Below are 144,179 nucleotides of genomic sequence, written 5' to 3'. Positions count from 1 at the left end.
CCAAAATTCCCCAAAACATATAAAATTTAAATAAAAAAGTAATATATGCATAGGAAAATTAAAACACAATAAATGAAGTTCCAATGAAGTTCCAAAACGTTCACTGAATGAAATTGTTGGGACACAAAATTATGAGACATCATCGCCATTAAGTATGGTGGAAGAGAGGTAAGTGATCATATCTGCAGCACAATGTTTGATATATATATATATATATATATATATATATATATATATATATATATATATATATATATATATATATATATATATATATATCGCATTGATACTTACTAATGTGCAAAACACTCCACCTAGCACAGTCATATGTGCACACTCGACACGCTGCATCCCATTTCCATTTCAAATTGAATATCATCTACAGTGTTACAGTGTAGATCGGCCCTGCTAATGTAAATCTGAAAGATTCTGCAACATTACTTTTGTTGACATGTCATATTGGTAGACCATCATGTTGCTTTCATTTTCTTACAATAGCATTGTATCCCACCCACGTTTTAATTCCGGTTGAGACGAAAAATGTTTCGCACTTGCGCACCTTTAAGATGTGAGGTTTAGGTTTGTCAAAAATATCGAATATCGAAAACAATTGGACCGTTTACAACGCCTTCAGTTTTGTTATCTGCTTCGATGGCTAACATTCCTTCAACTCTTCTCTATGAACTTACTACGCGTATTGGCGAAGGTATGGTTGATAGCACCTTTGACAGATGCAACCGACACACCAGAGTCTCTTATTCCCCCCGATTTCATTGATTCTGGTCAGGTTCTTTGCGACGTCGCCTCTCAATTTCAAATCAAAATTTTTTACGTCCACGTTAGCCGTTTCAAGTTTTCTAAATTGATCATGAAACCTCACACGCTCGCCAGGGTAGACTTCAACAACAAACCGGCTGATAAATTCAATTAAAACTGCTTTGGTAGCAAACCCGCTCTGATCCTCATCAGCTTCGCGTCGGACTGGGTAGCGTGCATAAATATTAACAGGCATTTCGTATCTACAAAGCGTATTTTTAAGTGACAAGGTAAAATCAGCAAGCGCACGTGGTGTTGATAATTGCTCGAGTACGCCCAATCTTGCGACAACAAGATGTCGACATAATGTCCCGTCCAGCCGAGTTCTCAATGACAGATTTATATAAAACAGTTGTTGTCGTACACCGCCTCGGGTTAAATAATCAACAACTTCAGATGGTGATACGAGTCAAAATACAAACAGAAGACGAAGCGTTACCATGTATGCAACACAATGAGCACCACAGGTCCTGTTGTGAAAGCCAGGTTAATTTTGTCAAGTTGCTTTGGACTAAGACCCACCTTAACTTTGTGATAGGACATTATTTGTAAATGTAACAGGTTCAGTTAATATGTTACTAATTTTCTGTAGGCGCGTCAATGACTCTCATTCGGCCACCAGTGCTCTCGAACAACAAAAACTTGTTGGTGAGGATCTCAGCCACCAGTGCTCTCGAACAACAAAAACTTGTCGGTGAGGATCTCAGCAATGCAACTGAGATTGAGAATAGATGGACAACCATCCTGAACAAGTGCATGAAAGTACATGTGTACCACAGAGTGCATGAAAGTACATGTGTACCACAGAGTGCTTGAACAACTCAATGTGTTCCAATAAATTTTTTTAAAAACTAGTACAACTTACAAACGTTGTGCTGAGAAATTTGCAGACGTGTGTCAAGTTTTCAATGCCAGTGCATGTACGATCATTGTTTGTGATATACGCTTTGGTCTAAATTGTTTGTAAAGTTAAGCAAAATTTCTTCAGAGAGTTTCTCATGACTGTTTAACGGACCGCATGGAAACTTCCGACACTCTTAGCTGGTCAAATATCATCGCACTACGAGTTTGATTGTTAGTCCGAGTTGAATCTTGAAAGACCACAAACACGTGTTTTGGTGCGCTGAGGTCATGACGGGTACTTGTTTGCCCTGTAAACAGTGCCGGAGAAGTAATTTCAGGCAATAAAGACTTTCGTGGGTGCCAGAAACGACAGTGTCTAAGTGGTTCCAGATCGCATAAGCAGTATCAACGCTTATTTCTGTGGTCAGTGAAAGCATTAGCACATGTTTCCACAAAGTAAATGCTGACAGCATAACTTGACCTCAGAAGTGCCATCGTCACGCCACAATGGTATCCTCCTTGACTGGTACCCTTATGGGTCAACATGACTATTTGTTTGGCTGAATCGGAAACGAAAACAAAATTTGAGTGCCATGATGTTGTTGTAATCGATGCTGCAAAAACTTGGTTTAAATTCGGGTTTGTACTTTGTATAGCTGCTCCGCCAACAACAGATCTGCCTTGCATACCAGGGGAGTTATGAGTTTAGAAAAACATACGGGTAAAGTAGACGCTAGATAAACGGAATCTGATTTGCATGTTCGTTTTAGTCCTTATAAAACATCATAAATAGGCAAGCAGACCTCCCTAAATCGTCGCTATATCTTGCGAGTCCAATAATCGTCGCGGCAATGTCACCATGGTCAAGAATTGCAACGATTTCCTTTCCATGAACTAAAGGAATATTGTCGCACATCACCATGATGTCATTGTTAGTTTAATTATCCAGACCGCAATTTTTGTTGGGTCTAAAGCATGTATACAGTTGAACTCCTAAACAAGTACCTAATATATTATTCATTTTATATATTATTCATTTTTGCTACTTTTGGGAAGTTACATGATGAAACATCTTACTGAAGTGGGTAAGAACAATAAAGTATTGTGTGTTCATTGTTTCAACCTTCTTAGTATCTGTTTCTACTAATTTGGTATTTGTCTAAAATAGAGAATGTGCTTTGATGTTGTGTTTTTTTTCAATGGCTGTTAAAGTATTTCCAGTATAGTTTAGAATATGAGGTTCGTTTTCCAATCATGTTGTTTATGTATCTCATATGTGAACTTTTTATTTTCTTTAATTTCAGCTCTTAACTATTTCTATTTTGTTCTAATTTTCAGTACCGGTACGCTTTGGTTTAGCATGAGTTTTGCTTCTTGTACGAACCAGTTTTCTGATGTTGTCTGTAATCCAGAGCATCGAAACAACTTATCTACTAAATTTTGAAAGAATATCTTTTTTAATGTAGAAATTAGAAAAGATTTTATAGTTTTTCAGTTTACTTTAATATCTCTCTTATTTTCCAAACCGTTCAAATATTGTAATTTTGCAAAGGTGCTAGTTTCAGATCTCATTGCATCAAAATTTCTCTTGCTAAACAATTATAATTTTCAACGATTGTGTTGTTTAGTTGTTCTCTTTGTTTTTTGTGGAGTTTCGTGGTTTATTTTTTTTATGATGCATGTACTTGTATAGATAGGTCACTAAACCGATCAGGTGAATGAATGAATTTGCCTTGCAACTGGGTCAGGGCTAAGTTTAATATATTTCTATCACGAGTTGGAAAGTTGACTATTTGTATTAAGTCATGGTCATTCATAATATCAATCGGTAGCTGACCTTTTGAGTTGCTAAGTATATATAATCGAAAGGAGATGGCAAGAATGTCACATAAGGATTATCGTAGCTTTATAATGGGCCATGCAAAGTATCATGGGAATTGTCAAGTGTTTAGGAAATACGTACAAATGGAATGCTTTAACCAAAACTGTAAGTGTGTTACAGTTTGACGCCGACGCAACCTTCGGAAAAGTGACTGCTTTGACACTCGTTCCTCTAATCTGAGCTCGGTACTGACTGATAGAAATTAGCATCAAGAATTAGCCTACATGAAGAACTACGGTAAAAAGCACAAAATCTGGATGAATTTTCCTGCTACTTGAGAGGTCATTACTACTTACGATATGCATAGAAAACGTTTGACAGTAACTTATTTTCAAATGTATTCATCGAATCTTTGTATAATGTTTTCAGAGTATAGTGGAATCCATATTGTTGTTAAGATTTGTGCATTTAAACACTATATAGGTGAAAAATATACACAATTACGTGATCGAGAAGCTACCACAACATAAATTCCAGCAATCAATGAACCACATTTATTCGATTTTATTAGCCTTACGCTTGAATTGAAGATATTATGAAATCTGTACGTCCGTCTGTCTGATACTACTTCATAAATTGATGGGTGGAAATTCACAAAACTTCGTAGTTATTGTTGGCATTGGGGTAACCAGCTGCTGGAAGGATTCATCCTTGGCTGCCATTGCTGATGTCACTTCTAATGGGGACAAAGGTCAAATGTACACAAATTCCAGTTACAATAATATATTCAATACAGCAAGAAGTTATCATATGCGACGGGTTTTGCAATACGGCACACGGCTTACTGATTTGGGTGGGTGTGATTTATGGGGAGGGGGGATATGGATCAGAATTAGAATATGCAATAACAAAATCGCGCAGATTTGTGGTGGCGACCCCCCTGCAGTTGCTCTAGCATGCAATTATATTAGAGATAATGGAATACAGGACCGGATTAAGTGGGCTTGGTATAGGGGGCACTTTCCCGGCCCGTAGTCATGGGGGATTCTTGACTGCCATGGATAAAATTCCATGTTTTTAAATAAACCATATATAGGTAATAAAAAAAGTCTAATACTTAGTATAATATATCTATAATAATTATACACATATGAAAAATAGTTCCAGGAATGTTTTTGAGGTGTTTTTATTTAAAGATCTATGACTTCCCCCGACCCCACCCGCGCCACTCTTATGTGTACCTGGCCTACCAAAGTCTTAATCGGACTTCTTGGACATTTAAGTGCATCAAGACAGATTTAAAACTACCTCCATGGTCATAACATTAAGTGACTATAACTTCCAAATCATTTTGTTCTTCAGATTGTATAATTTGGTGCAAAAGAATGTTCTATTCCAATAAGCTTTTATTTATTTTCGGTGGTTCTTGTGGGGGGTGGGGATACATACTATAGAACGTACAAACCTTTCCAAAACCCCCAGGCAGAAATGAAAAGTCAGCATCTCTAACTGAGAACACACAAGAATAGTGTATGTCACTGTCGCGAAAAGTAAAATTATAATATGGTTAGTACATGCATTGCATTGTCTACAATAAACAGTCAAATATAATATGGCTAGTTCATATCATATATCATATCATGTATCATATTCTATACAATAAAATGGGTGTGAGTCTGTGTGTGTGAATAGTGATCTGGTTAATTTGGCAATGTAACATTTTATGAACTACGGAAATCAATATTCTAACTGAGTCTAATAATGCCAATATAACATATAACAAGCTTTCCATACACCTTAAACCCACAATGTCAAAAGATTTTAAGTGTTTTGGCATGCTATTGTTTATTGGGAGATTTTTTACCCGGTGTCCTTTCTACTTTAGTTTTTCTTTCTACCCCTCTTTGTCTTGTTCTTTCTTTCGTCGTGAACAAGCTGACGCCGGAAAATCTGATTGTCAAAATGACTGTTCTGATATTTAACCGTGGCCTCGAAAGTGGATACACTTGTATTTAACCACCAGAAGAAAAAATACACAACACTGGAATACAGCTGACTGGTTAAGAATAGCTTTAGTGCAATGTAAACGAGATACACAATGTGCTGCGTACATAATATGATATATACATAAAACATTTTTGAAAAGAATTCATATTGACTTGACAGAAATTATCTTTTACGGCACAAACTATTTGTATATAATGCGTTTCCATGTGTACACCTATTTACTGCACGACTGACAATTTGATGGGGTGGGCGTGGGGGCATATTTATTTATCATTATCTTCACATTCATGCCTCGAATCCTTATATATTTTTCTTCAAGGGTTAGTGGAATCTAGATAGTTTTCTTGACTGATGCCTTTAAGCTTTGTTTCCTCCTAACCCTGCCAAAAACAAAAACAAAAGAACACAAATGCCAATAGGCATGCTGTCAATGAATCACGTTCATTTTATTACCCTTACGCTTTAGCAATACATATTGTGATAAATTATGTCCGTCCGTTTGTATGTCCGTTATCTCATCTCTTAAACTGCTGGGTGGAAATTCACTAAACTTTGAAATTTTGGTGCCCTTGCTACCGCAGGAAGGAGTCATTATTGGTTCCCACACCTGAGGTCCGTACGATGTCAGCGGTCAAATTTACACAAAAGTACAATGACAATTTCAATTATGCAGGGATACGCTCATATATATGACGGACTTTGCATTACGGACCCTTCACTGTTTGTGGGTGGTGGACGAGCACCACTGGGGTGAGTCGAATGTTGATACGGATTGGGACTGGCATATTCAGTAAAAGTGATGGAATTGGAATCTACCACTTTAGTTCTTCTTGTGTGCATTTCAGTTAGAGATACGGTTATATTTTTGTGTATCAACAAGGATATTTCTCGCTTCCTCATGTCATTAGATTGTAAAACTTTAAAAATCATCTATTACTAGATAAGAAATTTGCTTATACTATCGATTCACCACAGTTCATAACTTGTTGCAAAACACTGGTCTGTTCCTATGAATTTAGTGCTGCAAACATTAAAACAAAAATCTTTTTGCCGTTTAGTTTGGAAGGTTAAGTACTGTTTCATGTACGAGCAGATTCTCCGATCTTGTCGATTGCAAACACCCCCTCCCCTACCTCAACGCCAAAAGCCCCGAACAGAAATCAGAATGCATCACAGAGAAATGCGGACACACAATAATATATTATGTCACATATTTAAGTGTGTGTGTGTGTGTGTGTGTGCGTGTTTTGTATTATTTGTCTTGTTGCTTGTTCCTTGAAAATTAGTGGGGATTGTGGGGACATAGTAAAAACTTTTTCTTAACAAATGTGAGTTTCATTCAGATATATCTTTGCTCATTAACAGAGACGACAGTTATTCGGTTATTATGTCACCTTAAACAAAGGGATATCTCGAGTCATGTTTTTTAATTGTCCACATATTATGTTATCGTAAGAAGACTTATATGCAATTATAATGATAAATAATTTCAATGAATTAATCGTCTTATTTAAGTACACGAGTGGCGGATTGGTGGCAGAAATATGCCAAAATACAGTAATAACTGACATTCAAAATTGAACTGCTGTTTAGTGTAGTATCGAATTACATTTTATCATGACAGCAGATATGCTTGTTTTATTTTCTGATCTGTCAAAACAAATATAATAGCAAAATACGACAATAAGTCAAGGACAAGGACAACAAAGTCTGTGGTTTTCTTGAACAAGCTGTTATTACCTTTCTGATTTTATGAATGGTGGTTGCCAAATAAATAGTGAACCGTGGTCTGATTATCATTGGCATTGTAACTAATTAAGAACGGAGACAAAGACATGATGAGTTTTTCTTTAACAAGCTTAGTATTTTCAGCGCTGATTTTAGAGATAGTGTTGTTTCTTTAATTTAACAATGTTCCGATTATTATATTTTGCATTGTAACATTGGATGAGCAACATAAATCAATAAAGTATTTCGATGAACTGTAGTAATGTAAATTCTGTATGTAAAAGCCTTCCATATACCGTAAGCTGATAATGTAAAATTATTTCATTTGTAACACGTGTGTGTATGTTTTTCCTTCTGTTTTTCTTTTCACCTGGCTTACTTTATATTTCATTATTGTAAACCTCTTGTTCTTTCTTTCTTCATAAACCAGACAGCGCCAGAAACGCTGATCGTTGAAATAAATGTAAATGTTCTGATATTTAACACTGACCTTGAAATACAACCTTCGAGTTTCAGTTGACTGCGTTTGAATAACAACAGTGCGTTGTCATCCAGGTATACTATTATCGTACTATCGACATTAAGCATTAGAGGTAGTCATAGAATGTAGGACGTTTATATTTGTTTGGGTTGGTAAAATGTGTAAATAAACGGTGTTGTGTAGCGGTCAACTGCCAGTCCAACGAGAGGTCACCTCTCAAGAATATCTCACACACTTGGGATCCCCATATTTACACTTTTCTCAAAATTACAGTCTAATTGCTTTAGTCGTATTGTATTTACTCTGATATCTTTTTCGCAATTAGTTGAAATTCTACACAAGTGAATGGGCGCGTTTTCAAATTCCGTTTACGAATGCAGAAGTCGGTTTAAGTTAAAGAATGTTTTTTAACGAAACGAATATAAATATAATCATACTGAAGAAAGTGGTGAGATAGTTTCGTTTCGTTAAGGATAGTTATCGCCACATTAATCGATTTCGGCATTCCCTGGCTTCCATCGCATTCCAGTCAACTGAAGTTTGGTCAACGGAACAGATAACGTCCAACTGATAATACTCAGAAGATACGATTTACAAGAAGATATCCAACAGATAATATAAAGACGATAATGTTCAATAGACAAAAGAAATATCTTGCACTTATTATCCTACAGATTATATAAGGTAGATAACAACCGACAAATGATATCTAGAAGATGTCCAATAGAAAATATCAACAAATTATCCAACAATTAATGCTCAATAAATAATATTCCGAACATAATATCTAATAGATAATATCCAGGAGACAATATCCCGTAGATAACATCTAATAGATAATATCCAGAAGATAACATTCAACCAGTGCGTTGTATTTGACTGAACCTCTGGTGACCACCTCTAATCGTCTGCGCGAGTGTTCAAGAAATCAAAGTAAGTGGCAGTGAATTTCAGAATGTTTTTGCCAGGCTCTGAAATGATAGTGCGCATGGAAATTTCCTACCCTCTGACGTACTGTGCCGGTATACCATTAGTGGAAAATGTTTCATCCACACATAATGGTACCCTACATCTGGACTGTGCATCAACAATAAATAAATAACGAACTGCCTACTTGAATCTTTGTTTTTTTGGTGTGTGTGGTTGTGGGTAGTTGAAATGACTACAGGCTTTTATTGCAAACAAACATTAAAAGCGGTATTATCATTGAGTCGCTTATACTTACTGATGTCAGTGACTTGTTCAGGAAATTAAGTGTAACAAAACAAGTTCGTACAGGTATTGTTTGTATTTTTGACATTGGTCCTTACTATCACTCGTGGGATGTAATGAGGACAATATGACCCATTTAAAACATCGATTGTCATCATTCTTCACCTCGATTACTGCTCGCCGTGCAATACACGCTAGCGTTTTAAAATAAAAGGCTTTTTGACGAACAAATGTACAGTTTGTCTTCCACGCATCTGTCTACACTCCATCCTGAACCTGTGTTGGTGAATTTCTTTCCCAACGTTTCGAGAATCGTTACGAAAGCTTTGTCGATTTCCTCATTAATGGTTTAAGCTCTTTGCGATTTAAGATGACACAAACACTGCTATGAATCCACGGGCACGTAATTCTATTTCCATCGTACCTAAGTGAATTACTATTTTGTTCTTTACAGAACTAGTTTGGGCAGACATGACAAACATTTTAAAAGGAGCATTTCTTTACATCACTGGGGTAAAATCTCTGTCACTGATAATGTCAAAATTACTTCACTTGTGCAATACTCAGGAGTAAGTAAAGATGTAATTAGCACCAACAGCATTACAAAACTATGATGAGACCTGTTGATATATTGTTTGTTGGTTTTAATTAACGTAATAGTTTGATTAGATACGATAAATATATTAACTTCCGGAACGTCAAAAAGTGTCTATTACACAATCCGCTTTAAGCTGCTTTTCAGTTTCAAAGCACATCTCTTATGGTACGAATGTGGTGAGTCGTCTACAGTTCCAAGCCAAATGTTCTTTGCAAATGTGTTAGTCAGTGTTAGATGTGTTAATCAAGTGCTGACATTGATTGATACTATTATAACTTACCGTGTTTCTATCTATGGCTTTTGAAGCTTAACGTCAATTTGTAAATCAGTCAAAAACATGAAAACCAATATGTCAATGTGTCATGCACCTATTCGTCAATGTCTACATCAGGAGATTGCCCTGATAATCATACGTGCTATCCAGTTAGATAATGTTGAAAGTCTAGGCAATAGTTCATGCGGAGGGAGGGAGGATAGAGAGTTCTGCATGTAGATCTGGCCATTTAAACGGAATATATACAGCGTGATCTTAATTGAGCCGTTTTAATGATGGTAAATGTTTCAATGGGTAACAAAATGCACCTTACCTATGTGCATATTGGGGAGTAGCTGTTCGTTATTTGGGCAAATGCTGTTAATTTTCACCGTTAGTCTTCTCTACTAAACACATGCAACGTAAGAAAATAAAGATTTTCTAATGATGAAGATAGATAGGAATAGGTTTTTGACATGAAATGTGCATAATTCACCATAATAAAATCAGAATAGGGTTTGTCTGACCCAATAAATGTATTGCTTTAAATACAAGGATGTGACTTTGATCTCTTATAAATAACAGGATTTTATTCTGCTGCTTATTTGTCATTCTATAGTAATCAGAAATAACGTGCCATATTTTATCGCAATAAGTGCACGTAGGAAGAGATAAGGATTTCTGATCAGACTTATCAAAGTTTGATTCCTAAAAGTAGTAGCAGAGCGAGATTTGGAAGTGCTTGCATGAGACTGATAAGGTTTCTAACGAAAAACCTGCTGACAGAAAGACATAGTGACAAATGAAACATTGTGAGTCGAGCAATAATCGTCAATTGTACGACCAGCATCCTGTAAATGTTCTACCTTTCGCTCATCAAGACAGGTTTTGACATCGCTATGGATGCAATGCTTGAATATTTCAACTATTATGAGTTGTCTAACTTATCATTATTTTTGTCAACCTTATTGGCTGAGCACCGCCTATCAGACAGTTGTTCTTTTTCCCGTGCAACCTCGGTATGCCTCAGGTACCAGCTAATTACCCTTCAAGATAAATATCTTAACCAAAACGTAATTAGTATTTTTTTTCTACTGTCAGTAAAGTATAGACTTCACAAGTTTTGCCAATACGTACATTTTGTAACAATAAAGTCCAATACTCTCTTGACCACTGCAAATTTTCAGTGATTTTCTCAGACTGAGGAAAGTATCGATCTTCTTTTTCTTTAAAATGGGGTACTAACTAATATTTCTGGTAACATAAAAACCTGAACATGAAAACCTGAAGCAAAACCAACAAATTTTGTAAACCTTTGAAAATAGGTCAATTCTTTACGTTAAAAAAAAAATGAAAATTTAAGAGAAACAGTATTGTGATTGAAATCCAAAATAATCCTAAAATGTTACATCAGTAGTCCAAACGAACAGTGTTCCGAATGAATTCCAGGTGCTGAATGTGCCGATGTACTAATAATCCTGGATGCACTGAACTGCCAAGTCCTGATGTATCACAATGTCATTGTCCAAAACTCCTTTGAATGAACGCACAGTAATCACGAAATGTTGCTTTAGTTCAGCGTCAATTAACACTTTGTAATTCTAATATATAATCAAAACAGGAAAATAGGAATATATTAATTGTCCCCTTCTTCGAGCATATGTACACCCTACGGCTTTACGTCGCAATATTTTCATACTCGATCTTTGTCGCAATAACTCCCACGTGACATATTTCACAACACATCCCCACATTGCAACAGAACCCACCTGACTTATGGGAAATCATCCCAAACTTATAAACAGGTTCATTATTAAGATTAAATTAAGACTTGTAAGTACCTGTTTATAAGTCATTGCAATCTACAGTCATACTCCAAAAGTAAAGGTATACATACAATAGTGAGTCTCAAAATTCAGTTTTATCTGATTATTCTGTGATATCTGCATCGATATTTCACGCGAAAAGAAAATGGTATTATCTTTTGTAACTATTTTTGAAATTTTGTGAGAAAAGGATTTCCGTTTACGAGTAATCATTCCAAGGGACTGATGTGACATTGATAATCAAATTAGCGGGTTATATCTCATTTTGCCAATATTTTATGCCCGTCTTCATCTTGAACTAAATCGTTATATTTTGAATAAATTTTTGTAAATCTGCTGATTCCACGAATTTTAGAAAAACTGTCGTTGAAAATGTTTCGTCGCAACTTTGAAATCCGTGACAACTGCCCTATTTTAACCATGTCTTAATCTGCCATTCAATAAGTCATATTGCCCTAATGTATATTCAAAAACTTTTTCAACTGGTTTGGAAATGTCCTCACATATCTCATACTAATACAAACCCATTACTGCCAAAATTGTCTCTGTTAAAACAACCAGCTAAACTTAAAGTGTGTGTGTGTGTGTGTGTGTGTGTGTGTGTGTGTGTGCGTGTGTGTGTGTGTAGCGTAGTATCCCGGTTATTTTAGCACTGTAAAATTGTGTGAAATGCGTAAATCAATATATTATTTGAATTTACTCTAGTAATGTCAATATAACATATTACAAGATTCTCGTGTATCATAATCCCATCATGCCAAATGATTTCATTTTGCGACATAGTTTTGCATGCTATTGTTTATTGGGGGAATTTTTCTTCCAGTGTCCTTTCTACTTTAGTTTTTTTTTTTCTACCCCTCTTTGTCTCGTTTTTTCTTTCTTCGTGAACTAGCTAGCGTCGGAAAAATCTGATTGTCAAAATGACTGTTCTGATATTTAACCGTGGCCCCAAAAGTGGATACACTTTTATTTAACCAACATAAGAAAAGGTATATATAACCTTGGAATGCAGTTGACTGTTTATGAATAACTGTAGTGTAAAGTAAACGAGCCATATAATGTGCCGGGTACATAATAGGCTACATACACAAAACGTTTTGTTAAAAGTATTCATACTGACTTGACAGAGATTATCTTGAACGGCACGGACTGATCGTATATAATGCGTTTCCATGTGTACACCCACTTAGTGCCCGTCCGCATTTGAGTGGGGTATACTTTTCACTTTCGGCCCCTGAATCCCCAAATATCTTCAAATTATACCCTAGCCCTGATTTATTTTTTTTCATTATCCTTAAGCTTTAGCAGGACATATTGCGATACCTTCTGTCGGTCCGTTTGGCTGTCCAGTCAATCATCTCCTAAATTGCTTAATGGAAATTCACTAAACTTGAATGATATGTTGCTATCTCCAAGAAAGGGTCATCCTTGGTCACCACCCCTTGGTCTCTCCGACGGTGTCAGAGGTCAAATGTACACAAAAGTACAATGACATTTTCAGTTATACAGGACGCGTCATATTCGCGACAGACTATGCATTACGGACCTGTCACTGTTTGGGGGTGGGGAGAGCGGGTGAGGGTGGATACGGATTGGGATTGCAATATGCAATAACAATGCTGGAATTTGAAACATACCACTGTAGTTCTTCTGGTGTGCATTTCAGTTAGTAATACTGTAATATTTTTGTGTCTCAACAAAGGTATTTTTGAAAATCAATTATTTTTAAATAAGAAATTTACTAATACTATCGATTCACCAAATTGTATAACTTGTTGCAAAACACTGGTCTGTGCCTATGACTTTGGTGCAAACATTAAAACAAAAATGTATTTGTGCTGTTTATTTTGGAAGGTTAAGTACTGTTTCATGTACAAGCAAATTGTTCGACCTTGTCAATTACAAACACCCCCTCAACCGTCCCCAACGTCAAACTCCCGAGCAGAAATCAGGATGCATTACAGAGAAATGTGGACACACAATAATAGATTATGTTATATACTTAAGTGCGCGCGCGCGCGCGTGTGTGTGTGTGTGTGTGCCTTATCGGTTTACTGTGAAGAAAGCCAATGAAATGCTATTTGATCTGTCAAGACAAATATAATAGTAATAGTGAACAGTGACCTGATTATTTTGGCATTATAACATAATGTCAGCTACATAAATCAATGCATTATTTAAAGAGGGAGAGAGAGAGAGAGTGTGTGTGTGTGTGTGTGTGTGTGTGTATGTGTGTGTGTGTCTTTTGTAAGGAAAGCTAATGAATGTTATTTGGACTCTGGATACCAATACTAATAAGAACGGAGACAAACACATGATGTGTTTTTCTTTGACAAGGTTAGATGTTAGGGATTGTGTTTTCTTTTTTTAAATGACAAAGTTCTGATTACATTTTGTACTTTAACACTAGATGAATAACGTAAAACAAGTCAGTGTTTTTTGTTGAAATCAGTCTGCAGATATGTTTGATATTGTGTTTAGGATATCTGAGAGGAAATCATTTGTTTGGATTATTCGGTGAAAATAGAAGGTGCTCATTGTTATTCTGGAACCATTATGAATTATTCAAAGGAGTTCCGGACTACGCCATTTTGGCAACGTCGCGATTCTTCATGAACCGGTACACTTTCGGTTCTGAAATTTTTACGGAACTTTTCGTTCTATTGAACATTAATAAAACTTTTTCAGGATTATTTTGGATTCACTTCATAATACTGTAAGTTCCGCTCACAGTTTCATTTATAACATTGATAACTGAATTGTTTGTTACGTTTTACAAAACTTGTTGGTTTTGCTTCGTTCTCTTACAACGTTTGCGACCATAGAGTCGTAACAATATGCAAACTATAATATGCAAGAGACAATATCCAATAGATAAATCCAGAAGATATAAGCTTCGAGGCCAACGGTCACATGCTGTTCACCTTTCTGTTATCGCCCTGAAACATTTAAATACTTTTTAATATATATTAGAGAATTTCTGGAAACACATTGTGTTTTGTTTTAACTTTTTTGTTCATGGTCCTCGATCTCTGCATACGTAAATTCCTGATTCTCAGTTTTAATTGAAAACTCAATGCAAGGAAGAATTAGGGACATCTGAGTCTCTATTGCATCCGTCTAAGATTTTTCATTATTAAGACAATGGGATGCCTGGTACTGAATAATAACATGTTTACATCCATTTCACTATGGTCTGGAACTCTGCTAGGGCGGAACGCGAAGAGGCAGAGATCAAGGAGTCTCTAACAGAGGCACCAGGAAGCTAGTTGTCCTAATATTTAAAGTTAAGTTTTAAATTACTCACAGTTAACTTGCAAATAACTTAGATTATATTGCAGTCAGTTTCAAAACCACCTGAAGACCATGCAGTCCCGGTACCTGGCGCCTGTCCCTAACTCTTAGGTCTAGATGATGCATTCTGCATAATTGCCTATATGGGTCTAATTAAATAATGTGCTATATAAGATTACTTACACTACAATTACAATGACAGAGACGATTTAATCTCCGTAAACACATAGAAGGAAGTGTGCCAAGAACAATAAAGTGAGATTATAGCACGAATGGTTTGCCAGGTAATGTACTACCATCACTAGGAAATTGCCAAGTTTGGAAAACATTGCAACGCAGAAACACGAACAGTTAAAAAGCAAATGTGATGTAAAAGAAAATTTGTCGAAAATGGACGGAAAGATGTCGACCGAAGAGGCTTATCAAACGAACTAAAACTTCCCAAAAATGTGATACGAGGAGTATTTATTAAGTTCTGAATTTTAGTGCGTTGTACAACAAAGTTATTTTATTAGTAAGAAGGACATCAGTGCATCACCTTAAAGTGCTCCCTATAAACCTCTACACACTTTCTCAGTCTGTTCATCGAATTATTTAATGCCATTACGTATTCACTTTTGAGTATGTGTTTTATGCATTGGAAAAGGTGCCTTCCAACCGCATGACCGCTTTCAGCTCGTCTGTCCATCAGCGACTCTTTCAACGCTGGATTCAGCTAACAATCACTTGGATCTAAATCAGAAGAGGATGTGACAAAGTTTCGATGTGCTCATTCAGGAAGCCTGTCGCCAAGGCGGATGTATGTGCCGCTGACTTGCCATGGAGTAGCTGGATACCTCATTTACTGTTGTATGGACCAGTAGTTCGGTAGGATTCCAGAGCTTTTGGTAATACTTTAGAAGCATAAATATATAAAGCGACACAAGCAAAGCGATTCTGCATCAGGCGTAGGGACCTGGACTAATAGGCGTCGAAATGTATGTGTATAATATAATTCTACTGACAGTCAGATAGTCCCTCTTTTCTCTAATCCAGACTTTTTTATTTTTTCTCAAAACGTAATGTCCTGTCTCATCACCTGTTACAATCTCGTTCTAGTGTTTTGGTCACTATTCCCATATTTCGATAGTAGCTGTTTAGCCATTTCAACCAGAGTGTGTTTGTGATCAGTCGTCAACAAATGCTAAACCATCTTCCACAAACTTTCCTGACTTTCAAATTTAAAAAAAAAAATAAATTTAAATCAGCTGTCGAAATGATGCCGGTGATAATAGAAATATCTTCCAATGTGAATCGAGCATCTTATTCAGTTGCTCCTCTCCCCGCTCACCAATCGCAGAGAACCGTGTTTCTGAACGTTGATCATCTTCCATGGATTTACGACTTTCTTTACAACAATGGTGTCGCCTCTAATTATTGGATATGACGGAATTATCCCTCTAAGATTCTGTATCTTCGTGTGTAACGGTGAATAGATTTGTGTGAATTGTTTAGTGTTACAACATGATTGGGATCGAACTGGCTATTGTCAACATTATTATTTAATTTGTTAGATCTGCCTCTTAACGCAACTAGCATCAGTGATAATGAAAACGTGTATTTTATTGTATGCAGATGATGTAGTCGTGTTCGCTAAATGTGAGGCCGATTTTGGATGTTTTACGCTATTGGTGTGATCAGAACACCAATAAAAGTAAGATAGTTCATTTTCAATATGAGACGTTCAGTATTTGATTTCTAGCATTAGATTCTTGATTGATATGTTTAACAACATTCACTGAATTTTGGATTGTAATGAATGTTAAAGATGGAACTATTTAAGCGAGCAGTGGCGTACTAGAGGGGGTTCGAAGGTGGAGGTCCGCCCGAGGTGACAGCCAGAAGGGGTGCCATCGGGAGACTTGAAATACCAGTACAAGTTTTTAAACCAAATAAAAAAAATCGCCAAAATAAAAGTTATTTCCAATTTGCTTATGACAGCACTGTACTGTTTAAAAATCTACTTGCAAACATAATATATTTTGCTGTGTGCTTATATTTCTAAATTATTTGTGGGGGGTGCCAAAGGAAGGATCTACCCCAGGTGCGAAATGCTTTAGGTACGCCCCTGCCCAGGTGATATACCATATAATGTGTTTTCGAAATTAGGAGAAATAGGAGAGAGAAGAATACCACATATGAGTAGAATACAAGAACAGGTGGAAAGCGATCTCACACTGCTAATCAAGGGAAGCAAAAAACTATTAAAGGGTAAAGCGGAAGGAATGTAATTGGGAATTTGAATCATTTGATTATTGAATTGTTATTATTTTGTTATTTATTGAATTTCAACCTTTTTGTATATTTAACGATCTAACCGTCGGCATTCTTGACTGAGGGCCCGGACTTTACATCCATCTCTAATTTAACTTCCAACCAAAATCCAGCCTGGGTGAGATTTCTATAATAGTTTAAATAAAATATTGGGAGCACCCCACCCCAATCATAACAACCCCCACTATATATATATATATATAGAGAGAGAGAGAGAGAGAGAGAGAGAGAGAGAGAGAGGAGGGTAATAAGTATTTTCTTGCCCTCCCATTCGTTTGTGCCCCGATCAATTTTAAAAACAACTTGAAGCATCAAGGTTATAGTAATGCACAAAACTTAATCATTTCATCTACCAATTTATACTTTCCAAATGACTGTCGCCAGGATGGCCCTAACATTGTGAACTTGTTGGTGTATTAAACCAAATCGGAGTTTCTTTCGTAAATACGGTGTCTGGTTGTTTACATCGACACGTCGACAGGCTCCGTTAGGTTTGAAACGCGGTCAAGATGACAATGTTATGAGTCAACTGGTGACATATCAGGTTAGAAATTATAAACTGATGAATGAAATGATTAAGTCTTTGGCATTTTTTTTATGCCATTGATGTTTGGGTTTTTTTGTTGTTGTTTTTTTTAAACATTTGGGAGATACATATAAGGGCAAGCGAATACTATAGCCCACTATATTCCATTAATAATTTGCTAACGCGCATTCAGCGAATGAGAAATGTTAACGTCAGACTTATTTGGATCGGAAGTGCCTTTAAATGAATATGGAAAGACTGATATAGAGAAACGAGGTTTTAAATGATCATGTACCGACTTCTGTACTGAATATTAACCTAGGACACCGGGCTTGGCTTCAGCTGAGGTCTCACTGGAGTTTTATTTTTGACACCTAAATGAAACAAATTACGGTAGAACGGACGAGTCTAATAATCAGAAGCCTTGTGTTTAAAAATTCACAAAGAAACTAAACCTGCAATTCAGTTACATTTACTTTGAGTTAGGTTTAAATTAGTTTCTTTTGTGTCTACATTTGACTTCAGTAGCGGATATCAAATTCAACCTTGGCTTCAGGTGAACAGTCAATTTAACGCGTTTATGTATGCCTGCTACAGACGTAAATATATTTTAAAACTCGAGATGGTTGAGTGATTCTAGAACATGACAGTGAACTTCAGTCATATATAAGGCCCATATCGTTTCATTGATCGAGCCACTTTGTCAAAATTCAAAATAGCCCTGGACTGTCGGAAATTAACACAGGGGATCGTATCATTGCCTACAATTTAACTGTCAATCATACATATAGTATAAAGTAATACATATACTAATGTATGACTGACAGTTGACAGTTAAATTGTAAGCAACGATACGAGCCCCTGTGGAAATTATCACTTTTATAGAGGGGATATGCAGTTTTGGTTCAGTGTAAAACCTATGAATTGTAGGAGTTAACCCGAATACTTGAAATCTAACATGACTGCTTCCCGCAAAAATCATTGGTTCGTTTTGTTTTTGTTTTTTTTTGTTTTTTTTTTTGTATCTTAATGTGGGATTATTCTCATTTTTCTGGAGTCCATCTTATAGTCCGATCAATATTCACCAAAACGCTACCCAGTGAGACCTTAATAAATTGCCATTTCTTTCAATCTTTTCAACTTTCATTCACCCTACCATACGTTATTTCATCGTTACCTCTGTAGCTTAAATTGGACATATTAACTTAGATATTTTAAACTTTTAAACGCACACTTAATGGTCGTAACCAAAAGATTATATATATATATATATATATATATATATATATATATATATATAGAGAGAGAGAGAGAGAGAGAGAGAGAGAGAGATAACTCTAAAATGTTAGCGATAAATTGATAAGTTGTCACCGCTCATCAATTTTACAAATAACATTTGAAGTTTCATAAAAGGTATTCTGATTGAATTCATTTACCTGGTTTTCATTTTCTCAGTATTTATAGTGTATACTTTCCATATTTTCTTAATTAAATGATGATGATGTTTTTATTTCATACCTTTACATTCTTCAACAAATTCTTATCTATACAGTCTGCAATATTTCATCCGTATATATATATATATATATATATATATATATATATATATATATATATATATATATATATATATAACCAATCTAATATTTTCTGAAACGCAGCATTTCATCACATTTTAAGTAAGACAATATTCACCAAAACGCTACCCAGTAAGACATAGTCAAATTAGGCACATATACAATGTGGCTAGAACCAATAACTTCAGCAGGGTAGAAAATGATCCATCCATATTTTAGAGAGTACTTACCAGAACACTGAGCTTACTGTCTAATGCATTTCTTGAACATATTAATATGCCCATCTAAATAAAAGCCAGCATGTTCCTTCTATTTGCCACATTAAAATATGCAGTCTCAAGCATTACTGAATATCACGCTGAAGAGTTGAAAGGTCACAAAAAGAATATATTTTTAAAAAAAATAATACTAACACTATCGACAGACTTCTAGTGTCAAGGCTGTAGTTTTCTTTAGTGTCTCTTAGTTTTCTGTTAGACCTGAAGGTCATGGATAGTGTACTTCTAACTGCAATAACATCATATACATTTTCTAAAGAGTCAGTCGCACCATTTGCTCTGGAGCTATTACTGGCAGTGACGTATATGTTTCAACTTTATTTGAGTCTTAGTGAAGTATGATAACTGTTAATTTTTACGTTATGTTTATGAATCCATTTAATGATTGCAGAGCAGTGTATGTATGCCGCGCTTATGGTTTATTGGTTACAAACTTCAACATGCACATTTTTGCACAACTCCTTTTACATGCTTTAATGATCACTACATTCAAATAATTTTTCTACTTGTCTTACATCATGTAATTAATAGTACCAGTTGCGCCCTGGGATAGTAGAGGGAGTTGTTCACATCCTGGATGCTACTGCTTTTAACATTTTTAAACATGCATGTCTCAGAAAATAGTTGTTGAGGTGCTCAAAACCCGGTATCATTGCATCCCATCCTACTTTTTTCATCTCTCCACTCTTCATGAATTCTTTCTAGTAACTCGTATAATCTCTTTCATAATGACCGTCAATGGACATTGCAAATTTAAACGTTTCAAGATTTTTAAACCTCGTCTTGTCACTAATGTCACGTGATACTTTTCTCAGCATGTGTTGTCCTACCACCTTTTTGTCGGGATAAGAAGAAGCCATTACATGCCTTCTCAAATACAGTCAGTGATAAGTAAAGATAATTACAACTCTACATAGTACTCAATAACAATCCTCAATACAGTCAGTGATAAGTAAAGACGAATTACAACTCTATATAGTACTCAATAACAATCCTGAATACAGTCAGTAATAAGTAAAGATGAATTAGAAATCTACATAGTACTCAATAACAATCCTCAATACAGTCAGTGATAAGTAAAGATGAATTACAACTCTACATAGTACTCAATAACAATCCTCAATACAGTCAGTAATAAGTAAAGATGAATTACAACTCTACATAGTACTCAAAACAATCCTCAATACAGTCAGTGATAAGTAAAGACGAATTACAACTCTATATAGTACTCAATAACAATCCTCAATACAGTCAGTGATAAGTAAAGATGAATTACAACTCTACATAGTACTAAATAACAATCCTCTTAAAATCCATCAAAATTTTATAAAACTTGTACATATCCTATGGAAAAAATATGCCCTATACATTCTCAGGCATTTTGAAGAAAATCAAATTGGTATTATTCATTAACATCCTCTTTGTTATACCATGCATAAAAAGCAGAATATTCCCTTGACCAATTTTACTTTTCAATTCAAATCATACACTACTGAAACTATGACAACTGTGTCACTAAATCTTTGTCATGAACACAATAAATATAGAAACATGCAAATGTGTTCATTTAAAATGAAGTTTACGATATGAATCAAATAATTTCTATCTTTTGCAAGCCTTGGTCAGCAAATGATTGAAAGTATTAAACATGTTTCATAAATTTAATTTGAAATGAACACAGAAATAAGATTATATTTATCCCAAGATGAAAAATACTGATTTGATTTGACCAAAACTGCAGAAGAGTTTATTGACACGACTTTAAATAAATTCAAATACCTCAGACATTTTGCCTTTCCTCTCCATGAAATTATGACATCATTCATGATATCATTAAGTGTTATTACTCATGTTACAGATATACGAATTATGATGTGGATATATTAAAGTAAATAGCAAGGTACCATATATACTTGCCTATATGTTGAGCCCAACTATAAACTGAACAGACCTATATCTGCTATCACATATTGTGCCTGCAGATCTATGTATGTGTAGTTTATTAGGAATAATCAGTAGACCTGATCTGCAGGCACAGTATGCTACTGTAGGTCAGGATCTTGTTTCGCAGTTTGATGCAACTTATAAGCAAGTATATACAGTAGCCACGTTATACATTTTAATATTCCTTTGTACGTTGTCATATTTCTTTCATATCTCATGGGTTAGTTTTGGATATCTAACAATATCTACTAGTCACGTGGCAAGAAAGATACAATTTGTAAGCAGTGTTCTTCACTCTGATTTGCTTTGGTGTCTGTACAACTGTTCCTTGCTATATAATACCTTATTTAGCTTCGCTCTGATCTGCTTTGGTGTCAGTACAGCTGTTCCTTGCTATAACATCACTCATTAGCTTCACTCTGATCCAATCTGGTGTCAATACTGCTGTCCCTTGCTATAAAATACCTCATTAGCTTTGCCCTGATTTGCTTTGGTGTCAGTACAGCTGTCATTTGCTTTAAAAAAATCCCTCATTAGCTTTACTCTGATTTGCTTTGGTGTCAGTACAGTTGTCCCTTGCTATAAAATCTCACATTAACTTCACTCTGATTTGCTTTGGTATCAGTACATCTGTCCCTCGCTATAAAATCCCACATTAACTTCACACTGATTTGCTTTGGTGTCAATACAGTTGTCCCTTGCTACAAAATCCCACATTAACTTCACTCTGACTTGATTTGGTGTCAGTACAGCTGTCCCTTGCTTTAAAATCCCACATTAACGTAACTCTGACTTGCTTTGGTGTCAATACAGTTGTCCCATGCTGTAAAATCTCTCATTTATGAAACTCATCAGTATACTGCTTCACATCTTCTAACATAGGTATCGTATGTACTTGCTTACAAGTCAAGTCAAACTGCAAACAACAAAGATCCTGATCTGCCTTATCATAATGTGCAAGCAGATCAGTCTTTCATGTTTGTTCTAATGAGTATTCCTAACAAACTGCACAGACCCAGATCTGCCAGCGCATTGTGCGACGGCAGATCTGGGTCTGTGGAATTTGCAGTTTGACTTGCCTTATAAGCGAGTACGTATGGTATTGTCAGGGGTTCCCATTAAATTGGTCTGGTTTTGTTATTATTATTACAGCAGCATTAGTTTAACTGAGTTGAGTTCTTAGTGAAGATTTGATTTTAATATGGTTTCACATCATGAAATACCTTCTGACTTTCATGACACAATTATGCCATACAATACCTCAGTATAAGGAGATCTGATTTATAACACGTGTCACTTTCAAGGTTCCTATGCACACCTGTATAATGAGGGAACACCATAATTGCATCTTGTGTTAAATATGTTTGCATTTTTAAATCTGTTGTGTTATAAGTATATCATTACAATATGTTGTTATGATCAGGTACTAATGAACTTAGATCCATTCTGCACTAACTTAAAAGCATCCTGTATGACCAAGTATTTATTGACTGGTCACTTACGTGTCCAGTTACTCTGCAGTCTTCTGTTAATTTGAGGTTAACATATAAATGGGTGTGATATTCAATACATGTATCATAATTGTCTTATGTCACTTGTTTAGGCTCGAATAAATAGTAACACAAAAATGTGAGGCGAAAAAACAAGCTTTGAAAAAAATACAATAACTTATTTCCCTGGAAACATTCTGTAAAATGAAAAATATGAACTTACCGTTTTATAGAATCGTATCTAAAAATTCTCCAAGAATAAAATTTTAGTAGTCCTAATAACAAAATGTTCTATTGATTTAACGTTCGAATCCCGACGAAGAATCCAAGATGGAAGACGATGACGTATGCTACAATCCGTAGTGTTGAAGTCTACAGTTCCTTGTAGAAACAAGAATTATCACTCCGGTTTCTGATAGCTGAATAAATGTTTTTATATATAAAAATGTTCTTGTTCCACAATTTTATATGAGCACATGTATTTTCCAGACAAATAACAGAATTAATCCTTTTGAATCCAAGTAATTTGAAATAGCTACAAACCAAGTAATATGAAATAACTCCAAACAGCACAACATACAAAATGACAGTTTAACATCCCAGCATCTAATGATAATAATTCTCCAAAACATGGGTTATACTGTCTTTCTAAAACGTAAACAAGGGGTCACATGATCATCTTCTGGAAGGTTATAGAAGCAAGTACTTGTTACAGATCATGTTTACCCAGTGTGACCCTGACGAAAACCAATCATTTTTACTCTAAGAAATAAAAAAATAAAAAAATTGTTTACATCTTAAAGACAAAGTCCCATCATGACCTTAGAAAAAAACCAATCAATTTTAAATAAAACAGAACTAGTTTATGAAGGTTGCTACAAATTCTGAAACAAAGTCAGGATTTAAATCAACACCTGGTGTTTAAGCTGGATGACTCTCTCTTTTTGGAGCAGTTTCCGAATCTCCTGGACTATGGAAATTTGATAGGTGGCAACCTGGTTATTCTTGGAGATTTCAACTTTCACTTTGACTGTCTCGGAAACCCAAATACATCAAAACTCATAGATTCCATTAATGTTTTCAACCTGAAACAGTCAGTTAACCAACCCACTCATAAACACGGTCACATTTTAGACTGGATTCTTCATAGACCTGATGATAACATTCTACAGTCCTCCCTGGTATCCCATGACCTTGCATCAGATCACCTTTGCATTATATGCCATCTTGACGTATCAGTCCCTAACCCTCCACCTTTATCTGCTACTAAGAGAAACCTCCGCATGATAAATAGATCCAAACTAATGCACAACATCCAAGCTAACTTAACAACTTGCTTACCTCCTACCGCAGAACAACTTGATAACTGCCTGCGTTCATTGCTTGACAAACATGCACCAGCTACCAAGTGCAGAGTATCAATTCAAAAGTGTTCTCCATGGTATAGCAGTGTTAGGGACCAGCTTCGCACTGCTAAAAGAGACCGCCGTAAAGCTGAGAGGCTTGGTTTTCCACCAGACTCACTATTCATAAACAAATCCACGAAGCCTCTAAGAAGAATGTCACAAATATAGTCCATGCAGCGAAATCAGCCCACTACACTACTAAGATCATGGAAAGTTCCAGCTACAAAGAGCTCTTTGAAATTACTAACAAGCTAATGTAAAGGAACAAATCTACACCACTTCCAACTACCTTCTCTCCAGTCGATCTTCCGGACATGTTTGCAAATTTCTTCCGTGACAAAGTACAAACCATTAGAGATAAGCTTGATACCACAATTTCTATTGACTCGTCATCACCATACAGTTGGGATACAGAATTTGAGCGGCAACCATTAGCAGCATTTGAACCTGTCTCTATGGATTTTGTACGTACAATCGTGATGAAGAGTGCACCAAAGTCATGTGAACTTGATCCAATTCCAACATCACTGCTGCTCGAGTGCTTAGATCCAGTATTGCCTTTACTAACTGATGTTATTAATACCTCTCTCTCATCCGGGGAATTCCCATCATTATTCAAAATTGCCATTTTAAAGCCTCTGCTGAAGAAACCAACACTAGACCATAACGATTTAAAGAACTACTGCGCAGTTTCTAATCTCCCATTCATATCAAAAATCTTAGAAAAGGTTGTTCTATCCAAGCTTGTTTCTCATCTAAATTCAAACAGTCTTTTTAGCAATGTACACTCTGCATATCGCCCTTGCCACAGTACTGAACCTACTCTTCTAAAAGTAGTTAATGTGTTGGATAGCGGAACGATTACAGTCCTCACCCTCCTTGATTTGTCTGCAGCATTTGACACAATAGACCATGACATATTACTTCACCGTCTCCAGCATGTATTTGGCATTCATGATACAGCCTTACTGTGGTTCAAGTCCTACTTGGTCAACACGACACACATTGTATCTTTCTCATTCACATCCTTTACCTCAAACAATAAATATCAGCAGCACCAACATTAAATTCACACAATCAGTATGAAACCTAGGTGTTACTCTGGACAGTACTCTCACATTGCACCAACATGTCATGAACATATGCAAGGCTGCATATCTTGAGCTGAGACGCATCAGCTCAATTTGCAAATATCTTTCAGTTGATGCCACTAAAACACTTGTGTGTTCATTAGTACTTTCAAGACTAGACCATTGTAACTCAATTCTGTCTGGTTCATCTCAATATCTGTCCAGAAACTTCAAAAAGTTCAAAACACAGCTGCTCGAATCATACTTAGAGTACCACGATCAGAGCACACCTCCCCGCTGCTCTGTACCCTACACTGGCTATCCATTCGATCCAGAATCAAACACAAAATTTGTTCTCTGTGCTACGTTTCACTGTTGGACTCTAGTCCAACATACCTATCCGACCTCACCCATGTGTTCACACCAGCAAGATACTTACACTCCTCTTCTGACAATCGTATACTCATTATTCCCACTATGAAAACAAAGTCATATGGATAACATTTTTTGCATACCAGGGCCCAGAAATGTGGAATGAATTGCGCATTTAGACACAAAGACACAGTGATGACATTCAAGAGGGCTCTCAAAACTCACTTATTTCGACTGCAAGAACAAACTTAAAGACCCAATAATGTTTCCTACCTTAAATATTCACAGCATGTTTTTTTAATGTTTTCTAATTTCATGGTGTTTGCTTTTGTAATCATATCATTATGTTTTTTTTTATCTTACAGGTGTTGTCTAATGTTGTAAAGCGCTTAAAGCTTCTAAAGTCCTCATTGTTATTATTATTATTATTATTATTATAAACTAACAGTCAAGGTCAAACTATTTTCTTAAAAAAAGTTGTTTTTGTTGTAGGGTTTAACGCCATTTTTCAGCACATGATAGGCTATACATGGCGGCCAGTATTAATGGTGGAGGAAGAACCTGGGAAAACCCCCAGAAAGAACCACTGACCCATGAGAAGCTACTGGCAAGCTTTCTCACATACACACATTGGCTGAATCCGAGACTAGAACTGACGCAGACAGAGGTGAGATGGCAGTGATCCATAACGGAGAGTGCTTTAGACCACTCTGCCACTCGGGGCCCTCTAAAAAAAGTATCATCTCTAGTGAATAAATTTTACATTACAATATTATGTAATGAAAAATAAAAAATTTAAAGCGGACAAACAATTAAATTGAAATAAATAAATAAATATATATATATATATATATATATAAAATCAGATATACATAAATTTTCTAAATTATTATATACTATATAAATGGATAATAATGACAGAAGTAGATAAAAATCCATTATCACATATGAAAATATTCAATTACTTTTGTTTACTTTTGTAGATGCCTTAGTGCATTTGTGCAATTTTCATTATGAGCAGGCATGGGAAAGGTCAATTAGTGCAACTCCCAATGGTGCACACTCCCTCAAGATAAAATTCAGTATCAACTCCTTTGAAGAATTGTAAATGCATGTGAAGATGAGAAGTATGAAATATCAAAATGGGAGTTGCAGTGTATAGAATATAATGTGGAACCTATATTTAATCATTTGAAAAATATTGATTCCATCTCATTTCATCCAGAAGGAAATGATTTAGTAAAATGTATCTTCATGCTGATGTAATTGACACAAAAATGTGAATATATTTACATAATTTGTGCAGCTTTAATGTTATCTCTTAAATAAGATCAACCATTTTTTTACAACTGTTGGTCAGGTCAATATATCTACTGTGCATTCTGAATAAGGTTAATAAATTTGAACTGAATATGATCAACACTTTCAACAGTCATGGCAAGAGGAAAATAAAAGTCCTCAATCATATTTGTCATGCCAGAACATGTGTATACTTGAGTTGAAGATATATGTTGGCCATACTCCATTTCAATACATTCCATTACCGACTGAGATAAATAAAATATGTTTTTCATCTTATTATAATTATGTCAATAGACATTCAGTCTTAAGAAAACCAGTGTGACATTTAAATAAGGCTTTATATTAAGCTAAACACATTAATCCCTTCTCTTTAGTATATAGCATGTGTTATAGTATCCTTCATCAGTATACGTGTTTTAATACCCTACATCAGTATATAGCATGGGTGTTATAATACCCTACATCAGTATATAGCATGTGTTATAATACCTACATCAGTATACAGCATGTGAGTGTTATAATACCCTACATCAGTATATAGCATGTGAGTGTTATAATACCCTACATCAGTATATAGCATGTGTTATAATACCCTACATCAGTATATAGCATGGGTGTTATAATACCCTACACCAGCATACAGCATGGGTGTTATAATACCCTACATCAGTATATAGCATGTGAGTGTTATAATACCCTACATCAGTATACAGCATGTGTTATAATACCCTACATCAGTATATAGCATGTGTTATAATACCCTACATCAGTATATAGCATGGGTGTTATAATACCCTACATCAGTATATAGCATGGGTGTTATAATACCCTACATCAGTATACAGCATGTGAGTGTTATAATACCCTACATCAGTATATAGCATGTGTTATAATACCCTACATCAGTATATAGCATGGGTGTTATAATACCCTACATCAGTATACAGCATGGGTGTTATAATACCCTACATCAGTATACAGCATGGGTGTTATAATACCCTACATCAGTATATAGCATGTGAGTGTTATAATACCCTACATTAGTATACAGCATGTGTTATAATACCCTACATCAGTATATAGCATGTGTTATAATAACCTACATCAGTATATAGCATGGGTGTTATAATACCCTACATCAGTATATAGCATGGGTGTTATAATACCCTACATCAGTATACAGCATGTGTTATAATACCCTACATCAGTATATAGTATGGGTGTTATAATACCCTACATCAGTATATAGCATGTGTTATAATACCCTACATCAGTATATAGTATGTGTTATAATACCCTACATCAGTATATAGTATGTGTTATAATACCCTACATCAGTATATAGCATGGGTGTTATAATACCCTACATCAGTATACAGCATGTGTTATAATACCCTACATCAGTATATAGCATGTGTTATAATACCCTACATCAGTATATAGTATGGGTGTTATAATACCCTACATCAGTATATAGCATGGGTGTTATAATACCCTACATCAGTATACAGCATGTGTTATAATACCCTACATCAGTATACAGCATGTGTTATAATACCCTACATCAGTATATAGCATGTGTTATAATACCCTACATCAGTATATAGTATGGGTGTTATAATACCCTACATCAGTATATAGCATGTGTTATAATACCCTACATCAGTATATAGCATGTGTTATAATACCCTACATCAGTATATAGTATGGGTGTTATAATACCCTACATCAGTATATAGTATGGGTGTTATAATACCCTACATCAGTATACAGCATTTGTTATAATACCCTACATCAGCATATAGCATGTGTTATAATACCCTACATCAGTATGATACTCTACATTGGTATACAGCATGTGAGTGTTATAATAACCTACATTAGCACACAGCATGTGAGTATCGTAATACCCTACATTTTTCAGTCTGTCCAATGTTCCTTTAACATCTCTGTCCATTGCCACTTCTCTTTCAAAGCCACTTGGTGGGAATTTTTGAAATTTTGCAGCTATATTATTCCTGTGTCAACCATGTGTGTGTGTGCAAAGTTAAGGGGTCAAATGAACAAACATACCATTTACAATATTTTAATTTTCTGACCAAATTCACATGCATTCATATCAGAAAGACATGTGATGGGCTATGCATTATGACCACATGGTCCCTGTCTGGTGGTGAGTGAATATAGATGCATGTGCGTTTGCAACAGAGGCCTGTCTAAGTTGTTATACTTTAAATTGTGTTGTGATCAATTTTAATATTCTTTACAAGCAAAAAAACTGACAAATTTCGGATCATTCATTGTCTTGATAAGTAGTGACCACTGGAAGAAAAACAGCAGATGGCAAATTTGTTTTGAAATGTGTTGGCTAGGAAGCAAAGTGAGTATAGGGATTCTAGTTCAAACAGATCATACTTGACTGGGATGCCCTTAAATACTTAATTTCTTACTATATAAAAAATGTCCTTCATAAAAAAGTTGTATGGTCTTAAGTGCAAGAAGGTCCATACATGAACAAATGGCTGGTTATTGGGCCCATGGCAATTTTTGTCACTATGTGTATTTAATTAAACATAATTGCACTGAACAACTGGATTCAATTTTATCTTGAGATGTAGATAAGAATATCCAGTAACCCTATTTAATTGAATGGGCCTTTGTAATGTCTTTTGAATTTCCTCTGTATGTGTAATGCACATTAGGTAGCTGGCTCAGTTGACTCAACCAGCATCACAGCTGGCTCATACAGCTGACTCAACCAGCATTACAGCTGGCTCATACAGTTGACTCAACCAGCATTACAGCTGGCTCATACAGTTGACTCAACCAGCATCACAGCTGGCTCATACAGTTGACTCAACCAGCATCACAGCTGGCTCATACAGTTGACTCAACCAGCATCACAGCTATGCTAATAATTCAGGACAGGATTAGTGGCAGCATGATTAACAGTAGAAATTTATTAACAGGTTGATCGTAATCATTTTCTTTCTAAAAATAGTTCTGCCACATAAATGCAAATTTAATAACTGGTTGATTGTAATCATTTTCTTTATAAAAATAGTTCTGCCACATTAATGGAAATTTATTAACAGGCTGATTGTAATCATTTTCTTTATAAAAATAGTTCTGCTATGTAAAAGTAAATTTAAATACCAGGTTAGATTATTTTACAAATTGCAAAGTTATTTTCTGACATCATGCATACACTGCATAGAAACTATGTAAGAGAAACATACATTTTGTTTCTTATGCAATCAAGTTTCAGCTGTACTGGTGATAAAATAGAGGAGCTTATGGGATCACTTTTCATCTGTTGTCCAACACTGTTTTCTATCTGCCCATTATTACACATTTTTTACTTTTTAAAAGCTTCTCAGATAATTACAATAAAACTTTAAACCCACAATAATACCATGGTCTAGTTGTTCTTAAATGAAAATAATGCTGCTAAGACATCCAGTATGGCCTCCACAGCAGCGATCTTGAAAATTTTGATGTTGATATTTCTCCTTAATGTTAAGTCATATTGACATCGGGTTTTCACCAGATGTCAGTTGGTCCTAATGAAAACAATGCCAATACATAATCTAATAGAGCCACCAGAGCTGTCATCTTGAAAATCTTGCTCTCACTACTTACGAAATGATGGTCATGTCAGCATGAGGTTTTCACTGAAAGACTTATGATGGCTAATTGGTCCTAGACGAAAAGGGTGCCAATCTGATGTCAGATACAGTCCCTACAGAAGCCATTTTGAAAATCTTGTTATCACATTTACTCCTGAACAAAAAGTAGTATTGACATGGGGTTTTCATCATAGTACTGTGTACGTGTAGTTGGTCCTAAATGAAAATGGTTGTTGTAGGGTTTAATGCCATTTTTCAGCACATGGTGGCCAGTATAAATGGAGGAAAAACCCTGGAAAGAACCACCAACCCACGAGAAGCTAATGGCAAGCTATCTCACATACCCACAATAGCTGAACCCGAGACTCGAACCCACGCAGACAGAGGTGAAATGGCAGTGATCTGTAACGGTGAGCACTTTAAACCACTTGGCCACTCAGGGCCCCAAACGAAAATGGTATGCATCTTTTATCCCATATGGCCACCATGAAAGCTATCTGTAATTTTTTTCTTGTACTCTTCCAAAATAGAAAGTTATATAAACATGAGGTTTTCACTTGCAGACTATGTCTTGCTGATCCTAAATTGAAGTTGTGATGATTTTATGTTTAATATGGCCACAAAGGTAGCTATATTGAAAATCTTTTTATTGCTAGTTCTCAAAAATTGAAGGTCATTTTGACATAGGGTTTTCATCAAAAGATTTGTTATGGTGTCTAGATTCTCCTATTGAAAATGATGCAAAATTGACTCTCAATATGGCCATCTGGAAAATCTTATCAATACAACTACCAAATGGATGGTAATTATCAACATGACATGGTTATGTCACCAACAAACTTCTTATTATACCTAATTGGTCCTAATTGAAAATGGTGCCAATTGTACAACCAGAATGGCTGCCATGATGGCTCTCTTGACAATTTTGCTGTCACTACTCTCCCTCTATGGATGGTCATTTTGAAATGGTGTTTTCATCAAAGACTTTCAATGTTGTCAGTTTGGTCCTAACTGAAAATGGTATGTCCATCACAGCAGCTAATTTGAAAACCTTGAAGAAAATCAAAGATGATGTCAACTTTCAGCTGTTGAAAGAAAGAAATAATCTTGAATACCTCGAAATTCTTTTTGCCTAGCAGAGTGTCAGTCCCTCTGAGGGACTCTTTGTTCAAAAATTATTTCTCATAAGGACATTCAACATGACTACCAAAAAAGGTGGAATTCCTTTTTTCAGGGGTTTGGGTTATAAAATCACTTCATTTTTTAAAAATCTTTCATTCCCAGAGATGGATACAAGCATACGGACAAAAATGCTTCAATACCAATGTTAATACCAATAATGGTATTCAGTGCTTAAATCTTTCTTAAGTATGATTACCTGCAGGTGAAGACAGCAAAGTTATTGAGCCATCTTCTGCATGTAATAGTGGAAACGTTTCTGCCACATTATTACAAGTAAATAATGCACTTGAAACCATAATGTCATCTTTATAAATATTGTAATGATTCACTGAATCTCTCTCTACTGTGACAGATTGTTTCAGAACCTTTTTCTGGCATTATAACATCACATACAGATGTGCTTAATAGACTACAGGACACTAGAAAATGTTTGTTGGAATTATGTCTCCTTTTATGGACTGCTGTCAAACTTCTGTACGAGTTGTAACTTTGTCAAGCAGTAATGAACTGTTTTATTTGTGCAACTGTTCTGTTTATAAGAAATTATTTAGATAATGGCATGGTATTTCTATTTTCTAAGCTTGCCTGGTCTTAAAGCCAAGTGATATGCAACATGTGATTTCTGTAACTGCACTACTATACATTGTGATCAGCAGATTAGTTACACTGTAACATATAACACATTTGTGGAACATGATAATAGTCCACATCAATGAATAATCTAGATAAGGGGCATCCAGATGATAAACATGTTACCGTATCTGTTAACACAAGTCATGGTTATAACAGAGTCGATGCTTTTTCATAACATTTTTAGCATGTAGTTCACTGATAGTAAATGCAAGTCAGTGAAATTCAGCTGCTTTGGATGGATCTAGAGTTTCTAAATTCTGGAAAACTATATACTTCCAATGTACAGTTGCTAGAACCCACTGTGAATAGTTCAGAAGTTTAAAAATTCAAAACACTAACTTGTTATCTAATACAAAAGACTACTTCAAAGTTTTAAAGCAATATTAATCTTGATTCTTTCATGAAAAGTTTTAAAGCAATATTAATCTTGATTCCTTCATGAAAAGAACAAGAGTATTGTAAATGGCACATCATACACCCACTGTTTTTGAAAGTCCTCTGTATAGATGAATGAAATTTGTGTGCAGTCACCACTTTTCTTCTTTCAACCACGATTACCCTGACAGTGATCTTGCGATCCCCAAATCATTTAACTCGGGCGTAAGACATTCACAAAGTTTGGTCCAGTCTGTGATGTAGAGTCGTTGTGTGAAAACTGTCTTTCTTCTTAAAATCAGTCAGCTTGACCTTTGTGCCTTTGACCCCAAAACTGACAGTTCTTCCTGACCCAAATGCAAGCCAAACATAGAGTTTGGAAACTGCAGATGGTGGACAACTCGAGTTACTGTGCAGAAACAAAGCTGATGACAAACAGACAAAAAGACATCATTATGCAGTAAGTTTAATTATATACTCCTTTTTGTCTCTGTTAACTTTACATTGTCAGAATCGTTCAGTATTCTACGATACTGAACACACTGATATTGCACACAAGTGTGAATAAAAATAGTACAGTGCATGAGAGATGCAGTATTGAAAATACCATTCTAATCATTTCATGTTATTTAGAAGACATGTTTGTAACTTTTGGTTAACGGAATGGTTCAGACTATGACCAGTGCTGTCTTGGGTATATCAAAATAGTGTTGAAAATGATACTGAGAGCAAGGGCTAGCGCATATCTATCAGATATGTACCATTTCATGTGTGAAAGTACTAAATTCGTGGGAAAAAAATGCAACTGAAGATTTCCATAGAAAAGTAAAGGCCTCAGAGCCAATAAAAGATGATGAAGAATTCTTATTTCCACCGGCTAAATGTATTGTCACACACCAGCTGTTGTGCAGTTTTGCACGTTAACTTCGTTGATACGTTTCTGATTCAGGCTAGCAATAGACGTCATGCATGATACATGTCATAACATTGCTAAGGGAGTATGCAAGTGACCAGGCATGAACATGTCTTCTTTAGCCGCTAATAAGAATGGCAAAAAATATAAATACATTTTTGCAGCTTGAATTTCCACAAAATGTACTTTCTTAGTTCTGCGAATTTGAATTACATGAGCTATGTCATGGGTTCTAAAGCTTGATTACACATTTCAGAACTGTACCATAATTTCAACTACATTCCAAGTGCAATAACATCCTCTTTACTGCACTCAAAATGAAATAAACATTATATTCCATAGCGTCTTTTCGATAATTACGATTGAAAGAGTTAATATCTTTCCCAAATTATGATTCATAACATTAATGACAGAACAGAAACACACATGGAGATGAGTCAAGATGCCTCCCTTGCTGCTCAAATCAGATGTACTTCATGTGGAACTGACTCAGATAAATCCAAACCATAATTACAAAATCTAGCAGAATTGACAAAAATACCAAAATCCATTCATTCCAGTCCAAATGGAAAAGTTGTTGCGATGCACATTCATTCACAACATGACACCGAATTTCAATTATAAGTAGACCAAAACATTCTGAAGGTATGTCGAGTACGTGACTAAGTTCAAATTTGGCTGGGCAGAGTTATGTACACATTCATGTTGTGTATCGATGAATCTGCGGTTGTCTATTTATTTGGAATACTGTGTAAATTCAATTACTTTGTTCCCTGTAGTGTATTTTTTATATATAATTAAGCTTTAGGTAGAATAAGAAAATGAGTATATAATAAAAGGGTACTGCATTTGTATGGGAAAATATGAACTCGTTTTGTCAGACGGATACTGCACTCCACAAGGTCATGCAGTATCCATTTGAAAACACTTGTTCATATTTTCCCATACAAATGCAATAACCTATAAACACCTTATGAAGGGCATATAAAAAAAGACACAAAAGAGAAATACTGATACAAAAAACTGAAGTGTTTAATTCTGGGGATACCAACAACTTACCAACTCATAGCAAAGGCAAATTATGCAAGCACACTGATATTTCCAAACAAAACAGTAAATACAACTACAAAAGTCATAATATTGTATCTTTCTACAAAGATGACATATTATCTGAATTTACATAATTCAATTAAGCCTCATATACATTTTGAACATTTGCAGATAATGAGGTGAAAAATACCCAAATTTCAAAATTCTATGTTCAGGTATTGACTTGCTTTCTGCCTAATAAAAATGTACTGGTAAAGATAGGTTTCAACAACCGAACCAGTATTAAACTTTTAAACTTTTGAAACTTTGGTCACATTGATACACATGCAAGAACTGATCAACAATATTTGGTATTAAAATTATTCTATGTACAAATTGGTACAATGCCAAAATCCTATACTGCTCATATAAATGTATTTGATCTAGAGTCTGAGCTGAGATAACTATAACAACTCTTTTACCACAGGACCTGAAATATAATCAACCATCCTATGACAATAAGTAATAACTTTTAGTGTATACAAAGAGTTGTGAATGATTTATATAGCAATGATGGCCATTAAACGTAAATATATGACCAGCTTTAGTATGCATGTCATTACATGATGTCTCCCACCTTAGCTGGCAATGGTATAGGTTGGCAGTAGTACGTACACATCAGCACATGCTAGAGTACAATTGGCATAATGCAATACGGTCACTATACAAAACAATAATTTTCAAGTTTATCAACAATACATTAACTACACCTGTAAAGTGTCATACCTGATGGCATGCCAGTAACTGTAAACACAAATCAAAGCATACTTTGTCTTTATAAGACTGGTAATAAATTCCAAGACATGTTTCTTAATACAAGATCCAACCTCTGTTTAAGCTTAAATTCTTGCCTGACTTAGCGAAGCAACAGCCAAGATCTCTCGCTTAGAGTTGGAATCAATGTTCTCAAACCGGTTCTCCTAGCATGTCTTGCCTCTGAGATGACTAACTTGAATGAATGGATCTGACTTCGTGTACTGGTAGACAGCATTCAGATGGGGTCCCTGGTCAGACAGCCACATTTCGGCCAATGGCGCCTTGAAACTGTCAGGATCAAACATGTAAGTCGAAAAAAATTCTTAAATTAAACATTCAACTCCGACTGACAAATGTCAGACAAGATTCGGATTAACAATGCAAGTCTAATTCCTCAACTGCAATCTAAGATATAGCAGGCAAGTCTACAACTGAGATAAAACTGTTTGGTGAGCTCATTGGTCTCATATTAGTGTCTTCAGGCAAGTCTGATACCAGTCTCAGAATGAGCTGAAAAATATAAAACTAGTCTCATACTCATCAGGCAAGTCTCTTAGTGGCTTTAAACACAACAGGCTATTTCAACTCATGTTTTGTTGTTGTTGTTGTTGGGTTTAACGCCATTTTTCAGCACATGATAGGCTATGCATGGCGGCCAGTATTAATGGTGGAGGAAGAATCCAGGAAAATCCTGGGAAAAACCACTGACCCACAAGAAGCTACTGGTAAGCTTTCTCACATACCCATGTTAGCCAAATCCTAGACTTGAACCTACGCAGACAGTGGTGAGATGGCAGTGATCCGTAACGGAGAGCGCTTTAGACCACTCGGCCACTCGGGGCCCCCTCATGTTTTGTAACATGGATACTGAAAGACCAGACCCAAATCAGGAACTTTTTCCATGTATTAGAAAAACTTGAAGCAAATGTTACCAAAACATCCTATCATTTGATATTTGAATTTTTTTGCTTTTTCTACACACATTTTGTTTGAATTCATGCATCAGTCACACTGAAGTCAGTACAGAAAAATACTGATTTTGTAGATTTCGAACTGCAATCATGTGTCATATGGATGATACAATAATGACAGCAACATTGGCATATAACAACAAATATATAACACAGGAAAATTACACTTTCAAAGTACAAGCTGCTGATATAACAATAACAGCAACAGTGGCATATAAAAAATTTATCACACAAGACAATTACACTTTCATAGGACATGCTGATACATGTACAATTAATTATCCTGGTATTCTTGTAATTAAAATGATTTAAAATATGGATACACTTCTTAAACAGCAGATGCTGCAGTGCTCTTCAATGCTACAGATTACACTTACTGTATTAATATTGTATATACTTGCATACAAGTCTGATTCAACTGCAAACTGCATAGATCCAATTGTACATCACATAAAATGCATCAGCAGAATTGGGTCTTTACAATTTGTTCGAGTAATCTGTAAAACAAACAACATAGACCCTGGTTTACCAGCACATTATTCAACTACTGACCAGGGTCTATGTTGCTTGCAGATGTGATTTATAAGCGAGTACATACGGTACATGCAAAGGAAATATTCATTACCATGGTATGTTATTTGTACAAAGAGGATACACTGTCATAATTTGGCAATTCATGTCACAAGTGAAGCAATTGCTATTGGCATACATGTTATTATGACACAATACAGGATAACTCATTTTATTGGTAAATGATACCAATGTGAATTTCTGGAAATTGAATCATATGGGCAATAGTAACTCTGAGCCAAGTCAAATAGGCATGCTAATAACTACTGGAAGACTGTCAGAGAAAGGGATACCGAGTACAGCACAATCACTGTTATAATGCAAAGTCTCCTGATATAATGTTTTAAAAAACTGAATTTCAGCTGTGAGCCTTTAAGTCTGATATAAAGACCATTCCATTTTTCAGGCAGAACGTACATGCTCATATGCTAAGACAAAATGTAAGCTTTATTTCCTACACATAATGGTTTCAATTAAAATAATTATAATTTGCATGCATGAACGTATCAACATCCTGCATATATGATGGTCTTTCTGTGGTATGTTTTGTCAGGCAAACATTTTATCAGCATCAATCACCAACTCTGATTTAAAAAAACCTGTAAAAGCATTTTAAAAAAGAGGCCTATGAAAAGCAGCCTTCTGTTAATGGAACTAGTATCTGTCAAAGCAATTTACAAGAACTTCCTTCAAAAAAGGCCTAAGAAAAAACTAAGATTTACTGAATAATTGTAATGAAATAACTTTACCCTGAGGCAACACTAGTTACATTTCTTAACTTATAACAAAGATGTTCAAGACAGAACTATGACCTCCTTTTATTTACTATACTTTTCTAAATAAATAACCTGGCATTTTAAGCATTATATTTGTTTATCAGACCTTAATGTCAACAAATTATACACTCTCCACAGACTGCACAGGGCGGTCTCCATTAATTAAAGATATTAATGGAATATCCATTCCATGATTAGGACACTTAGCTTTTCTTCTTGCTGATCAATTACCCAATTTATTTCTTTACTTGTTTATTTAGTTAATGAGTTGTTTGCAGATGAAAGCCTCTGTGTGTATGTTGGTCTCTTTCAACTGCTCCTTAATGCACACAGATTGGGAAGATATGGAAATGATTGGGAAGATATCAAAGTGACAAACAGGGCATTCTAAAATTTCATGCTGGATGAAATTACAAAGGTCAGGGTTCTCCTAAGGTGCTGAAGACTTTCAGTTTCAATTTTATTCAGTCTTCAAAATTATTCAAACTTAATGGTTTCTGCTTTGAAATAAAACATCATTATCATCTGTGTATTTTGTTCCAAACGGAAGTTTTCAGTGTAAAAGATGACCATGCTTGCCAGCCATTTCCAGTCCCTGGACTAGTTCATTTTCAGTGAAGGGAAGGGGTGTATGCACAACTATGCATACATGTACATAGAAGGATAATATGTTGTCTGCTTCTGATATTTACAATGTTGAATCAAGCAGAGGAAATAGAATGACAACTACAAATTTGCCTTTCACGTGGATTTAACAAGCAGTGTAATTTCTATGTTCATGTGTGCAAAGGGATATAACTCTAAACTCGCAACATTATGGTAATTTACAGAATTATCTGCCAGTTACCAAAAAGGATCACTCTGTCACTCTATTGTCTGAGGAAAGTAAACTAGCCCATAGTGTACAAATATGGTGCTGTGTTAGTATAGAAAGTCTCGTAAGCATGAAAGGCACATAGGATGCCAGTGTTAGGGTTAATCTGGTCACAATCAGGTTAGAAATTATAAATGAATGAATGAACTAACTTCTGTGTACTTTTTATCACATTAAAGATTTTTGTTACTGAAATTGGTCGGAGGGTACAAACAAACGGGGAGGTATATTCGGACTATAGGAGGAGTAGCCATAAATTTTCAAGATGGATGTCATGGTGGCCATACTGGATGTCTAATTTGAACCCTTCCCATCTAGAACCAACAGACATTGTAAGATGTCTTCTGGAGAAAACCCCATACCAAAATATGAAATTACATTCAGGAGAAGTAGCCATAACAAAATTTTCAAGATGGCTGCCAATGCCATTTGATTTAATGTCAGATCAGCACCATTTTCATTTTAGGACCCAGTAGATATCATAAACATTTTTTAATGAAGACTTCACGCTTATATGACCACACATTTAGGAGTAGCAATAACAAGATTTTCAAGATGCAGCTAAGATGGCCATTTTATGTGTACAAGTGCAACTATTTTCATTTAGGACCAATCAGACATTCAGGATGAATAGATGTTTTTGAGACGGTTCATGTATCATCTCTACTGGATGTCATATCTGCACCATTTTCTTCTAGGACCAGCTAAACATCATAAAATATATTTTAGTTAAACCTACATGTTGATATGACCATCCATTCTAGAGAAGTAGCAAAATTGTCAAGATGGCAGCTGTGGTAGCCATATTGGAAGTCTCAGTGGAACAATATTCCTCAAGACCCCATAAGACATCATATGAAGTCATTTTGTGAAAACCTCATGTCAGCATATCCTTCCATGCAGCTGAAGCAATATCAAGATTTTCAAAATGGCTGCCACAGTGTTCATATTGGATGCAATACCGGCACCATTTTCATTTTGAACCAACAGAACATCTTAAAAAATCATTCAGTGAAAATCCCATGCTGATGTGACTGTCCAGTCAGGAGCAGTGATTACATTTTCAATATGGCTGCTGTTGTGTCCATATAGGAAGTCTGGGCAACACCATTTTCATTTTGGACCAACATAATCCTGTGATGAATGTGTGTGTCATGGAAATCCCCATAGTAGTTTATGACAAGTAGTGATAAGAAACTTGTACTCAGATGCAAATCATTAAATATTCTGGTCTATGACCAGTAGAGCTGGTATAAAGCTCCAGCACATGTCACAGCCTTGTACACATGCCACAGCCTTGTACATATGCCACAACCTTGTACACATGTCACAGCCTTGTACACATGCTACATCCCTGTACACATGCCACAGCCTTGTACAGATGCCACAGCCTTGTACACATGCCACAACCTTGTACACATGTCACAGCCTTGTACACATGCCACAGCCTTGTACACATGCCACAGCCTTGCCTAAACCCAAGTGCTTCTCTCTGCACTGAGAACAATTTTATGTAACATTGTTATGACTTTGACAAAATAAGTGACTTGTGGATTCTATTTTGAAATGACATAACTATTAAAAAACTATCTGGGACATTATAACTTGAAAACAAAATTATCGGAATGTTTACTGAAAACCTCACCCACAACAATCATAAAATGAAATCAAACAAAAACGTACACTTGCAAAATTTAAGAGCAAAAATCTTAACTTGCATAAAATGTAGTTTCATACCCCATTTACAAATACTAGCAATAGTAAACAGATAATCAAAAAAAGAATAAACATAAAAATTAGTGCATACCAAAAGAAAAGTTATCATGCATTGATAATAAATAAAGTTGCCACTGACAGTGAGTTTAATTCCATTTCAGGAATATTGTTTAAGGAAATAAAATATAATTTGACAAATCATTACAAATTGTACAGTCTAAATGCAGCACTGCATCTCACAGCTTTTCAATTTTAATATCATCAAAAACCAATTTAAATAATTAGAAACTATTAATCCAAGGGAAATGCAAACATTGTTATTATTATGTTAAAAACCAGTTTCCTACCTTTTCTAATGAGGAAATTTTAACTTATAATATATATTCTAGCATCAAAGGAACCCACAATAACATAAACTACTAATGTTCTACTGATTCTAATCAATAATCCAGAACACACTGTTAATACCATTTTTACTTGCTTAGAAGATGAGTCCAACTGCACAGACCCAGATCTACCAATGCATAACAGTGCATTTTGTTATTAGTCGAACAAACAACACAGACCATGACCTACAGGGGCATTATTCTGCAGCAAAGCAGGATCTTTGTTGTTTGTAGTTTGACTTGATTTTTAGGCAAGTAAATACAATACTCTTTCACATAATCAATTAGTCACTGTTATAAAATATAAGCCAGGCCACAGCTTTATACTAATGTATTTATAAACAAAGATTATAAATGTTTTTAAAAAAACTCCCAAATATTTCTTATGTTTCCAAAATAGATTTCAAATGAGTAATTTGGTCAACACCTTAACACTACTACCTGCAAGATTGTTTTAGAAAAGATTAAGCACGTGAGTAAAACTGCCATTATTGCAGGGGTGGAAGTTTTAGATGTACCATGTATATTCGCTTATAGGTCGAGTCAAACTGAAATCAACAATGATCCACATAGTAGGAACATTTATAATACAATCTCAATGAAAATTACATTTTACTGAGGACACCATTTTAACAGAATAAATATGAAGGAATGAAGGGAGGATATGCCAAAAGGACAGCATAAATATGAAGGAATGAAGGGAGGATATGCCAATTCTTAATGTGGATCAGATTATAAATACTTGCTCATAATCAGTTAGTAAGGATATCCAAAACATTTATGCATTCTTTTCTGCGCCTTTCTTACCAATATAGGTTATTATGTTACTAAATGATATTATATTAAATAATATTACAAAAATTCTAAACTTTAGGAAATACATCATTAGATATGAGATTATACAATATCAGTACAAAAGAATATTTCCAAAATAAAAGCCACTGACTGAACTGTACATAAAGTAGGCTGCCTAGAGACATGTGAAAAAAGGTACCATTAAAGGCTTGGTGGTAACAAACTAACACTATTAACCAATCTGATTAAAAATGAGATCTCTGACATAAGAGGTTAGATCTTTTGGTTGCCTTGCTCTTGTCCAGACATTGTTGCAGGCTTGGACTGCATCTTGGACCATGGAGTCTCCTTCCACAGGAACCAAAGGTTACCTCCCCACACCAGCATATTCAGGAACCCAAAGATCTGAAGAAGAGAAACGTAGCACATATGTATGCTGCATAAGATACACATTTTAATATCATTGCATATTTTTAACATAACATCTGAAATTAAATTATTTCATAACACCCAAAAGGAACTATTTAGGGCTGCTCCATTTAAACATATATGGTACCCAGGGAAGGCAGTTTAAAAAAAAAATATGCTTGGGTATTTGATTTCAAATAGTTCATATTCAAATAAGAAGAAAATTCTAAATTGCATCCATGGGTGAGTACCCTACATTAAAATTGCCTTCCCTGGGTCCCATGTGTGTTTTACTGGAATAGCCCTTATGTATTCATGCAACCTTTTTTGCTTTCTACATTATCTTAAGAACGGATAAAATATAGTTCTGCAATTTATTTCATGAGATTCATAATTATGATTGAATTATAAGAAACGAACTTCATATTTTACAGGATACATAAAGTTGTGAAACTTGAAAATTTATCACACACTGTGTATGAATAGCCTGTGCTTCGCTATAGCAACTCATTCAGATGGAGTTTATGTAACTGATTTATTCAGCTTCATGACCTCATAAATCTCATGCCTATCCGAATCTGCAGAAACTTTTTTTTTTAAAAAGAAATTGGCACAACAAATAAATATAATCCAAAACCTTCACATTGAATCTATGATAAGAAAATAGTACAAATATTAACCGTTTTGGATAATCATGAACAGCAGAATCTGACCAGGTTATATTTTTGTTTCACTGCAAGCATTACTTGGTAACTAGATATAATGTAATCTTTTATACATAATAAAAGATTATTTAATCCAAGATCATTAATATACAAAACAACAGTAAAACAAAAAGAGTCTGCAGTTTTTTGTTTTCATTGAAACTAGCTGTATGCACTATTATCACATGTATAAAAAAACGTAATATTCACAGTCTTAAATATATGTATTTAGGTTAACTTTATAATATTTTGAAAGCAGAGAAATATGCATAATTTAATTTAATGCTGTCTTGTAATGTATATGTGAACTTGATTTGTAAAAGGCACCAGGAATAGATCACAGAGACGAAGAAAAAAAAAAACATCATCATACTGGCCTGTCCCATATTAGCAAAGAACATTGTATACCTTACTTATATAGCAGGGATCGCCCTCAGCTTTGCCAATGTCAAAAATTGCGATTTTTTCCCCTTATTGGTAGCAGAATATACCATCTTGGTGACAACCTTTTTGGCTGTTTAATTTGTACATACAATCATGGATTTGGAGTGGAGACATTCAAAAGAACCAGGAAAGGAAGCCACAAATTTGGATACACAATGCACTGGAACCTATGTTACATAAACAAATCCTTTGTTTGTAATGACAAACCCATCTTTACAGTGCACTGATACATCATAATCCGCTTACATCACATCTGGCCTGAGTACTTTATGCTGTGATACACTCAGTCATGCTACCGGACTGTACCTACCATCAACCGACCTCTGAAGACGTGAACAGAAACAGCTACAATTACTTGAACAATGGCGAATCCTACTGGTTTTTTAAAAAATGTACCAATAAAATAGTTTTGCTGAAACTTCAAAGAAAAATGATTACCTCTGAAGTACTGATTGCTGTATATAAATACAAAGCAAATTGAAAAAATCTCAATCAGAATTATATACTGTCAACAGTGCAACTTTATCATGGGTAAACGTAAGTTAGACGTTGCATGTTCATCATCTCATCCTAAAAGAGGAAGTTAACAAAATTAACAGCATTTGGATTTAGTGCAAATTTATCAGACGACAGTCACTGAACTTGATGTTATACCCGACAGTCCAACATCATCTACATGTAGTGATGGTAGTAATGATTCAAGTGCAATACCACATCATGATGAATGGGTAAAAAGTTCCCAAAAATTTCTTGTCGGCTGGAAACTTCGGCGTCCGTGGCTGAGATGTGATACAAAGTTAAAGCAGATCTTCTCTGATACATGTATCAAGGCATAAGTCATCAATTGATTAACAACTGGTTGTGATATTTTGAAGAAGGAGTGTGTCACCAAACATGATAAGTAATATGTTATTTTTGCTCATTGATCTTTTACTTTTGCCATCAATCCCATGTTACAAATCCAGGGACTTAAACTATGCAGCAAGAAATAGCAAAACAAACAAGTTCTGTATAATTGAACATAATTTATTTCTCAAAATACTGGAGTGAAAGAATTAAATTAACTTACTGCATGATGAATAAATTCTTATTTCCTAAAAGTCCTTTCAATTCCAATAGTTCCAAGAAATCCGAATACATTCCAAAGAAAAATGCCCCTTCCGCGTTAAGTTTCTGCGCTGAAGTTTCAAATGTACAGAAAGAATTCCAAAGAATGAAATAGCCATTGAATAAATTTAGTAATACCATATAGTTAATCTACCATGTCATGCAAAAAGTAAATCTTTTCAAACACCAAGTTGGGAGATTGAATCCGAAAACATGCAGATGGGGAAAACCATTGGGAAGTTTCTTTGTGGCATATTTAAGCATCGTTTTCACTAAATATTCACCAATTTTTCAAGTCCAATACACGTGAAATTCTCAAAGGACATGCCGTTTCTCACTGTGGAGTGCTTTATTCCCCCCACCACCACATGCTCCCATTTCATATTCTGGTCAGCTATGCCCAAACTGCGCAATAGCTAAAGGTCAGATTCAAGCCTCTTCAACATACTTCAAAGAAACCGCATGTTTTACAGTGAGTGAAAGCACTAGCAATTGACTAACAAATAAACGCTATTTTTTGTTATAACTAACACTGCCTAAAACAGGTATGAATTTATGTTAACAGTTCAAATGTGGTCTCAAGCTACTGTACATGTGATAACTATTTCACACATTTTATATCCCACCTTATTTCCTTATTGTTAACTCATATATGCAAACAGCACTGCTTACTAAGTAAGATATTTATTCCAAATTAGTTTTTTGGGGGCAAATATGCTCTGTGATGTTTCCTCATTCCTTCTTTTAATTTAATGCTGGTAATTAATGTGTATATATATGGTACGTTACTGTCAGGTGTTGGCTCATAAAAGTTTCATTGGTGGGAATGGAGATCTTAGTTAGTTTGTTGAGAAAAAATCTACAATGTTCAATTAATTATTCTTGGGATTTAGGAAGCAATTCACTATAAGCAAAGCATGTCAAGTATGGCAAAAATAAATTTCAGAACTCTTGGTTGATGGAGATGTACTTTGTGAGACTAGCCATAAAAAGGGGGGCAGCATTTATTTCCGGAATGCATGAAATTGATGGTTGCATTATAACTCACTATCTTACATTGCAAAGTATGAGCATAGGGTTTAGGTATTAAAATGTCATTAACTAAAGTTCCTTACAAAACTATTATTTGGAAAATAATATACATAATATAGATTTGCTAAATACTAGATGTTTCTGTTACAAAAATGAGAGAGAAACTGTAGATGTCATGAAAGTAGAAACTTTATATTTTATAATACACTTATTTCAAGTGACAACATCCATACCTATGCACTAATGGTGATGCAGGATGCAAAGACCATGGAAGCAGTGCAAATTTTGTAATATTAAAGCTGCATTGCTTTTTGTCTATAAAGTAATAACTATCCCATCTTTTTCAATTTAAATTGCCCATTATATTAATAGACTTGCAAAAATATTCACTACTTGTTCTGGCGACAATTTTTGAAACATGGCAACAAAATATTGAGGTTGGCGATTTTGTGGGCAACATCTTTTTAAAAGCTAGGACCATCTCTGTATAAGTATTAAAACTTTCATCCACTAATTTAAGGTAGATAAATTAATTTTAATTCATAAAAATGGATCTATGATTGATCTTAATAATTTTATAATCATCTCAGTTTTACCTATCCTTTCCAAATAGAAAAACAATTGAATGAACATCTTTGCTAGTCAAAGGTTGTCAATTCACTTCGTTTCATATCAACCCTTGGCATATGTAGCAAACAGTATATACTGCTTCACTATCTGAATGGATGCACCTGAAAGAAACTTCCAATCTGACTGCTCCTTCTATTACCTTGTGTGTAGGAAAAAAGTTGGGAGTAATCATCAGAGTTTCCATCAATGATACATTTCATATATCTGTTTCTCCAATATACGATTACCACACATTTGTTTTCTTTATTAAGTCAAGGCATGTGGACAGTAAGGAAATCGTCATACTGGATGTCTAACGTGTAACTATATCCCTCACTGGTAAGCTGCTTTACTTTGCTATGGTGGTAACTCTCTCAGTTGCAAGAGAATTTTGCAGTTTCAGGAAACCACATATGTCAAAGGTCAGTGGGGAATGAAGAGGGCCTGATGACCCTCAACTAACATAGATTATATTGTCTAATGTATTTATTCATGTAACAACAACCTTTTCCAACAAAATCAAAAATGATTTAGGATATGCAGTGTAGATAAGTGGTTGAAAAAACTGATGAAAATAAGCTTGTAGGAGCTGGCTTAGTATGTTTTAAAAAGCAATTGACTGATTAATGAACTTTACAATTCTTCAAGATAAAACTCAAAATTTATAAATGCAGAGTGGCAACTATGAACTGATTTTCACTGCATCTTCCACAGATGTACCAAAAGGTTTCAGAAAAAGGAGTGTTCTCAAATAAACAACCTGAACAATATTTCATTACTAAGTCCTCTCCTATTTCTGTGGATTTCTGTCAAGGTTTACATTTTAACTGTATTGACAAGAACGAAGTGAACGGCACATTATATGCCTACCCTGTGTCTAACTTTTTTTATCCAGAAGCCCTATCAGACAATCCTGTTGTGTAGAACTAGAAATTCATTTAGTCAATGGTGTATCATGTTTAGAAAATGTGGTGATATTGGTCAATCTGGCTTCACAGGACAAGGTTTTCATATAAAGTTTTCAAAGTTAAATACCATTTTAAAAAGTATAAAATTGAAAGTAAGCAAAAACAATATGCTTTAAAAAATTTTAACTTACTTTCAATGCAGTCTGTCTCACCTTTCCTAGATAGAATGTAGGCCAAGAAACTGAGTCCGTCAGGAAAATGTCTGATTTGTACATTGATATTGAGATTGCTGCACCAATGTAGAGGAGGTAGGTGACCACTGCAGACTTTTCAGACATAATGAGGACCGTTTTGCCAGAGTCGATCCTTCCAGAAGTGAAAGGCATTGACAACAGCCTTCACTTCTTATAGGTTGATGTGTGGAGGCCACTCCCTTGGCTCTCACTTGCCACTGACAGTAGTGAAGTCGGCAACAGGTGGGCACCCCAACTGTACATAATGGCGCCAGTACATACAGGTGTTTCCACTTGGGACTTCTCTAATGGGATCCTGAGTTGCCACACTGACGCAGGAATGATCATATCTTGGATATGATCATGACTATCTGATAACAGGGACTTGAAAAGGGATGCCATTGTGCTAGCAATGTCATCTGTAAGGGGTGCATAAAATAACGGCTGAGCAGAATCAAGCCAGCTGCCGCATTAAATAACCCGAGGAGTTGCAAGAACTCTCTCACTGGATTCCAAGTCCTGTTGGACACAGAATCAAAATGAGTTTGACGATCCTGATTATGCGAACATGTAGAAGCCATATCAGATTCAGGTAGGTGATAAACCCCATACCCAGGTGATAAACCCCATACCCAGGTGGACAAAAAGCGGGGAAGGACATAAGTCAGACTTTTCAAGTTCAAAGGCCTAGATCTTACAACAGGAGAGGATTGTTTCTGCCTTAAAGTAGAATAGAACATGTGTTTGTGAAGGATGTTGCCTAGGTATGCTGCCATCATTGCAGATGATGTTGCTCAGAACTTGGAGACAATGCAATCAATAACTCTGGTAAAAACCCAAGGGCTGACGTTGAGGCCAAAAGGTAGGACTTTGAACCAATAAAATGTGTTGCCATAAGCAAAATGGAGAACTTTCCATGTTGAAGGGTGGATAGGGACGTGAAACTATGCATCTTTGAGATTGAGACTTACATCATCTCAACCTGTCAGATGGAGAGATGGCTGGACCTTGCCGTCTCCATCTTGAATTTCTGTGGTGAAATGAATTGGCTGAGGCGACTCAGGTTGATGATTGACCTTAACATGTCATTCGCTTTCCAAACAAAAAACAGCCTTGAATAAAACCTGGAGATTGTGGTCTCTACGCATTCTCCACCACCTGTTTTTCAATGAGTAACTGTATCTTCTGTTGTAGAAAGGCATCTCTCTCCTGATCTGAAGGTATGTCAGTAAAAAGAGGAGAGGAGGAAAGGGGAGGGTAGGATAAATTAAATCCGAAGCCTCTCTGAAATGAACTTGAGGGGCTCCATCAAAAAGAACTGGAACATCCAATTGGTCTGAGGGAATAGGGAGATCCAGAGAGCCTGAAATTGAAGGAGGTGGTTGCCCACAAGTAGGCTGTCTGCTGGTGGTGGGAAGGGTAAGTCAATGTCTAGAGTTAGGAGGTTTGAAGGTGGATAAACTTGATTTCTTGCCACTCCTGTATGGTTGCCCCATAGCGTGGTTAGACTGTTGTCTCCTGGCATTGGGCTTGGATCTATATTGCACATTTGACTGAAAAGATCACTTGTCCCTGATCCACTAATTGTCTCTAGAGAGTGGTGGGGGATGATCGTTTCAAAACGCATGTATGGCTTGAGTAGAGAGTTGGAGGGGAAGTACCTGAGCTGCCTGCCTCTGAACTTGTTCAGTTTTTCCTCCAAAAGGTTGTTGTTGTGGGGTTTAACGCCATTTTTCAGCACACGATAGGCTATGCATGGCGGCCAGTATTAATGGTGGAGGAAGAACCTGGGAAAACCCCAGGAAGAACCACCGACCCACGAGAAGCTACTCGCAAGCTTTCTCACATACCCACATTGGCCAAATCCTAGACTCGAACTGACGCAGACAGAGGTGAGACCTCCAAAAGCTAACAGTGACCCAAACAGGGTCACCTGTAAAGCCAGAGTATGATGTGGCTGGAGTGACATGGACTGCAGACACGAGGAACGTAACATCAGGTCAAAGTTGGCAGAAGCAGTTAACACATTGGCCTTTAAGTCTAACATTAAAAGATGTAATGACTATGTTCCAGACTAGCTTTGATGTGGCATGGAACACATTTGTCCACTTTAAAAACAGTGGAGTGGACATCTAACCTGCTGCTAGATTTTTTTAATTCTTTCTTTTTTGTTCAAGGGCTTGGAGATCAGTACTGAATACATCTGAGTTTTGTACCAGTGAGCTGAGAATGTTGTTGGCACTTGGTTTCCTGACAAGAAATACTTATAATTCCCCAAGTCAGCAATACTACCTGACACACAGTCACTATCTTCTTCCTTGCCTATTGGGGAAGGAGTCAAAATGACTGCATCTCTTCCTCCAGGTCGAAATGTACCGATGCTTAACTTTATAGTTTTGAGTAGCAGGAAGCGGTGGAGTGGCTTGTGAAGTTAACACCAATGAGGCAAAATTCAGTCCACAGAATGGTTGGATCTAGGTACAGCTGATTTTTAGGAGCTTCATCGCACTCAACGTGTGTGGAGTCCTGGCATGGTTCCATTTGCAGATCTGGATAAGCCATATCATATGGCACTGATGACTTAATTCCATCCTTTTTGAAAATGTCACTCACTCTCCCATGTGGATAGGTAGTGAACATTTGGAAGTTGGTTGGTTTGCCTAGCATGTGGTTGGCCAGGATGGTGGTGGTATAGAATATGGTCCTGACCATATATTACACACACTCTGCATGTCATAGACAATATACACTTAGTGTATACAAACAGAATTCATGGCCGACTTCCTTTGCTCTGAACGTTTGCATTTCATGTATTTGGTTGACATTTCTACTGAAACAAGAGAAAACAAATTAGTAATTCAGAATGTCAATAATTCGCTAATATATCCCCTGTTATTAATGGAGTAATTGAAATAGTGTCATGTTTTGTATGCCTTCTGGATTATGCTTTGAACTTATGTATTGCATATAGTTTATTTCTACTAAAATTACACAAGAAAAGAAAACAAAGCATACATTAGCAATTCAGCATTTACCTAATTTGCTACACAATCTCCATTACTAACTGAGTAAGCAAAATGAGTGTCGCACAATTTGTAAATGACAAAATGAGGTCCACGACAGCTTGCTGTAAAGCGGTTTTAAATAGGTAAATACATAAAGATTACAAGTCACCAAAATTTGGCAGAAATTGTAAAAATAATGTATACAACCTGCAGAAGAATGATTGTCCAACACAATAAATCCAAAATTAAGGTTAGATGTCCAATTTGGACACTACAATGGCTTGGATTGTTGGAGGTCAAATGTACCATGTTATCAGCACAGAAGTGAAGCTAAAAACTAGCAACACCTGGTGGTTGCAAAGGGAGATGATGGGCAAGAGTTATTGCCCTCTGTCTGTATGAGATCGACAGAAAAAGATGATTTTCATCCTTTACTAGGGTTGGATTAACCAGGTAGCACACTAATTCTCCTAACATAATGTGATTTAATATCACATAGCTACAACCTCAACAGAAACCTCATGATCATCTATTTATTGCATTGTTGCCCAAAAATCTTGTCTGGAAAAAACTTATCTCTATTATGTTCTGATGGACCTGACATGTTCAATGCTAGTCAGATGTGAGCTAGGTAAACTAGGCTGCATCATTTCCTTCCTTGCAAATAAAGAATATTTACATGATAATTTGCTGGATTTTTCTTTTACATATAAAGAAGACTGGTTGCACAAGTATGTTTTTTAGTGCTCTGGCAGTTGGAGAAAAGTACCTTTCCCAAGGACACACCACAGTAGCCCTACGAGGCTGATCAGATGAGATTCAAGTCTGCACCCTTTCAGTTGCAAATCTGACAAGCTGATCACTGTGCTACAATGGCTCTGAAATTAAAAAGTCCCTAGAAGGAACTCATACTCTGCTGGGTAAAAAGAATTTCCAGGAATTCAAGATAAGACAATTTCTTCCTTTTAACTGTTAATGAAACCACCTCTGATATTCTTCAATGATATCAATATCATCGTGGTGTAATTAATGGATGTCAGCATGGCACCATTTTCATTTTGAATAAATAAAATATCATTAAAGTCTTTTGGTTAAATTCCATATCATAATAATCATCTATTCAGGGAATGCAGTGACAACATTATTTTTAAGACAGCTGTCATGGCAACCATATTTTCATTTCAGACCAACCTGGCATCATAAAAAGTCCACTGGTGAAAATCCCATGTTAATATGATCCTTCACTCAGAGGTAGTAGTGAAAAGATTTTCAAGACGGCTACCAAAGTGGCCATATTGGCCTTCAGATTAGCAACCATTTTCATTTAAGACCTACTAGACATCATAAGCAGTCTTTTAGTGAAAACCCCATGTTTACATGACCATTCAAAAGTAGCAATAACAAGATTTTCAAGATGGCTACTGTGGTGGCCATATTGGATGTCCAAGCAGCACCATTTTCATTCAGAACTAGACAATGCACGTTAGGTTTCATGGACATCCTCCTAGTAACTTATGAATAGCGATAACAAACTTGTGCCGACAGATGGACGGACCATGGAAAAAGTTTATGGACTAAGAGCATCACTATAATGGTACAATGTCTTGTTTTATTTTCCTGGAATTAAGGGGAAAATGTTAACTTCTCAAATAAATGAGATTATACTTTCTAGAACTTCCTACTGCAAATCACTGATCTCAAGCATGGTATATCATTAAACTTACAATAGACACATTCAAGCTTGCAAAGTTTGGAACAACAGTCTCTTGGGAAGTGAGTGTGGTCCCAGCACAAAATTTTTCCATTCTATCAAAAACCCCACAGCTCTTTAGATCAGTGTAGTACTTGACATCAGAAACACCCTGTGCCCAAGCCGATGAGGAAATTAGCCACAAGAGAACTATGATTACAGATACAATAAAATCCTGAAAAAGAAAAAAAATACAGAGTTTTAAACACAATCTTCTTTTTCATTTACACAGCATTGCATCTATGTTTTTTTTCTTCTTCTAAATTTCGGCCCTATGGCCCATTACCTCTAGGAAAAGAAGGTAGCCAGCCAAGTACGGTGTGGAGGGGATGGGACATAGTTTATCTGAAGAAAATTAAGACTATTTAGAAAACAGGAGTCTACTGAATGGACTGAAGCTCTACTGCCAAAATGAATTCCCATTTATCCAATATAAGACAATTTCTTCTTTTTAATTGCTGCACATTGAAACCATCTGACATATTTGCATTAAAATATTGTATTTCCAACATGGTCATAATGTGGCCATAACATAACAATTGGCAGAATTTTCCTTCAGGACTAGCTATACATATTTGTGTCTTTTGGTGAAAACTCCACTTTGACATTACCCTCCTTTTAGAAATAGCAATAATAAGATATTCAAGATGGTCATGGTAGCAGCCATACTGGATGTTTCAGTTAGAGCCAACTAGATGAAAACCCCATTTCCATATAAGCATCCAATTAGGAGTAGAGATAAGATTTTTTTTAAGATGGCCACCATGGTGGTCACACTGGGTTTCAAACTAGGATAATTTTCATTTAGGATCAACCATAAGTCTTCTGGTGAAAACCTCATGCCTGATATGACTATCCATCCAAGAAGAGAACAAATAACAGAATTTCAAGATGGCAACCATGGTGGCTATATTCAATTTTAGATCAGCATCATTTTCATTTAGGACCCAATCTGTCTTAAATTTCATAGCAATCCTTTCAGTAGTTTAGGAGTAGCTGTAACAAAACTTCTGCTAATGGATGGACAGGTGATGGATGATTGACAATATGCAAGCCCATAAGCTCTTCTGGTTTATGTCTGGTAGAACCAAACAAGAGTTCCCTGATAGGACTGACACTCTACTGGATTAAAAGAATTTCCATGAATTTAAAATAAAATTTAAAATAAGACCATTTCTTATTTTAAGCTGCTGAGTGCTAAAACCATCCTTGAGTGATAAGGTTTTCAACAGAGAAGCTGTGGCAACCATATTGGATGTAAAGTCTGCATCATTTAACATTTAGGACCAACTACACATCATAAGAAATCTAGTGAAAATCCCATGCTGACAGGACTTCCCATTCAGGAGTAGTAGCAGTTTTCAAGATGGCTGCCACACTGGACATCAGATGAACATAATTTGCATATAGTTGTTTTGGGATTAACACCATTTTTTCAGCACATAATAGCTATATATATACATGGTGGTGAGTATAAATGGTGGAGGAAGAATCCAGGAAAACCAAGGAAAGAACCACTCACCGATGGGAAATCACTGGCAAGCTTTCTTACATAAGCACAGCCCAAGACTCAAACAGTCAGAAGTGAAATGGCAGTGCATTATTTTCATTTAGGACCAACTTGACACTATAAGAATGTTTGAACAAAAAACTCATCTTGATGTGACCATCCTGTCAGGAGTAGTCATAACAACAGTCAAAAGATAACAGCTGTGACAGCCATACTGGATATGTGAGTAGTACCATTCTAACTTAGGACCAACCAGATATCACAAGTCCTCTGATAAAAAACCCATGTCAATATGACTGTAATGATAACAAGAGTTTCAGGATGGTCACTGTGGTGGCTATATTGGACTTCAGATTGGTACCATTTTCATTTAGGATCAACCAGATGTCATACAGAAGTCTTTGAATGAAATCCCCATGCTGATAAGACCATCCATTCAAAAGGAGTTGCAATAATAAGATTTTCAAGATGGCCATTATATCAGACATTAATTTGGCACCATTTTCATTTAGGACAAACTAGACAACATAAGTGTCCTGGCAAAAATCACGTCAGAATGATTTTCTGTTTATAAGTAGTAATAACAAGATTTTCTAGACGGCTGCCATGGTGACCATATTGGCCATTAAATAGGCACCATTTTCATTTGGGACCAACAGGACATTAAAATGTCTTTTAGTGAAAACCCCATGATGATATGACCATCAATTCAGAAGCAGTAATGAGAACAAGGGAGGCACCATTTTCATGTGTGTGTATTTGTGTTTTTATGGCTATCCTCCATGAAAATTTAGGGAAAAAAACAATAACAAACCTGTCCGAAAGGACATATGGATGTTGACTGACAATCCCTTTAGCTCTTCTGGTCTATGAATAGTGGAGGTAAAAATCAAATAGTGAAACCAAGTTTAAATGTCATCTGTATTACACAATGATCTGTTTTAAAAGCCAACATTTCATGATCCCTTGCATAGAATAACTGAGGGAATCAACCTCTATTAAACAGACTCTATTTTTGATCCCTTGCACAGAATTACTTTATGAATCAACCTCTATTAAACAGACTCTTGTTTTGATCCCTTGCATAGAATTACTTTATGAATCAACCTCTATTAAACAGACTCTTGTTTTGATCCCTTGCATAGAATTACTTTATGAATCAACCTCTATTAAACAGACTCTTGTTTTGATCCCTTGCACAGAATTACTTTATGAATCAACCTCTATTAAACAGACTCTTGTTTTGATCCCTTGCATAGAATAACTGAGGGAATCAACCTCTATTAAACAGACTCTTGTTTTGATCCCTTGCACAGAATTACTTTATGAATCAACCTCTATTAAACAGACTCTTGTTTTGATCCCTTGCATAGAATAACTGAGGGAATCAACCTCTATTAAACAGACTCTTGTTTTGATCCCTTGCACAAAATTACTTTATGAATCAACCTCTATTAAACAGACTATTGTTTCGATCCCTTGCACAGAATTACTTTATGAATCAACCTCTATTAAACAGACTCTTGTTTTGATCCCTTGCACAGAATAACTGAGGGAATCAACCTCTATTAAACAGACTCTTGTTTTGATCCCTTGCATAGAATTACTTTATGAATCAACCTCTATTAAACAGACTCTTGTTTTGATCCCTTGCATAGAATAACTGAGGGAATCAACCTCTATTAAACAGACTCTTGTTTTGATTCCTTGCATAGAATAACAGAATAAATCAACCTCCATTAAACAGTCTTCTGTCTTGAAAGGTTAATTTTCTAGAGGTGTCTGCTAAACACATTTGACTGAATTATCAATTTAATCCCAACACTGATTTTCCACCTTTACAGTTAAGCTTCACTTGACATGCATGTGGCTTATCATATATAATCATAAGTTAATATATATTATAATTATACTTATAATCATAAGTTAATACATATTATAATTATACTTATAATCATAAGTTAATATATATTATAATTATACTTATAATCATAAGTTAATACATATTATAATTATACTTATAATCATAAGTTAATACATATTATAATTATACTTATAATCATAAGTAATACATATTATAATTATACTTATAATCATAAGTAATACATATTATAATTATACTTATAATCATAAGTTAATACATATTATAATTATACTTATAATCATAAGTTAATACATATTATAATTATACTTATAATCATAAGTTAATACATATTATAATTATACTTATAATCATAAGTTAATACATATTATAATTATACTTATAATCATAAGTTAATACATATTATAATTATACTTATAATCATAAGTTAATACATATTATAATTATACTTATAATCATAAGTTAATACATATTATAATTATACTTATAATAATAAGTTAATACATATTTCTTCCTGCCCACAATGGTAAAAGACGTGTCACTTACTGCAATAGTGAAAGCGTTACTCCTTCGGTAAATATTATCAAAGAAGATGTACACGACAAGTGCTGCAAGACAATATAGGAAAACAATCACACCAACAAATACAAAGAACTCTGCTGCTGGCTTGGATCCCTGGAGAAGGGTAAACGACTTAGTATCTATGTCTGTACTTGTATTACATGTAATACTCCATGGTTCAATTGTTTCCAGGCTGCAAGGAAAAAAATACAAAAATGTAATCAAATCAGACACTTACATACATTTTGAAGAGAAATTTCATCTAACTGGCTGAATTTCTGCATAGAATAAAAAAAAAATAATTATTTTTTGAATATTTTCCTGTGCATCATATGTACTTATTTGTAAGTAAAGTCCAACTGCAAAATGCAGACCCAGATCTGACATTGCATAATATGCTGGCAGACTTTTGTCTATGCAGTTTGTTTAGCAGTAAACAGTAGAACAAACAACATACTTGTAGACCCTTATCTGCTAGTGCATTATGTGATGGCAGAATAGGGTCTATGTTGCTTCCAGTTGGACTTGACTTATCAGCAAGTATATTCAGTATGTCACAATTTAAATTCTCACCTCTATGGTATGACCTGTAAAGCAAGGGGTCCATGTAATCTGCATGTGAATATAAATGGACACAAACTTCAACGTCTTATTTTGGTAATTATATTTATAAATACAGCACCCAAGACTAGAAGTATGATGAATATTTCTGCAAAATGTCTTAATCAGCATTGTTTTACACTAATACAAGTTCTTTTAAAGATCTGGATTATTTATGGTGTATCCTTGACTCTTAATTATAACCATTAAAAAAAAGATCAGTTGAAATGAAATTTGCTTTAGTAATTTAACAAAAAGGCCAGAGCCTCAAGCATGTTGAGCCACAACTGAAGCATTGTTGTAAAATGCATGATATTGATCCCATGGTCATACAGTTCAGAGACAATTTTGCTGAATTAAATGTCTTGGCCTTATTTAGACTCATCCCTTTTATGAGCAAAATCCTTCAGGGTATTAACTCATAGAAGTCAAGAGGTTATTTTTCACTTAAGATGCAGGTAGAAAAAAGTTTTCTTCTCATTTCCAAGTGAATACTAGGATGTTTGATACAGGAAGACTTTCATACCAATAGATGAGTTGCTTTAGATATGTTATATAAAAGAAGTTGTTTTGAAGCAGCTATTGGGCCCACAGATGTTGCAAAATAAAATAAACAGTACTAACCTGAATCAGTTCTTTATACAGGTGTTTATAAATGTAAGGGGACACAATGAACTAATAGAAAAGCTACAAAAAAAATTGTAAGTAGCTAAAACTACAAAATGACAATCACTTGGAACATGCATACTCACCAGTCACATGACCTATGTGTAATCTCATGCAGTCCCTTACAGTACGAAAAGTTCATTGAAATAGAAGTTGTTTTGATGCAGCTATTATGCTAACATGAGCCAAGGGTAAAATTTTGGCCTTTTGGTTTTGGTTTTGTTTACTTATTGGATCCATGATTTTCGCCTGCTGGTTCCCTTTTACCCCAAATCCATATGTTACACTAGCATCAGCAGAGTTTCATCTCTCGGTGTAAAATTTGGTAAGTTCCATTTTAACAAATTTATTGATGTCAGTGAAATTTATCATGCTGTGTTACAAGTCTAAAATCTGGACAAAACCTCCAGCCATGAAACTATATGATTTGAATAAATAAAATCTGGTCTCAAAATTCATTTTATTGCAACTTTTTAACACCTTTAATTCAGAAGTGAAGAAATAAGCAAGAAATATTGAAATTTGTGACATTGGTAACATTTTTTCTAGTATGTTAACTAATTAAGTCCATGAGGTTAATTTCATTTTCACCTAAGATGGGGGTAGAAGAAAAATATTTTCTTGTTCTTTCATATTAAATAGTTGCTTAGATATGCAAAAGTTGTTGTTTTGGATTGTTTTTATTAGACCCTTGCATGACCAAATGAGCGAAATTTCAACAAGATTTTTTTTAATTGAGGGGTGGGAGGGCTTTTGGACCCATGATGTTTTCCCACTTGTACTCTTTTGCACCAAATTGCCATCTTACCCTAAGATTTGCGAAGATCTGCATGTCAATGTGAAGTTTTACCAGGTTTGCTTTATAAGATTGAGCCCAAGGAAGTCTAAAATCCAGACAAAAATTCATGGCCTGGACCACAGCTATTTTGAGTAAAGAAAATCTGGTCTCAAAATTGGATGTTTTTTTTCTTTTCTTTCAGATGTATATGTGCACAGAATGTTAACAATACTTCACAGTAATGTAAAGCTACACACTTGTTCTTTTTTCCAATAAACCCCACTAGTGTCTATCATGAGCTGGAAGAAGGATACATCCTCATGATGAAAAATTACATCTTTCAGCCACAACAAGCTAAGGTAGTACATGTATATGCAAATGAAAACAACTGTCTGGGTGTGGGTGTGATGCAAAATTACTGTTTGGCTTTAAGTTACAATGATCTGCCCAAAGTACAATGAGGATCATAAAGGTTTTTAGAAAATATACAGAAATGAAAAACTTTAACATTCATGCAAATTTTCTGTCACTGATCTATACCACCAGGTCAACAGAGCGAGCGTGTTGTGGAATAATGAATTCCTTAGATTCTTAATGGTTGCTGCAAAATATGATGAGAATTTATGAAGTGGTAAGGATGGATATATATCTTAAAAATTACATTTGCCAGACATGCCCAATAAAGGAGCTCAAGACTGTCTGATCATTGTTTGCTAACTTGACACATCGGACATTGGACACAAGTTGTCCGTAATTACCCCAAGCATTTGTTTGATCACTATGTTTTCTCAATGGCTTAAACACTATAGCCACAAAGCATAAAAACAAAAGGTGTGTCAACTTGTCCCCTAGAACTGTATAATTGAACTATTGCTCCTGGGTCTGTACTGCAGTCATTACATCAGTCCTGCCTACAATGTTTTTGAAATAAACTGTTGCAGTGTGTCAGTGCCATATGTCAGACCTTTAGAACATTGGCTGAAATTTAAAAAAAAAAATATTAGCGACAAGAACAAATGTTTAATAATATTTGTAAAGTCTAGATTGGGGGCCAGCTCAAATAATACTTAACCATCAAATTTTACATGAAATTCCCATCAATCAGGTGCTACTTATCTCCAAAGTAAAAGGTTTGCTTCTGTCAATAATTTTCATTTTAAAAAAAAACAGCAGAGTGGAATAAGTTACTGTAAGATGAAATTCCCCTCATTTTGGTGTATGACTGATGGGTGTAATTTGGGTTATACATAATATAGCTAGGCTTTACTTCATATGTGCAGATATAAAACAACTGCAAGCTTTGCTCAGTCACGTTCACTTCCTAAACTTCAAAGGTAAACTGTAAAAAAATATATTTTAATTTTTCATTCACTGCACTTTTCAGCAACTGGTATTGACTAATCTGGCAAAATTTGTTTTTTTCCCATTTTAGTAAATGCTAAAGTTCGTGTTACTTGGACTAGTTCAGACTGATTTGTTGAGCACATAGCAGCAGCCATTTTGGTTAAATGTCTGCTCCGAACACATACAATTTCCACAAGTACAATATGCAAGATTTTTCAGCCACAATACACAACACTAGCATCGAGGTATGCCAACATTCTTTCCACTATGCATGTTGCAAATGCAAACAACTTCATCTGTAACTTAATATCTGTATTGTGCCACCTTAGTGAAAACCCCATGTTGATATGACCATCCATTCAGTTCTAGCAGTAACAAGATTTTCAAGATGGCTGTCACGGTGGCCATATTGGACTTCAGATTGGCACCATTTTCATTTAGGACCAACAGGACACATTGAGAAGTCTTCTAGTAATGTGTGCGTGTGTGTGATTTGGATTTTTAACATAGCATTAACAATTTTTTAGTGATATTGCTACAATGTCTGCAGTGTGGCAGTTTATAGTGATGTTTAGCACTGGGGCATCATGCCACAGACATGTAGCATGATGTCCTCCCAGTCACATTATCCTGACACCAGGCTAACCAGTCCTAACACTAACCTCTTAATGCTGAGTGCCAAGCAAGACAGCTGTTAGTACCACTTTTATAAGTCTTTGGTAGGACTCGGCTGGGGATTGAACCCACAACCTTCTGCATCTGTGGCGGACGCTTTATCCATTTGGCCATCGGAACGTTAAGTCTTCTAGTAAAACCTTCTGCTAAAATGACCATCCATACAGGAGTGAAATTAACATTTTCATTTAGCACCCGCTAAAAAGTCTTGTAGTGAAAACCCAATGTTGATAACATTCCATTCTTGAGGAAGCAATAACAAGCTTTTCAAGATAGCTGCCATGGCAGCCATACTGGATGTCAGTGCAGCACCATTTTCATTACGGACACAAGAAACCTTTCTGGGAAAACCCCATGTTGATATGATCATCCAATTAAGGAGTAGCAATAACGATTCTGAAGGTGGCCACTGTGGCAACCAAACTGGATGTCTAAGCAGCACCATTTTCATTTAGGACCATACAGACCATGGGATGAATGTGTGTGTAAAGTTGCAAGGCAACCCTTCAAGTTGTTCTGGTGGACATGCAATAACAAACTTGTTCTAATGGATGGACAGACATCAGACAATAGACTATAGGGGTAAAAGAGGACCAAGTCAGATTTTAAGCATATGGGTATAGCTATCTGATTACAGCAAAATTTAAATGCAAGACATATTGTGGGGTTATATTTAATTTTATGGAGTTAACTCAGGCAAGATGGGCAGGGGGTGTACATGCATGTGGAAACAGACCCAAACTCTCATGACAATTCAGATAATAAAACTTACTTCAACAGTGTCATAGCTTGGTACACAAGTGTGTACATGTGTAACAGCTGACTGAGCAGGTATGCATTTTGGTCATCCTTTCTTTTCCTTAAATAGGCAGGTAAATTAACTGATATATTAATTTGGGTGAAAAACATTTTTAGACCACCAAACTGTTTGGTGCATGGCTGTGCATGCCCAAAGACTGAGCAAACATCTGCTGGCTATTGTTAACTCTGGTTTGCATCAGGATCATACACAGGATGCATCGAAGAAAGAAAACAGCTGCTTTACTACTAATAGTTCAGTAACAATCATATTAATAATTATATTTTTACATAGCTAACATTTTTCAAAAACAAGCAAGAAGTCATTTTCTTATTTGCCTCCTGTCTGACAAAAATACAGACCATATGCATGACAACTTGCTTTCTCCATGGCATGGGTATCTTGTAGAAACACATGCTATTCCTTAAAATTGCAACGTCAGTATTGCACAGTGAGAATACTCTATGTTCACTCTTGGTAACAAGTTATGCTCAAACTGTTAATTTGACAGATTTGTGTGACACACACCTCTTCTTCTGTCAGCTGACCTTCTGGGTGGGGAGAAGGCTAACCCAACAGTTGACAGGGACTTGATGTGATGGGTTCTTCTGGGAACTCATCTGCATCCACAAAAAATTCAACAGTCTGTCATCTAGTATTTGCTCTTGGAGTGAAACAGGACTACTTTTAATCTAATCTCCCTCCTGGAAGGGGAGTTTCCTGATCAAGGCTTCATCATCCCATCTCTGCTCATGGTAGGAGATATGACTAGTCCATTGATCTTGTCTCCATGGAGAAAGGGACTGGCAATCTCTTCCCTATGATTGTTCTCAAAAAGTCCATTTCCCATAGAAACATAGAGAAATGTATTGTTTAACAGGGGGAATAGGACTAATTTTAATTATGTAATACTTACCCATTGCCAGTGCATGCCAATAAACCTCACAAGTTTGATCTGAATACTTCCTCCCAGAGAGAAGAGAACTATCCATAAGACATGGTCAACTTGTACACTCACATGCCCATAAGCAAAACAGTCATCATTTTCATAGATGACTACTACATCAAGACATCAGAGTGGGGTGGGAGGAGGGCATTCAGCAATAGGTAATTATTACATAATTAAAATTAGTTTTACCATGAAAAACAATTTACATTAATACATAACCCATCACTACTGTGTAGCTAGATTTTTCAGTTAGGTGGGTTGGTTATTTGTTAAAACTGATAAAAAAAACAGAAAAATGGAATGTACTAACCATCTGAGGGAGAGATTCTGAATGTTGATATCTCTCTGAACCACATATGCTGAACTATTGGTCCCAGAGAAAAAATGCCTGTGCTGTGCTGTGATCACTAAAATGCTGCCTTCATGGCATCCTCCATTGAAGAGTGATTTGAAGAGGCACACTTGGCATCAACGGCTTAAACTTTAATGAGGTTTGAGTTTCATAAAAGAAAGGTTTCTCCTTTGTTCTTGAAAAGAAACAAAAGAAACTCAGTGATGGAACTCATAAGGACAGCTACGAACAACGTTTCCTTCTGTACCAATCACAGAAGATTCTACACCTGGCATCATAGACCTTGAATGTAGTGTATCTCCTGGCTTGAATGATGCAGCTGGCAACCAGCTTGAAAACTTGTTCTGGCAGACAGATTGCTTGTGATGAGCCAAGCATTTAAGTGGAAAATGTGAGGGCTGTTGCATAGGAGGGAGCCCATTCTGCAATTGAAGATCCCTCCTCTAAGGTTGATCTATCTGCTGGTCTAGAAGATCATTGAACCATAATTGTTGAGACCACAGTGGGTCTATGAGAATGATATGAGTAGTGCAAGTTCTGACTTATTGTGTAACTTGAGAATGGTGGGAAGGAATACACAAACAGATGATTCAACCAAAAACTGATTGCATCCACTGCCCATGCTCTCTGGTGTGGGACTGGAGAAATGTAAAAGAGAAGTCACTTGTTGAGCCTGGTCACAAGCAAGTCCACCTGAATCTTACATCATAGTATGAAAAGGGACTATGTTATGGAGCAGTGTACGAGACCATTCTGTGAGGATGGTTTTGCCTGTTCTGAATAGACACTCCACTAATACATTCTTCTTTCCCAGAATATGGTAAACTTAGCGATATTCTCTGTGGTTGGCCAGTGGTTCCAAACCTGCATGCAAAGAGGAGTATGTGTACCTCCCTAATATCAGAGATGTGCTACAATGGATGTGTTGTCAGAGGAGACCATGTCATATGGACCCCTAACTCTGACAATACACCTTTGCAAAGACAGCTAATATGGACTTCATTTATAAACTGCTGACATGGAGGGATGATTCATCCTATGACCCTGGAGGATCAGACCCTCTGATTATAACTGAGAGCATCAACTGGACTCTGATGCATCGATGAACAGATAGGAGTTAATGTTAGATGCATGCATGGGGACCCCAGTCAGGACTCTGTCCCCATTCATTCACCAACACAAGCAGTGACGAAAATCTGGTCCTAATGGAATCAGAGCTGATAGGAAATATCTGTGTGGTTTCCACCATGCTAGAAGGAGAGACTGTAGCAGGCATATATGGACACATCCTAAAGGCACCACATCTGCAGCGGTAATCAAGATTCCCAAATGGGATAGATAAAATTGAGCTGACACTGATGTTTTTGCTTGCAGTGCCTCTAGAACCATCAAGATTTGCTCTATCCAGTCCTGTGGGACCTGGCCTAGGTTCTAGTTTGTGAGGAAGTTCATCCTCATATAAATTAAGTCCTGACTTCTTGAGTTTGGGCAAAAAACCCAAACAAGTTAGAGACTAGCAATAAAAGAGACCTTGATGGAGAGACTGTACCTGAACACTGTGGATCCTCCAGTCATCAAAATGCTGGAGAATTTGAATTTACAGTAATTGGAGGTATGCCTCTACTACACTCATAACTTGAGCGATGACTCTGGATGTGGAAGTAATTCCAAGAGGAAATTGGAAAACTGGAGGAAATATCGGGATGTGCAAGTAGGCATCCTAAAGGTTGATGGAGACCACCCAATCTGCATTCTGGATTGATGTCGTCTAATCTTTAAAGGTTCCTCCAGAAGAAGGCAGTAAAAGGGTGTGCATCTCTTTAATTTCACCAGACTGGATTGATGGAGACAAAAAACCACGGGTCACTGACAGAAAGGTGTGCACTCAGAACTGGTAACTATCACTCACAATGGAAAGGACCCACCAATTTGAGTCCCTTGGACTGGCCCATCCTCTTTAGAAAAGGAAGGAGGGTTAAAGAACTTCTTCCTTTATGCTCTTTGGCAACTGCACATTTGAACTGTCAAAGAGGTTGAAACTGAGCTTATGGATTGGACAAAGGCGTCATCTGTTTAAAGCACTTTGCAAATGGCCCCGAGTGTAATTCACATTACTGCACGTTCTGGCTGATTTTGCACGGCCAGGAGCAGTTGTAAAGGATAACAGCTGATGATCCTTCCGATCTTGGAAAGCCACAGGAGGAATATGTCCTCTAAAGAAAGTCTCAGCTTCCAATGGAGCAGCCTTGAAAATGTCTTGACTATGTATGGTTAGGTCTTTACCTCACAGCCATCTGTGTAGGCTGGTAATATACATGTGCCAAAGCCACAGACAGCAGTGTGCTATAAATAGAACATCTGTTACTGTCTAGGCTGGTAATATACATGTGCCAAAGCCACAGACAGCAGTGTGCTATAAATAGAACACCTGTTACTGTGTAGGCTGGTAATATACATGTGCCAAAGCCACAGACAGCAGTGTGCTATAAATAGAACACCTGTTATCTAATCGACTCTATGCAAATAGGCCTGCATGTAAAATTTATTACAGTATATGTTGTCTTCAAGATGTCATGTGTACAACTGTTTCTCAATCAAGGATAAACAACTACCATAAGATGTTTGCCCAGTAAATCTGGCAGTGTAATATCATTAAAACATCAAACAATGCAATGGTCAAAGAAAGATTCTCACTTGAATGTAAAATTCAATTAAATAGCCTACCTAATTAACTAATTACTTATCATCAAAGTCAATCTTGCAGCAAAAGGTTGTTCAAATCATAGAAAACTGACCCCTTTCATTCATCCTGTAATCATTGATCTGCAAATAATTCAGTCCATTCCTTACAACAGATATTCTTGCTATTGTGATCCAAGTGTTCATTATTGAGTGTTTACCATGGATAACAGTACATGGAAATGTAAAGCTTTTAATGATAACGAATAGCTTAAAAACCTGCAATTAGCTCAAGATTTAGGTGTTCACAAGTTGACTCTCTGAGGATGTAAGAGGGAAGAAGCCAAACTAAGAGAAATGCATGGTGCTGGATTAAATCTAAAGAAAGCCGGACTAGCTGGAGACACATGACTTGATGCAGCTGTGCCAACAGTGGTTTGTTCATACTAGAGATGAAGGAGTGAAAATTCTGGGACCAACTGTAAAGGCACAAGCAGAAAAAATTCACAATGACTTGTATAGGCAAAATTCTAGCTTCAAAGCTTGCATAAATGGATGGCTAAATGTTTTCAAAAACAACATGGCATTATCCAAGTGATTGTTTCAGATGATATCTGAAGCCACTAAGACCAATCCAGATCAACTCAGTGAATTAATAGAGAAAGATGGATATTCCCTGGAGCAGATTTGTATTTGTGATGAAACCATACGTTGTTATAAAATAATGCCAAACACCAGCAGCTGTGAAAATGATGCCAAACACCAGCCTGGCTGTGAAAATGATGCCAAACACCAGCCTGGCTGTGAAAATGAGACAAACAGCAAAACAAGTAAGTTTAAAGGAAATGAAGGAGAGGGAAACTTTGCTATTTTTTGTGTCAATAAAATGGGAAGTCACAAGCTATAATTACTATGTATCATAAAATTCAAGTTGTCTAGGTACTTTCATCATATAAAGTCTCCACCTTTTTCATATGATGCAAGAAAAAATGCATGGATGACAGCAGCCTGTTTGAAAACTGGTTTCTCGATGTAATTGCTAGACAAATACCCTGCCGACCCACCCATATCCAGCCTGGTTAGTAGGGACAGGAAAATAGAAGTCAGATTCCACTTAAAAGAATTCCACTTCCAGGATTTAGCTGCTTGAGCTGGGAAAAATATCTGTATGCAAGATGAACTGATGAGAACTGATAAAAATTTTTTTTATTTCTAATGACATTCCAGTTCAGGACAATTGGAAACAGGACCTTGGGGGCAAATCCTTGAGTACTAAAGTACCCAGCTTCATTATGAGATGCTGCATAAAAGGACTAGGGAAGCATTTTGCACCATACTGGATAGCAGCAGTGATATCAGTGACAACAGAAACGATGTATTTGACAGTTTTTTTTAGAAACATTTGTACCGATGATAAGTGGGCATTTCGAGTGCTAGTGTAGTCAAGGGATAGCATGTGTAAATGGCTCACTTATGATAATGACCATCTAGTAGTAGACCATGTTACAGAAATTATCGAAAATGTTCAGAATTGATGTTGCTGTTAGTGATGATTCTAATGAAAACAGTGAGAATACCAGTCTGGAGGGCCAACCACTGAAAGTAGTGGAAAAAATCCAAGGTTTAGAGTATGTGATAAGATGGATGCCAATTATGTTGAAATTCTTCAGTTGAGGAATATGCTTGACTGTGCTAAGCGAATGTGAAACAGCTGGAAGCAGCCAAAAATCAGTCAGTACTTCAGAAACCAATACAGTCCTGATTTCCATCCAAAAATAAATGCAATGAGATATCATGTGCTTGTAATCAGCATTTCATCAATTTGTTGTTTTGTTGTTGTTGGGTTTAACGCCATTTTTCAGCACACGATAGGCTATACATGGCGGCCAGTATTAATGGTGGAGGAAGAACCCGGGAAAACCCCGGAAAGAACCACCGACCCACTCATAAATTTGTAGAAGATAATTTGCAGGGAAATGCATAATGGGTTCTGGTTTGAAACAGATAAAATTCTAGAAGTTTGTAATTTATACAGACACTGCTTAATGACCTTGAAATCAGCACACACATACATACTAAACCAAAAATATTCTTTTTCTTCTTTTAGGATTATTATTTTGCAATGAATTCAATGACATTATAATCTATGACAAAATGAGTAAACATTTTTCTTTGTTTCTTTGTGCATATTTCTGAAGGAACTATCATGGATGAACTGTTGTGGATGGCAGTCAGCAAACACACTGATCCTTTAACTAAACATAATGCACACATGTACCAATGAAGAATATCAAACATGTGATCGCAGAGTTTTCACCTTTCATCACTTAATATGCATTAAGATGGTAACTGCCACTGAAGCAGATAGTCTTACACAAACTATTATAACTCCAATTTGTAGAACCCAGGGGAAAAGTAATGGCCATTTTATTTTTCTTCAGTAAACTGAAATGTTGTACTATTGCATGACACAGTACATAGCACGATGGCACTCTGCAGACCCCAAATACTGTGTTATATTGGGATTTTACTGAATTCTAAACATCACAAGAGGTTGTTTAGTAAGAACCCAATGTTGAAATGACAAACCATTAATGAGAACAAGTGATAACAAGATTATCAAGATGGGTATTGTTGTGGCCATATTGCATACCCGATTTCACTTAGGACCAAGTATTTCCATTCAAACCCCAGTCTTCTGATGTGATCATCCAAAGTCTTCTGATGTGAAAATGCACAAATAACATCCTATTACATATCCAACCAATCAGTGATTACAGTTTTCATTAACTACAGCAAATTAGATACATTCTTTAGCATCTCCATCATCACACAATCACAATACCAGTTGGATATTTTCAATGAAATTGCTAAAATTGTCGGACATAGATTCCAATGATGTTTTATGTTGTTGAACAAACAAACAAATTTATGTTTTTTACATCATACCAATGAGGAACTATCTCTATTCATATGGACAAAAATTGCCCCTAATACATCATTTTAAAATGAACGATCAAGTGAAATATATAATTGTGAAATTTTGGTAAAACTTTCTGATGTAACTTGAATTATGTACCATACATACTGACTTGACCTCTTGAAGTAGGGTATAAACAATGTCTGAATAGTAAGTAAATGTAAGAACTAGGACTTAAAATTAGTAAATGTTTCAAACCATCTACATACTTGAAAGGGTACTCTATCTTTCTGAGTACAGAACTTTGAAAAGTCTGGTTGGTTGAATTATCCACATAATTAAACTTTAGGCTAAACTGCAGGTCTGTATGTACACCCACTGTTGTAGCAAAGGCAAATATGGACAATATCTGCAAAGAGTATAAAAGACATTTAACAGAAATGGAACAATATTTCTCAAAGTCAGTTTGATCTTAATTTACAGTAATGCATAATATTTTAACAGTATTTAATTTCTACATTTGCATTAAACTGCTTGCATTTCTGGCATTTGTTTATCTTTTTGTCTAAATGTAGATTCATTGTATATGTGTACTGCCATTGGTGGTAAGTTCCTAGAACCCCACCCATGTTAAGCATGAACCAGTCCTACATTGATATTGTTTCACAAACGAAAGATTACTGCTGACAAAAGAATGCCACTGAAAAAATATCCATCAATTCAAACTATCTTACCCCTGAAGATCTGAAAGGTAATCCCTATTTTCCTTCAAAAATGCTTGAAGTTAATTTGACTAAAAATCCAGTTAAGGCAATCATTACCCTAAAAAGCTCAAATTATTTAGATTGGTCCATATTTTAATTATGGAATGATTTTATTTTTAATGCTATTAGGTGTAAAGACCAAACTGACTACAGGCAGACAAAGGTTACCATGGGGAAATCTGCAAATGAATAAAACTGAGCTACGAGTGAAACTTGTCTGTTGTAAACCCAAACTAAAATGCATCCTTGCTGAAAGCTTGTGGCAAGCTTGCGGTAAGCTTACGATAAGCTAGTTTGATGTTTATAAGCTAACATGGATGCTTGCACAAGCTTGTACAAGCAAATGCAGGCTTAGGCAAGATAGCTGGATATAACCGCAAGCTTGCACAAGCTTTCTTGTTTGCTTCAGAAATGAAAACTAGCTTGCAAAAGCTTACTTGTTTTCTTCAGAAAGTAAAACTAGCTTGTATGTTTCAGAAAGTAAATTTAAACTAGCTTGCAACAAGTTTCTTCATATATATATATATATATATATATATATATATATATATATATATATATATATATATATCCATTGCTTGTGAAAGTTTGAGACCATGTATCCAAATAGCATGCACCATCACCGTCGCACCCTTATGAAAACAAATTCATGACTTCATGAACAATCATGAACTGTTCATGAAAGTTCCTCAACTAAGATCATGAACACTTCAAGAATTTTGATGAATCATGTACTTGAAGTTAATGAATACACTGATGAACTTTTATGAACTACTATAATATTTTTGAAGTTCCTGAAATATCATGAACTTGGTTCATGAACAATTCAAGTACTTTAATGCAATACCAAAATATTTCTTTAAAAACTGTTTATTAAATATCTATATCCTTATATTCATAAAATGTTCATCAAAATTCATCACACAAACTTCTCACAATACATGTATTAGTGAAATTTAAATAAAGGTGAATATTTTTTTTTTTTTTTTTAAATGATATGATACTGTATAAATGTTCATACAGATCTTTAATTCAATACTTGTGTACTTAACCTGAGTAGTTCTGGATTAATATGGGAAAATATTTTCTGGCCAGCATGAACAAAATGTTTTTGCTTTAAAAAGCTTTCAATGACTTTGTCCTAGCATTTTTGTTTTTTTTTCTATTACTGCTATAAACTGCATATTCTATTGACTGGTTACCAATTTGCCGTAAAAACCGAAATATATTAACAATGTTTATCCTGACTGGATGACTGTGAAAGAAGACGTGATATGATTGGTTAATATACGCGCGAGATTTCAACAGTTAAACATCCTCAGAAACAAAAGATCATGCAGCTGGTTAGGCAAAAACATCGAACAAAAACCGTGGACTCCGTGGAATGGACAGATGAGAATATTTTCAATATCATTTTTTTTTAAAGTAAGTAGAAGTACAGAGAAGCAGTTTTGAAGAATATGAAGGAAATGATTTGATGAGAGCAAAATTAGGCAGAAAAGCGTAGAAGTAGAAGTTATATGGATATTTTATTGGTTTATATATGTCATCATATTATTTATAACCAAGCTAATAATATGCAATTTTGTTCAGACCTAATTTAAACTTGCTCATCGAAGTTTTGAAAATCACTAAACATCATCACCCCCACCCCCAGTTCTCGATACCAGACGTGGTATGACATCGATAGGAATTGAGATGTTCGAGATCGTTTTCTTTTACATGACTCACTATTTCTATAATCTGATGTAATTTGATAATTTAAAAAACAAAACAAACACAACAAAATAGTTAATGTGTGAAACTGTACACAACAGAGGTGCAAATAACAACGTGATGAAACCGGAAGCAGCTATACGCAACATGCGGAGTCAGAGTAGATGCATTAGTGACATACTAAGGGCCTATACCACACAAGTCTGATGTTTTATCAATAAAAAATGGCGAAATATTTGAAAGCACGAAATAACCGTTATCTGTAATATATATATATATATATATATATATATATATATATATATATATATATATATATATATATATATATATATATATATATATATCTATATATATATATATATATTTATATCTATATATATATATATATATATATATATATATATATATATATACACACACACACACACACACAGATTTAGTTATTTAGTGTAATGATGTTGTCAAAAAAATTGTCATATTTTACTGATTAAAACATCTGACTCCTGTGACTATACCTATGGCCAGACAGCTTCAATTAATATAAAACTAGTGACAAAATTCTGCAATAATATAAATGTTCAGTATTATGTGTAAGGGATTAAATCATTTTTGAGTTGGATCATATTATTCCAGCAAGTAAAGTGGAGTACAATGATAATGTGCTAAAAGCTAAAAACAATGTTGATCAGAGATTATCTGTAATTAACTAACTTTACCTTTTTTTTCAGACCAGACAGCAGAAAATAAAATTATTCGAGGATGAAGTTTGTAGGTTAAGAAGGAAAATTTGAAAACTGGAGGATCCTATGACCAAGATGGAAGAGACACTAAATTGTGACTGCTGCAGCAATGTTAAAGATCCAAACAGTAATCGGATGGAACATCTTAAGTTGCAGATGGAGACATTCAGTAGTGACAATGGACAGGATTTGATTAAATTATAAGCCCTGAACATTTTCACAAAAGAGTTATCAGACAGGTCAGTCTCTGGAAGAAGATTTGTCAGGAGAAACCCAGTTGAAAGACAGCCCCATGACGATGAAATATGCTTCAACAGTTGATTGCAGACAACTGCCCCAATATCTCTTGAAAAATTTTCAAAGAAAAATTACAAAACATACAAAAAGTGTTGCTAAGGATAACAAAAAAGAATATCGCTTGTCAGTTTACATGTTCTTTGTTGCATATTAGAAGTTTATCTGAAATTAAATACAGTTTTTAAGATAATATGTTGCATTTTATACTGTATTAAAACCCCCACATCTAAGGTTATTTTATGATTCAGGAAGAAATAGGTATTTGTGACTTTGTCAGGTAATCAAATTTTTTTTTATAGGCACTGCTCATGAAGTCATGAATCAATGAGAAACTTTGTTCATCATAGTTCATGAATATGTTCATGCACTTGTTCATGAATGATGATGATCCAATTTGTGAACTTTTATGAACTGTTCATGAATTCAGTTCATGAACAGTTCATGAATTCATTATTTCATGAACTGGCCATTTTCAGTTCATGCACAGTCATGAATAATTCATGAACCTTTTGATGAACTTTCATGAATGGTTCTTGAACCAAGTTCATGAACCGTTCATGAATTATTCATGACCATTTCTTCGGGGCGTGACACTTGCAGCTAGGGGAACACATAAAACTTCTGCAACCTTGGATAAGCTTGCAGTGAATGAATAAACTTGAACAATGGAATTAAACTTAATGTTTTGGCGGAACAGCTTTGTTTTCCACTGCATTGCAACTATAAGATTACATTATTTAATCATTAAATATGCAGATTATTTTGTTGGAATGAAGTAAAACTTTGCAATATATTATGATAATATGGTCCACCAGGAACAGTTGAGTCTAAAATGCATTTCTGGACAGGGGCCTTCGGACTCCCAGACCCCCCTTCACATTTTCAGGGGATTTTGGGGGGGGGGGGAACCACAATCATGTCTGATTTTTGAAAGCCCAGATGCTTGTAGCAAGAAATCTGTGCAAGCTTGCCACAAGCTAGTAACAAGCTTGCGCAAGCTAGTAACAAGTTTGTGTAAGCAAGAAACAAGCTTGCGCAAGCTTGTGCATACTTACTGTACTAGGTAAATAAATAACAAGCTTGTGCAGGCTTATGACATTATCTTGTTAAACAAGCTTGCAAAAATAAGCATGTGCAAGCTTGCTGCAATGTTCCAAATACAAGCTTGCTGCAAGCTTTATAAATTAGCTTGTGGCAAGTTTGCTGCGAGCTTTAAAACAAGCTTGCAATTTTGGTTTGGAAATGTTAACAACTTTTTCTACTATAAATAAATGTAAACCCCTCTAAGTTTACTGGAAGAGGAAACCAACTGTAACTGATTTCAATTCACAGTGCTGAAAAAAAACTTTTTCCAATTTGATGTTCATTACTACTTTGTCTCCTTTTATATACTCTTCAGCATTAAAAATAAAATACTACTAAATGTAACATTGATAATCAATGCTTTTACATTAGTGAAGTGATTAATGAATTAATTGGCATTCTTTTATCATTTTCTTTAACAAGTATTCAGCTCGCTTTGTTTATGGAACATCTTAATTAACTGTGGTATGTGCAAGTTATTTTAACTGGTGCATACAACAGCTTCACTTAATCCACATGAAAATTTGGATAATCAAAGCCATTTCATGATCTCATTAACAAATCAATCAAAGTTTTTTTTAGCACAAGCAAAACATTCCTGAGTTGTTTATCCACTCTGAATATGTAATTTTCATCATCTTTAAGAGTCAATTCAATTGACTGATGCTCTACTAGCCAGAAAGAATTTCCAGGAATTCAAGATAAGACCATTTTTTACTTTTGAGTGTAGAAACAGTCTCTGATCTTCTTCAACAATAACTGGATTTACAATTATCTCCTGTGGTGACTGTAATAGATGTCAGATTGGCACCATCAGTGAAAACTTGATGCTGACATGACCATGCATTAAGCAGGAATAGCGATAACAAGATTTTCAACATGGTCACCCACAGTCATTTATGACTAACAGGACATAAGAAACCTTCTTGTGGAAACCCCAAGCTGATATGATTTTCCTTTTTTGAAGTGAAACAATATGAAGATATTTAAGATGGCTGACATGGTGGTCCTATTGGATATCAGATCAACACTATTTCCATTTAAGACCAACAAGATATTGTAAGAAACCTTATAGTAACAGCACAATATTCATATGATCAGCCATCTAAGAGAAGTACAGATAACAAGATTTTCAGGCTGTCCATTGTGGCAGTCATACTGGAAGTCAGACTGGCACCATTTTCATTTATGAACAACTAGACATACCATAAGAAGTCTTTCAGTGAAATGGCTATTTACTATTTATTCTGGAATAGAGATAACAAGATGGCCACTGTTATGGCATTATTGAAAGTCTGCATAACACCCTTTTCATTTAGGACCAATTTGATATCATAAGTCATTTAGCAAAAATCCTGTACTGATGCAACCATCCATTCTGGAGGAGCAGTGATAGTAACAGTTTCAAGGTGGCTGCTATGGTGGACATATTGGACATCAGATCGAAACCATTTGCATTGTGCTCCAACACAAGTCTTTTGGTGAAACCCCATGGCAATATTACTTTTCAATCAGGAGTATAGCAGTATGATTTTCAAGCTAGCCACTGGTAGCAAAATTGGGCATCAGATTTTGCACCGTTTTCATTAGGAACAACTAGACATCATAGTGTTCTGGCAAAAACCCATTGGCAATATTACTTTTCATTCAGAAGGAGTAGCAATAACAAGATTTTCAAGATGGCCAATGTGGTCGTTTTACTGGACATCAGATTAGCACCATTTTCATTTAGGATAAACTTGACATCCTTAGAGGTCTTTTAGTGAAAAAAAACATGTTACATGACCATCCATTCTGGTGAAGTGGCAATAAAAGACTTTCAAAATGGCCACTGTGCTGCCATATTGGATGTCCGTATTGCACCATTTTAATTCAGAACAAACTAAAATGTGTGCATAAAGTTCCTTGGCAATTATCCAAGAACTTAAGGAGAAGTAGTGGTAAATAAACTTGTGCTAACTGACATATGGACAAGGGATGACAGCCAATATAAAAGCTCTTCTGGTCTTTGACTAAAAAGCGATCTTCACTGTTTAGACATGGCAGCATTTTGTTATAATAGCACAGATTTGTTTTAGGTATTCAAAGTGGGAAAAAAAATGGGCTGCTTTCTGAATAAGAAATATTTGTAGAAAAATCTTGCAGAATACCCCGTTTAATCAATTTATTCCAAGAATAGAACTGCCAGTTAGTTAAATTTTGACCTCAACAGGGTAGGGTATATACCAGGGGTGCACAACCCCTGTCTGCAAAGGTGTTCTGTCTGGCACTCAGGGCATATAAGAACAACACAGAAATCTGGCCCGTGAACAGTAATTATATGAAAGAAATTAGTGTTTGTGGCCCTTGAGTGGTCTTAGAAAATGCAATTTGGCCCTTGGCTAAAAAAGGTTGTGCACCCCTGGTAGATACAGTAGTTCTTTAAAAAGTTTTACTTCAAAGCTAACTGTTTTAAAACTATAATGTTCTGACATCTACATTATCCTTTCAAGGACACATATCTTCAGTCATTATTCAATGTCGCTGTCCATATATAGGCAAATAAAAGATATAAAGCTAACAGTACCAATACCAACAAAAAAAAAAAACAATACAAAATTGTATCATTTACCTAAAAGAAACCATCCACATTCTAGTGAGTAATATTTAATAATAAAGTCAAACTTGCTTTAAAAGTCACAACTATTAACAAAATCATCTGCCTTAAACACACTTTTATTTAGGTTCCTTAAACCAAATTATTGCAGAAACCTCCATTAAGCAGACACCTGTTCTAAGGCCACAATTGTTACTTCATAGAGGTGGCTCCTTAAGGTAGGTTTGACTGCAAGAAGAAGAAAACATGAGGGTAAATCAATACCTCAAATCTGTTCGTCCCAATGTGAAGTAATATTTAAATTTAAATTTCAAATTGAATTTAAATTTGGTTTTGAAATGTTCAAGTTATTTAAAGTGTCTACTGCTGCAATAGATTATTCTCATCTCTGCAAATTAAAAATGCAACACTCATACACAGGCAGGGTGAGATTATCAAAATTAGACTTTAGTTTAAAACAAAATGCAATTAAACTACTTCTATTAAGAATTTTCTTTCTGTAGATTCAAATTACTCACCAGGTCCATGATTTTTAAAGTTATAATTGAGACAATCATTATCTTCAAGGCTTAATCCATCTATATACATGCAGAAATCAGGAAACTCCTCTGAGAAAATGTTTCAAAACTTTGTAATGTGTCAACAATTAAATTCCCATGATATTTACATGCCATAACTGTTAGAAATAAATGTTAATTTCAAACTTCCTTCATTACCCAAACATGTCTTAAATTCACAGAAATTTGTTTGCATCTGTCAGCTAACAACTGAACAGGAAGCCAGCACAATTATTAATCCTCAGAAAATGATTTCCAAGACCTTACACTCCAAATAAATGTCCAAACGACAGACAGGAGGTGACAATACTTTGTACTTCACAGAGAAACAACACAGTTCATAAGCTGGGGGCATGCTGAGAAATCAATGAAAAAGTAATTCTCTGGGACAAATAAGAAAGCTTTCATTAAATCTCATGCCTGATTGGAATAATAAATAAGCCTGTCTTGATAGCCTCTAGGTATAATTTGACCCCTTAAAGTATCAAACTGACAAATTGTGATTTTGTGTGGCAAGGCTAACAGATAAATTAGTGAGGAAAGTTTACTTCAACAAGAGATTCAAGAGGGCATGAGACCACTTACATGACAGACATCTGCCTAATAGCATAAGGCAAGAGCAATTCACCAAGAAATCCAGGCCAGGATGATGCCTTCTGTTGAAATTTCATCCAATGCTGTTGATCGCATATGTTATAATGTTATGAAAACTGTTACACAGTTTCTCTAGATTTTGTATCCTCATCCATAGATATATGATGTAAACATCAGCTTCATTTTTCCAACAGGGAAGTTCCTATGCTGGAATTCTTTGTGATAAAGCTGGTCATGCTATTCCACAGGATTGTATAAATCAAGTTAGATCAATGTTTTTTTTGACTTAGTAATGACAGTTATATCTGATTATCGAAAATCATCATTTTATAAATCTGGAAGATGTTCAAACAAAGACACTTTCACTTAAATTGGACCAAAGTTTGTTAAGTGGTTTAAGCTATCAAAGGATCATTCTATTTTTAATAACAATTGCGATATTGGCTCGCAGATGGGTCATTTGCATAAACTTAAAAAGTCATTCATGCCAGAATGCTATCTATAACTTGAGTCAAATTGTGTTGAGTGTTTTTGGAATGGATGAAGTTTAAATGATTTTCAATTTTTTTGTGTGATTTGGATTTTTAATGTAGCTTTAATAATTTTTCAGTCATATCACTATGATGTCTGCAGTGTGACAGTTTATAGTGATGTCTAGCACAGGGGCATCATGCTGCAGACATGTAGCATGATATCACACCAAGTCACATTATCCTGACACCAGGCCGACCAGTCCTAACACTAGCCTCTTAATGCTGAGCGTCAAGCGAGGCAGCTGTTAGTACCATTTTTGTAAGTCTTTGGTATGACTCGGCCGGGGATCAAACCCACAACCTCCCACATCCGAGGCAGATGCTCTAACCACTAGGCCACCGGAGTGGTCAATTTTTTGTAATATTAGGTGGTCCTATTTGATGGTGTCTCCATGTAATTTGTAACAATTTGATAGCTCTTACAAGTTGGTTACACCTTTTTCTTCTCTGTAACAGCTGCTATATTTGATGGTGGAATGGCATCATTTGTACAAATTTGAAAGCCCTGTATAAAATAACGTTTTCTGAAAAAAGTTTAAAAACTATTCTGAGACATTTTTTCAAAAGAAGTTGTGTACTTGTTTTTCTCTGTTTAACAAATGTGCCACATTTGATGGTGAATTGTCATCACTTGAATCAACTGAAAGCTGTCAAATCTGGTTTAATTCCGTTGTTTTTTTAGACGAGGTCATTTAATGGTGTTTTGACTACTCTGGTGGCCTAAATGGTTAGAGCATCCACCTTAGATGTGGGAGGCCGTGGGTTCAAACCCCAGCCAAGTCATACCAAAGACTTATAAAAAATGGTATGAGCAGCTGCCTCATTTGGCACTCAGCATTAAGAGGTTAGTGTTAGGACTGGTCAGCCTGATGTCAGGATAATGTGACTAGGTGGGACAGGACGTCACATGTCTGCGACACGATGCCTCAGTGCTAGATATCACTATAAACTGTCACACTGCAGACATCGTAGTGATATGACTGCAAAATTGTTAAAGCTACATACACACACACACACACATACATTTAATGGTGTTTCCATTTTTACCAATGGTTTCTATTTTTTAAAGATCTTTGTGCTTGGATTTTTTTATATATATATCAAATTTGGTCAAATTCTACTCAGCAGTGCTGGAGAAGTCATTTAAAGGTTGTTTATTATTTTATTTTAGCACCAGAATGCTTTCTGTCAAATTTGGTCAAATTCTGTTTAGTGGTTTCCGAGAAGCAGACATTAAAGGTTTTCTAATATTCATAACAGTGGACATATTGATAGTGGATCAGCATCATTTAGTACAAATTTTGAAAGCACTTCAAACCTGGATGCTCTGTCAAATTTGGGCAAAATTCATCCAATAGTTTTTGATAAGTTTAAAATAGCAATCACTGACAGATGGATGTAGGGCCACACCATAAGCTTAAAAAGATCTTATGACCAGGTATGCAAAAGTTACAATACTGTGGATTCAATAATCTTCATCTGGTACAACAGTTTTTGTTGATTCTGTTGTTGCTAACCAAGGAGCCGTGTTAGTAGCTCAGTTGGTAGGGCATCAGACTTGTAATCCAAAGGTCACAGTTTTGATAAACAACCAGGTCAGCTGGTGTGGCGTGTCCTTCGGAAGGCACCTCGCTCCCATTTCCTCTGAATGATGCTGCCAATTTGTGAAAAGTGCTATTTAACTGGATAAAAACAAACACAAAATAAGTCTTCCCAACCATAAATTTAAAAACCCAACAATCAGGTGTTCTTTAATGAAGACATAAGGATGCCTGACCCGAGTAACAAAGTACTAACAAAACCATAAATAACTGATACCCATGAAAATAGCGTAATTCTGAATCATTCTTTTCAGCAAAACACAGAAGAAAATTATCTTTTTTATTGCAACTATGGCACACACGTCTGTTCCTTTTTTAAATTTATTTATTTATACAAGGCAAGACTCTGTTAATTAATTAACCCCCAGAGGTTTTTGTTGTTTTTGCCTGAAATGCGAATAGGAAACACATTTTGGGGGCTATTTTTGAACACGTCCTAATACATTTACTTCCTAGAGGTTTCCCATTAGCCTAAAGCCTAGTTTTGTTAGAAACATCGTTTTTTTATTGGTTATTTCGCTCGCGCATGAGCAGAAGGGTAAAAGTTGGAGTTCTGTTGTTTAACTTGTTTAATGGATCGAGACCACTCTTTATTCCAAATCCCCACCATATCCTACTTTTTGCAAAGGTTCACCTGTCTGTGTGCAGTTCAGATTGGTCTGCCTTAGATGTGAGGCCAAAAAGTCTAAAATCCAGACACAAAATCAGATTCCGACCACGGGTGAATTGTTGGTGAAAAAAGAAATGGGTGCAAAAAATTAAGTTTTTCCCTATTTTGTAGTGCAACTAGAACGTCCAGATTATTTGGTATCATTGTAGAGCTACATCTATCTTTCTATAATACCACCCACTTTAGTGTATCATACATGACCTTGACGCTACAGAGCTTGGCAGTAGCCTACTACCTCCTGCCACGTAAACAAGACGCCAGGGCTTAATGAGTTAACCCTTTAAGCCCCGATCCCGTCTGTAGGCGTGATCCGGTTTCTGCATTCAATGGCCAATCCCGCCTGTAGTCGTGATTTTTTTTACTGCATTCAATGGCCGATCCCGTCTCCAAGCGTGATGAATGTGTGTTAGATTCAACATCTCTGATTGGTTAGAAATGGGTTTATTCCAAGAACTAACAACTATTAAACCAATCAGAAATGATTTTACTTTCATTTGCGGAAATTTGAATTGTTCAGAAGCTAAGGGCTCCTGTTTTGAAAGCGGTTTAACTACACGTGTTCTGGTCATGAAAAATCGTAAATGATGGCGGACGTAAGAGTGATTTTTGATGAGAGCAAAAATGAGGAGTTTCTCGGGTTTGATCTTGAAAATACTGAGCAAGCTGAGGAAAGATATGTTCATTAGTTGGATATTTTGTGAGATTTCGATTCGGACATAGAAGTTTCTGAGATTGAATCGTCCGAAGATGAGGATGCTGACAGCGCTGATGATCGAGTTCTTGCGGATAAACGTTGCACATAATTTTGTAAATTCTGTATAAATAAGTCGTGAAAGACTTGGACAAATAGGGAAAAAAAATACATCACTGTGTAGACAAATTCATTTGCAATAAATGGTGAAACTTTCTTGGATTTTAATTGGATATAAGCAGAGAAATTAAGGTAAGAGTGAATGCATGTGCACGATGTTTACAAAATTTTCAAACAGGTAAAAACTCTGGGGTACACGCAGCTAGACACAGCTTAGCGCTGCTGGGGCATAGCAGCAGTGATACTGATAACGGGTCTGGGGCTGAATGAGTTAATAGAGGTAATTATTACAATTTTGTACCAAGTCTATCTACCTCTCTGTGCCCATATATTTCACATTTGTTTACCAAATAAATGCAATTATTTTCTTTCTGTTTATGGTTTAAATACAACATTGTTCTCAAAGTTGTTTTTTATATATTTACTTGTCTTATGATCAGCGAATAAAAATAACAAGACAATAAGTTGTACATTTTGTATTTACTTATCAAGTTTGTTCTTCCATGTAATGAACTGTAAAGTGCAGCAGGCCATTTGTATCTATTACTCAAGAGATTTTCATTAAGATACACAAATCAGGAAATTTTCACTAGGGCACACTTATAGGATATATTCACTAAGCCACACTAATAAGATTTCCATCAAGCCATACTAATCAGCGGATAACAAAATGAAGGTAATAGCGTCAAGATTTGATATATAATAGATTGGCACTAAAGAGTTGAATAAAACGAGGCCAAAATAGTAGGATATACTAGTCTATTTAAACTGGAAAAGACAAATGGCAATTTTAGTGTCTTATAGTATATATTTTGATACACAGAAAAAATTAAATAAGACAATATTGTTTTCATTGATGCATGTATTATTGTAGTTGTTACATTTATTGCTTGATTGATCAATAATAGATTGTTCTGTATAATGATAAACTCTGAGGATAACCAAATAGCAGGACCATTTTTTTCTGTGGCTCCACTTGTTGGAAAGATAACTGGCTATGATCTGTCATCAAGTATCACATAATTACAATTTTGGCAGGTCATGTTAGGCACCGGTTTGAAAATTAGGGTATGCTGGCCATTTTTTGGGGTTCATTTTCATTTTGAGGAAAAAGTGTTATGTGTGGCAATATGAAACTGGGATGGTTGGCCAACAGGAAACATTTTTTTATACCTTAGATACCAACTTAATGTCAACTTAAAGTAAAATTTTATTAAAATTTGTTTAATCAGTGAAGTTAACTAATATTTAAGGAGACCAGAAACAAGTTTCAATGCTCTCTCTCTCTCTCTCTCTCTCCGTGTCAATAGTTAGTGTGTTTCTGATTTTTATATAAAAATACTCTCCGACCAATACCTGACAGATTTACCAACCCTATGTTGAGGTTTTTATTATCTTTTTAGTAAACAAAACAACAAAAAATCTGTTACTTTTAAGGATAGCTTTATCGCCAGGCAAATCATATTCTTAATACATGTACACTCTGATCTACATCGTTACAGCAAATAAATGTATATGTGCAAGCTTTGGAAAACAGAGCTGCTCCATACTAAAATCAATGCAATCAAAAATATGACATGCAGTTCAGACAGTCCTAATCACAGTCTTTTCAGCAAGGAACTGTTAATAGTATGGTAGAAAATACAGTAATCTGAAGAAAGATAAGAAGCAGACATGCTTCGATTATTATTTTTTTTAAATAAATAATTTTAGGGTTGTTTGAGATTTTATTTGAGTCATATTAAAACCTGAAGTCATTGGGGAAGTGTGCTAAAATCCTATTGGATGCTGCATAATAACGTTAGTGAGGTCTGAGCTTTGTGTAATTACAACTTTCTCTACTGGGAAAAAACAGTACCACATATATTCACTTATAAATCAAGTCCAACTGCAAATTGCACAGACACAGATATGCTGTCACATAACCCACCAGAAGATCTGGGTCTGTGCAGTTTGTTAGACGTAATCAGTAGAACAAACAACATACACCCTGGTCTGCAGGTGCATTATGCTATGGCAGATCACAAAATATGCTGTTTGCAGATTGACTTGACCCAAAAGCGAATATATACAATAATTTTGGCGTCACTGCAGGAACTTTATTCATACTTTAGGCCAACCACATCCCTGCTGACTGATGATGGTTCTTTTCTAATCTAAAAACCAATAAAACAGTTCAGTTTATCTGTTACTAGGAAGAAAAGGCAAGATAAAATGGGCATACAAGTTTCATACTGTAAGCATGCTGGATAAAGCAGTTCCTTGGCTAAAAGAAAATAAAACTGTAAATGTCATGAAAACCTTCTAAATCAAGCTCAACATTACAAGTACACTGAACACAGTCACAAAGCACATGGTGGTAAATTTAACAGAAAAACAGAAACTATAGTGCTAGTATTTTTTGGTTTGAATTTCCCCATAATCATTGAAAAATAAAATGTGTGTTGCAAATGCATGTCAAGAAAAAAACATATAAAACATGCGATTACATGGGGCATCATTATGTCATGAAATTTTCTTTAATGATGACAGTACAGTGTGGGAGTCATCATCCATTCTGTGATCATTAAGTGTTGGAGTATCATGAATGCCTCTTGTTACACCATTACCACAATCACTACAGTGGAAATGGTCATGCAAGTCTGAGTTTATATCCGTGTGCAGGATCTAGATCGAAAAATGTTGGTGTGAAATCTCCCTTCTCTATCTAAAACAGCTCTGTGCACACACTCAATGTTTATTAGCCCTCCATCTAAATAACTGAAATTTTTGCTCAGAAACTATTTCTTTTCTTTTCTTTAGCCAGAATGGCAATGACCTTTGCCCTTTTTGTCCCTGAAATTAACTATTTCTTCCTTACCTTCAATGCAAATTATCTGCAAAGTTTGGCCTAGGTATTTGATTTAGTAATGATGTTATTGTGCAGAGATTATTTTTCATCTTTCAGTCAGTAACCTTGACCTCTGACCCCATAATCAACAGCCTTCTTCCTTACCCCAAGCACAAGCTGTCCATGAAGTCTGGCTTAGAAATGTCATTCAGAGTTAATGTTATTGAGAAGAAACCACTTCTTTTGTTGCTCAAGTCACAGTAACAGTTGACTCCTAAATCAATAGTGTCATTCCTTATGTCATCAACATGATCTTTGATCCGAAAACTATAGATGATGAAGAACTCAAATTGTTCTGCAGAAACCCTTTTTTCTTTAGTCATACTGCCACTGACGTTTGAACTTTTGAGTCCCAAATCAATATGGTTCTCCCTTACCTCAACTGCAAGCCACCCAAAGTTTGGTAACTCTGTGAAAATGGTCAAGAACTGGAGTCATTATGCAGAAGCCATTTTTCTTCTTTCATTTACAGCAGCCCTGACATTTGACCTTCAAATTCAACAAGGTTTCTCTTTACCCTAAGTGCAAGCTATTAACAGATTTTGGCAAATGGCGATGGTGGACAACTAATCTGTGGAAACCAAATTTGTAACCGATGGATGGATGAACAGATTGACATCATAAATTAATACACTGTACATGTACCTTATGGCAAACAAAAATAGGAATTTTTTTTAAATACAGAGGGGATTTAACAAACATATAATGGTCCCTGTGCTTGAAAATGTGATGCACAATTTTGTGCCTACAGTTGATTTTACAGAACATTACTGTGTTGAGTACCACTGCATGAAGAAAACAATTCAAAAAACATTTGATGAAATTCAATGAAACTGCACAAGATTAAAAACTCTGATATGATGACAGAAGGAAGAAATTCACAAATTTTGGTGTTTGTTCTTCAACAATTTCTTGAGTACTTTCATAATAAATATCAATAATAGCATGTACCACATACACGTTACTTCATCTTCACCTATCTAGCTGGCATTTGGAAGCACAGTGGAGTTGCCTCCCCTAAGAAAATCAACGAGCTGCCTGATGGTCAAGCCCCCTAAAGTATGTCCATGTAATCATGTAGGTGCTTTTACTGTTACTGATTTTAAATCAAATATAAACTGTTGCTCTAAACTTGAATACAAAAGTAGCTTAACCCAAGTCTGATTATTCCTTACTGCTGAGTAATCTGCACATTATTTGTCATAGAAAAATCTTTCTTATGAAAATTATCAACCACAATGGACTTTTTAAAAGGCAAACAGGCTCTAAAATGGGTAAAGAAAAGTGATATCAAAGGTAACCATTACAAGTGCAGAGACTAGTCCAAATTTTTCCAAAAAATGGCACTTTCATTTCACTAAATCTTGCTCAATATACATTGATGTAAGAGTGTCACTGTACCATCGAAGCACAGTTTGCACGAACTTCAGAACCCCCTCCCCTCCTTCTCTTGAGCCATGGTAAGATATATATGCATCATTTTCTTCAGTTAATATAACACTAATGTGATATAGCACAATGACACTGTGGACCCCGATCATTGCATTGTTGTAATTCAATGTATTAAAAAAATAAATTCAAGTGAGTCAACTTTGTCGAATTCTTTCAGAAATGAATGTAACTTATGAAACATTTTCAGCATATCCATGTATACAGTATTGTAAAGTTGGCTTAAGTAGCTTTGCCCACACTAAAAATCTTAAGTTCATTATTTTTAGTGTTGATTTTAGTTTGTTTATTATCAACCCATGCAATTTCCATTTCCCCATGCATCTATAAACACTTTTCTATATATGTTGTATTTTATGTGTTAATCAATTAAGAGAAATTCATTTCATTCAAACAAGTATGAATGCATTGTTACAGTAATGGTTTAATAGGTTCAATATCAATAAAACAATCAATGAAGCTGATGAATCTACATATTTTTTGTTCCCCTACAGACTCATTGTCCACTTGAAATGGGGAAAGGAATTGCATTTTTCGGGGTTACGTCTTAATGGATCCAAACACGTCATGCAACCAGATGCTTATGTGTGAAGAGATATTGTTTTCAATTGGCTATCTTAGTGATGCATGTTCAGAAGGGTGAAAATCGGACTTCTCTCCTTTTTCTTTTTGCACACTGGACTTGAACCACAGGCAGAAGAACAGACCTGGAGAACTGTGGACACAGTGAAGAAGATGAACTAACCATCATCAGTATAAAGAAATATATACTGGATACTGATAAAAACCTAATGTCTGTTAATAACCTGAAGGCACAAATAGAAGAACTGAGGCATGACTTTGGGGAAATTCAGGAAAATGGGTCATCATAACCTGTAAGACTGCTACACAGAGTCCAGAAATGGCCAAGTGTATACATCCACACCACTCCAATACCTGCCAAAAGGAAGTGTTCAGTCAGCACACAAGCAAGTACCTATGAAGATGATAGTGACAAAGTGGTTCATAAAGCACAGGAGCTGTTTCATCATGCCTGCACATTACCAGATCCCACAGAAGAAGAATTAGTTACACCCATCACAGCAGAGAGAAGATCAATAAGACATAATACAAACAACAGACAGATCAGTTAACCAAACTCCAGCAGAGATAGACCTTGAATTATTGGTTCTTTTATCATTAAAGGAACCAGAACAAAGGGGCTAATGAAGACATGTAAAGACACTAAGAGGGGCTAATGAAGACATGTAAAGACACTAAGAGGGGCTAATGAAGACATGTAAAGACACCAAGAGGGGCTAATGAAGACATGTAAAGACACTAAGAGGGGCTAATGAAGACATGTAAAGACACTAAGAGGGGCTAATGAAGACATGTAAAGACACTAAGAGGGGCTAATGAAGAGAAGACATGTAAAGACACTAAGAGGGGCTAATGAAGAGAAGACATGTAAAGACACTAAGAGGGGCTAATGAAGACATGTAAAGACACTAAGAGGGGCTAATGAAGACATGTAAAGACACCAAGAGGGGCTAATGAAGACATGTAAAGACACTAAGAGGGGCTAATGGAGACATGTAAAGACACTAAGAGGGGCTAATGAAGACATGTAAAGACACTAAGAGGGGCTAATGAAGAGAAGACATGTAAAGACACTAAGAGGGGCTAATGAAGAGAAGACATGTAAAGACACTAAGAGGGGCTAATGAAGACATGTAAAGACACTAAGAGGGGCTAATGAAGACATGTAAAGACACCAAGAGGGGCTAATGAAGACATGTAAAGACACTAAGAGGGGCTAATGAAGACATGTAAAGACACTAAGAGGGGCTAATGAAGACATGTAAAGACACCAAGAGGGGCTAATGAAGACATGTAAAGACACTAAGAGGGGCTAATGAAGACATGTAAAGACACTAAGAGGGGCTAATGAAGACATGTAAAGACACTAAGAGGGGCTAATGAAGAGAAGACATGTAAAGACACTAAGAGGGGCTAATGAAGAGAAGACATGTAAAGACACTAAGAGGGGCTAATGAAGACATGTAAAGACACTAAGAGGGGCAAAAATAAATGATGTAACTGATACAGTATTGGACATAGACCTCACATCTTACAGAACGATAGTAGTTCAGATAGGAGGAAATGAAGTTAGAGATGGTCAAAGCCTGGATAAAATCAAAGACATTTACAAAGTCTGCTTTACACTCTGCATTTTCAAGCAACATAACAGTGTCTGAGATACTTCCTTGTGTCGATGCACAAGTGAACCCAGTAAATTAAATCACAATGATCTATGTGAACAGTTTAATTTGCACTATATAGATCAGTCTCATTCATTATCTTACGGAAACAATATATTAACTAAGGAAATAAAGTCAACCTAAAACTGTATTCTAAGGATAAAATTCATCTGAGAACAAAATGAACTGCTTTATTACTAAGAAATATAAACTGATATACCCATATATTCAGGGAAACATGCACTAATTGTCATTTATGTGGTGAAACAGGCCAGATAACAGAAACCTTTGATCAAAATTGTCACAAGAGGACTGCAAGTAGTCAACATAAATATCACATCCTAACTAAACTGAATGAGATTAATGTTACAGCAAACTAGATCAGTCAACATTCTGGGTCTATGTAAAACCTTTCTCTTTGATGATACTGATGATTTGGCTCTCCAAATACAGTGATTCAACTCTGAATGAAAATACTGGGTGTCCATAAGGGTTGGGGGTGTTTTCTATGTAGACCGTTCCATTAGTTATAACAGATGTGTTGATCTATAGACTACTGGGGTGGAGAATATCTGGATTGAAGTAACCCTTGCACAATCAAAGCCACTACTCTGGTGTTCAGTTTACAGGCCACCTAATTCTACAGCCGACTGATAGTCTAAAGCAGCAAATTTAGAACACCTTAATAAAGGAAGATTTAGACACCATCATATTAGGTGATTTTAACACTGACTACATAAAACTCCATAATTAACATGGATAATAAACTCTGAAACATACTTTATTCAAACAATTAACACCATAACATGAGTAACAGATAAAAGTGCTACTATCATTGATCATGTTTATACTAATAAACCGGAAAGAATGGGTGAAATTAATGTGCCAGTTTATGCATTAAGTGACCACTATCCAGGCTGTATAACTAGACATGTTCCGAAATTGTCTAAAAATGGTCACCCCATTGAAATACAATACAAGGACTTGAAACAATTTGATGAGGAAAAGTTCTAAAATGATTTAATTTGCAAACCCTTCCACACAATTTGTAATATAGCTGATGTCAACATGCTTTAGACAAATGGTATCATGTTGTTCAATGCCACCTCAGACAAGCATGACCCAATTAAAATAAAAAGGGTTATATACAAAACTACACACAAGCGGATTACAACTGAGATCAATGAGACTAGGCACCTAAGAGATCATTTCCACACAAAAAAGACATGAAAAACCATTAAAAAAATGAAGGAATAAAGCAAAGCACCTGATAGATAAGGCAAATGAAGAATACTATAAACAGGTTATTGACGAAAGTATGAGTACTAAAAAATTGTAGAAGTATCTAAAAGAGCTGAATCCACCCAAGAACTGCTATTTTCTACCTAGATTTAAACAAAATGATGACACAGCAAAATCTGTACAAGACGTTGCTAAAATATTTAATAATTTCTTCACAAGCATCTCCAGTAAGAGTATTCAGAACCAGACTAACCTCCCAAATGAGCTTGATGCTCTTCTATCATATATAAGAGCTAAAATTCCTGATGATAATTATTTTTCAACAGCTAATGTTAGTGAAGCTGACGTTTTTGATATGCTCAATCAATAAGTTGAGTATTGATAAATTATCTGGCTTGGATGGCACTGCCCACAAATTCACAAAATTGCTGCACTAGTAATAACAAAATCATTAACTCTCATCATAAACTTAAGTATAATGAGTGGTCATTTTCCAGACACAATGAAACGTGCAAAGGTTACATTTATCTTCAAGAAAGGAGAAAAGGAGGATCCTGGGAATTACATACAGTGTACCAATATACACTTACCTATTTTATCAAAATTATTTGAGAAGTATTTATGCAGGTCTAATAATTTTTTTAACTCTCTATTTCATGAGGCACAATCAGGATTTAGAAAGTGCCACTCATGCCAAACAGAACCTTACCAAATTAACAGATCTTTGGGTACAAGAAATGGATAATGGTTCTATGATGATGAAATTCTGATACAGAAGCTGAACTGTTACATGTTTGACAGTCCTCCTTTTTAACTGGTTTGGATCCTACCTGAACCAAAGGTCTCAACAAGTATGCAATGGCAAGTGAATATTAGCTCATAAACTCACACAATTCATTCAGGAGTCCCTCAAGGCTGTTTTAGTTAATCTTTATCTATGTAAACGATCTACCAGTAAATACTGAATATATAAGTAAAGATTTGTTCGCAGATGATAGACCCTTGTAAACATCTAGTTCTGACAGAAGTTCTCAAAAAAAGTTAGAATCAGACCTTATTACAGTTCAAAATTGGTCACAACAAAATAGGATGGTAATTAATGAAGATAAAACAAAATGTAAGATTTTCAGGACATCACAAAAGCAACACAAGTAAGGGAATTCTAAACTATCTCTTACAACAACGAATCATCAGGCAGAAAATGTCAAACATGAAAAGCCTGCTGCTGTGTCTGCTGATAATAATTTATAATGGGATGACCATATTGATAAGCTTTGTAAAACACTGTCATCCAAAATTGCCCTACTCAGCATAATCAATAAATATTTACCTACAGAAACTCGCAATCTATACTACAATTCATATATTCTTCCAACAATGGATTACTGTTCAACTGTATGGGGAAACTGCCAAATCTCAGCTTGACACGATTCGTAAACTTCAGAAACAGACAGCTAGATGTAGCTATTGATCATCCATCAAAAGCACTGTTACAGAACTAAAATCGTTATACATGTATGAAGGATAGATTTTTCACAAGACAGTTCATGTACATAAATATCTGCATGGAACTGCACCAGAGTATCTACAGGATTTATTCAGGCCTTTTTTTGGCACAGTACCAGTTGAGATCAATGTCACAGGGAAACCTACAAGAACCAAAACCAAGAACAAGCAATTTAAAATAAGCTTCCAATACTCTGGTACAGTTCTGTGGAATAAGCTTCCACTATACATATGTAAAATCTGCAGAAAATATTGCAGTATTTAAGAACAGATATCATGAGTATGTGGTTCTAATAGATAATGGAATTTAGCATTTTATTACCAAACACATTAGAATGAAATGTAATTAATGTTATCGTTCATATAAATGCACATTATTAGACTCTTCTTACAAGGGCCTCAACAGAGAATAGTCCTTAACTAAATGAGTCACCCTCTGTAAATAAAGTATTATTATTATCCCATTATGGCCCATGTTACTCCAAATCTGAATACCTATCCTACATTTTGCAAAGGTTCATCTGTCTGTGCAGTTCCAACTCATCTGATATAATCCACCAGTGTGAAAAGGGATCCAGTTATAAAGTGGTATAGAGACCATTATGTGAGGTACTGGACAGGCTGTCCACAGACACATTCTTCTTGTACAGAATTTGACAAATTTGGAGTAAGATGTTCTCCAAGGTTGTCAAGTGAAAGAGGTTTCTGAAGAGATATATCTGTGCCTCTCTGATGCTGAAGATACACTGCGATGAACGCCTTGACACCAGAGACCATGACACATTGACCACTAACCTAACCTAATAGGATTGACCATCTGGTTCTAAATGTGCACCCCAACTAGAATCTGACATGTTGGCAAACATATAGCAGTTAAGGTCCTGATTAATCCAGGTTCCAATGAAATAATTTGGTTCCTACAGAATCAGAGCTGAGAGTGAATCTCTGATTTCCATCTTGTGAAATGGAGAAATGAGTGCATACAGAGATGTCTGAAAGAAACCAGATTGGTGATATACGTTCCCATTAGAGAGAAGCAGTGCTCTAGAAGAGTCAGGATTCATTTTATCCATTTATGGTTCATGAGGAAATTTATTATATAAATGAAATCCTTTTGACACGAGATCTCGCTTCTTGAGGTTGGATAAAAGACACAAAGAGTTAATGTCAACCAGTTATGGAACAGAACCTTATAGATGGCCTGTACCTGAACACTGTGAAACAGCCATTTATCATAGTACTGGAGAACTGAAATTTCCGGTAACTAAAAATATGCTGATAATACTCCCATAAAGCTTTGCGTCTGGAATCAATTCCAAATGACAGAACCCAAACTGAATGACAGAGGTTTCTGGGACAAGGGCAATTACTGGGATGTGCAAGTAAGCATCCTGAAGGTCAATGGAACCATCCAATCTGATGGACTCAATGCATTCCAAATTAAGGGAAAGATCTCCCTCTCCCAATTTCCAGAAGAAACCAGCATTCAGGGGAGAAATCAATGAGATTAAAGTTCCTACTTTATTAGGATACCAAGAATATTCATGAGTAAAATGATTGTATAGAACCCTCTCAACTGCCCCTTTCTGTAAAAATATGTGCACCGCTTCCATTGATTTCACCTGATTGGACTATATCCTTGACGGGGTGGAGGGTGGGGTGTTGTTCCCAAAACTGTAGTTGGTAACACTTGCTCACAGTGCTTGATGAGGCGTCTGACAAGAAGCTGATGAGTACCTCTGGGAATGTTTCAAAGATAGGTGCATGGCAGAAAAGGGGTTGAGTCCCCAGAGCTGTCACCTTCCTTCTTTCCTTTCCTAAAGAAGTTAACTTCATCCTTGAGGGTCTATGGCAACCATTCTTGGACCATATGATCAAGGGAAGAGCTTTCAATTGAGGTTGTGGATTAGATGCAGGTTGCATCTGTTTAAATTACTTGTAGATGGCCCCTGAGTGTGTTTTGCATTACCATGCTTCATGGCCACTTGCAATAGGATAGAAGCAGTTGTAAAGGATCTGGTAATGATCCTTCAGATCTTAGGATCCAAAGTAGGAATATGTAATCCTAAGAGGGTCTCTGCATTAAAAGTAGCAGCACAGAGGTCTTTACAATGGCTGAGTAAAACCTTTGAAGAATCCAATGCAACATAATATCAAAGATGTAGAAATTCTGCTGATAAAGCTATTAGACTAAGAAACTTCAAGCTGTGATATTTGGCAGCTGGTTCAGTCAGAGGAACTAGTGGACCTGATAGGCATCAGTGGAGATGCTTCCCCATCAATCTCACTGGAATTGACAAGGAAAAACAGAGCAGAGGAACAGCTCACTATCTCTATTGGATGGGCAGGTGGCATAGGAACAACTGCCAATAACTCCATGCAGTGAGCAAGGGTGCTGTGTGTACAAGAAGTTTCAATGGGAAGACTAGACTACTGGACTTTCAAAGATGGTAATGATAGCACACCTCCAATATTTCTGGTTGATGCCATCTAACATGGGGCTGATGGCAGTTCATGAACCATAGCATCATCTCCACTCTGGTTACAGGATCAAAGTAGCCATGAAGGTCCAATTCCCTTGAAGTGGAGGGCCCCACATTACATAAAGATTCACAGATATAGTAGGAATGTGGGAGACACCAATCCAATCCTCTTCCCTAGTCTGAACACCGTCTGCAGGCAGACTCCCATTCCAACACAGATGTGTCCAGTAGAGTGGGGAGAGGGGGAAACTCAGTCCAAACCTATCATTCCCTATCCCTGTATTGAGAAGCCTGAACAAAGGTCAGCAATCTGTATGGGATAATCAGTGGCCAGTGACTTTTGACCAGTACAATCATCTGACCAGTGACTTGGACAAACTGACCAATGAATAATAACCAGAGCCTGTTATAAGGTGACAGTAACAGTATCCAGTTGCAATTTAGATATGAAGTATAACGGTTTCCTAACCATTTGGGGATGGGATACAGTGTGGTAACTGATGTGGTCTCTTAAAAAAAATATTCTCAGAGGTAGGGGTTGGCAAAGAAAATAAATACATACAAGGTATAACTGTAATACTGTATTTAACTTTTGCTAAATTAAAGACTGTAATGAGGTATATGACAATCAACATTTAATTTTTCTCTGATAATCTTATTTACATGTCAATTAACATTACATCAATGAAAATGATTATTATCTGTTTATACCTTTCATAAATTAACCGTGATTACATTCTCGTCCTTTACCACTGGTCCTAATATTACTGACAAAGAAAAAGAAATAACACCCTTCCATACCGTACATCTGAAATTCAAAGTTTTTCAAAGGGACAGATGCTGTTTGCAAAACAAAACTTCCACGAATCCAAGTGAAGAGCATTTCTTTTTTTGTAATTGCTGAGTGTTCAAAACATCTCTGACATTCTTAAACATACAAAAAATTTAAAACTGGTCACAGGTCACTACAGTAACCATAATGAATGTAGATATAAGATCAGCACCGTTTTCATTTAGGTCCAGCTGGACAACATCAGAAGTCTTTTCAGAAAACCACATGTATATATGACCACCCATGCCAATAAAAAGATTCTCATAAGGGGCATCATGGTAGCCATATCTAATGAAAAAAAATCATTTTCATTTTGTACCAACTAGAAATCGTAAGAAATTTTCTGGTGGAAACCTCATGCCAAGGTGGGCATCAATTCAGGAGTCGTGATTAAAAGATTTATCAACACCACTTTGACCCTCTGGGATGTCAGATTGGAAACATTTTCATTAAGGACTGAACTACACTTTACAAGAAGTCTTCCAGTGAAATTCCCATGTCAATGTGACCTTTCATTCTGTCATAAAAGTGACAAGAAGATTTTCAAGATAGCTGCCATACTGGATGTCTGCAGTGCTTGTTACTTGTTTGATGTTACTGTCATGATACCCAATACATCATGCCATCATAGTGGCATCATTTCATTTAGGACCAACTAGACATCATAGTAAGTTCTTCAGTGAAAAACCCCATGCTGACACCGAATGACCATCCATTTAGGAGGGGTAGTTATAAGAATTTAAAGACAGCCATTGTGGTGGCCATATTGGACATTTCAGTGACATCATTTTTATTTAGGATGGACTAGACCTCATGATAAATGCGTGTTTATAATTTCACGGCATTCCTACACTCTGTTTGGGAGCATTTTGCTATGTACAACAACAGCACATCCCATAAGTTCTTCTGGTTTAAGTCAACCAGAACTCAACAAAACTGAGCAAAATGAACTTGACTTTGATGACTTATGCAATGTGCAATACCTTCACCTAATTACACCATTCCAGTTCCCTGACCATCACTGCCTCCAATTTACAGGGTCCTAGAGTAAATATGTGTGATACTTTCCTTCCTCCTTGCATACTAGAAAAGCCGCCACTAGACAAAGACTAAATTGTCATCACTGTGACCATTGTGTTTCCCTTTACAAACTTCCTTGTAAAAGCAAATCAGGTAATGAAAAAAAGATTTCATGTTGTAACAGTGTACACCACTGCCTCGATAACTCACAAACCCACTTACAACGTGGGGTCAGGCGTGGATCCATTTTTTAAAATAAACTTGAACAAAACAATCGCGATCATAATTGGTAATGGAAACATTGATATATTGCTTGTTTTATGGTCAAAAATAGTAGAGATGACCTGTAAATTTTAATCAACGTTTTAATAAGAAGTCATGTTTGGTTACATTTTCTTTCCAAACGAGGTTCTTAGTACACCATAATTAAAGATATTCAAGGAAGTTTTTATCACAGATGTCACTTACGCCTAGTGTATGCAGTACATTAATATTTAAATGCCAATTAAGTAATTTTTATTAAGGAAATTTGTGTTTTAATTCTATCTTTAAGTTCCACTTAAATGTTATCATCATTAATGCAATGTGTATTTAAAAAATGTGTCAATCTACCGTAACAGCTGTGTCTGCAAGCGTTTCTCTGAGAACCTAATTAAGTGCCAACCGTATTTTGATAACTGACTTGAAGAAGTATTTGTTATACTGTTGAACTGAATTAAACACTTGCCTCCTTTGTATTATCACATTAATTACGTCTTTTGAATCAAATAAAAAGAGGTGGAAATAAAAAAAGTTAAAAAGCATGCAAAATCTACACACTTAAAATCTAGCAGTGCCGGTCATAAATTGGGTGAACACACTTCAGTTGATCAATCGAACACTGTTATAAATGTTATTGTGATACAACATAAACTACCTTAAATTAACCAACTCATTCACAACTGTGATCAAAGATAGCATTGCCACCAAGCGAAACGAATACTTTATAAAATAAAGAGCTTGGTTTCACAGATACAGACCATTGTAGGCAAGCAATTTTCAGAGATTTCCTGAATTGGCACTTAGAGATGTCCTCAAGGATGGTAAGAAGTTCACTATAATAATTACTTTTAACGAAATCACAACATCAATAATGTACTAATTGAACAATATATAAATTGAGTTTCAACGTAGGCATTTGTCTCACGAAATAAATGTTGTTAGGTTTTGAAAAAAGGAATCTTGTTTGGTCACTGCTCTGACTCCTTACCTGTAGTATACTATTTAATACCATTCTGGGAACCAGGCTAATCGACAAAACAGAAAGCAGTGACATAATGCACATATGTTTTCGCATACATGTGAAGGCTGCTGAAACCAGTTGGAGCGATCTTTGGCATGTTGGACATTTTGAAAATAAATATTACTTATAAAGAATTGAGAACTACTTCATTAAAAAAGCATGTTATTAACAATTATTATCGATGTGATTGTAAAACAAGGATTCAGTCATTAAACTGTCCAGTTCCCTACACACACACACCCAGTGGATTTCTCAATGTATAAGTGGATTGTTTCAATTTTTGGGGGTCCCTCGTGCGGTCTATGTTTGTGGACCCTGTTGGGCTTGAGTTATCAAGGGAGACGTGTATTATGCACAATTTTTTTAAAAATATTATGCAATTTAAGTTCAAGTAACAGGAGAACTTACCCACTGGATTGGTTTGATAAACCCACGAGGTTCTTTAAAAACTGCAATGTTGAAGCCAACTGAGCCAGCAACCTGCAAAGAAAGAAAAATGTGTGGCTTGTTGCTTTGTTTCATAATACAGTCATGACAACAAGCAATCATCTGTTCATCTTAGCGCAACAGCCAGTTACACCTTTTTACTTACGTGTAAATCCTTTGACACCAGTGATTATATATATATATATACACACACACACACACACACACACACACCACAACCAAAGCCTGAGCAAAACTGCTAGTCATTATTACACTGATGACATTTACACCTTGATCACAATGGCACTTCCAAAATACCGAAATATTCTGAAACAATAATTCTAGTACTGGAGGAAAGAATTACTGTCACTGAAAGAAGTAAAGTTAATTTAAAATCAGGATAAATATAGCAAAACCTGTTTTAAAAGACCACTCTTTCTACCAAAAAATAATTCTCTCTCAATACAGGTGATCTCTCATAAGTTGTTGTAACACTATAATCCATAAGCTGCATGGAGATCTCGGCCTCTCACGCTGGGTTTTACTGTATTAAACTAAGTTAATTTTTCAATTAATATGCTAATACATGTACATATCATCTTCTGATATACCAGATAAGTCTGAATGTTTAACGATACAAGTATATCTTTATTGCTAAATAAAGTATTTTAGATGAACACATGCAATATTTTGAACTACAAATAAAGAATACAATATACATGTATATAAAATGATTGTGGATATTTTGTTACTTCATGAGCAGTGTTTAATTTTGACCTTGGCAACTGGTCCATTGCAGAAACCTGTTATGGGAGACAATCTGTCTTGAGAGACTGCTTTTTGTTGGTTAAAGGGGTGGTCTCTCATAACAAGATTTACTGTTGTGATATTGATGGTGATAGTGATGAAGTAAATTCAGACCAACTCTAGAGAATACCTTGACACAGTAACAGACCTTGACACAGTAACTGTACATCATCTCTTAAGATGAACAATGTCGAGGACTATCACCAATCGGTTAATCAAAAACTAACCAACTATAATGCAACCTAGGTAAACCTGCTGATCAAACATGTGTCTTACTGATATCATATCCACTGACCTGACCAGACTGTTAACCTTCACTATCTGAGCCACTGGTGTTATCAAACATGTGAGCAAATCTTTATTAAATGCCATACATTGAACATTAAATTGCTTATCTTTTCATTTGCTTTCTTCCAGTTATCTAGCTGAACAGTAAATGTGTCCTTCGATATAAAGCTAGCAAAAACCTGATCACTTTATCATTCAATGTGTCTCTTTTGAGTCTCCATCTAAGATGAAGAAAGCCCAAAACAGATGAATTTATCCAGAGGATATTAACATTAAATTTCACATCCAGGACCATGTATCATTACTTTTCACCTGCAGTAACATGTATCAATTTCACATACATCATATATCATTAAATTTCACGTGCAGTAACATGTACCAATAAATTTCTCATACAGTGATGTGTATCAATTTCACATACATCATGTATCATTAAATTTCATGTGCAGTAACATGTATCAATTAATTTCTCATACAGTGATGTGTATCAATTAATTTTACATACAGTAACGTATCAATTTTTCAGATACATCATATATCATTAAATTTCATGTGCAGTAACATGTATCAATTAATTTCACATACAGTAACAGATTTTCATGACATTTTCCATTAACTGTAACATTAAATTTCACAAACAGTAACATGTAATCTTGTGTCACTGGAGCCAGACAATCTGAAGCCTGATGGTTACCTTGTGGACCTATAATCTGCATCTTAGTTTACTTGATTGTCTGGGGGAAGGGGGAGATCTCCAAATGTATAGTAAAAAAAATGATGAATTTGCTTCTGAGGAAAATACATTGAATCAATCAAGGTGGTATGCAGTGAAGCATGAAGTGACATTTTTATTTTTAATTTCAACATGATAATATTGAGCTTCTGAAGTGAATCATCAAAGTACTTCATATGCACTTGTTTTGAAAAGTATGTTTTTTCACCCATACCTTTAATTAGTAATACTTATACTTATCTCTCTACTCTTACTGTACAAAACATCTTGCACCTTTTTTAATTTTGTTGATTTAAATGGTCTATTTAAACATTATTCAGCCACATCAGGCAGAGAAAAGGATTAAGCGCATTTTTCAAAGATATAATTGAGACAGCTGACAAAGGCAGACACAGGCTGGTCGCGGCAGATAATGAACACATGACCTTTGATTCCATGTCTGACACTACAAATAATGCCACTGTGGCTCCATTTCCAAAACAAATACATGTGTGTGTTTGTGTGTGTGTGTATATGTGTGATTTTTATTGTTAACGTAGCTTTAACAATTTTTCAGTAATACTGCTACGATGTCTGCAGTGTGGCAGTTTATATAGTGATGTCTAGCACTGGGGCATCATGCCGCAAAAATGTAGCATGATGTCCCACCCAGTCACATTATCCTGACAGCAGACCGACCAGTCCCAACACTAACCTCTTAATGCTGAGCGCCAAGCAAGGCGGCTGTTAGTACCATTATTATAAGTCTATGGTATGACTTGACCATGGATCGAACCCACAACCTCCTGCATCCAAGGCTGATAATCTAACCACTAGGCCACCAGTGTGGTAATGCACTAATGTACTCGTACCCAAGTACTTTACTGAGAGCTGTGCCTTATGTCTGCTGGAATCTTTGAGTCCGAATATCTCCAGACACAACAACAGTCTCCTAAAGGGTCCTTAAATATTTTTCCATGTATTTAAGATAAGTCCATTTCTTCTTGTTAACTGCTGAGTGTTGAAACTATCTTTGATGCTGAATAACAATTTTTTAAAAATTTGTCACTGTGGTACATATATTGAGTGTCTGATCAACACCATTTTTATTTACGACTACCTGGACATTATTAGATGTCTTTCGATGAAAACTCTGTATCAATATAGCCATCCAGTCACTAGGATGTGAAGCAGTAAAGTTTTCAAGATGGCCATCCTAGCAACCATATGCGTTGTTACAATGGCACCATTTTTATTTAGGCTCAAGGAGACATCTTAAAATTCTGTGACAATATGACTTTCCACTGTAGGAGAAGTATCAATAACAAGGTTATCAAGATGGTGGCCACTGTGTTTCTACATGATGTGATGTGATTTTGATTTTTAACGTAGCTTTAACAATTTTTCAGTCATATAGCTATGATGTCTGCAATGTGGCAGTTTATAGTGATGTCCAGCACTGGGGCATCATGCTGCAGACATGTAGCATGATGTCCCACCCAGTCGCATTATCCTGACACCAGGCCGACCAGTCCTAACACTAACTTCTTAATGCTGAATGCCAAGCAAGGCTGCTGTTAGTACCATTTTGTAAGTCTTGGGTATGACTCAGCCGGGGATCGAACCCACAACCTCCCGCATCCAAGGCAGATGCTCTAACCACTAGACCACCGGAGTGGTCTATATGATGTGAGATCAGCACAATTTTCATTTATGACCAACTTAACATCACATGTCCTTTTGGTGAAAACCAGATGTCAATATGTCTGTCCAGTGCAGAGTAGCATTGAGAAGCATGCCTGTCAACCATTACCCTGATACTCGGGTACCCACCTGTTAATAATAACCCAGGTAATAAAATGAGCCATCAAATACCTGTTTAGCATATCAAAGTTTTCTGCCAGTGCAAGTGGTCCAATAACCCCTTGGCTTGTAAGGGAAGCACTCACTGTTTTTAAGCTGACAATCCTTTTAATCAAGCCATGAATTTAATACATTAGTAAATGTTTAACCTTAATCCCTTAGCTTGTTTTCCTACATGATAACCATCTGATTGAACTGCACATTGTTTTCATTTACATGGAACTTTGCAAGACCAACTCCTTCAATGCAAAGCTCCTGTGTAAAGAAACATCGTCTTGTTCAAAAAGACACAGACTTTTAATAATGACGATTACTGCAACTTGCATAATAGACTATACGAACTGCTGCAAAATGTTAAATATATAATACAAATTTAACTCTCAATGAAGGATACTGGTATGAATTATTTTTAATATGATTGGTCTGTGTGATTTGGACTTTTAACGTAACTTTAACATTATTTCAGTCATACTGCTACAATGTCTGCAGTGTGGCAGCTTATAACAATGTCCAGTACGGGGGCATCATGCTGCAGACAAGTGGCATCATGTCCCACCCAGTTATATTATCTTGATACCTGGCTGACCAGTCCTGACACTAACCTATTAATGATGTGTGCCTAGCAAGGCAGCTGTTAGTAACACTTTTATAAGTCTTTTCTAAGACTTGGCCAGGCTTGAACCCGTGACCTCCCCCACTTGAGGCATATGCTCTAACCATTAGGCCACTGGAGTGGTTTAATATGATTGGAAACAATGATATATTATGATTTAGATATACAAAATGGCCAAATTTCTTGACCACATTTCAGTTGAACGAAAACTGAAAATACAGTAGCCAGTACAATTATTTACATAGTGGTATTAGTGAGAAATTTAACAAGAAGCTAGCCAGGGCCTTCATGTTTAGGCCACTATCAAAGCTTTGCAATAAAACAATAACCTTGAGCTCAAGTTCAAAAGGTTGAGCAAGCATGGCACAATGAATTATCTTAGTTTCATAATGAATAATTCAAGTATCAAGAAAATTCATCAAGTGATTTAAAAAATATAAGCAAATGCAAACATCTGAATCAAAACTTTAATACAGATTTTGTTTGTAACCCCTGAGGGGCAAAAGTGGCTGCTACAGAAAGTTCATAATAATTCATCTCAATTATTAACAAAATTCATAAATGGTTCAAAGAAATGTAAGCAAATGAAAAAACTTCAATCAAAACATTAAAGCAAATTCTCTATGACCCAAGGAGATATGGACAAAATAAAGAAACCTGAAACCAAAACAAAAGCCTAAAACCAAATATATTATGACTGACTTCAAAGTCAAGGGGCAAGCGAGTGTCACATAATAATTCTCTAAAGCATCAAAATGAATCATTCCAAGTAAAAAGCAAATTCATCAAGGAGAAAGAAAAAGAAAAACAATAACCAAAACCTCAATAAAGATTTTCTATGTCCATGATTGTAAATCCAAAGTCAAACTGTTAGGTCAATATGTTGCAAAATGAATCTTCTTAGTTTCACAATGATTAATACCAAGTATAAATAAAATCCATCAATGGAATTTAGGAAATACAGATGAAAAGATTTAACCAAAGCCATAACTTTTGATGCCTGTTAAAAGTGAATACTTTGTTGCACTTTTCCCACAAACAGGGGCTCAACAGTAAACATGTTAAAGACTGTCAGACAATAAATACATTATAGATTTTCAGTAAACATTGTTTTTATTTGTCATTTTTTTAAAGATATCAACAAACATACCTTAATTCTCAAACAAGTAAATCTTCCTCTTTGATAATTTATACACCTGTATTTGAGTTAAAATGCACTCTCATGGAAAAGTCTAAGATTATAACTTGATGTTGCAATAGAACAATAGTGAATGTAGTGCATTTCTTGAATGCATACTGTGTACTTTTATTGTTTATCTGGTGTAAACATGTAGTCACTAACAGATGCATCTTACAGTAGATCGTTTGTAGCGAGATATCAAAATTTCATTATGTACAAAGGAACTTAACTTTGGGTCTTGCACTTGTTTTATAGTCAGTGTTTTCCTCTACCATCATTTGTGTATCAAAGGTCCCTAAAGTTTTAATTTAACTGATAAGTTCTTTTTTTTTTTACACAGTCTTATCCCCAGTTCTGACACCGAAGGGACTTCTGACTCTCAATCTTGTGCCCATAGGGTATACACTGATAGTAATTGATAGATTGTATATTCCATATGATGGCACAATGATTCTGAGATCTTGTTAGACAGTGTCTACTTTACGAACAGTTTACTACAATGATAGGAGTAAGCACAAGTTTATTTTAAAATATTACTAAATTCTATTCCTAATTGTTTTCATGTATAGAATATGTCGAGTGAATTTACCATTGTTCAGCTTTTATTCTTGGGAGATAGATTCTTGGGACTTTATACTATATTGGACATATGAAGTATATTAGTCAGTTTACTACTTTAATGCATTTATATATCATATTTATTTATGCAAAGAGTAAATTGCAGCGAATATTTAAATGGCTTTTTGTATACAAAATTTAAGTATTTATCTCTTTTATATTTTGTTATGACTGATTACATGTATATATTTAGTTATTAGTTTCATAATCCAGTATTGGTCGACAACAGAGCGGTGTGGTTGCTAACATAGTGTCAAGGTAGAGCAGCCACAGAATAATTTCCAGTTCTATAGAATGCACTAGCCAGTTTGGTTTATTTTTAGCTGACACACGGTTGGCAGCAGAGACTCTGACTTGGCAAAATGACAATATAGTTAGCAACATAGCAATATGATTAATAATATAGACCACAGCATAGTTGGCAGTAGGACCTCATAGTTCTAATAAGGGCAACAAGGTTGGCAACAAAGAAGCATAGCTGATAACAGAGAAACATATTTGTCACCAACATTATGGCATAATCAGATGGTGGAGAAGCCACAGAAAAATACAACCTGTATATGATAACATCACTATCATAATATCTTCCAGTGAAGTTATATTTATAGGCATGGCTAGTTCCAGCAGCAGAGTCTCACAGTTGGCTGATTTACAGTACAGTTGACAATGTAGCTAATAGTTGGCAGCAAAGCCTCATAGTTGGCTTAATGGCATTATGTGCAACAGAGCAACATTTGGTTGCCAACGAAGTGGCAAGATCTGAGGGTGGAGCAGCCACAGAATAATTTCATTCAAAGAATGTGATGTGAATTCTGAACTGTATTTTGAATCTTGAACTGTGAATTTGGAATTTTGACAATGCATTTTTTAAAATTAAAAGCATGTCCACATTATGATGAATACAAAACTACACAAGTTATGTATGATAACATCATTGTTCTGTCATATCTTCCAGTGAAGTTCTGTATATGTTTCTGGTAGCACCTAGCTCCATCTTTTGTGTTATGTTATATTGTGTGAGGCAATGCATACAATGTCCTGATTTTAGGTTTCAATAGTCTTCTTTTTGCAATTTTTTTCATTGTAATTTTCATTTGATTGTTGCATTAGTAGTTTGTTTATAGAGACTCCCATACCTGATTATCATAAATATTTCATTCAAGTACAAGTATGGTGTTCAGTGTTTCCACTTAATCCATATCTACTTCATTTCTTTTGGATGCATTTCATCCAATATTCACATTATAGGCTCCAGTTTTATAAAAAAAAAAAGATATAACATTTCAATAAAATAAACTTTCATGCACAAAAATGTTTGATATAAAGAAATTACAGCAAATAATACAAGCAAAAGAGGCGCATCATGAGACATTGAGGCACATCATGAGAAATTAAGGCACATCACAGAGATACGTAGTCAAGAAATGTGCTGTCTAAAAATTCTTGTACAGATAGATCATTATCAATAACACCTGGCTGCTCATCTAATACACATACGCTCATGTTAGTGTGTGTGTGTGTGGTTAGGATTTTTAATGTAGCTTTAACAATTTTACTGTCATATCACTATGATGTCTATAGTGTGGCAGGTTATAGTGCATGTATGTGATCTGGATTTTTAACGTAGCTTTAGCAATTTTTCAGTCATATTGCTACGATGTCTGCAGTGTGGCAGGTTATAGTGATGTCTAGCACTGGGACATCATGCTGCAGACATGTAGCATGATGTCCCATCCATTCACATTATCCTGACACCAGGCTGACCAGTCCTAATACTAACCTCTTAATGCTGAGCGACTACCAAGGCAGCTGTTAGTACCATTTTTGAAAGTCTTTGCTATGATTTGGCTAGGGTTTGAAGCCATGACCTCCCACTTCCAAGGCGAATGCTCTAACCATTAGGCCACTGGAGTGGTCAGACTCATGTAAGTACCCCGTCCATTAAGTAATGGCACTAATATTAGTACTATTTCAAGCCTACAAGTGAGAATACTGAATGCAAATAGATTCACCATAAAAATTAGTTCCTCATTTAAGTCCATTCATTTTCTGCATTCTTCAACATTTAATTGCAAAGACTATCCATTATCTGATTCACAGCAAAAGTATATGACTTTGATGGCATGTTTGTGGAAGGCTGTCAGGTTTAAAGTAGATAAGTAATGTGTTTCTGCAACTTGCACTTAACTGAAATTTATTCAGGATGCTTTACTCTTGTGACTGTAAGTATGCTGCAGTTATTTCTAACTACTCTCTATTGTTTATTGTAACCAAATTTTTGTAAAAGCATTTGGAATCGTTTTACAAGCAAACATATATTGCCATGCAAATGAGAATCGCTTCCTAACCTGTGTGTGTGTGTGTGTGTGGTGTACACACACACACACACAGATACATATATATATATATATATATATATATATATATACACACACACACACTGCTGTCGGGCATTTCTGCGCACCTAAGGTTTTTGTTTCCAATATTGAAGCAAAACGCACACCGAATTCTAGCGATTGACAAAAATAAAATACAGCAATGCTTACCATTTTAAAAGATGCAATTGTCACCAGAATATTCTGCTCAAAATAATATTAATTTTGGACACAGAGGATACCACCCCGCCTGTTTTCCTGACTCGCGTTATGTCGGCCTATTCTGCGCATAGCTTTGAAAAGATGTAATGTTTATCCATTGGACTACAGAAATGAAATGTATTACTCTGGACTGTTTCTCTCAGCAGTTCAGTTGAGTAATTTGGTCAGGTTTATAGCTAGTTTTACAAAATTAAATGTAAAAATGCCAATAACTGGCAAGAGATATTAAGGAAACTAAACCGATCTTGTAAAAAAGTTAGTAAAGTTCAACATTTTATGAAAAATAAGCTATTACGTGGAAGAGAAACAACAATGAATAGAATGTAATGTGTTTACAATGTCTTGTTGATGGGGAAAAATTACTACAGAATTTAGAAACAGACTATACGTGGGTGAATTTGTTGAGAATTTATCTTCTAGCTGCAAGTAGACACATTGGGTAGCAGACGATTTTGTACGTATGGGACAACTTGCAAAATTGGAAACTTGGATTAAAATACAGTTTTGTTTTAAGGTACACATTTCCGTCTTTTATATAATGTATTTTATTTGTATGATTCTAAAAGATGCCTAGTAAATCAAATTTTCTGAGTTACAAGTTAAAGAAGGTCATGGAGTGGGTCTTCATGTTGCCATTTAGAAATCACATTTTTATGTGCATTTCGAGTCTAAATGTGGGATATTTTTGTACACTTTATGAATATCACTTTTCTTAATTAATATATGATTGTTTTTTGTGGATACAATATGGATTTTAGACCAAAAATAGCACATGATCGAATGTTTACAGAAATAAGGTATCGTTGTGCAGAATTACCCAACGCGCAGAATTGGCCTACATGGCGGTATATATATATATATATATATATATATATATATATATATATATATATATATATGTGTGTGTGTGTGTGTGTGTGTGTGCATATATATATATATATATATACTTTGGAGCTATGCCATCGTCTCTCGTAGACGGACGGATGCCAAGAAAGATATATATATATATATATATATATATATATATATATATATATATATATAGACTTCCTTTTAACTTGCATTTGAAATGAAATTATCGATGTGTTACTCTGATTGAGATATATTTCTCAAAGGCGAAGCATGTGCTGTGCCCAAAAAGAACCCCCAAAAAACTGACGACACCACGATCACCTCAATGGATGCTTTCCCCGCCCCTTTTCTTGTTTTAAATGCTTATCAATAAACAACTTAGCATAATTTCAAGCAGTTGTCAGAAAACGTTAAAAACTGATATATTTCAGTTGTTATTGTATGACTCATGTGACCGTGATCGTATGTTAAGTGAACTGTAGTTCCAAAAATAGGTCTCGTTTTCGATACACAATATCAAAAGATCATATTTCTGTACCCTAGCAACATTATGAATCATTGTCATTTATATTTTACTTGAGTTGTTCAAAAAAGATTCCTGAAAAATATTTGAGTCGCTCCAGCATCGCAACAGCAAAAATGTCAAAAAGATAAATTTAGCTGATTAAATACCTGTCCTGCTGCCTCCATCTTTACACTTTTGTGCAGTCAAAGATCTACTTATTTTCCATAGGACAAAATTACCTTGTGCGTTTCATAAATTATTTCCTTATAGTATTAATTCCCCAAAATATATTAAAATATTATATGTATATCTGAGTATAATCAAATGTTATGTGATTAACATTATTTAGGTGATTCTAATGTTAAAACTTGTATTACTTCGGACCTTGTTTGATTACCGGCACCTACTTCCGCCTCGACAATTGTGTGCTGTTATTTGCTGTCTCATTTTAGTTCTCAGCTCAGTTTTCATTGGTAAGATGGCAATGATTTGCATGTAAAAAATATATGTGTACTTCACTTATTAACATTTATGTAATGTTCAATCAACAGGGAATTCGTCGATTTTCTTACGTATGCCACCGTTGAAGATCAATTATAGTTAGCAGGCGCTTCACCCCCACCCCCTCTCCGTGAAGCATGAATATGCATCGTCATGTTATTAGTTTTCGAATTTTCATGTACTTTTGTATTGTTTTTGGAGGGAGGATGGCATTAGGTTCACAATAAATATTCTTAAAGCACAAACAAAGGCTATGAGATTGATTTAATTTCATATTGCAAGTCGTTGTTTTTAAAACTTGTACAATGCTCCTTCACCTCCGGTGGAATATAAATTTTCGAGTATATACTGAGTTATTCTCATGGGTGAAAAACTAAAGTATTGTCTCTCAATTGATGAAGTTTTTCAGTTATTCACTCAGAACAAAGTTTCTTTTGATTTTATGCTGAAAAGAATTGAATGGCTAAAGTTATTAAGAGTTTGAAAGTGACCGATTTCTTAGTGTCAGCTTTTTACTGTTTATGTTCTGCAGTGTTTTGCACACATTCGCAGAATGAATCTTAGTGACACAATTTTTTCTTAGTTCAAGATAATAATCATACACTCAAAAAAAAAAGTAACAGTGGAAGAGTCAATCCTGGACTTCAGCCTGACAGATTTATATATTTCCACTTTACTACAGTTATTGACATATTGGAAAACTTATATTTCTTGGCTAAGGTTATGGCTGTTTATTAAAAACATGGCTGTTATGGTAAAATTAAAATATTAGATATTTTAATCTTGAGTAAACCACAAATTCACAGACTAGCCTCTAATCATTTGCACAGTGTCATACTATAAGCTACAAGACAGATGCTGGTCCTAGTGCAAATAATGTTAGTGAATGGCAACCATTTAAACAGTCTTTGTAAAATTTAGTATACGTCTGCCATGTGAAATAAACAATATGGAACAATTTCAGTTTTTGATGGTGTTTTGTAGTTTGAAGTTGGGTTTAAATCATTTGGAATAATTTGGACTTGTCCCTGATGCAATGACCAGTTGCAATGTGGCTAATTGTTTCTAGTTTTGGCATATGACTTCCATGCGAATAGTCTTTCCAAAAGTACACGACAGACATGCAAATAGACACTTCCCATGATACAAAATTGGCTTTAGCAAATGACACAATAATGCAAAAGAACATTGTAAACTCCAGATGCATGCAGCAGACTTTTCTTTTTTTATATAAATTATTGTTCAGTTAGAGCAGTGTTGGGTATCCACAGACCATCTATTAAATGGAAGTCAGATAATGTTTGTAGAAAGCAAAAGGATACACAGTGATCAATGTATTTTTTCTGAGAATAGCAACCAGAAACCTAAAGCTGTTGCAGCAGCCCAGAGAAGACCATGCTCATCAAGCACAGGGTACTTGTCAGTATCACATGACTGCTATATTAATTGCTCTCTGCTTGATGACTCTGGTTTTCTCCACATTCTGTGACAGCAGCATGTTTTTTCTGGTCTTTGTTATGTGTATTTCCATGTTGAAAAGTGTGTCCTTTTGTTTGTAAAGTCATTTAAGTTTGCTTCACCATTTAGATAGGCAGTTGGCTCTGACCCTACACCCCATCATCAGTGATCTTTTTAAGTTTAAAAGCAAATTTCTGCTTTTCTCCTGGCCTGAGTCTAATTTCCTCAATATTTTCAATTTCTTTCAATCATTTCTGATTCAGTATTTAAATAAGTCTGTCCAGACCCATTTTGCAACAATTTAATCATATAAAGATGATCCTGTAATAGTATTTATTTGTACCTTATTTAACAGATGATGTAAAGAGCAATCCGATTTATCAAAAGTTTTTTCTCATCCAGTGACTCTTCATGTAATGAAAACTGATGGAAATAAGCATGACTGCTAAACATGGCATCTTGAATTGTCAATGGAGACAAAACACAATATTTGAAATGTTTGGAAATAGGAATGATGTGAACACAAAGTTAATAGGAGCATAGTTGGTCAATTTGTTAGAAAACTGAATACCAGAAGTTTAGCACTTTGTGATCTTTACCTGAAAGATTTGAACTACTATTGCCAACCCTACCATCCAGCATGTTAAAGAGGAGTTGAACCAGTATAATTTGGAAGTTATAAGATTCCAAACTTATTCCCTTCCAGAATTTAAGGAGGGACAACATATAGATCACTGGTCGGGAAGCAGTGATATTGTTGCCAGGTACCCTTGTCTGTCTATGTTGGTCATGTCGTTACCAAATTGTTTTGATAGCTCACAAGTGTAGAGTCATCCATGAATGTCAAAATGATATTATTAATTCCAAATCATGGAGGATAAATATAGAAACCCACATCATCAAATATGGTCTGAAGGCATCAGGAAAAAGTGCACTGCAGTATTTAAGAAATATTTTTTACATGAGATGGCAGATGTTACACTTTGTTAGAATATACAAACTGCATTTAGACAATACAAGGAAGAGCTTAAACGGAAAATAAAAACTCTGCTGAGAATGAAAAGAAGAAGAAAATATTGATCATTGAGCCCACAGAATCAATGGCTACATAAAAGGAAAGCAAAATGTATATTTTCAAGGCTGAAAAGAAAGGAAAAGGGAAAAGTGATATTTTTGCATAGTTGATGTATATAATAAAAATCTTAACCGTGAAAGAAAAAGAAATAAACCTATTTTAGGAAAAGGGAAAAGTGTGATATACATGTGTTGGTGTTGTAGGGGTTTAACGCCATTTTTCAGCACACGATAAGCTATACATGGCGGCCAGTATTAATGGTGGAGGAAGAACCCGGGAAAACCCCATTAAGAACCACCAACCCACGAGAAGCTACTGGCAAGTTTTCTCACATACCCACATTGGCTGAATCGAGACTCGAACCCACGCAGACAGAGGTGAGATGGCAGTGATCCATAACGGAGAGTGCTTTAGACCACTCGGCCACTCAGGGCCCCCATATACATGTAATATATGCTGCAAATATAGGTTTTATTTTTATATCTATTAAATATATTCTATACAGAAGTCACCTGTTAAAAAGAGTCGTGTATTATTATGTCAGCATGTAATGGCATTTATCAAAAACAAACAGGTGGGCATTCTGAATTTAACACTGTAAGTTTCATAAAAAAATTTCTTCTTGGACATTAATGTGGAAATATACCTGTAGTGTGAGACTATTAGAATTCACAATAGGATCTGAACAGTGATGCAGTTTAGGATTTGCTGTGAGGAATCAAGCATTAGTGATGTTATGCATTGTTTTATTAATTTTCAGATTTTCTACTAAAAGGCTAATGCTATGTCTTGTTGGTCCTGAATGAAAATGGTTCCCATCAGACATGCAGCTGGATATCAGATGTGGTCACCAAAGTGGCTATCTTAAAGCACCAGTGCCACCATTTATAATGAATTTCGCTATTTTTCCAGTGTAACTAAAGTGTGGAATGAAGGAAATAATTATTTAATCTGATATAAACTGTTCTTTGAAATCTTCAAGCTGTTAGGTTTAAACGACATTCAAACATTCAGATTAGAATTAAGAGGTGCCATCACTTCATTCAGTCAGTGAAGTAACTTGTAATTCCAATATTTTTCCTGAGTGCCTCAAATTAGTGATGTGATAAATTCAACAAATTCCGTTTCTGACTACTCTAGTAACAGCTTTCGCACATGGTGCACAGATTGATTCCAGAGGGAATTAAATGAGGCAGGCCCATTTATTTTAAGCTGATCTGATATGAAAAAGCTTGCATTAGATAAAAATAAGATTCTGGTGAATAGTGGTGATCAGTTGGGTCATTGGACTGTATAGTCTTGTGCTAAAGACAATATACATAGCGTAGTGTTAGCTTCTTATCTTTTTAGTAGTGATGTCATCAAATCTTGTGTGCCAGCTTCAACTGAAATCGGTTGACCCAAGGATGTTGCCAATCAACATTGAATTAATATGGACAGATGTGGAAAAGGGCAGGGTATCTCAGTTCAAGGGAGAAATTACATCACTCATAATGTGATGAAATGTGAATATTATCTGCTTTTAATGGAACCCAGTGATGTTTAGGACCAATATCTTTAAAGATTCAGTATTATTCAGATTATATGGCATATACTTCATTTTGCAGTGTTATTGGGGCTTTAAAAATGTTATTACCACTACTTGCCCTGAATGGCAGGTAGCATTCACATGGCGTTTTAGCTAAAATACTTCTAAGTATGTCTAGTTCATCCTGAATGAAAATTTGACTGCTCTGACATCCAATATGGCTACCATGAAACATTCTTATTGCTTCTCCAAAATGGATGGATATATTATGTGTGGTAAAATGTTTTCACCATAAGATTTGGTTCTAAATGAAAATGATCCTGATCTGCCCTCCAACATGGCCACCAAATCTTGTTAATGCTGTTTTTAATGGCCATAGCTGCTTGATATGAGGTTTTACCCAAAGACTTGTTATCATGTCAGGTTGGTCCTAATGAAAATGATGCTGATTTGGAAAACAATATTGTCAGATGGTGGCCATCTTGAAAATTTTGTTATTGCTACTTCTTTATGAATGCCAGTAGCTACATACGTTTTTGCACTAAAAGCCTGCTTATCATACTTGGTGTATCCTAAATAAAATTGTGACATCTAAATATGGCCAGTATGATGATCATCTTTAAAATCTGGGTCATGGGATTTTCATTAAAAAATTTCACATGATATCTAATTGGACTCAATCAAATGGTGCCAATCAGATTGGTACATGTATCTTGTGAACATGTTATCTCAAGCATAAGAAAATAGTTTTGTTACCTAATTGGTTATGTTGGAGTTTCTCAAGAATATTAAATGGTTTCAATACTCAATTTTTGGAGGTTCCTGAAAATTCTTGTTGGCAAGTTTAAGGTCAGACCTTTTGAGAGACTCTTGTTTGTTTACATCAGATTTAGTGATGACCATTTATTTTAAGTTTTCCAACTGTACTCATAGAGTACACAAAAAATAATTTGAAACAGCTCCTTTTTCATTATTAAAGACTGTTATACTCCCATAATAATATAGTTTTTTTATATTTTAATTTCTGTGCTTGTGCCTTCTTTGTAGTGTATCTACCCCGGTACAAGTCACATCCAGCTACAAACAAAATAAACTCTGATGTCATCAAAATGTAACATCAGATCATAGTTTATGTTGTTTATTCTGCTGATTAATCCTAACAAACTGCACAGACCCAGATCTGTCAACACATTATGCAATAGCGGATCAGGTCTCGTTTGTTTTTTGTTGAATCTTGAGTTGTACACAAGTACATACCGTAATAACCTTACTAAATTAATTATTTAGTAAAATTTAGTAATAGCTGTCTCATATTATCTATTGGCTTCTTCCATGGAACAAATTTACCTTTGGTAAGAATCCAAGTTGTTTTTAGTGCTTTCTGTATATGTTTATGTATGTCATCCTCAATGTATGTCAAATTACAGTTGCAGAGATATAATCACAGTGCATCATAACCATCCTTTATATCATAACATACAAGATTGTTGGCCATTTTTTTTATATCTTATCATTATGCCTTTTTTTCTTCCTTGTCCAGGCTAATCAGACATGTTCTTAACAAGGTCAGAATATGACAGAGGTGTGAACACATTTTCCCCTGAAGGTCGTCTCTTCCAAGTGGAGTATGCAATTGAAGCCATCAAAGTAAATGTGGTTTTGAAATAGCTTGATTGTGAGATACATTATATTATTGACATGTTGTCTGGTTTCTTTCATGTGAAGCCATGCATTGTGAAAGTATGATGCATGCATTCTGTGTATGTGTGTGTACTTAAAAATTTTTTCTATAATTTAACATTTTCGACAAGTATAATTATAATATTATAGTGATCAAGTGAATTATAAAACCAAAAACTAATCTTTTTTGGACAGTGAGGCTGTATTATTCAGAACATTTAAAAAGAACAAAAACAAATGCAATAACCAGTTTTAAAAAAGCCATTATAAAAATAACCAAGAAAAAAACATCTTTCCAAACCAGATTGAATTATTTGATTCTGCTTATGGCACGTGTAAGAGTGATGATATACGTATCACTTTTGTATCTTTTTTTGGCATTCTGTTTATTGACCTGTGAGGAAGCCCATGCTAAGGGCACAAAATTAACTTTTTTTCAGTATGACTATCAGAATTCTGATGGTTGTAATATTTTCTGTGTTCCTAGGAGACATATCTACTTGTAACAATTTAAGCTGTCATTTGAAGCAGCCACAGCCTGTATTGTCTAATACATATAAACCGGATATGCTCGCTTACAAGTCATGTCTGACAACATACTGCATAGATCCAACTTTGCCATCAATATAATATGGCAGATATGGGTCTGTGCAGTTTATTTTGGAGTAATCAGTAGAACCAGAAACATCATAGGTCCTAATCTGAACCTGACTTGTGAGTATTGATGCAGACATCTAAATTATTTTATACATGTACCCTTTGAAATTTCAGCTAAATTTTAAGGGATGAAAAGCATGTGTATATTTTTTCCTTTTAGTCACCATTATTTGCATTTTTAAAGAGAAAACAAATTTAATGTCACCAAATATGGTGCACTATAATGTTAAAAATTTCTCAAGTTTCATTTCACGGAAATAATTTTTCTTACATTGTCTTTTCAAGCTTCCTGTTAAGAGCAACATCACATTTATTACATTAATGCATTTGGTATTTTGTTTATTTTATTGTTCTTTTTAATAAATAACTAAAAGCACAAGTGTTTGACAATATATATGTCAGTACTAAGCTTAATATATCAATGTTAAAAGAGAAATGTAATTTTTAAATCCAGCTTGGATCCACGGCAATTGGAATCCAAACAAATGAAGGACTTGTTCTGGCAGTGGAGAAAAGAGTTACCTCCCCTCTCATAGAGCCCTCCAGCATAGAGAAGATACTGGAAGTTGATAGCCACATAGGTAGATATGAGAAATTACAATGATGCAGTTCATGCAAGTTTTTGTTTCTTAACACAGGTATAGACAGAGCATGGATAGAAATAAGGGAGGTGGCCGAGTGGTCTAAAGCGCTCTCTGTTACGGATCACTGCCATCTCACCTCTGTCTGCGTGAGTTCGAGTCTCGGATTCAGCCAATGTGGGCATGTGAGAAAGCTTGCCAGTAGCTTCTCATGGGTTGGTGGTTCTTTCCGGGGTTTTTCCGGGGTTCTTCCTTCACCATTAATACTGGCCGCCATGTATAGCCTATCGTGTGCTGAAAAATGGCATTAAACCCTACAACAACAACATCAACAACAGAAATAAGGGAAAGCTACTCCACACTGACACTGTGGAAACTTGAACTATGCCACAGAGTGAGTCATGGTGTAGAAAATTAGTGCACTTAATGGAAAGCTGTTGCAAATCACCATTCTTGCTCTTAAAAAGAGAGCAGATGTTGCAAAATAGATGCAAACTACAACTAAATAATGTTTGAGTTACATGGTACATGTTGCAAGAGATGTGCTTCAGTTGCTTATACTTTGTCAGATAATTTAAAAAAACAGTGTTTATGTATACATGCCCTGTAAGAATGTTTTTAGCTTCAGCAGTTTTAAATGAAACTGTTGATTATTAAAAGCAGATTTATTTAGTAAAAGATCACTAAAATCAATACATGTAAAAGTTGACATAAGTGATGTTTGCTGATCATAGGACATTATGAATTCAGAACAACACAAGTCTGTTGAGTGTGTGTGATTATGATTTTTAACGTAGCTTTAACAATTTTTCAGTCATGTTGCTACGATGTCTGCAGTGTGGCAGTTTATAGTGATGTCTAGCACTGGGGCATCATGCCGCAGACATGTAGTATGATGTCCCACCCAGTCACATTATCCTGACACCAGGCCGACCAATCTAAACATTAACCTCTTAATGCTGAGTACCTAGCAAGGCAGCTCTTAGTACTAATTTTGTAAGTCTTTGGTATGACTCGTCCAAGGTTTGAACCCACGACCTGCTGCATCTGAGGCTGATGCTCTAACCACTAGGCCACCAGAGCAATCCAAGTCTTATGAAAGTACAGATAATTGTATAATGAATATATTAATTGCATGCGAAAGAATAGATTGTAAGTGGTCACTGAAAACTGCATAGCAGGATGCTGTTTATTACTAAAAGTGAACCCTCACTTTTATGAATTAACTGGGGGAAATTATATCATTTCTTGCTGCTGAAAATTTATATCAAATGAGAATACCAAATTTTTATGTGTTCACGTGCACAAGATAGAGCCAGAGTGATGACATAAGACTTGTCAAAGACATGTTCGTCTGTAGTGCAGTTTTCACAGTGCTTGCTATTGTTTAAAAATATACAGAATAAACAACATCAGATACTTGCTGAAGCCGTTATTACAACAACAGCAACAAAAAATGTGTGTGATCCATTCTCTTAATAAAATGTGGATCCCTTCATAAGCATGTCTGTTGGAAGCAGATGCATGGACAAATTCAAGTTTTATTGTTAACAAAGATGTTCTTAACTGCAGGTATATATTAACATGTATATTTTTTGTTTAATGCTATAGCTTCACAATATGGCATAGAAAATGAGAGAAAAGAAGGAAAACCTGTGTGCATTACTGCCAGATCCAGACAGTTACATGAATGCACATATGTTCAATAAAATATTGAATAAATCATCAGAAAGTAATCCCAGATTTTCTACAAGGAAGCTGTTATTTTATTCCAGAGTTGGACAATTTTATTTTGTTCAAAAAAAAAATCCTCTCAACATCATCAGAGAGGGGGAGGTAGAATCATCATGTGATTTCCCACTTTACTATTAATTTAAATAGTAATTTTATTCAATTTTATTGCAGATGTTTATTAAACTTCTAAGGTAAAAAAATATGAGTGTTTCTGGTCATCCAGCTGCCCCTGTTTCTCATTACTGACCCGAGCAGAGGAAAATAAAAAAAATTAAAAAATCACATTAAACACATATGTTTAAAAAGAAAATGACATTCCTACCCTAATTTTAAAACCAGTGCAATAGGAAATATGCTGTAAAATAATGGTGCTTCAAGTCAGGTGTCTTCATGTAATAAAAATGACACCTTTCTCATGCCAGGGTATGAAAACATCATCTTTTAATGATAATTATTTCAATATTTGTGACAGTGTTAACAATGTTACCTAAGGCTTTAATTTTTTTAAGAATATTCACAGAAGCCAAGGCCATATTTTTATGGTTCCCACTAGGCTGATTTGTATTAGAATCAAAGTTGGCTCCAAGTCGTATATTGCAATGTAAATATGATACAGTTTGTGTATTTTTGTTGTGTTCTTTATTTTAAATACCATTAGATGTTTATTTAATTGTCCTTTCTAATAAGGGAATAATGATTTTTTACTTCTGAAAGAAGCTGAAAGCTGTGTCTTTCAGCAAATTGATGTGCGAGTTCAGATTTCTCCTTTAAATGCATCACATTAACATTATGGGGATGAATACCTGCTGACTCCTAAATCCAGACGTACCAAATGATGAAAATGTTTATTTTCTGCGTCATATTGACAAAGGGCAGTAACTCTTGCCCATTGCCTCCCTTTGCTGCCGCCAAGTGATACTGTTTTTTCAAACTTCACTGTCGCAGTCAGCATCATATGAAAAACATCCCTTAAAATTGATATGAATTTTAAACACTCGTACAGAAATTTGGATTTATTCATTCCTCTACTGGTGGTACCATTTTTGAAATCATTTATTATGCTGTCTTGAGTTTGTCACATTCTCGCGTTTTTTCTATTTAGACTACTTTGTACAAAATGATATTATTGCTGCATATTTTCATTCATGTTTTAACATGCACTTTCTATTATTTGTTAACTCAGTAACAGATGTTTTCTAACAACTAATTAACACACAGCATTGTTAATTTATGCATTTTTTGTATTGTGTTGTTTCATTGAAATATATTGATCAAGTGCAGTAAATGCAAAACATTCAGTGCCAGGGAAGATACAAGTCATGTATGGAATATACAAAATGTACTTCATCCTTACCTTGTAGTGTGTTCACAGTTATGGTCTGAGGATGGATTGGCTTCCATCTTGCATAAGTCAGCCAAAGGCAGAGAAAAGAGGGTAAAACCTTGCAAGGACAATTCAGAAATATTAAGTATTCAGCCAAAGACAGAATCACTTGAGAGCTTTGTGGGTGAAATCATTTTTCCCCCTTCCCACCTCCTTGTGTCCGAGCATGGAATTTGGGCCTGCAAGTCCAGGCACATATTTATTTTATGAATCCATCCTGTACTACATTAATGCTGTCCAGCTGTCTCAGTTCTTATTTCTCATTGATAGATCCATCTGTCTAGCCATGCCTACAGCTTTATTTCTCTCTGCAACTATGGGGATCTTAGTGATTGACCCAACCCGTCTTGCCAGACACAGCTGTCAACAATGCAGAAGGCAGTCCAGTTGGAGCTGGTACTGACTGCCATGCTAATCATGCTCGCAGCAAACCAGCCATCCATAACAGTACAGCAAATTCATCTGGCAGAGCTGGCTTACCATGTGGCTCATGTCTTAACCACATGAAGTTACCAGGACTTGTTTAGGGAAGGTTTATCTAGATGTGAAGACAGAACCAGGACATGGTTCTACACACAGCGAGTGTGAAGATACTCCTGTACAACAGCCTTGCTCAGATCCAACCATGGAGTGGACTGTATTCAGCTTTAATGCTGCTGTCGAAGAGATATATCAGATGTTGTCAGCTTCAGAATGCCCTCCACACACTACCACCATGCAGGACCATTAGATTCATGGATTCAGTAGATATCATCACTCCATTTTTCTTGCTGCTTCCTCAGTCAGTGAAGATCAGATAGATTAAAGACCATCTGTTTGGAAAAGTCTGTGATCCAGGGAATGCTTAGGCAATTCTCAAAGTCACATACATATACTGTAATTTTTCTCATCACACTGGTACAAAACACAATCTGATGCCTTCCATACTGAACTCCTATGACTGGATACAAATTTAACATGTCTATCAAATTTGTTTACAAAGTGGAAAAGAATGTGTTTATACCACATTGAAGTTAGTTTGAAATTTTGTCACCATGTCTTCGATGTTAGACTTGATGTCATTATCAGTTCTAAAACTGGATGAAAAACTGAGCAATGACAACAGCCCAAATGGCTTGGGTGATTGTGCTGTTGCTGCAGATCTCAACCTGATACAGCATAGTGCATGTTTTCCATGTTGCTTAGGCCACATCATGCCCCAGTATTTATAGATGATGCCGTTTTGGCTTGCCATTACTCTTCAGGGTACAAAATTGAATTTTGGAGGCAGGCAGATTGGAAACTGTCCCATCTGTTTGCCACCCACTCTGCAGTCTTTTAAGACCAATCTGCCCATGCCATAATGAATGAATGATGGGCAAGCAAAGGAAAGGGATCTTTTACATCAAAGTTTGAGTTCAGATCCCAATATAATACCAAAAGGCAACAATCAGACCAGTTTAGGAGGCAATTGTTTGGTAATAATAAGCCAAGTTTCTCGTCCTCCAGGTCTCCTAACTCTCAGCGCTCACACACTACTCAAAGACATATTACCAGTGAGCACCAGACTCTTGCAATTCAAGTTTCATTTCATCAAAACAAATGGGTGATCAAAGCTTCTTCAGATTTCATTTATCCAACCCTCTCCTCTTTCATCCTCTCCCCATCTAATGGACATATCATCAAATTGGGAGAAGGACAAAATTCTACAACAGGATATATGGTCACTCTTCAGCAAAAAGTGGCAGTAGAGATTGGGAGAAAACCAAAATATCAGTGATTTTATTCAAACTTTTCTGTATACAGAAGACTAACGGCAAATTAAGGCTGATCATTGACATGAGTCAATTTAGTACATTCTTCGGTTGAAGCTAGAGAAAGTGAGAGCAATACAACTCTCAGAAGGGACAAATCTGCCATAAGTCTTGATGTGACCAATCCATAATTTCACGTCCACATCCACCCAGAGTTGTAGAAATTTCTTTATTTTGCTTACTATGGCAAAGTGTATCTGTTTCAGGTTCTTCTGTTTGTTAGAAACATCAACTTCTGGATCTTTATCAAAGTCATGGATTACATGATCACCCAGTTCCAGTCGACTTCATCTACAGCATTGGTAGCGTACTTGGATAATATCATCCAGAAACACATGGTAAGTTCTATTCTTCTCAAGGGAACAAATGATCTCCTTTCCCTTTTGAATCATCTTGGTTTTCTCATGAACTGGGAGAAGTCTAATCTTCATCCATCCCTGTGTTTTGGATATGAAGTTTATCACCAATCTAAGTCTGGCATAACTCCCTCATGACTTGGATTGCAGCTTGAGAGTACTTGCAATTCCTCCATTACTCATTGTAACACTGACCTTCCTTTATGCACCCTTACAGATGTCCTTGCTGGCTCAATGGCTCTAATTTTCATGTCTACTCAGAAGATCATGATCATTCCTTTGTCAGTGGTGCAACCATGGGTGGCTCAAGACAAAGATTACACTAGAGAAGCCGTAATCAAAATTGACAGTAGATACAGATGCCAATATGTACAGCTGGGGAGTCCACCTATTGCCTGGTTTCAATATGGTCATTGGCACATGGGAGCCAAGTGAAATGCCTTTGCACATCAGCCTTCTTCAAATACAGATGGTCATCAGTGCCCTTCAGTTTTGGAAAGACTGTCTCCCGGAAAAAAGTCCTGATTATGTTGAACAACTTGATAGTGGTGACCTACCTCCTAATACAGGGGCACCAGGTCACCTGACCTGTGCATTCAGGTTTGGCAGTTTCTACTGCCAACTCCTTGTCATTCCAGACCCAAAAGATTGGGATGTGGACTCACTGTCAGTCAGTTGGAAGGAATTGTGGGCCTTTGCCTACCCACCTACAGTCTTGATACTGAAATTAAAACAGAAGTTGGGGTGTCAGACATGCAAAACAGTTCTGATAGCCCCTCTCAGATGGGACAAGTCCTGGGTCGAAGATCTACTCAAGTCTAGTGATAGATGTGCCCTGGAAGATTCTGGCAAAGCTGCTGTTGCATGTCTTCAGCCTGTCTAGAATGTCTTCATTTTCATTCCTGGCTCTTGTCAGGACAGCCTTGTAAAAGAAAGAATTTAGACCTTTGATTGTGAGAGAATCTTGAGATCATGAAAGCTCCTTACTTGACAGCTTATAAAGGAAAGTATCGTGTTTTCAGGAACTGGTGCAGAGTCAATAACATCGTTTCTTTAAGTGCCTTGATCCCACAACTGGCTGACTATTTTATTTTTATAATGAGAAAAATGTCCCCCTTTTTCCATTTACCATAAAATGTTACCATTCCATGATACCTTACACATGTATTAGCTGTTCAGCTGTCAAACACGTCTTCTAACCTCTCTGCAGTCAAAGATGTTTAACATGTGTCTGTGGAAGTATGGTGGTTAATTACAAGGTACTTAATCACTCAACAACAGCACTTCAGTGCAAAGCAAGCACAGAAGGGATTAACTGCCCTTCCACAATTGACGGAGAAAGAAAATATTGTGCGAGCTGTGCTGTGTATAGTGTTTTTAATCCTGTAGATCAGAAGAAAAATTACATGCAGTCTAGTCTTTATAATCTCACTTCTTTTTTAAAGAAAATATGTAATTTTCTTTATAATCTCACTTCTTTTTTAAAGAAAATATGTAATTTTCTCAGATGATGAAATAAGTGGAATGAAGGTTGATATCAAGTAATATCTGACATAGCTTAACCTGACAGCCCGAGTCGCATTAATGTTTCTTAGGTTGAGGTTAAAATATGCTTAGCAATTTTCCTTGAAGGATTTTTGCATATGAAAAATGCTCTTTTGCATTATTTCCACAAAAAGATAACCCTTAATCACATGTGTGAACTCAAGATTTTTCATTTAGCTTTAAGTTGGAAAAAAAACTTCAGCATATTGGTCTACACAGTTCTCTGGTGCATAGTTCACACTGCTTAGGTGTGTATGCATATAACAACAAGGGTAGTTCTCTGGTTTATATTATGCCTTCACTAGGGTTTAAGTCCTATGAAAAAAATACTCTCTGGGCAGTTTTGTTTCCTCTTCACAACTGTACTAATGTCTTGTAATTAATAAATAGTATAGATTGCGTACTGGAGTTGTTCTTCAGTAACAAATAACATTACAATTACAACAAGTACAAAAAGATTTTTATCAAACCCTGTGTGTAGATATATTTTATGAGTACCGGGAATGATGCAAGATCAATATTTATTTTTCCAAAGAAGTTAATTCTAGATTTAATCAAACTTTGCATTTGGGCATAACTAAAATAGCTTGTTGATCTTCTGTCCATGATATCAGGTTGAAAATCAAACGCCCTAAGAAATCATTTTGTACTGCACAAACAGGTATCTTCTCATTGAGGAAATCTGTGATGGTTTTATTACTAAACAGTTAAAAGAATATAAAGTCAGAAGAAGTGGATATTTCCATTAAATAACTGAAAACTCTTTTTCAGCCAGTAGAATACCAGTCCCTTTCAGTAATTCTTGTTTTTGTAATTTTTTCCGTGCAGGATAAATCACAAAGATCTGATAAACATTTATTGATGATACAGTTTGTTTCAGGAAAATTTATGTATATCATAGCTGTGTTTGTTATTCTTCTTTTAGAGTGTGACTAAGTTCCACAATGCAGAGACATGGGATTGCATCCAGGCAGGTTCAAGAATGTTTTTCCCATAACTGGTAAAAGAAAACAATTGGTTTCAGTGTTGAATACTGTTTACTACTGCTACCAAGAAGTCTGTAACTAGCACAGACATTACATTATGGAATACATGTATGGTACATTATTAATGTAATAATCTGATACTAATTGAACTTTTTCAGGTTGTGCAATGAGTGGTTTAATAGCTGACTCAAGGACACTTATTGACAAAGCTCGAGTAGAAGCACAGGTCAGTCTACATTTACTGTTTATGCTCCCACTGCTTGCTGTGGGAGCATATTGATTCTCTTGCCTAAGAAGCATTGACAAATTTAAACTTTGTATTCATATATAGATGACATGAGTAGACTTCCATTTTTTTAATTTTTCTTAACTTTATGGATATGAACATTCATGACAAAAAAACTTGTGAGCAATATTAAGCAAAAATGACTTGATACAGTCCAGTAAAAGTTGGTAGGCATGTTAGTATTCATATTTAGATAACCTGGTTATCTTTTTATGCCATTAATGCACTTTTCAAACCTTTTTCTAAAACAAAATTCATAACTTTTTCACACTTAGACTTTCTCTGGTCTGCAGTGGAATATGTGTTTTGAAAAAACAAATCACAGACTAGCGTTTGTTGGCAAATTGTCATTGGTCAAGGAACCTGTTGGCAAATTGTCATTGGGTCAAGGAACCTGTTGGCAAATTGTCATTGGTCAAGGAACCTGTTGGCAAATTGTCATTGGTCAAGGAACCTGTTTTTTTTTTTTTGTAATAAAGAAAGGTTGAAGGTCAAGACCTAAGGGACTAAAAGAATGAAAAATGGTTGCCGCACACAAATTTCAGTCATCAACCATATACCTTCACAAATTGATTTTGTATAACTCGCACATTGGGTAAGAAGGAAACCGATTGATATCAGGTGAAAGGTCAAGCTCACTGACAGAAGATAAATGTTATTTGCATTATACCATCCAAGTTTCTGATGTGCCTGTGTTTAAGGTATGGAACAGAGCTATTGATTTTTGAGTTCAAACAGTCAGAGGTCAATGGTTGGCACAGATCTTGTAAAACCTTTAATTTGAGGGCCCTTGAAAATTGGAAGAAATGGAAAAGGCCCTTGAATAATCCTTAAACTTGCTTTGACAGCCGTTTTGAAAGTCCTTCAATATATATTCAGGTACATTAGATATTATCCCATCATGTATTGCCAGAATGTAATATGTTTTTGCTGGAACCAGTTAGCGCAAGTTTCAGATAAAGCATGGTCAACATTGACTTAGTTGTCTGCTTCAGTTATTGAGAAATGCGTGTTCATTCACAATGGATCTCAGATCCCAAAACCTCAAGGATTATAGAGTTCAGAGGTGATAAGTCCATGACAGCGTGCGCTTTGTGTTATAAGTTAATAAATTTCAGAAAACTGGGTCAGTATGCTGTTTCATTGCATGGGAGAAGCAAAATACACCAATCATTAGTGAACACTTTGGAATCTTCAGAAATGTCATTAATAATGTCTCTTTTGAAGGCAGATTCAGAGAAAAATGATCTGTGGGCTGCAACTCACCCCACTCCCACCAGATAGATCAAAACCATCCTTTGGGTCAGATATTCCTCCCAGGCAATCACAGTTTAAGCTAACAGTCTCAGTGAGAAGGCTGAAGTCTCAGGGCAATTAAGAGTTACCATTCAGTCAAATTGTCAGGGTAAAGGATCTGAAGAAAGGAATTAAAAAATCAGAAAGGGAAACTGAATGATACAGTAGAATCCTTGTAAATATAAAATGTAGAGATTGGACATGGCATGGAATATACAGTACAATGATTTGACAAAGTACACATTCAACTGGCAAATTAGTAATGACAACAGCTTTTGTGGAGCACCGACATTATCGTGGATATGTTGATGTTTATATTTGAACACAAAGTTTTCATCCTTTATTTTAAAATCAGGAAGATGGACAGCACAAATACAGTAAAATAGGTTTCAGAATTTGACTTTAAAGTTGTTAATTTAAGCAAGCCCATAAAATATTATAATTATAACAAGTGCATGAAAAACCCTTGAAAAGTTTTTAAATTTGGTCCTGTGCTTTTTGCATGAACCATGAAGGTAAGGGTCATTATGGCTAAAAAAAAACAGGTTTTGCAAAATAACTTTTGTTCCTTCACCAAGTTTTCTGGATGGCTTGCAAAAGAAACATGTAGATTAGGGATTTAAGGGTCAGAGGTTATGATTGTGGTACATCTAATGGTTGCTGCTTGTTAAGGTTTGTTCAGGATTGCATAGCATAACCAAAAATCAAAATAATTGAGATCTGTCTGTCAGTATCACAACAGTCAGCCATTCCCAACTAATGCTACTTAGAGAACTATGAAATATGGGTCGAGCGTATAGTGTGTCATTCAATATAGGTCGGGCGTATAGTGTGTCATTCAATATGGGTCGGGCATATAGCGTGTCATTCAGTTTGGGTCAGGAGTATAGTGTTTCATTCAAAATGGGTCAGGCATATAGTGACCACTTCAGTGGCCAGTGGTTAGAACGTCTACCGAGTCATACCAAAGACTTATAAAATGGTACTAATTGCTGCCTTGCTAGGCACTCAGCATTAAGAGGTTAGTGTTAGGACTGGTCTACCTGGTGTCTGGATAATGTGACTGGGTGGGACATCATGCTACATGTCTGTGGCATGATGCCCCAGTGCTAGACATCACTATAAACTGCCACACTGCAGACATCATAGTGATATGACTGACAAATTGTTAAAGCTACGTTAAAAATCCAGATCACACACACACACACTCAGGCATATAGTATGGCATTCACAGTACTCTTTTTTACTTTTGTTTGTAAAAAAGAATTTACCCAGAGACAGTTTGTATAAATTCAAGTTATTTCAGACTGAAGCACTTCCAAGTCCTTTTTAAGTAAGAAGTTGCTATAAGCTTCTCCATTAAATGTAAATAGTGTGTTGGTATCAAGGGAGGTAACTCTTTCATTCTCTGTGTGTGTGTATGTATGTGTATATATATATATATATATATATATATATATATATATATATATATATATATATATATATATATATACAGACAGATAGATATATACACACATCACATGCTAGGGTATAGACAAGTTTTCAATTTGTATTGTCTTTTTTATTCCCAGAATCACTGGTTTACATTCAACGAGAAGATGTCAGTGGAAAGTGTGACTCAGGCAGTTAGCAATATTGCTCTGCAGTTTGGAGATGATGATGCTGATCCTGGTGTCATGGTCAGTAATTGTATAATTATCATGGGGTGGGGTGTGTGAGGTGTTCTTGCAATAGAATCATGATATAGTCTAAATTCAGTGACATCAATAACAATGTGTAAAAAGGTGTTTGCTCCAGTTGATGAGCTACACATGCAAAATATTAGTTTGAAATTAAGCCTGTACAAGCAAATACATGCATTCTGTACAAAATTTAATATTTTTTTAAATTAGAATACCTTTTCCACATTCTTTGATTATAAATAATTTCAAGTAATTGTCTTTTATGGTATTATTTAGCTATAGAACATTTAGCATTTACTTAGTGACTTTGTTAATGAGAACTTTTGGCTGGTTAATTTACCCCTCACATTTACATTTAGCACCAAAATTAAAAGTCAAAGCAATTTGCTTAGAAGCTTTCCATAATTCTTATTCTGAGCACATTTTTTCCTTAATTTGGGAAAGCATGATTTTTTCGTAATGAATCCAGTATATGTTTACTAGTATGTACTATTAATATTTTATCCAGAGTCGACCTTTTGGAGTAGCCTTACTGTTTGCTGGCATAGATGACAAAGGACCCCAGTTGTAAGTACATTCTACATTCTTACAAGGGTTCTCCATGTATTGAATTCAGTATTTTTTTTATAAATAAATAAATCTTGGGTTAAATACAGCTGTAGGTCCAGTGATACTGCCCATTCATGTTTGTGTTGGTAATTATTATGTATAATATTATTTCAGGTGAAGAGTTTATACTTAAGTATACTTTGCAGGTGGTTTGTAGATGAATATTCATCAGTGGAGTTCCCACTAGAAATTCCATATTAAAAGTCAGTTGACCCCTAAATTGTCAAATCCTAGAGTCACATTCAGGTTTTTAGGAGTCACAGCTAATAGTAGATAATAATTATGCCAGAGTAATACAGTACCTTATTTCCTAGGGTAGTCAAACTCACACAGCTGCTAGTGATGTAGACTCACATCTGTCGGTGCTGCAAATGATCTTTGTGGTTCACATTAAAATCATCAGAATACTAAAGCAGGACAGATCTTAGCCTGCAAATGCATTATACACCAGCATAGTAGCACTGGTCCAGTGGACGCTGCAGTCAACTAACAGTGACACAGTGGAGTAGGGTAGCTAAAATTATCACTGACATGTAGTGTTTGTTTAATATAAGCACAGATGAATATCATCAGTGAAACACAGGAAATAGAAATCCACATGATGAAGCTGGGGAAGACATGAAATTCCTGTTACAGATATATTTACCTTGGGTTTGATTTCTACATTAATAATACTCCAAATGAGAATGTATCCTGTATCATCTTTGTTAGATCTTTGTAATTCATTCAGTATTTTGCATAATTGGGAGATCTGCCTCTGAGTAGTATGTCTTCCCTCAACCTCAATGCATGATTGCAAACAGCTAACTTTATGTTCTTACAGAAATGCAAATTGCAGGTCTCTGTGACCAGGTTTTAACAGAGGTACATGTCATGAGGCGTATACCTTGTATGGCCTTGGCTATAAGTAGCAGGATGGCAGAAATGGAGCTAAATGAAAAGACTTAATGTAGTAATTGAACAATGAGAAAAAAAAATTGTGTTTGACCTACTTACAATTAACGTGAATTTGATGAATGCACTCAGTTTTATTTACTGCACTTACTCACTTATAACTCGTTCAACTGCAGATAATATACACCCTGATCTGCTGTCTCATATGGTGCTGGCAGATAAGGGTCTGTTTTGTGTGTTCTTCTGATTACTCCTAACAAACAGCATAGATCCAGATGTGTTGATGCATTGTGCGATAGCAGATTTGTATCTGTGAAGTTTGCAGTTGGACTTGACTTGCATTACATGGAGGAAATGTAGTTATATTTATAAACTTAATGCTGCTGAGATGAACATAATACAGTAGAGAGAAAAGATGTAATGTCTTCAGAATATACCAAAATGTGTGGAGTCCTGCTTTTTTGCCATCAAGATTATGTTTACTGTTGCTTTGTCACAAATATGTAGCATAATAAACTTGTTGATGGTTGATCTAAGTAAAGAATTAAATGGAATATATCTTACATCATGATTATTTTGAAAGAGTACATTCAGGAAACTTAAAGTGTACGGGAGTTGTTTTAACATAGAAGCAGATATGTAAGTTATGTCTTTGTCTTCTTCCCACTTCTGGGTCAGCTACCTTGGTGTGTCCTTGAGACAGGCACTTTGCTCTGATTGCCTTGGCACTAAAAACCTATTCGTGTTGTTGTGCTTTATAGCACCAAACCAGACCAAATCTTCTTCCACTAGACCCAGCTCTAGAGCAGTAGACAAAGGGAAACAGAATTTGGACACTATTTTTGGCATTTAAGGGCTTTGTGACTGGTTGCAGGAATTGAATAAATTTCATTCTGTCATTGCACACTCCTTCTTTGTCTTTCTTTTGATAAGTGAGACATAGTTATTGCTTTTCCAGTGGTATGGTAATGACAAGGGCATCATTAATGGCATTTATGTTAAAGTTGCACATTCAAGATTTTCAAAACAGAAATTTCTTCAGCAGTGGCTGTATTTAGCTTGGGGCCCCAAGTGGCCGAGTGGTCTAAAGTGCTCTCCATCATGGATCATTGCCATCTCACCTCTGTCTGCGTGGGTTCAAGTCTCGGATTCAGCCAATGTGGGTATGTGAGAAAGCTTGCCAGTAGCTTCTTGTGGATCGGTGGTTCTTTCCGGGGTTTTCTCACGGGTTCTTCCTCCACCCTTTATACTGGCCGCCATGTATAGCCTATCATGAGCTGAAAAATGGCGTTAAACCCTACAACAGCAATAATTTTGAGATAACATTACTATATTGTAGTAGCATTTATTTTCATGAGTCTCAATTTTCATGGTTTAGTATTAAAAAAATATTCAGGGTTTTGCCTGTCAAAATTGTGTATTTTTAGGCATTTAATTCAATTGATTAACCTCCACAAATACCCCAAATAAAGAATAAAAATGTGCTAACTACAAAAGGTGGTTGTTTCAATAGCTAGATCAGTACTACCAACCCTATGAGCACAAATCAAACACCTGTCTAGATCAATCTCTCATAAATAAAATTTCCACAACCGGTATGCTAAATAGATTATGGAGACCTTAAAACCTTATCAATCAAGCCAGTTAATGTTGAGTGGAAAATTGCAGCTCATGTGAAAATATATTAAAGATCAGACCTTATTATCTGTGGCCATGAGAATACTGGACTTATTTTACCGTTTCAGGATTATTTACCTGACAGACAGTTTTGTGTACCAGCCAACGTTGTTGACATGATATAGATTTAGTGGTTTTATCCAAAAATCAGTGAAGCATGAGCTTCAGTTCACTGCTGTAATTAGAGTTTCATCATGAAATTTGCTTCAGGCAATAGTTCTGTAGTCATGTTGTTTATTGTTGTTAAACATGCATGAAAAAAATGAAACATACCTTCAGGGAGATCAACAATTTTTTTATAACAACTGCTGCATACTGTATAAATGTGATTACTGAAACAGTATTTTAAAAAATGCTTTATAATTTCTTTTCTGAAAAAGGTAGAGTAAAAATAAACCCATGTAAAAGGTAATATTTGATTACTGAATTACATTAATGACATTGATTTATATAATGGCTTTGTTGAATGAATCACAGCACAAAAATGGGGGGAGAGATTCATCATATATGGCTGATTTTTCATTGGGTCTTTAAATTTTAGCCTAGAAATTTGGACTGAAGTTGATCAAAGAAATTGTAATCAATTATTTGATTGTTTGCTGAAAGTAAGCATTGCTAAACCAAATCAGTTAATTAGAAGATGACTAACGAATTTAGCATATCTCTTTCCTTAAATATTTTTCTCCAAATCATACAAATAAATTGCTTGTTTAGAATTCAAAATTCCTTTGCTTTATCCTGGATATTATATAATATATTCCTTTATAAACTGTATTTGTAACTTCTGGCATGTATTTTGAAATTTCATATTTTCATATTAGTACTGTTACTTGGACACCTTTACAGGTATGCCTTCAGTATGTCATAATGATATGGCTGGGGATATTTGAATTTGATGTCCAGTACCCCAAAGTTATGTAGGTCATTTTGTTTCTCTATGGTTCTCAAAACACAACAGTCACAATATAATTTTCACACATATAGTCATTTCAACATTTATGTTACATAAATACTTGTATTAAATTGATGTTACAGACACAAACACACATGCATACACACTGCACAGTCATCTACCCAAGCATGAAAATCTCACCTTAAACTTGAGCTTTGTGTAATTTTTATCACAAAGTGATTATCTGCCAATTTACCCATTTCAGGTACCATGTGGACCCCTCAGGGACCTTCATCCAGTATGATGCCAAGGCCATAGGTTCAGGGTCTGAGGGTGCACAGCAAGCGCTGCAAGAGGTTTATCATAAGGTAGGTAAAACCCTTGATCAATTTCACAGTCATCTCTTTTTTATTCATTTTAGCTGATACATATTTAATAATGATTTTTCTTATGACCAGTCTAATTTTCTGTACTTCTTTATTGCCAGAAATGACATTTTTAATATCAGTAATACATACCTGTTGTTTTTGCATAGCAGGCTCTTTTCCTGATGGAAAATACCCTGACTATGATGAGAATACATCCTGCCACATGGTGAACCAGAAGATTCTAGAATACTATGTTTCCAATGGTGCACCTAAGAGATAACATACCCATGCGCACTGTTCTTCATTCTTATTTTGGTTACAGACATTAATGGCTGCTTTATTTACTCTGAAGAAGAAGCACCTTAGCTTCATGTTTTAACACGTCAATTTTACGTAATTTGTATATGCATCATCTTTGTCATGTGGAATTATCCCTGATCAAGAATTTTTTCTGTTCATATTGAGCTCTCAAGAGCTATTTGCGATTTGTTCCACATTGCATTTTAATGTTTCACACCCCATGACTTAGCATAGCAATTTGTTGAGAATTATTCTAGGTAGTGTAGAAATTTAGCTGAAACATACATATCCTTTCCTAATTAGGTCTATGGACTCATGTTAATTCATCTTATTCATTACAGTTACAACTCACATTCCTTTGATGTGAATTGTGCTATTTGTATAACTTGGAAATACAGGTCACTTATCACTTTTTTACTTTATTATTGAACACTGGTTCATTCTCAGACTTAGTATCAGATAGTTTTCCTCATATTATTCCTTTTGTTTAGCAATATTACCTGCTGTTCTTTGCTAATTTAATTGTCCCCAGCTTTTGATTAAGCCAGGTTGACTTTATTATCTTTAATAATCTTAAGTACTCTACTGTGCATTACTTAACCTTTTTGCATTAAACATCAGTGATCATTTTAATTTTTTGGGATGACACCCAGGAAGGGTGTGTAACGAGATGAACTCAGACTTCAGACTGGCATACTTTGTCAATCAAGCCTGCAAATTTGCTAACACAAAAATAGTTCTCCCCACTCTGTCCATTCCAGATGGGGTGAAAAAGATATTTTAACATCTTGACATTATTCCCAGTCAGGTTGTTGCCAACAAGATGTAATATGGGTGTAGCCAGTAGACTTGGGTTACATTTATCCATATTAAACAAGTCACTTGGCTTCTCATGGTAGATGTGTGTAACAATAAAAAATCTTTGCAGCTTTAAAAATCTTTATCCATATATTTTCAATATAAAACCCAACAAATTTGTGATCCAAAAGCATCTTTCATGCCAAATACATTCGTGAATTTTTTCTCTCTCTCACTTTCTTTCATTCTTCATTTTTTCAGCTTTTACAAATATTTGCATTATATTTAACTCTGCTATGCTTTCTTTAAATCAGTTTTGTAAATATGTGTACTTAGCATGGTAATGGTACAGTACTTCATTCAGTTCTAACAACCAAGCAGAGCAAGGTTCATCTTCGCTAGCCAAGGTTCCAGTGTGATAACCCTATCAGCACCTTGGCATATTGAGCATTTATTTCTTTGCTTTGGATCTGTGAATTTCATTGGATGCGGCTGCAAGCCACCACATCCAATCAAACTTAAGTTGTTCAAATTTGAACACTGTTCATACATGATTGAGACAAGGGTAGCACACAACTTGAATAGACTGATAAATAAGCAATTTTCCACTGCCATTATGTGTTTGCACAAATACCTTTCACTCAAATAGACCTGTAAAGGCTTCCCTCTGGTATATAGTCATACTTTCAATGTTAAATTTTCAAAGTGTCCTTTTTAGGTCAATTGCCTCCACCAATTTTAGCCGATGTACAATGCACCAGGCATATTATTAGCTGGCTTTACATACTTCGGGAGGCAACCCATGAAATCCAGTTGATGTCACTAGGACAAAGAACCAGTATATGTTTGATCTGCCAAGGTGTAAATATGATTATCATATTAGAACCTTGGCTAGCAAAGATGAGTAAGGTGTGACAAATAACTTGTATACCTAGGCTAAAACTATTGCAAGTCCACTGACTGTACCTGCACTCTATCTAGCTGCAGACAGCTTGACTTGGAAATGTGTAGACTATTTGCAATGTTTGTTTGCCAGTATTGAAAGTGCCATGGTTGGCAGAAAAATGTAATCTCAGGTAACTGATAACTTTAATTGTAAAGGTATGCCTGTTTGAAGCTTGAGTATTGGTCATGTTAAATTTATGAATGAAGCATCGTCTTACATTGTATGCATCATCACTGCATTGTTCAAGCCTTTATTTGGTAGACCTGGTGGTTTCATCCTTATTTGCATAACTCAAATCTTAATTGCAGTAATATTAGCATTTTTACTGCAAAATGGGTCAGTCAGAATAAACTTAAAATTTGTCCTTAACTGCAACATTGGATTTTATTTTTCAGTCAATTACATTAAAGGAAGCCTGTAAAGCAGCACTTACAATATTAAAGCAAGTTATGGAAGAGAAGTTAAACTCAACAAATGTAGAGGTATGCATGTTTTCTTTATTAATAAAAATTGCTTGAAATCTGAATTGTGCTTGTACATAGATAGGCCTTTTGCCTTAGATCATTCATTACCTCCCTTTGACATGCATTTAACAGAGGGTGGCAATGACAGAGTGTGAACAGTTTACCCTTTAAAAATTGTAGTGTAAGAATTTTAATGATGCTACAAATAAGCAGTAATCTTTTGGAAATCTAAGAAGTGAAATTCCTACAGCTGCTATTCAGCTGGTGGGTTTCTTTACTGTCTAGTCTGGATGAAAATGTCAAACTGTGATGATAAACTTCTGGATGGGATGAAATATAATGGTATTGCACTATACAATGCATCAGTGCAGTGCAGTCTTTGAGGGTTTTGGGGAATGCATTTTCAGAACTTGTGTATGCAGAATGTAAAAGATATTGCATATCTTGAGGTTTTTTTTTGTTAAAATCATTTGACTGTTACTCTTTCACAATGAAATTGCATTTGCATAGGTTTAGTAAATGAGAAAGCCCCAATAAATGTTAACCTTGAGTATTCACTAACATTTTTTTTTATCTCCATTTACAGATGGCCACAGTTACTCCAGAGAAAATGTTCCATGTCTGCACCAAAGAAGAATTAGAAGAAGTTATTAAAGACATCTGATTAAGTTCCACTGTCTATTTATCAAAAATAGTGGGGATATTGATGATAACATTAAACACATTTTGAGCATGTGTACTGGTTTAATTGACAAATCTTTTAATTCCTTTAATGCGCCAACATGTAATATTGTATTCAGTACAGTAAAGATTAAGTCTCAAAAGGATTCCTCATTTAGGCATTTTTTGTTGATATGCCCTGTCCTTCCTGTCTTTTAGCATCTGTTATTACTTTTAATGAGCTCTAATTCAGGACAAGAACGTGATTATTTGGAATAAGGTAAAGTAAGTACACTAAATCAGTACCTAATTTTTTGAAAGATATCTGTATCTGGTTAGGACAATGTCTATCCAAATGCAACATTTATTTTTTTTATTATGCATTCAGCCGATTAGGAAATTATTAGTATCACAAGAACTTGGATATTTGGAGAAAAACTAAACTTTTCATTTACATTTATTGGAAACCACATTACATTATTTCCTATGTATTGATTGGAAACATTCTTTGAAGAATACAAAATCGTGTTTAAAAAATGTTTTCTGAGCGGAAGAGTTTCATTGCACTAGGGAGTCCATAGCAGGCTTCCATAAGACAAAGATTGGCACTGATTGCTCACCTGTGGGTATATGCTGCAGTGTACATATGTGTATGTATGTGTACACGTATGTATACATTGAAACCCAATAAAGCTGAAACATATGTATACTGGATTTGCCTCAAGATAAAAATATATGGGGTACTTCTTTAATATCATCATTTTATTGCCAGTAAATTGAAACCCCTTTTGTCCAAACCCCCCACCCCCAAATTTCGATCCCGAATGTCAGTTTTACACTTTGTCTTCAAATGCATGTCAAGATGTTGAAACTAAACATCATAGGATTGAATTGACCTCACTGAAAAAATTCATCCTGATTGAAGAGTATAAGCCAAAACCTACCTTGATAAAACTAAGAGAAGAATTTGGCATAGGAACCTTGTGAACTACACAGAGTATTTAAACATTACTGATTATATCATTCAGAATTCGAATGTGTGTGCCTATACATATACAAAATACACTTTTTGTGGAATTCAGGTTACAAGATTTGTTGCATACTGTGAGCCCCATTGTATCACACATATCGTACACATGCTCATTCTGACCTGTTAAAATAACAAAAATAGTAAATGCAGAATTGTCTGTTAAAGTGCTATTATGTTTATGTACACATGATTGGTCTCATCTGTTTCATTTAATTCATCATTAAACTTCATAACGGTTACTTGTTTCTCCACCTGTTTTTTGTTTTATGCCCCCTTCCAGAAGCAATTTTGGCATAAATCTGTAAATCATTTATGTTAAGGAGTAGATATTAAAGGCATGCATTCTTCTTTTGCATCTTTTAAAGGTATTGAATGTTTGTGTGCGTGTGCATACCCACTGTAACATTATGCTATAATGTTGTCCATCATCCATCTGTTTGTTACCAATTTTGTTTATGTACAACAACTCAAACTGTGTCAACCAGTCAATAGAAAGACACTTATCAATTTGGGGTCAAAAGTCAGGGTCAGAGTAACTAGAAGAAGAATGATGGTTTCTGCACTTTATTTTTAGTTGTACACCATAGACAGTTACCAAAGCAAACTTGTGAATACCTTGGACTTTTATGGAAAAACCCTATCGATTTTCAAGGTCAACTGGTTTAAAAAAATGGTTCCACACAATAACTTGAGTTATCACCCATTTATAGTTACCCACCTTCATGGATGTCTTGCATGTGGAGTATGGAAGAAGCCTATTGATTTCAGGATCAAATCTCGAGTTCTCAGTGACTGAAAGAATAAAATGGTTTCTGCACCAAAACAGTACCGCCATGTCGGCCAATTCTGCGCGTCGGGTAATTCTGCGCAACAATATGTCATTTCTGTAAACATTGGATCACTTGCTTTTTTGGGTCAAAAATCCATTTTATATCCAGAAAGAACAATCGTACATTAATTAAGAAAAGTGATATTCATAAAGTGTACAAAAATATCCCACATTTAGACTCGAAATGCACATAAAAATGTGATTTCTAAATGGCAACATGAAGACCCACTCCATGACCTTCTTGAACCTGTAACCCAGAAAATACGATTTACTATACATCTTTTAGAATAATACAAATAAATACATTATATAAAAGATAGAAATGTGTACCTTAAAACAAAATTGTATTTTAATCCAAGTTTCCAATTTTGCAAGAAGCTGTCCCACACATACTAATCGTCTGCTACCCAACGTGTCTACTTGCCGCTAGAACACAAATTATCAACAAATTCCCCGGCATATAGTCTGTTTCTAAATTCTGTAGTCATTTTTCCCCATCAACAAGACGTTTTAATCACATTACATCCTATTCATTGTTGTTTCTCTTCCACGTAATAGCTTATTTTTCATAAAATGTTGAACTTTACTAACTTTTTTCAAGATCGGTTTAGTTTGCTTAATACCTCTTGCCATTTATTGGCATTTTTACATTGAATTTTGTAAAACTAGCTATAAACCTAACCTAATTACTTGAGTGAACTGCTGACAGAAACAGTCCAAAGTAATATATTTCATTTCTGAGCCCAAATGGATAAACATGACATCTTTTTAAAGCTATGCGCAGAATAGGCCGACATATCGCAAGTCAGGAAAACGGGGGTGGTATCCTTTGTGTCCAAAATTAATATTTTTTTGAACAGAATATTCTGGTGACCATTGCATCTTTTAAAATGGTAAGCATTGCTGTATTTTATTTTTGTCAATCGCTCGAATTCTGTATGCGTTTTGCTTAAATATTGGAAATGAAAACCTTAGGTGCCCAGAAATGCCCAACAGCAGTGTAGTTCTACATCACATTCCTGGACCAAACTCTGTGCTGGATTACATTTTTTATAAGAAAGAAGTCTAATTTATTTTGGGGTTTAAAGGTCAAAATCACTAACTAAAAGAAGAAAATGGTTTCTGCACAATAACATGAGTTTTACATCACAAACCTTGACCAAATTTTATAGATAACTTACACTTGGAGTAAGGACGACGGCTATTTATTTTAAATGAGAATATCAAAACTCAGGATCATTTACTAAAAGAAGAAAATTAGTTTCTGCAAAAATTTCAGTTAAGTGCCATATACATTAACCATGTTAGCTGCTTTGTTACAGGTTGGGTAAGGAAGATCAGACAATTCTGGCAGACGGGTTCTAAAATTTAAAGGACTGAATGGATCTAACCATTTGTGGACTTCTTCACAAACTGGATTTCCACTGTGTTAAAAATGTCTGTACTCCCATGTGCTACTGGAGAGCTCTGGATCAGATTTAATAATTTGTATTATCTGATAGTTAACAACATCTGTGTTGTGGTCAGATAAATTAAAATGCTTAGACACTGGGGAATCTTTTTGATTATGGATATCCCTCAAGTGTTCTTCTATTCTCACTTGGAATTCCCTTTTAGTCTCACCTACAGTGTGAAGTTTTTATGCACTGGTGACACTGGCAACAAAGGGGTTTATAAGCCTCACACTATCATAACAAAGCGATCAGTTGAACAAACAAATCAAACCATATTATTTCCTTTGATGTTACAGTAGTAATGAAATCAGTATGGGAGGGTTCGCTACATCCAAACAATTATCTTCCCTAGATTTTCCACTATGTTCATTTGTGCGACATGGCATTATTTACAATTTTTGGCCCTGTTTATGTCATTTCTCTTTAAGAAACATAACCAACTTCTTTCATCAGGATTCAAAGAATCTGTGTTTTGTGTAATATCTGTGCATATTAATGATTGATATCCATTTCCTTGGTGGTTAAGTTTAGTCTCATCATATTCCTGCAGTTGACTTAAAATTAATGAAGAATTAAATTGAACAAAAATTACTGAATGCATTATTTAGACTATTTATGGAATTTGATTAAAATTCTGACTATAAATTTGTTTTTATTTTATTATTTATTTTATGCACATTTACAGAATTTTAAAACTTACAGTTTATCTTTCATTTGGTAGTATTACATGCTTACCTTTTTTTGAAAGGCATTATTTTATAAAGACTTGGTCAGTTCATTAACATTATATGCATAGAATATACCTTTTAATCAGCACCACATAGCCAGTATTGTGTTGACATGCCATTAAACCCTATACATATGTACATCATATATACATATACCAACTGATTACCTCCTTGGACCTTGCCTCAATATGGGTAAGCCAGAAAAAAACTAAACATTCTACGAACAGCCACTTGTAGAAGTGCACTGATTGCATGGTTATTTCAAGTAAAACCTTTATGCAGTATATGGTCAGTATGGTGACCACATTTGAGTAAAAATAAAGCGAGGGGCTATTGTTTTACTTTTTTCTCTTTTCTCCTTTCCAAATGAAAAAAGACACAGAAAGCTGGAATCTTCTGATAATACTAAGCCAGGAAGTATTTTAAAGAATTTCTTGAATAGGCCTTATTGTAATTTACAGAAACGGATATAATCAAATGGTTATAAAAAGATATGAAACACCAAGTTGTTTTAAAAGGTAAAAAGAAGGAATGGTAGTTTTCAGATGATATAACTGCCAAAAAGGATTACATTTGAATAACATATGCATCCGAATTATGTTTGTGGTATGGCAGCATGGATTTTTCCCGGATTTAATACCATGGAAAAGCTATTCATTTACTTCACGAGTCTCAACTACGCGGCTTGCCAAGCCATATCCTGTGGCCTGCAAAATGATTGGTGTTTCTAGGTGTCATGAGAGATAACAATGGTTGTGCGACCCTTGGGTCATCGAAAATGCCCTCATGCGGCTCTCAGGGTGGTTTGAGTTTGAGACCCCTGATGTACTTGAACTTGAAACCTATAGACAATTGAAAACAAACATTAAATTTGAGAACTATTTTAATGTGACCCCATGAGCTTCAGGTCCTTTAATGAATCCAAGTTGACAATGCCAGTTTCCAATACGGATGAGATGATTGCCACAAGTTCATCCCACATAAAGACATATCCGAAATAATTTACTGAGTTTGTCAATGCAAATAATGCAAAAATTAGTTGACGGAAGTGTTCTCATAGCTGATATTAGTGAGGCCACAACCAAAGACTTTACCTAAGGGTATTTTGCAATTTGTCCCAGGTAGTCAAAGGCCTTTTTCTTTATTTATTTATCTACGACTGCTATACATCCACCGTCTTTATTCAGAACCATTCTGGATGCGATTCCAATGGCCACTAATGCAGCTGTTTAGCAACCACAGTAGCTGCAACCACCAACAGCAAGAAATGTAAATATTTTACTGCTTGTTTGCATTTGCACCACCCCCGTTTTTTATAATTTTAATGTTACTTAGGTGTTCTTTTCATGAATATTTCCTGAACATGATTAAGTTGTTTGAGTTGGCGACAAGAAACAATTTCTAGTTAACATGTCGGAGAAGGTCTCAATGTGAGCCTTCAATCTTTTTTTTATTACACTTTTTATTTTTGCACGCTAGTTTTCACTAACACCAACGTTAACTTTGTGATATGACCTTATTTTAAAGGTGCTGTTCAATTAAGAGTTTGAAAACAACTACAGATTTTTCACAGGTGCTTCAGTGATCCTCATTCCACAATCTATGCCCTCCTATATTTTGTCAGAGAGGGTCACCACAATGCCTCTGTAATTGACACCAGGTCCATGTAAACATGCATGAAAGTACAGGTCAACCATGCCAACCTGAGGTGTTCAATTGAAAAGTAATAAATCCGGCACAATGTTTGTGAACTCTTTCTGGGAAATATGCAGACCCATGCCAATATTTTGATGCTCCTAACTGGTCAGATATTATTACACTTCGAGCTTGCCCGTCGTCCATTTGAATTTTATTTTGAAACGCCACAAATACGTGTTTTGGTTAGCTGATACTATGTTGGGTACTTATTTGCAATATAAGCTGTCCCTTTACAAGTTTACTGTGTCGAGTCGGTGGTAAGCACGAAAAACGACAACGTTGACGCGCCTCCAGACTGCATAGGCAGAACAAACGTGATTCTATAATCAATGATTGGTTTGGCACGGGCATGCACACTATTAATTTGGAAATACAATCTTACCATCAGCGACGCCATAGACATGCCAGATTGCATCGTTATCGTTGCCCTTCGGAATAACTTAACTGTGTTTGGCGGACGTGTTCGCAAACCCTAAATGTGACAGGAATCGACCACGAAAACATCACTGAGCCTTAACGATGTTGTGACTGACGATGAGCGAATCCACCGTTGGAAGTATCATTGGCGCTAAACAACAGTGGCGTCGCCAACACCCGGTCTGCCATCCATACCAGCAGGTTGTAGATCAACAAAAGCACTCAGTGTAAGTTAATAAAGTTTATATAGCTGCATAATCGGCTGTATGCTTGATAAACATCATAGTTGGACCAGCAGATCTCGCATACTCGTCGATGTATTTGGCTAGTCGGAGAATTATTGTGGCAACGTCGTGCGTTGTTTAACAGCGCCAAGCTGCTGCTGTTCATAAATCCAACCTCGGTACCGCGGGCATGATCGTTATGGTCGGTTTGTACAAGTTTTCCCATGATTTCCAAGAAGGCCCCACACGGAAGAAAATAATCTAGACATATACTGCACGTGTAATTCTATTTTTAACTCTTTGAGTCTCTATCATGGTACGAATAATGCCAAAAATCTAGGAAATTGCTGTGTACCATCACAGGCACTTCCATTTCAAACGCGAAGTGAGTGCATCATTGAATTTGCCGTTAGGTTCCACGGATATATTATCGGTTTCATCCAATACATGTCGCGTCCCGTCAACAATCGCAATCCACTTCCCTTTGCCAGATTTGTAATCACCGAATCTGTTTTACCTTGTGCCAGTTGTTGTTGAGCTTGAGCGGTTTCATTGATGATTATACTTGACGGGTCTGACATTGTTGCCGTTGATGGTGATGAAACTATTTTTGTTGCCGGTTCGTGTTCGTGGTAGTAGATAACGACTTGATTTAATCGTCTCTGATCCTAGATTTTTCAACCGATCTACAGCAGCGCTTCAGATGCTAACAACGACACACATGACAACTTGTTTGGCGATCGGTGCAGCGCGCGAGGTAAGGGCCGAGAGAACCTTTGGGGCTGAACAATCCGCAGACAACATCATCGAGACCATTTCTGTAGTAAGGCATGTAAACGATTTCCTGAAGTTTATTTCAAAAGTAATCCAAAACGTTCCATGACAAGTTCAAAAGTATAGAATAATCCAAATCAATTCCAAGTTTTGAATGTGATGATGTACCAATGGTATTGAATTTGCTGAGGTACCAATTGTCTTACTGTATCAGAAGAATATAATTCAGAATGTCTCTGAATGAATTCACAATAATCCCAAAATACTGTCTTAGTCCTAAAATCAATAAGCACTTTTGTAATTCCAATAAATAGTTTAAATAGATAATTCCTCTCAAATTATAGCTGAACACAACTAAATTTTTCACAAAGACATGTTAAGATGGGACGAAATAATTTTGTTGATGACAACCTTTATGTGAAAAATAAAGACGCAACGATGATTAGCCAAAGATGTGAATTCTTTAACAAGAGTCTATATTTTAAGCTGTGTGGTTTCTAATGACGTTATATAATAGCCCACTGCAATTCGCAAATAGTGAATCATTTATTTTCAAGGTATATTGATCTGTCTGCGAGCTCACAGTACTGCATCTCACAATCCATGACGCTGGCTTCCACGCGGACTCGCGCTGGCTACAATCACAGATACACACATGTGCAACTAATTTCCAGTGGTGAAAATTTATAGGATATCTATATGGGCTTTCGGTCTAGAAAAATCGAAAATTGGCCACAAAATCTAAAATCCGCATTTTCACCACTACCGGATCAGTAGCCATGGGTTGCATGTTGGTAAGGTAGTTATACTCTCACAGAACACCAGTAAGTGACAGAATCGGCCATAAATTGTAACTTAGATTCGTAAGCTGTTGTCGACGAATGTCACTTTATGCTGAGATAGCATAGGTACCAGGCTGTTGGATAGAAATTTCTTGACAACATCGAAAATACTACTAGTAAATCATTAGTCTTATGTACAAAATTAATCAGGATTTTCAGCACAAAAGCGCTACATGGATGACACCGTTCTGCCTTTTCAGACTGAGTGATAATGTTTGACTGGAGAAAGTAGAAAATTTTTTCAAGTTTGACTGGGAACTGTCCTAATCCCAGATGGTTCTTTTTGTTAAAGAAGAATTAGCAGGGCAAATGTTCGTATGAAACTTTCTTTGGTCAATATTGATTTTTTGCTTAGCACGTGTGTGTGCACTCTCACACAAACATATACATCCATGCCAATACAGACATGCACATCACATATGAATCCACGCAAGGACAAAATCACACGCGTGCTCGCTCACATGTACATAAAAAGACCCATGTTCACGGAGTAATGTCTGTCAACAGGTGCGTAGTCAGCCGACATCATGTATTTGGGTTGGTAAATTTTATTTGTGAGTAACTTTATTGACCAGTGTCTCAGTAACATGACATATGTTTGGGTAATGAATCCCAATGAATTTAGTTTTTATACTCTTCATCATCAAGCTCAGTGACTACATCTTCCTTTTCTGAGTCATCTGCTTTAAAATGTTGGTGGTTAGAGAAAGTTAATCCTGACTGCATAAGCTAAACGAGGGTGTGCGTTTCCCAGACAAAATTCAATGTTTAAAGTAATTTTGCTTGCGAAGTTCGCCAATCCAAATTTTTCTGTTGAATGGGAAGTCTGAAGGACTCGAAGAAATTAACAAGTAATTTTTCTCGTTAAATAAATTGTCCAAGGTTCGAGTGTTCGGAAAGTTGAGGACACGGAAAATAGATATTTGACTTCGCAGAAAACGAGCGAGTCTCAGAAAAAGCACATTGATATAAGTCTGTAATATTATTTGTTGAGTTTATTCTTTTTGAATTTATACACCAATTTTATGTGAGTTCGGAATTTAATGGTTTGCATGCATTTGTCTTTTATGTAATTGAAGTCTTGTAGAAATTTCATCTATTATTCTGATACGAATTGTGAGAATTAATTTAATTGTCTTAAATGATTAGGAGTATGCATGCTGAGAATTGATTTTACCATGTCTTAGTTATGACAAGGAGTAAAGTCCACTAATTCATTTGTGAAATTACTCTACAGCCAAATTATGGTTGTTGACCACAAGAAACTGGAGAGAGAGAGAGAGAGAGAATGAAAAGAAATACGGAAGCACTGACCTGTTACCAACAGTGATTTGGAAAGGGCTGGGAGCAACCAGGAGTAACCAGAGCATCAAGCGGAGTTGGGATCACAAATCCCACCCATGACACAGATTCAAGACAGGATACATGTACGGTTCGCCAGTAACCTACTCGAATGGACGCATAATGTCGCCATGATGGGTTTGGATACATCTGTCTGGCCAGTGTCATAGTATGGAGTTTGTCAATGAGATTTTCAGAAAGAATTAAATTATGACAATTCTGCCTCTGGATTAGGTCCTTTCGAAAGTAAAAATTTTGACTGATTGGCAAAAACAGAGTTTATGGTGATTTCTACTTTCCTTAAATAATTGACTGACTCGTGGGTGTTTCGCCGAATGAGTCTTCATATCATTAGTGACATTTGGATTTAAAACGGGATCCTTGTCTATACCTGTGACATTCAGCTCAAAATTCTACCTCTGGTGTGTCCGTATTGTTCCATATATCTGATTTAATTCATATTTATTTTAATTTAATTGTTTGTCAGTTTTACATTTTTTATTCTAACATATGCTATTATAATGTAAAACTATACACTGTAAATGATATATTTCCAGAAAAGTGTTTTACCTTGACTGTTAATTTGTAAACACCAGGTGTTGATATAAATTCTGAACTTTTAGCTACCTTTATAAACAAGTTCTATTTTATTTTAAAATGATTGGTTGTTTCCAAGGTCATGATGGGACTACATGATTTAAGGTGTAAATAATATTTTATTTATTTCTTGGATTAAAATGATTGGTTGTCGTCAGGGTCATTTTTTGGTGTACGTGACATAAACAGGATCACTTGACCACCACCACCCCTTCGATTTCGCAATTCCGGTTTTTCCAATTACGCGCATTTGTTAGTTTTAATAGAGATGCTTTGAGAGAGATTTCTCAGTTTTGGGCTTTTTACACTGATGTCAAGTTATTTTGTTGTAGCCAGATTTCGAGCTATAAATTTCTTCAGATCACTTGGATTTCAAAAGGATTAATTCATCTTTCTCTGGAAATATTTTGAGGAGTGCTCACACAGAAATTTTGGAAAGACGTTGCTTACAAATTTAATTTGAATTTCCAACACCGGAGTGCCATTATTTGTATTTCTAAAAGGAACTGTAAATAAGCACAGTACTGACTACATCATACGTCATCGTCATCCATTTTGGATTTTCCATCAGGATTCGAACTTGAAATTATTAGAACATTTATTACTAGGGCTTTTGCAATTTAATTCGTGGATTATTCTAAGATTATTTTTTGGATTTGATTCTTGAAACCGTAAGTTCTTCTCCTTCTTTATTGATACAGATGTTTTTCAGGAAATAAATTATTTATTAAAATTTAAAAAGCCTGTTGTTTTCACTCTTTCTTTGTTACTGTTTAATTCGAGCGTAAACACGTGACAGTAAAAATGATGACACAATGCAGGGGCTGATAATGCCTTTCTGCAGAACAAATGTTTTCAGACACTTTTTTAGTACTATTCAACGCCTTTATTTGGCGTACTATCCGGTACCCGACTACTGAGGACCATCCAACACCCACTTTTTTGATTAATATGCACCAACGTTTTCAGTACTATCCAACACCCACTCAGTTTTGAGTACTATGCAACACCCACTTTTGAGTACTAATAAACACACATCTTTTGAGTATAATCCAACACCCATACAGTTGTAAACACTATCCAACACGCCATATGTAGTGACCAATACTTATTAATCTACTTTGCAACACTCCATACTTTAATAGCAACATGCAATTTTTGATTATTATCAACAACAACATTAGATACTATCCAAAACGCCTCGTGTAGTGACTAAAAGCCCCACATCCACTACCCAACGAAAAAGATAGGATGTGAAAGGGGAGAGATGAAATTACAAGCACATTATCACACTACGCCAAAGCTTATTTGTAGTACATGGATGTGAATGAAAACATTTTCTTCCCTTACAACATTCCACACAGAGAATATGAAATAGTATGTCTAAACGAATTTCTGTATAGAGACAAAATAAGCTAACTGGTATTTGTTGTTCCATAATCAACATTATTTTCATCATACCTGCTCACTGAACTATCGACAAAACCAAAAAAGATGGAGAACATATACTAGTCCCTTCCTCGTCATTTACAAATACCAAAACATCAAACATGAATGTTATTTACAGGGTTGACATTGTTATAGGATCAGACAAGGCCTCCAATGATTTAATACAGTGTATGTTTGCCATCGAAGCACACTAAGTTTATGTGCTAAAGAAAATAGATAGCTATAATGTTCACATAACCTCCTTTTTATTATCGTTTATAGAGTATATAAGGTCAAAACAAAATGTTCTAATAGAAATCCATGACTGCACTGATGAAAAGAACATTGTCCACACAGAACGGTATCAGATCTTTGTAATTTCACATTATTAAAATGAGTGGGTACATAATTTCTTTTCATAAATTCGATGATGTCGTCTTCCAGAGGCGGTAACCCATAAAATTCAAAATAATCCATGATGTGGTCGTTAGGAAATTGTTTCTCGCCTGACGTTTTCCTTTCAATTATATGTCAAGTAAGTTGATAACGGGAAGTCTCTGTACTCAGTTGCAAGAGAGCTTTGATAAATTTCGTTTGCAAGAAGTAAATGGAGGCAAGGTATGGTTACTCGATTCCCGATACCACTCTTTGAAAATCATCTCTTCTGAGATGTGAATCCATGCACTTCCCAGATAGTCTTTCGGATCGGCTTCTTGAATCATCATCAAATATTTGTTGTGTTTGTTTTGAATAAAGGGATCAAATTAACAGCCTTGACAATGGTCTCTGGTCAGTTATGTCATTATTTCAGTCAAAGAGTGGAACTAAACATATTTTTTAATGCTGGGACTCTATAGCACATTGTGAATATGGTAATGCTGAAGTAGTGACCAATTCACCCCACTATACCATTCATACGCCGTATGTAGTGATTAATACGCCACATGTACAATTCAATACACCATGTGTAGAATCATACACCTAATCATTTTCTATCAAAACCCAACACATACTATCCAACACGTCGTGTGTAGGGACCAATACCCCACATTTACAATCTAAAACGCCATGTGTAATGACTTTTACTTAGTCATCTACTATCCAGCACTTTACATACCATTAACACTCCGTGTGAAGTGACCAATACTCAACACTTACTGTGCAACAGGCCGTGGGTAGCAACCAAAACTCCACACTTACTATCCAACACGCCGCGTGTAGTTTCTAATACCACAATGCTATGCTATTAATACGCCGCGTGTAGTGATCAATGCTCATTCGTCTATTGTCCAGCACCACACATTATACCGCCAGGACGTCGTGTAGTGATCAATACCCCGCATCTACTATCCGACATGTGTAGAGACCAACACCCAATCATCTACTCTCCAATTCCCCACATTATACAATCAACACGCCGTGTGTGGTCACCTGCTGCTTAGTGGCTATATGCATATAATGGAGATTTATACACTAAGCATTCCCTATGCCTCAATGTCGGTGTTTTCAATAAATGTGCATATAAAGCAACCGGCTCATAATGGCAATAAAAG

General features: G+C 35.6%; 2 protein-coding genes across 2 annotated transcripts; one reads left to right on the top strand and one right to left on the bottom strand.

Annotated features, from left to right (window-relative positions):
- Positions 1-34,898: 34,898 nt before the first annotated feature.
- Positions 34,899-105,308, bottom strand: LOC149787454 (synaptophysin-like). The gene is made up of 6 exons (XM_089973624.1): positions 105,279-105,308; positions 95,059-95,130; positions 68,008-68,147; positions 55,962-56,169; positions 51,998-52,198; positions 34,899-42,228 (listed from the first exon to the last, which is right to left on the bottom strand). Exons 1-6 carry the CDS (start codon positions 105,294-105,296, stop codon positions 42,097-42,099), a joined length of 771 nt encoding a protein of 256 aa, XP_089829750.1. The 5' UTR covers positions 105,297-105,308; the 3' UTR covers positions 34,899-42,096.
- A 181-nt stretch (positions 105,309-105,489) lies between these two features.
- Positions 105,490-132,533, top strand: LOC149787453 (proteasome subunit alpha type-5). Its single transcript, XM_089973623.1, has 9 exons — positions 105,490-105,584; positions 111,214-111,320; positions 112,465-112,591; positions 120,548-120,615; positions 123,546-123,653; positions 124,165-124,223; positions 127,994-128,096; positions 130,536-130,622; positions 131,191-132,533. Exons 2-9 carry the CDS (start codon positions 111,225-111,227, stop codon positions 131,266-131,268), a joined length of 726 nt encoding a protein of 241 aa, XP_089829749.1. The 5' UTR covers positions 105,490-105,584; positions 111,214-111,224; the 3' UTR covers positions 131,269-132,533.
- The last annotated feature ends 11,646 nt before the right edge of the window (positions 132,534-144,179 follow it).

The sequence above is a fragment of the Sinohyriopsis cumingii genome, chromosome 11 (genome assembly GCF_028554795.1).
Source record: "Sinohyriopsis cumingii isolate HCF-2022 chromosome 11, ASM2855479v2, whole genome shotgun sequence".
Lineage (NCBI taxonomy): Eukaryota > Metazoa > Mollusca > Bivalvia > Unionida > Unionidae > Sinohyriopsis > Sinohyriopsis cumingii.
Note: the sequence above shows the minus strand (reverse complement) of the source record. Positions and strands in the feature narration are given on the sequence as shown.

Excerpts from the sequence above, each read along its gene's own strand:
- LOC149787454 (XM_089973624.1), bottom strand. Across the intron at positions 68,148-95,058 it reads TTATCAAACCAATCCAGTGG|ATATTGTCCATATTTGCCTT; the intron begins GTAAGTTCTCCT and ends TACTCTTTGCAG. Across the intron at positions 42,229-51,997 it reads CAAGCTTGAATGTGTCTATT|ATCTTTGGGTTCCTGAATAT; the intron begins GTAAGTTTAATG and ends TCTCTTCTTCAG.
- LOC149787453 (XM_089973623.1), top strand. The coding sequence starts at position 111,225 with ATGTTCTTAACAAGGTCAGAATATGACAGAGGTGTGAACACATTTTCC. Across the intron at positions 120,616-123,545 it reads AAGCTCGAGTAGAAGCACAG|AATCACTGGTTTACATTCAA; the intron begins GTCAGTCTACAT and ends TTTTATTCCCAG. Across the intron at positions 124,224-127,993 it reads GATGACAAAGGACCCCAGTT|GTACCATGTGGACCCCTCAG; the intron begins GTAAGTACATTC and ends TACCCATTTCAG.